Source organism: Heloderma suspectum, chromosome 3 (genome assembly GCF_057233095.1).
Source record: "Heloderma suspectum isolate Gila_16-S chromosome 3, 16-S_ref, whole genome shotgun sequence".
NCBI classification, from domain to species: Eukaryota; Metazoa; Chordata; class Lepidosauria; order Squamata; family Helodermatidae; genus Heloderma; species Heloderma suspectum.
The window spans coordinates 303,481,848-303,626,026 of record NC_139460.1 but is presented as its reverse complement, the minus strand read 5'-3'; the positions used below and the strand labels follow the sequence as shown (position 1 = coordinate 303,626,026).

Here is a 144,179-nt window from a genome sequence, read left to right as displayed (position 1 = left end):
TGTAGATTCTGAGACTTTGGCTTATTTCTTTCATCATTACACTTAATCCTTTCCTGGTAACAAACAAGACTGAGTATGGTGTGGTTTGAAAGAACAAAGCAAACCTAACACTTTATTTACAAAGTATAAGATGTTTCAATACAGTCTGAGTTTCATGTGGTATAAATTACTGTTTCAATTTGTTATTAATTCCTTGCCTATTAAACCCCTACTAATAATAAGACTTTAAAATAATAAATATACCTCCCTCTTCCTCCCAGGGAAATTTAACCACCCCCAAAGTTAGAGCCCAGTGTCCTAATCCTACTCCTCAGAAAGTCAAACCCTATCTACCTCTAAAGGCAACCAAGAGCCTGTTTTTCCCTCTTTCTCCCCACCGAAAAAAGCAACGGCCAATCAGGAGACACCATTTTAAATCTGAACATTCTAACTCCCCCCTCCCTCCTACTTGCCATAGCCTTAAAGAGAAAGGATGTGGTAGAATACATCGATTATGCAAGCAAACATTCAAATGTACAATTAAACAACAAAACAAAATACCCTTTCGTCACAACCTCCAATCACATTAACCAGACCAAAATGGTTGAGAACACCTTCAGATGACTTTCTTCAGATGCCCCTATCTTCAGAGGTGACAGAGGTGGCAACTGGGGAAGTGACTTTCCAAGCAGTGTTGCACCTTTCTGTGGAATTCTCTCTCAGAGAGGTCCACGTGGCTGTCAGTATTATGCCTTTCCACAGTGCTGGGCAAAGAGTTTTTATTTATTTGCCCAGGACTTTTCAGTGTGTGCTACTGTTTTAGTCATTATTTGATGATGGTTGTGTTTTTATTGTTTTTCCCATTTTTTTTTTCATCTGGATGCATATTTAGTAAGTAAATAATTGTCTTGAGATGATGTTGATTCTGTTGGTTTTGGAAAGGCAGGGCTTTGCCTCAGATTTCTATGTTTTGGCAGTACTGTGGAACACTGAGGACAGAAGTGGGGGATATTTCTCTTGACAGGCAAATGTGTCAGCATCTTTGTGGCCAGAATTATAAAAATGGAGAAATGTTACCTTCATCCACCACCCAAAAGCTATGCAATTTTTGCCCATACTAGGGACATTTAGTTGCAATTATATTTCATAGTAACACATGGACAGTTGAGATGCCAAAGCCCTGAACATATGAACAAAATTCTGTTTAAAGAAGGCCAGATTTTTCACAAGTGAACATTTGTGATGAAAATTAGGGTATGCTATAATTTTTCACACTTGACTAGAGATGTAAAACATCCAGAGAGTTTGAAGCCATGGGACTCCCCTCCCCATTTCCTTCTTTGTTCAGAAAAAAAGGGAATTGGTGAATGGGAGGTGGGTTTGAAATTGTTAAGTATCTCCTTTCTTATCAAACCTAAACTTATTTTACTACTCATTTCACTACTTTAGCAGTGCATCCCTGTGGAGGTCTACTCAAAATTAAGTCCCATTGAGTTCAGGAAGGCAGACTCCCAAGTATGTGCATATAGGTTTGCAGCCCACACACACACACACACACACACACAGAGTTTATTGTGTGGTATATTTATGACGTTTAAAAAGTATAAATTGCAATAATTACCAATGTGCTCAGTGGTACAGAGCTGCAATCAGCTGAATCCTCAGGTAAACAGTATCTTAGTTTTTGTCAGTGGGAAAACTGGGGGGGGTGGGGAGAGCTGAAAATAGAAAAAATCACCATTATAGGAAACAAGGAACAAGTTGCTTTCATCTGTAAGGCCAGCCACCTGCTTACTTGATCTGTGCCCATCTTGGCTCATTATGAGCTGCAGAGAGAGGCTGGGTGAGGGGATCAAGGCGGTGGTGAACACCTCCCTTGAGGAGGGAGTGATGCCATCAGCCCTCAAGGAGGCAGTGATAAGACCGCTCTTAAAGAAGCCCTCCTTGGATCCCCAAGTTCTGAACAACTTTCGCCCAGTCTCGAATCTGCCTTTTTTGGGCAAGGTGATTGAGCGGGTAGTGGCGGTGCAGTTGAAGGCACACTTGGAAGAAGCTGATGATCTAGATCCATTTCAGTCGGGCTTCAGGCCTGGGCATGGGACAGAAACGGCCTTGGTCGCCTTGGTGGATAATATGAGGAGGGCTCTGGATAGGGGCGAATGCTCCTTCCTTGTTCTCCTCAACCTCTGAGCGGCTCTTGATACCATTGACTAGGGATGTCAGAGAATTCTGCCACGGATCTCGGTGAGGCTGATTGCCAGTGCATTTGGTCCCCCGAAATCTGTGGCAGAATGGCCTGCCGCCCCCCCCCGCCCCCCCACGGATCCCTCCCGGGACGAGACTTACCTGGGGCAGATCTTCCGGGCGGTGGCGGCTCCAGCGGCGGCTCCGGCAGCGGCTCTGGCGAAGGTGGCGGTGGCAGCCAGTCTTCTGACCAGCTGCCGCTGCCGCCATTTCCAGGCTTGTGGGGAAAAAAAAAAAAGACGTGATAGGCTACGTAAAGATTTACGTAGCCTATCATGGCTAGGTTTTTAAAAAAAGAAAAAAAAAGACGTGATAGGCTATGTAAATCTTTACATAGCCTATCATGGTTGGGGGTGGGTTTTAAAAAAAAACACACGTACGCCAATGGCAGCTACGGCTGCCGCCATTTGCGTTCCTTCTTTTTGGCTGTCTTAATCTTCGTAAATATTTACGTAGACTATGACGGCAAAAATCAAGGGGAATGTAAATAGCGTAGCAGGCGCTATTTGTGTCCCTTTTTCATTCACAGTTTTAGCCTAAGTAAATCTTTACATAGGATAAAATGGGGAATCAAAAGGGGACGCAAACTGTGCCCGCTACGCTATTTGCGTACCCCTTGATTTTCGCCGTCATAGTCTACGTAAATATTTACGTAGATTAAGATGGTAAAAAGAAGGAACGCAAATGGCGGCGGCCGTAGCCGCTGCCATTCATGTACACGTTGTTGTTTTTTGTTTGTTTTTGTTTTACCCAGAGCCCTCCGTGGCCGGAAATCTGGCTGCGGATGGCTCTGGCCTGGCTGGGCCGGGCCTGGCTGGCTGGCTGCTCGGCGGAGCTGCCGCAGAGCACAGCTGGCTGTTCGAGGATTCTGGGGGGGGGAGGAACGGAGCACCTCCCCCCCGGTGAGGATTCTGGGGGGAGGGAAGGAACGCCTCCCCCCTCACCATCAACATAATCCGCGAAAGGTAAGTCACTTTCGTACATCCCTACCATTGTCCACGGTATCCTCCTGCACTGCCTGGGGAGGCTGGGCATTGGAGACACCATATTACGGTGGTTCTGGTCCTTCCTCTCTGGCAGGTACCAGAGGGTAGCACTGGGAGAGGAGGTTTCGGACCCATAGGCCACTCAACAAGATCAGCCTCAGGTGGCCTTCTCTCTGTCCCATCAGCCAGGACAGCTAGGCTGGTGAGGATGAGGGAGAGACCCTTCTCTGTGGTGGCCCCCACTCTGTGGAACTCCTTCCCTAGGAAATTCCGCCATGCCCCCTTTTTAATGAGCTTCCGCCACACATTAGAAACGTGGTTGTTCAGGCAAGCATTTGGGGTCGGCTAGGGTAATTTTAGAAATGTGATGTTTTTAATGTTGAATTTTATTGTATAAACTGTTTTTATTGTTGTACATCGCCCAGAATGGCTGGGTTACTGGCCAGACAGGCGATTAAGAAAATAAATAAATAAATAAATAAATAAATAAATAAATAAGAGGTTTTTTTAACCAGGCCTCAGGACTATCTTACAGAAACAGCAGAACCACAGTGTGTTCGTGTGTGTGTGTGTGTGTGTGTGTGAGAGAGAGAGAGAGAGAGAGAAGGCTCAGCAAATAAACATCCCTGTAATTGTTCCCCAAATTGCCAATTTTCCATTTCAGGCTGGGAGGAGCAGCAAAAAACAGAAGAATGCCATGGTCCTTTTTCTCATTTCCCCCTTTTCACTACTGATTTAGTATAGGTTACCTGAGGTGTCTTGTTAAGCAGAGGCTGGCAATCTTTCTTAGACTGCATTCTAGATTGCTCCCAGGGCCAACCTGGCTCACAGGATGGGGGGGGGCAATAATATCAGCCACCTCCACCTCACCAATTTTACTTCTCTCGGAGCTGAGAGAAGCACAGAGTTCTGTCCCTCTCCTTGCATGGAGAAAGGGACTCAGCTGGCACCTGGAGGAATCACTCCTCCAAGCACTGTCCAAGTTAGGTGCCTCCTTTGCACGCCATTTGCTGTCCTGATTGGGGTAGTGTGCGGCACCCAAACAGAAGCGTGTCAGCTGGCTGAGTCCCTGTCTCTCACAAATAAAAATAAAAATGAAGGGATGATGTCAGGCTAGGGCCATGGCCTGGGTTGGGGGACAGATTAGGAATCTCTTTGGTCCAAATTCAGCCTGCAGGCTGGTGGATTCCTGCCACTCTTGATAAGAGTCCTGGAAAAGTTGCCTTCCATTTGTCAGAGGGAATAGCTGATGGCAAAAAATAGCTGACCTTAACAATGGCTAAAGTAATGGTCAGTGAATGTCCTGGAAGGGGAGAGCCATTTTGGAGAAGGTTGTGTGTCTTCCTTTCCTCACCGACCCTCTCCTTTTTAGGGATGTAAATCTGATGTGGGAGTCGTGAACATTGGGGCATATGTCAGAGTGTTTAAGGCTGTACCTCCCTCTATGTTCACCCTATGCATTTGTAAATAAATACAAATATGTCAAAATACCATAAGCCTCCAATGACCTCATTCCAAAGGAAACCTGAACTCGAGTAAACACTGTGTCCCTGGAAAGTTTCACTCCTTGGCGAATTAAGACACACATAACAATATTTTGATTTTGACATTTTAAGTCTGTCTGCCTTTGATTTTAGGTTTGTCAAGATTAAGCCATATATGCTTTCTTTTTAGCTAACATGTGATAACTGTATTAATTATTCTATTCTATTTCTGTTGGTGTCAAAGAGCTTTCCTTTCCTCTAACATTGGGAGAGACAACATTAATTATTAACTTGACCGTGTTAATGTCTGTCAGGCTTAAGCCAATGAGTCAACACGCAGTTTCTGCTGGTAAGTTTCTTCCAGAGTCTGGAGGAGTCTGGACATCTTTACTGCAAACAGACTAAATCCTACAGTCCTCACCTCCTCCTAATTCTTGACACTATTTGGTATTGTAGCATTATGCAATATGAATTATGCAGTGACAATTTGATATACCAGCTCTGGGCATCTGTCAGTCTGGGCAGGCACTGGTGTCCATATGGGTGTACATTGCTCAAAGGCAGATATTAAGTGTAAAAATGGTTGTCCCTGCAGAATGAGGAGTATAGATAGATACATAGAAGGATAGAAAGACAAACAGATTCCTAATGTGTTTCCTCCTAGCTCTGATTTGAAGAAACAGGTGGGCTCTTATTTGAAGGAAGAGCAGAACAAATGCAGAATGGGAGTGGATGCAAAATGCAGCTTCCTAAGAAACCTGGTTTTAATTTAAGAAATCAAACAAAGCAAGTTTCTAGCCTTTAATGCTGTGAAGACGTGTGTGGACATGTGGGGGCAAAGGGTGCTCAAATCTACAGATATATTTCAGTGTGTGTTTGACTGGAATTTACCCCATTTGCATCTCTTGGGCCTGAATGTGGATCCAAACACTATCTGGTTGAATTCCATACATTTCCAAGCTTCCAGTGTGATTTGTGCCACCCAAAAACTGTGTTGGAAGAATGTGTACATTTGAAAATTGCACATGAAAAAATGTGTACATTTGAAAACTGCCCATGAAAAAATGTGTACATTAACATTTCAAAAATGCACACCAACACACTTTAATCAATGGAAGAAAATGCATATGTTTCTAAAGTGTGCACAATTGATGGGTATGTTTGGGAAAAAATGTGTATGGGAACATATATGCATCAGGTGTCATGTGAAAAGGGGTAGGGGGAAGCTTGCAATCTGATATGAACATGAGTTGGAATGAGCTTCAACATGGAAAGTAGAGATTTTCTGATTCACACATCCTTGCTGAAATGCTAGAATCCACAGGAGCAGTTGAATAAGATTCCCAGTGGTGGGGAGGAAAAGATTCAGCATCCTTGCTATTCCATGACTACTGTCACTCTTACACCCACCCAAAGAGTTACTTTTAGAGTAAGTGGCAAACAACATGTGACACTACACATGATTGGTTTTCTCCTTCTCACTTTCAACATGTGGTGCAGAGGGGCTGTGCTTCAATGTGAGACACTGAAGTAGAGGATGAGGTAGGTTTAACCCCTCCCCCACCCCTGCACCATTTTCCCATTGAACATCATTCCTCTGAAGCTGTTTATAGCAACAAATAGCATTTTCAGAAGCAAATCACAGCTTTTGGGAGAGTGATTTTCAATGGGAAAACAACACTGGGGAACAACCTAAGAACATAAGAAGAGCCATGCTGGATCAGACCAAGGGTCCATATAGTCCAGCATTCTGTTCACATAGTCGCCAACCACCTGTCGACCGAGTACCAACAAGCAGGGCATGAGTGCAACAGCACCGTCCCACCCATGTTCCCCAGCAACTGGTGTACATAGGCTCACTGCCTCTGGTACTGGAGGTAGCACATAGCCATCAGGACTAGAAGCCATCGATAGCCTTCTCCTCCATGAATTTATCCAACCTCCTTTTAAAGCCATCCAAATTGGTGGCTATCACAACATCCTGTGGTAACAAATTCCATAGTTTAACTATGCGCTGTGTGAAGAAGGACTTCCTCTTATCTGTCCTGAATCCCCCACCAATCAGCTTCATAGGATGACCCAGAGTTATAGTATTTTGAGAGAGGGAGAAAAAATGTCTCTCTATCCACATTCTCCACATCATGTATAATTGTGTAGTCCTCTCTCATTGTCTCCCCTTCCAAGCTAAACGATCCCAGCTGTTGTAACCTTCTCTCATAGGGAAAATGTTTCAGCCCCTTGATCATTTTAGTTGCCCTTTTCTGCACTTTTCCAGCTCTACAATATGTGTGTGTGTGTTTGTTTTTTAGGTGTGGTGACCTTTTTCTAGGTGTTGGCACAGTATTCCAAGTGTGGCCGCACAAATGCACATACCCCCTTTGCACTGAGTATCAATTTTGAACACCCCCCCACCCCCGCTCAACTATCGTTGTTAAAAAAACAACACACATTTGAGAGAGAGAGAGAGAGAGAGAGAGAGAGAATATCAGTCTTAACGTTACTGATGAACTTGGCCTCTCTGTCGAGTTGAGTATCTCATTAACCCTTTGTCTCCAGTTATCTCCATTTTGCCTGGGACTGTGAATAAAAGAAAGGTTTGAGAAACCAGGGCAAGCAATCCAAGTATGAAGTGGCTGCCCTAATTTTGCAATGTGCACTAGTATGGCTTTTCTTAGCCATACAAAGAAATATGAGAATTCTGGTTGCATGGAGATGCCTTACTGTATACCTAACGCCTATTGCAACCAAGCCATCATGAATACACCCCATTTTGAAAGCACAAGGCAGCTGCACTGCTGATAGGTGTTCCAGTAACTTTAAAAGTTTAACATCTACCCAAAAGATAAAAAATAGAATCCCCCAGAACACCTCAAAAATGGGGGCAGAATCTAACAGGTACTTAAGTCCCTGCTGATTCATTTCCACCCCACTGATTCCCATCCACAGGCAGTGGGTCCTGCCAATCCCATTGCACAAGTGGGACCCACTGCTTATGCAAAGGAGGTTGAGTGCTTCCTAGGGGAAGCCCTGAAACAAGCAGAAGCACCCATTTCTGAAAGGAGACAGGTCAGCGGAGCTCCCTTATGGGAGCTCCATCAACCTTCCTCCATTCAGAAATGAGTGTTTCTTCGCATTTTGGGTTGCCCCAGAAGTGCTAAATTGCTGATAGGCTAGCCTATCATGTGACAAACCACAGAGGCAAATGGCATTATAGGGAGGGGGGAGAATTTCTCCCCGAAACGTCGGGGGGCTGAGCGCCAACGCATTCGGTCCTCCGAAGGTTGTTCGGGGAGAACCTCTCCGCCCCCCCGCCCCCCGCCCCCCCCCGGGATGGGACTTACCTTTCACGAATGTCTCTCCCGGCGGCGGGTCCCGGCGGCGGGTCCCGGTGGCAGTTCGGCAGGTCTTCGTCAGGGGCGGGGGCGGCAGCCGCCATTACAAGCAAAGTAAAAAAAAACAAACCTGCCCCTGTGATAGGCTACGTAACGATTAACGTAGCCTATCACGGCTAGATTTGCAAAGTCAGCCGTGATAGGCTACGTTAATCGTCACGTAGCCTATCACGGGGGACTTTAAAAAAAAAAAAAGCACATACAGCTAATGGCGGCCCCCATAGGGAGCCACCATTCGCGTTCCTTATTTGGTCCCTGTAGTCTACGTAAAGATTTACGTAGACTACGGTGAAAATAAGGGCAACGCAAATAGCCAACGCATTCGGCCCCCCGAAATTAGTGGAGAAACGGTCCGCCCCCCCACACCCCCCGGGATGGGACTTACCTTTGCCGAATGTCCCTGGCACTGGCATCTCCCGGCGGCGGTTCGGCGGCAGTTTGGCGGCGGTTCGGCAGCGGCGGCGGCCGGTCTTCTGACTGGCTGCCGCCGCCACCATTTCCCAGTTAAAAAACAACAACAACAACAAATGTGATAGGCTACGTAAAGATTTACGTAGCCTATCACCAGTAGATTTTCAAAAAACACTATGATAGGCTACGTAAATCCTTACATAGCCTATCACGGCTGACTTTGGGGGGGGAAGCGGTTATGCAAATGGCGGCGCCCATGGGCGCCGCCATTTGTGTTCCTTATTTGGGCACGTGTAGTCTACTTAAATATTTACGTAGACTACGGTGAAAATAAGGGCAACACAAATACCGTTGCCCTTATTTTTGCCGTAGTCTACGTAAATCTTTACGTAGACTACTGGGACCAAATAAGGAACGCGAATGGCGGCTCCCTATGGGGGCTGCCATTTGCGTACGTGCTTTTTTTTTTTTTCAAAGTCACCCGTGATAGGCTACGTGACGATTAACATAGCCTATCACGGCTGACTTTGCAGATCTAGCCGTGATAGGCTACGTTAATCATTACGTAGCCTATCACAGGGGCGTTTTTTTTTTTTCTTTTGAAGTTGGCAGCCGGGGAGACGGGGCGCTTCTCCCCAGCCTGAATTTCAGCCGGGCGAGGCGGGAAGCCTCCCCCCCGGCATGAATTTCGGCTGGGCGAGGAGGGAAGCCTCCCCCACCCGGCCTGAACTTCGGGGGCAGCAGCGAAGCGCCTCCCCCCCACCGCCAAGCAAGCTGCAAGACCAGGTAAGTGATTTTCGTGCATCCCTAGATCTTAGTCACCCAAATGTGGTACATTAAATGACTAAATATTCAGTTGATCGCTGTTTGTTGCACAGCTCCTGGTTTGGTCCATGCTGCAACTGTCCCACTGAGGCAACGCTGTGATACAGTGCCAGTCAGGCCCAACCCTAAGCCTTCTGTCTTATATCCAAACCCAAACCGTCAATATGACAGAACAAAGATAACTGTGCCTTGTTTAAGCCCCAGACAGTAAAATCCTTTCCCTGAATTCTACCCAAGACATATTCACCACATGCTATCAAGTACTTGGCCAGAGCATTTAGTACATGTCCCATGGATCGAGGGGACTATTGTTATGTGCACATACAAATGATCCAGACGTAACCATGCCCCTCCTGAACAATGGCAGATTCAGGGGTTTTATACCCTTTTCCTCTGTTGGGGTCTATGGCATCAAAGAGGGGTTCAGTATGTTCTTTGTTGATAACACATCTTGTTCCCAATTTCCAGGATTGACTAGGGATGGCGGAGAATTCCTCCACGGATCTCAGTGAGGCCGAATGCCAGTGCATTCAGCCCCCCGAAATCCATGGCGGAACGAAGCCCCCGCCCCCCGAACCCATGAAAGGCACACAGAACGGAGCCCCCAACCCACAAAAGATGCGCAAAATGGAGCACTTACCTGCTGCCGTCCGTGCTGACTTGCAAATGGCGGCTGCCCTGCGGCCGCCATTCGCTTCCTGATCATAGCCGTGATAGGCTACGTAAATACTTACATGGCCTATCATGGCTAACACAGGGATGCCATTTACTTACTATTAAGTAAATACGTAGCCTATCTCAGCAAGCAAAACAAACAAACAACGAGTACGCAAATGGCAGCGGCTATGGCAGCCGCCATTTGCATTCCCAATTTTTGCATTCCCAATATTTACATAGGCTATTACGGTGAAAAAAAAGGGGAACGCAAATAGTGCCCACTATGCTATTTGCGTTCCCCCTTTTTTCCCCCGCTGTAATAGCCTACATAAATATTTAAGTAAGATAAAACGGCGAAAAATAGGGAACGCAAATGGTGGCCGCTGTAGCCGCCGCCATTTGCATATGCTGTTTTGTGTTTTTTTGCCTGTCATGATAAGCTACATAAATACTTACATAGCCTATCAAGGCAGCCTGGCTGGATGTAAATGGCGGCTGCTACGGCGGCCGCCATTTGCATCTGCAGCAGCCCGTCCACAGCTGGAACTCCAGCTGCAGATGGCCCTGCCCGGCTGCTCCATGGAGCTGCCGCGGAGAAGAGCCAGCCGGGCAGGATTCCGGGGGGAGGACCAGATCACCTCCCCCCCATCAAGGATTCCGGGGGGAGGGACAGCACGCCTTCCCCGGCACCGTGAATCACATCCTCAAAAAGGTAAGTGACTTTCATACATCCCTAGGATTGACGGCTGTTGAAGACAGACTGGCACCTCCTTCCAACTCCACAACATTTTTCAAGTTTGTTTCTGTGGTCATAACGTGCCATCCTCCATTATTAGAACATCTACAAATACTCCTCTTTTATTGGCCCATTTCCATCTTCTGTAACTGATACTTTGACAATCGTCAGAACATACCAGAGCACCCCCGTTTGGCCTTCCTGCAATAAAGCCATGCATTCTCCATTCACACCTCCCCTTCCTGACCTGGTGTGGAGGATAACTAAGACAAAGCCATGTTGTCTTGACTTCTTCATGCCATGTTGTCTCGGCTTCTTCATGCCTTATACCTACACACTTCTTGCTCAGATCTTAGTTATCCAAATGTGGCAGATTCCTCAAAGGCCTAAAACTGCTGTCTCAGTTTCTTTCATACTAAAGAGTAAACTGCCAGGACAGTAGAGATAAGTGATCTTGTTTGCACAGGAACTCACCCCAGGCCTATGAATTATTGTGCTTGCAAAACAATAGGTCATAAATCTTGGGATAGTTACAGGACCCTGGGACAGGAAGCCAAGGGGGGTGGTTCAGTGAAAATTCAATTGACAATCACCCGACATGCGTGCTGGCTTGGCTGATGTCACTTATCTATACCACATTATGATTATAAATGTAACTGGTGAATGTGGATCCGTGCTGCCTCTGCGTTTGACAGAGCTGCCTTCGCTGTATATGAATAAACTGAAGTTGAATCTTACCCGCGTGTCCAGAGCATTTTTAGAGGGCAGCTGGGCACCGACCTCCGAGTCCAGTTTTGGGCTCTTACCACACCAGGCTAGAATATTTCATATGCACATGATATGAAATGGTTAAAAGTTAACCTTTTCACATTTCATGATGTTCTCAATGGCACTTAAATGTTTTGGGTCACAGAGGGTACATTCAGGATGTTTACAATTCATGGTACATTCAGGGTCAAACTTTTCATTCTATTTGCTTCACACCATGTTCGTTACATTTCAAAAGTAGGGATGTCGGAGAATTTCTCCACGAATTTCTGGGAGGCTGAATGCCAACGCATTCGGCCCCCCGAAATTAGTGGAGAAACGGTCCGCCCCCCCACACCCCCCGGGATGGGACTTACCTTTGCCGAATGTCCCTGGCACTGGCGGCTCCCGGCGGCGGTTCGGCGGCAGTTTGGCAGCAGTTCGGCGGCGGCGGCAGCCAGTCTTCTGACTGGCTGCCGCCGCCGCCATTTCCCAGTTAAAAAACAACAACAACAACAACAAATGTGATAGGCTACGTAAAGATTTACGTAGTCTATCACCGCTAGATTTTCAAAAAACACTATGATAGGCTACGTAAATCCTTACGTAGCCTATCACAGCTGACTTTGGGGGGGGAAGCGCTTATGCAAATGGCGGCGCCCATGGGCGCCGCCATTTGTGTTCCTTATTTGGGCACGTGTAGCCTACGTAAACATTTATGTAGACTACAGTGAAAATAAGGGCAACGCAAATAGCGTTGCCTTTATTTGCCCTTATTTTTGCCCTTATTTTCACAAATAGCGTTGCCCTTATTTTCGCCGTAGTCTACGTAAATGTTTACGTAGACTACACATGCCCAAATAAGGAACGCAAATGGCGGCGCCCATGGGCGCCGCCATTTGCATAAGCGCTTTCCCCCCCCCCAAGTCTGCCGTGATAGGCTACGTAAGGATTTACGTAGCCTATCACGGCTGACTGCAGGGATGCAAACGGCAGCGACTACGGCCACTGCCATTTGCGTCCCGGCCAGCCAGGAGGATTTGCGGCCAGAGGGATGGGGCGCCTGCCCCCCGCCCAGAATTTCGGCTGGAGGGACAGGGCACCTCCCCCCCGGACAGAATTTCAGGGGGAGGGATGGAGCTCCTCCCCCCCACCGTGAAGCAAGCTGCGGGATGAGGTAAGGGACTTTCGTCCATCCCTATAAAAGAGGACAAGAGTTCATTGTGGCATCTGAAGTCTACAAGTTTATCTAATAGGAGCAGGGAGAGAAGTTATAGATGGAAGCAATCTTTATTGACAAAAATCAAGTATAGGTGGATTTAAGAAATGAGAGCAATGAATAAAAGTGATAAGATGTTAAAAGTAAGAATATAAACTTAACTACTTAAGGGTAATATATGTGGCTATAAGGAGATACAGGGAAGACAACATGAAAAAAATAGGAAAAATAAAATCACCCTGTGTCACTTGCCAACACTGAAATCAGCTGACAGTTTCCCCTGAGAATCTACTTTTTATGGGCATGAAAACTGAAGTAGAAACCCAGTTTCTCTTGTGCATTTGCACATGACTATTCTTTATGGAAACTGAGTAGGGATGGACAAAAGTCACTTACCTGTCCTCGAAGCTTTTCGCGGTGGGGGGGAGGCGCTTCGCTGCTCCCCCCGCGAAGTTCAGGCCGGGGGGGAGGCTTCCCGCCTCGCCCGGCCGAAATTCAGGCCGGGGAGGAGGCGCCTCGCCTCGCCTGGCCGCGAACTAAAAAGGTTTTTTTTAAAAAAACAAACGCCCTGTGATAGGCTACGTGACGATTAACGTAGCCTATCACAGCAACATCTGCAAAGTCAGCCGTGATAAGCTACGTTAATCGTCACGTAGCCTATCACGGGTGACTTAAAAAAAAAAAAGCGCGTACGCAAATGGCGGCCCCCATAGGGAGCCGCCGTTCGCGTTCCTTATTTGGTCGCTGTAGTCTACGTAAATCTTTACGTAGACTACAGCGACCAAATAAGGAATGGGAATGGCGGCTCCCTATGGGGGCCGCCATTATCCGTACGGGCTTCTTTTTTTTTAAGTCACCCGTGATAGGCTACGTGACAATTTACGTAGCCTATCACGGCTGACTTTGCAAATCTAGCCGTGATAGGCTACGTTAATCGTCACGTAGCCTATCACGGGGGCGTTTTCTTTTTCTTTTCTTGGAATGGCAGCAGCGGCAGCCGGTCGAAAGACCGGCTGCCGCTCCGGCCCCGGACGAACACCCGCCGAACCGCCGGCCGGACCCGCCGCCAGGAGGGACATTCGCCAAAGGTAAGTCCCATCCTGGGACGGGTATGGGGGGTGGGGGGGTGCAGAGAATTTCTCCCTGAAACTTGTTCGGGGGGCTGAACACGTTGGTGCTCGGCCCCCCGAAGTTTCGGGGAGAAATTCTCTGCCAACCCTAAAACTGAGATATTCTTCCTTTTTGCAAATTTAATATATGAGTTCTTTTTTTAACAACTGCATAATATGATCAAACTGCAGATGCACTATTAGCTAGGGAAATATGGTTATGTAGTAAACTAGTGTGTGTGTGTGTGTGTGTATATATATATATATATATATTCAGATATTTAAATATTTATGTCCTTTCTAGCTGGGCATACAAAGTCTGAAAACTTATTTCAGTGGCTTGTGCAGCTCTTGTTTCATTTGTTCTTATGATTCCCCCCCTTCCCAGTCATTTCTTTCCATTAGAAATCACAGTTGGCTATCAAAGCTTAGTACAATTTGGTTTTCTTCTAGTGAGCATGGCATGACTATGGCAGAAAAGAAAATAGTATGTTCTCCTAGGTCGAAATATTGTGAGGCCTTGAGCATATAATTCCTTCTCAGCCTTGGTTTTCCTTTTTAAAAAAGGGTGCAGGAATAAGAACATAGTATTATTGTGACAACAGACAAAATATTGTAAACTAAAGTTGTATGTTTAGAAAGTGCTAAATATGCACTTTTCTTCTACATACCCTCCTAAAACAACCTATGCTATACATTCATTTTTGTTTAAAACTGATTTACTGTTAGATGAAATTTTAAAATTTCAAACATAAACAAAGTTTCCCAGCTGGGATGTTGGGAATAAAAGTTGAAAATAAGTCCATAGCAGTAGTAATTATGAGAATTTCAGTTCAATTCACAAAACACTCAAAATTCCCCATTCACAACATAAAATGTAGGGATTTACGAATCCCTTACCTGTTCCGGTCGGGGCATCTGCTGGGGGTGGGAGGTGCTCCGTCCCTCCCCCTGGAATCCTTGATGGGAGGGAGGCAATCCGGTCCTCCCCCCCCAGAATCCTGCACTGCTGGCTCTGCTCCGCGGCAGCTCTGTGGGGCAGCCGGCCAGGGCTGTACGCAGCCGGAGATCTGGCCATGGACAGGCTGCTGCAGACGCAAATGGCAGCCGCCATAGCAGCCGCCATTTGCATCCTTCCAGGCTTCCGTGATAGGCTACGTAAGAATTTACATAGCCTATTACGGCATGCCCCCCCCCAAAAAAGGCGTACGCAAATGGCAGCGGCTACGGCGGCCACCATTTGCGTTCCCTATTTTTTGCCATTCTAGCCTACGTAAATATTTACGTAGGCAATTACGGCGAAAAAAAAGGAACTGCAAATAGCGTAGTGGGCGCTATTTGCTGTTCCCTTTTTTTCACCGTAATTGCCTACGTAAATATTTACGTAGGCTAGAACGGCAAAAAATAGGGAACGCAAATGGCGGCAGCTGTAGCCGCCGCCATTTGCGTACGCCTTTTGGGGGGGGCATGCCGTGAGAGGCTACGTAAGAATTTACGGCAGCCTGGAAGGACAGCAATGGCAGCCGCAGCAGCCCGGCTGCGGCCGGCCAGGAGACCAGCCGCCGCTGCCGCCGCCACTGCCACCGCCAAATCTGCCCCAGGTAAGTTCCATCCCAGGGGATTCCGTGGGGGGGGCGGGGGGCAGGAGGCCATTCTGCCACAGATTCTAGAGGGAATTCACTCACTGGAATCCATGGCGGAATTCTCTGCCATCCCTAATCAAATGTAAACACAAACGGGAGCACATCTTCAAAAACGTCCACAAATTCCCAGACTTGCATCCGTGTTCACAAAATGTGCACTTTTAAAAGTGCACAACTTTAGAAAAATGCGCAACTTCAAAAATGTGCAACTTTTGAAAAATGCGTACTCTTCCTGTTTGAACAAACCAAACAGATTGCAAACAAGAACGGGAGTGAGACGAACTGAGCTTTGAAATAAAGTTTGAAGAATTTCAGTGAGCTCAAGCATCCTGGTTCTCCTGACCCTAGTAACAATAGTGACTTGTTACATTTTAATCCCACCTTTACCCCAAGGAGCAAAAGGCAGTTGCTCATAAACATGCTTTATCATGGGAGGAGAGCGCATACATTTCTTTTCTTTAAAATTTTTTAATTAGTTTTCCAAACTAAATTAAACAAACCAAAAGAAAGAAAAGAAATGAAAAGAAACACATGAGATTTCAATCTACGTATTGACAGAGAGTAGTGCATTTAGGGAGCAATCTTATGTCCCCTAAGCAGCATCTGGGGGACATAGGATTTTTCAGTTTCAGGCTTTGAGCTCAGAGACAGGTCTCCAAGCTCAGAACCAGGAAATCATGCTCTCCACCCCTCCCCTTCCCTCTTGTAGACAGCACAGAGATAACCGTGTGGGCTGCTTCTCCATGCTAATAAAACAGAGCATGGAGACAGGGACGAGGGGCTTTCCCATGGGAGGGCAGGGGAGGAGACTGGGGTGGCATTCCTATTGTCTTTCCTATGGCCACCCTAGCCTCCTCCCTTCCTACTCCCCAAAGCCTCCATTAGACAGGCAAAATGGCCTAAGATGCAGAGAGGCAGGCAGGAGGCATCTCTCTCTCTGCATAGGATACTCATAAGCCTCTGAATCTGGGGGCTTACGAGTACCCAGGACACAACCATAGGATTGTGCCTGTAACATCTATGCATATTTTTCCCTTTAACTTACAAACCAAGATCTAGGTGGAAATCATAGGGTGCTTGGAATGCGTACATTTCAAAGATGTGCACGACTGATGTGTTCACTTTTTAAAAAATATACACACAGATATACATGAATTTCCATGTGAAAATAAAATAAAATAAAAAGATCAAAATCTGATACAGACAGAAGAGACAACTAGCTTCAAGGAGGAACTTCGATAACTCTGATAAACTCATCTTTTGCTTGTACACACATCTAGGGATGCTGGAGAAATTCGAGAAGGACTAAAATGAGCTTGGATTCCTAAGGATCTGACCTGTGGAATCTACTGCAAAATGCTGCTCTCAGGCCATGCAGAGTCCGCAGACTTTCTGATAATTTTTTACTTTCCTGAAATTTCTGCATATAAATCCGAAGAAAAATGCCTAAGTTTCTGCTGAGGAAATGTTGAATGGAATGGGGAACAATATGCTAAATATTACGTACTGAGGTTAGGGATGTTAGAGAATTCTGCCACGGATTTCAGTGAGGCCGAATGCCCCCCGAAACCCATGGCGGAACAGCCTCCCACCCCCCGCCACCCCGCAGAATTCCCCCGGGATGAAGTTTACCTGGGGCGGATGTTCCACTGGCAGCCGCAGCTGGTCTCTTGGCCAGCTGCTGCAGCCGCCAATGGCGGCCACCATAGCGGCCGCCATTTGCATCCTGCCAGGCTGCCGTGGTAGGATACGTAAGCATTTACGTAGCCTACCACGGCAAATAGCAGGAGTGCAAATGGCGGCCGCTACTCCGTTTGCACCACTGCTCTTTCCATGATAGGCTATGTAAGTATTTACGTAGCCTATCACGGTAAAGGCAGCCATGCAAATGTACATGTAGACAAATGTACATTTGCATAGCTGCCTTTCCATGATAGGCTGTTTGCGCCCCTGCTCTTTGCCATGATAGGCTACATAAATACGTACGTAGCCTATCACGGCAGTCTGGCAGGACGCGGAGTGGAGCCGGCCAGGGAGGCTTCCGGGGGGAGGGACGGAGCGCCTCCCCACCACCATGGATCAAAGCTGCAAAAAGGTAAGTGACTTTCGTACATCCCTAACTGAGGTAAATTATGTAAATACTTACGTAAGTATTTATGTAATGATTTCTGTATTTTTCCGCATGATAAAAAAAAAAAATTGCATCCATCTGTGGGCAGATGATGGAACAAAAGCCACCTGACAATCTGTGGGACACAGACGGAGCAGTTTTTACACAGTCTGTACATCCCTACACACATCCCTAGCAGCAAACCTGTGATGTAGGCTAGGCTGAGAGACAGTGACTGGCTTCATGCCATCCGGAAAGGTTTGTGACTGAGCAGGGATTTGAATCTGATTCTTCCCAGTCATTGGAACATAGGAAGCTACCTTCTACTGTGTCATACCATTGGCCCATCTAGCTCCAAATATTGTCAACACTGACTGGCAGTCAGGGCCAACCCGAGACATTTTGTTGCCTGAGGCAAAGGACAAGATGGTACTCCCTCCCATTCAATGTACAAAAGCTGATTGAAGTGGCAGTTGATTCTGTCTTCAACAATGGTGATGGGACAGCATCCTCCACTACACCTGAAAGCACAGACTAGCTGAGGGGGCACATGGCAGGCCACATGGCACACCATTCTGTCTTCTGACATCTCTCTGCCATCTCCCAGCAACTGCTACCTGAGGCAATCACCTCACTCTGCGTAATGGTAGGGCCAGCCCAGCTGGCAGTGGCTCTCCAGGCTTTCATGTGTTGCATTTTAAGCACTTCACACACATTCTCTCAGTAATCCTTTGGACAACCCTGTGAAATAGGTCAGCAATATCCTCACATTTCAGATAGGGATGTTAGAGAATTCCACCACAAATCCCAGGGAGGCCAAATTCCAGTGAATTCGGCCCCCCAGAATCCGTGGCGGAACGGAGCAAACCACCCCACCACCCTGTGAAAGCCCCGTGAAACAGAGCCTATCTGGCTGCGGCTCTGGCAGTGGAGGTTCTGGCGGCAGATGAAGTGGTGGTGGCAGCAGCGGCAGCGGCTCCAGCTGCTGCCGGGCTGCTGCGGCCGCAAATGGCGGCCATCATAGTGGCCACCATTTGTGTCCCTACACCGGCCTGTGATAGGCTACGTATATATTTATGTAGCCTATCACGGTTAAAGCAGGGACGCAAATGGCGTCCCCTACGCCATTTGTGTCCCTGCTTTAGCCATGATAGGTTATGTAAATATATATGTAGCCTATCACAGGCCGGCATAGGGACGCAAATGGCATCCCCTCTGCAGGATGCCATTAGCGTCCGCAGCAGCCCAGCAGCAGCCGGAGGCGCCGCTGCGGGTTGGCCTGGCTGGCAGCTCCGCGGACTGGCTGCAGAACAGAGCCGGCTGGGCAGAATTCTGGGGGGGAAGAACAGATTGCCTCCCCCCCCACCAAGGATTCTGAGGGGAGGAACGGATCACCTCCCCCCACCTGCGGACCCCAGCAGAGCCAGGTAAGTGGGGTTCCATACACCCCTAATTTCAGATGAGGAATTGAGGCCGAGAGAAAAGTCATGTGTCAAAAGTCATCTAGTGAGTATGTGTACTGGTGATTTCACATTATCACAATGCAATCCTCCCTATGTTTACTCAGAATTAAATTCCACTGAGTTCCATCGGGCTTACTGCAGAATAAGTGTGCATAGTATTGTAGGCTGCAGTTCTATATACACTTACATGGCACATTAAACTCAGTGGGACTTTCTTCTGGGTAGGCATGCACTATATTGCACTAGGAGTCAATCTTCTATTCCAGGCCACCTGCACTTAAAGAAGGTTTTCATACACAACACTGAACTTTGTTTTTTATGTCCTTACTGGGTTGATTTGTGCTTGCTGTCTGCCGTCACCATGTTCTACATATCAAATGTATCTGGATGATAGTGAACTTGAACAAATTAACCATATTTCCCCACTAACTCACCGTTCTGACAAGTCATGTTGTTCAAGCAGATGGTACTGTGATGTATGTAGGAATTTTGACATATTCCTGGAAATGTTGCACAGATGCTTATAATGAGGTCTTCGTGATCACACACCACTTCCATATTTACCGAATGACATGACCTTCTGTTCTGAAAGGAGCTTGTACTGGAAAGTTGTCTCCATTTTGCTATGCGTATTTTACTTAGGGATTGTGGAGAATTCCACCATGGATTTCAGTGAAGTCGATTGCACTGGCATTCGGCCCCTGAAAACCCATGGCGGAACGGCTTCCCACCCCTCGCCCCCATGCGGAATCCCCCCCAGGACAAAGCTTACCTGGGGCGGATGTTCTGGCAGCGGTGGCTCCGGCAGTGGCTCCAGCGGTGGCTCCAGCGGCAGCAGCTGGTCTCTCGGCCGGCTGCTGCAGTGGCCGCCATTTGCTTCCGGCCAGGCTGCCATGATAGGCTACGTAAGTATTTACGTAGCCTATCACGTCAAAGAGCAGGGGCGCAAACAGTGGCCGCTATGCCATTTGTTCCGCTGCTCTTTCTATGATAGGATGCGTAAGTATTTACGTAGCTTATCACGGCAAAGGCAGCCACGCAAATGGCGGCCACCACCATGATAGTAAATACTTATGTAGCCTATCACGGAAAGAGCAGTGGCGCAAACGGTGTAGAGGCCGCCGTTTGCGCCCCTGCTCTTTGCCATGATAGGCTACGTACGTATTTACGTACGTATTTACTCTAATTATAGGTTGTTGTATTTTTTTCTTCATTAGTAAAATTATAAGTTAGTAAAATTAGTAAAATTCATTAGTAAAATTATAAGTAAATACGTACGTATTTACGTAGCCTATCATGGCCGCCATTTGTGTCCGCAGCAGCTGGCCGTCGCCAGAACTCCGGCTGTGGACGGCCCTGACTGGCAGCTCCGCGGAGCTGCCATGGAGCAGAGCCAGCCCAGCAAGGATTCCGGGGGGAGGGACGAAGCACCTCCCCCATACCACGAATCCAAGCTGTGAAAAAGTGACTTTCATACTTCCCTAATTTACTACATTTTAGAAGTGTGCAAGCTGATCAGAAAGCTCTTGCATTTTAGAAATGCACAGCAAATTGCAAAGTAATACATATATTTATGGAGGATTACAGGAGAAATAAATATGCAAGAAAATATATTCATAAGAAGTACTTCGTACAGGAATAATTTCTCTTTTTTGCCATCTTTCTCTGATATTTTTTGTAAAATAGCAACTTATAATTTTACTAATGAAGAAAAAAATACAACAACCTATAATTAGAGTAATAAAGAGAAAAGTACAGCTGTGCATGATTGGACTAATACAAAAAGAAGTCTCAGCAGTTATATAGTTTAAGATCTTTCCATTTACAAAATGAGTACGGAAGTATAGTTATCCTTCCTAATTTCAAGGGGTTATTCTATAGAAAAGTGTTTTTGTGTTTTTTTGCCACTTCATTGTGAGAAAATTATTGGGGAATTTGCAGTTAATAAAAAAAAAAAGCTAAAGCAGATAAAAATGAATTCTGTTGATTATGGGTGAAGTCCTTCAACTCGAAAAAGTGCTGATATTCCACTGTTGTCAACAGATCAGTTGAAAAGGATGTAGTTTACAGACTGATGCTAGGCACATGAAATGCTGAAACTTCAGAACATTACAAGTACAGGGTTGGATCCAGACTTAGTTATGCTTAGGGATATCATGAGCAGCTGGTACAGGGGTGTCGTGCAGTGGACTCCCCCCCCCCGCCACTCAGCCTCCCAGACCTGGCTTGCTGAGCTGCCATGGTGACTTTCTGGACCCCGTCTGTGAACCTGGAGTTCCCTTCTCCTCCCATCCTGACTACCATGGTGAATGGGGATGTCAGAGAATTCTGCCATGGATCTCAGTGAGGCTGAATGCCAGTGAATTTGGCCCCCCGAACTCCGTGGCGGAACGGTCTGCCCCCCCCCCCGCAGATCCCCTTGGGATGAGACTTACCTGGGGTAGATGTTCCAGATGGCAGCAGCTCCAGCAGCAGCTTCGGCGGCGGCGGCAGCTGGTCTTCCTACCGGCTGCCGCCGCCGCTGCCATTTGCAGTCTGTTTCCCCCCCCCCCATTTGTGATAGGCTACGTAAAGACTTACATAGCCTTTCACGTCTGGGTTAAACAAAAAACAAAAACGCGTACGCAAATGGCGGCAGCTACAGCCGCCGCCTTTTGCATTCCTTATTTTTGGCCGTCTTAGTCTACGTAAATATTTACATAGAGTAAGATGGTGAAAATAAAGAGGAACGCAAATAGCGTCCGCTACGCTATTTGTATTCCCCTTTCTTGTCTTCATCTTAGTCTACGTAAATATTTACGTAGACTAAGACAGCCAAAAATAAGGAACGCAAATGGCAGTGGCCGTAGCCGCTGCCATTTGTATACGCGTTTTTTTTTTTTTTAATCCAGACGTGATAGGCTACGTAAGTCTTTACGTAGCCTATTATGGCTGAATTCAGGGACGCAAACAGCGGTGGCTATGGCTGCCACCATTTGCGTCCCTGCAAGCCAGCGGCCGGATGTCCGGCTGCTGGCAGAGCCGGCTGGCGGTTCCGTGGAATCTCCGTGGAGTGGAGCCAGCCGGCCAGGATTCTGGGGGGAGGGATGGAGTGCCTCCCCCCCCAGCAGAACCCGGAGGAGCCAGGTAAGCAGGGTTTTGTACATCCCTAATGGTGACACCAGCACTGGCAGGGCAAGTGTCAGAGAAGAGTGACTTCCCTCTCAGGACAGGAGTGCCCTGTCATCCTCTTCTTGGCAAGCTGCTGCCTGTAATATTGCAGGAATGGACCCTTTACATTCGCCATTTCTGCAGAGTTTGATTTATGGAAGTACCTGAGCCACCATTTTTACACAACATTTTTACACAGCTGGCAGCTGCCAGACCCACTTATCGGGTGCATTGTGGTTGCTCAGCATGAGTCCAGCCAAGCATGGTGGCTTAACAAGCAGGTCTGGGGCATGAAAGTGTGGGTGGCAACTCAACAGGGCAATTTGGATGGAAGTGAGTCCATCCATCCCTAGTTATGCTTAGAGATGATTCATTGACATCAGTGGGACATGAGTTAGTGATGACTAATGTTCCCCATTAATTTCTTTGTGTTTGCTCCAAGCATGACTAAGTCTGGATCCAACCCATATTTGGCCACATGTATTAAAAAGTATATACATTGTGTCTGTGTTCCATGGATTATCAAGCATCTTTCATTCCATTGTCTGCTCATTGACAGAAACAGATTTTGATTTAGGGATGTATGAGAATTTTGTTCTTGTTTGCAAATGAGCATTTGAATCCACTGCAGATTTTTCTGACATCCCTAAGTATATCTTCACCTCTAAGCAGAAGTGCTTTGGTTCAGGATTCCTGCCAGCCAACCATGACCTCCTCCAGTATACTATAAGCTATAAGAAGAACCCTATCAGGCTAAGGATGTTTGAATCAGCAAAACCTGAGCTTGTTGAAGTTCTCCGGATTCCATCTGGAAACTCATTCCAACTTGGGTCCATGTCAGATTGTGAGCTCGGGTTTCCCCCCCCCCCATGTAAATCTGTGAATAGTTTTGCACAAATTTTTATAAATGGATGCATCAATTGTGCAAATTTTTGAAATGTATGCATTATTCTCCCCATTGATTAAAACACTTTTGTGTGGATTTTTCAAAATTATGCATTGTTCATGTGCATTTTTCAAATGTACACATATTGTCAGATGATCTCTTTTTTTGGGTCCACAAATCTCAATACAAGCTCTGAAATGTATGGACTTTGATCACAGATAGTGTCTGAGTCCAAGTTCAGTCTGGAAGATGCAAACTGGATAAAATCCTGATCAATTTATTTATTTATTTATTTATTTATTTATTTATTAAATTTATTAATCGCCCATCTGACTGGTCACCCAGCCACTCTGGGCGATGTACAACCCACCATAAAACAATTTTAAACAATAAAATTTTACCATAATTTTTTTTTTTTTTAAATACCCTAACCCACCCCAAATGCCTGCCTGAACAACCACGTTTTTAATGCACGACGGAAGCTCATTAAAGAGGGGGCATGACGGAGTTCCCTAGGGAGGGAGTTCCACAGAGTGGGGGCCACCACAGAGAAGGCCCTCTCCCTCGTCCCCACCAGTCTAGCTGTCCTGGCTGATGGGACAGAGAGAAGGCCATCCGAGGCTGATCTTGTTAAGCGGCCTGTCTGGTGTTGCTGGAGGCGCTCCTTAAGATAGGCTGGGCCGGAACCATATAGGGTTTTAAAGGTCAAAACCAACACCTTGAATTTGGCCCGGAAAACAACTGGTAACCAGTGCAACTCCTTCAGCACTGGAGTGATGTGATCTCGCCGGCGGCTGCCTTTAATCAGGTGAGCCGCCGCATTCTGTACCAGCTGCAGTTACCGAACCATCTTCAAGGGTAACCCCACGTAGAGTGCATTACAGTAGTCTAAACGAGAGGAGACCAGGGCATGTACTACCGATGGGAGCAGATGGTCGGGAAGGAAGGGGCGCAGCCACCGTATCAGATGGAGTTGATACAGCGCTGTCCGGCTCACAGCTGACACCTGAGCCTCCATGGACAGCTGGGAGTCCAAAATGACCCCCAGGCTGCGGACCTGGTCTTTCAAGGGTAGCCGTACCCCATTCAACACCAGGTCAACATCCCCTAGCCTCCTCTTGTCTCCCACCAAAAGTACCTCGGTCTTGTCAGGGTTGAGCTTCAGCTTATTCCTCCCCATCCAGCCACTCACCGTCTCCAGACATTTGGACAGGGATTCTACGGCCAACCTTGGTGAAGATTTGAATGAGAGGTAGAGCTGCGTGTCATCCGCATATTGATGACACTGCACCCCAAACCTCCTGATGATAGCCCCCAGTGGCTTCACATAGATGTTAAATAGCATCGGGGAGAGGATGGAACCCTGTGGCACCCCACAAGTAAGTGGCCACGGGTCCAAAACCTCCTCTCCCAGTGCTACCCTCTGGTACCTGCCGGAGAGGAAGGACCGGAACCAACGCAATACAGTGTTTGCAATGCCCAACCCCTCCAGGCGGTCCAGGAGGATACCGTGGTCAACGGTATCAAAAGCCGCTGAGAGGTCGAGGAGAACAAGGAAGGAGCATTCACCCCTATCCAGAGCCCTTCTCATATCATCCACCAAGGCGACCAAGGCCGTTTCTGTCCCATGCCCAGGCCTGAAGCCCGACTGAAATGGGTCTAGATAATCAGTTTCTTCCAAGTGTGCCTTCAACTGCACCGCCACCACCCGCTCAATCACCTTGCCCAAAAATGGCAGATTTGAGACTGGGCGAAAGTTGTTCAGAACTTGAGGATCCAAGGAGGGCTTCTTTAAGAGCGGTCTTATTACTGCCTCGTTGAGGGCTGATGGCATCACTCTCTCCTCAAGGGAGGCATTCACCACCGCCTTGATCCCCTCACCCAGTCTCTCTCTGCAGCTCATAATGAGCCAAGATGGGCAAGGATCAAGTAAGCAGGTGGTCGGCCTTACAGATGAAAGCACCTTGTCTACTTCATCAGGAGGAAGAAGCTGGAACCGATCCCACAAAACCCGTTTGCCACAGGCCGCCTCTTGCTCACTAACTGTATCCACAGTGTGCAGAGTAACACACCTAATCTGATCAATTTTATTTGATTTGATCAAAACTAGGGATGGCAGAAAATTCCGCCATGGATTCCAGTGAGATTCCCGGAATCCATGGCAGAATGGCCTCCTGCCTCCCGCCCCCCCCCCCGCAGAATCCCCCTGGGACGGAACTTACCTGGGGCAGATGTGGTGGATGTGGTAGCAGCAGCAGCTCCGGCAGTTGGTCTCCTGGCTGGCCGCGGCCAGGCTGCTGTGGCTGCCATTTCTGGCCTTAAAGCTGTGATAGGCTACGTAAGTATTTACATAGCCTATCACGGCTAGCCAAAACAAAAAACAAAAAAAATCCAGCATACGCAAATGGCGGCGGCTACGGCGGCCACCATTTGCGTTCCCTATTTTTCGCCATTTTAGCCTACGTAAATATTTACGTAGGCCATTACGGCGAAAAAAAGGGGAACACAAATAGCGTAGTGGGCGCCATTCTCGTTCCTTTTTTCCCACCATTTTAGCCTACATAAATATTTACGTAAGCTATTACGGAGGGGAAAAAAAGGAATGCAAATAGCGCCCACTACGCTATTCGCGTTCCCCTTTTTTTCACCGTAATAGCCTACATAAATATTTAAAAAAGGTAAAGGTGTCCCCAACCAGTCGTGTCCGACTCTAGGGTGCGGTGCTCATCCCCGTTTCTAAGCCGAAGAGCCAGCGCTGTCCGAAGACGCTTCCGTGGTCATGTGGCCAGCATGACTGAACACCGAGGTGCACGGAACGCTGTTACCTTTCCTGCTGAGGCGGTACCTATTTATCTACTTGCAATTTCTTGCTTTCGAACTGCTAGGTTGGCAGGAACATAAATATTTACATAGGCTAAAAAGGTGAAAAATAGGGAACGCAAATGGCGGCCGCTGTAGCCGCCGCCATTTGCGTACGCTGGTGGTTTTTTTTGGCTAGCCGTGATAGGCTATGTAAATACTTACATAGCCTATCATGGCAGCCTGGCAGGATGCAAATGGCGGCTGCCATTTGCTTCCGCAGCAGCCCGTCCGCAGCCGGAACTCCGGCTGCAGACGGCTCTGGCCAGCTGATCCACAGAGCCGCCGCGTAGCGGAGCCGGCCGGGCAGGATTCCGGGGGGGAGGACCAGATCTCCTCCCCCCCATTGAGGATTCCGGGGGGAGGGACAGAGTGCCTCCCCCCACACTGCGAATGACATCCGCTGAAAGGTAAGTGACTTTCGTACATCCCTAATCAAAACCTAGCCGAGACAGATTCATCATACATCCCTAATTCAGGCATTGCAAAAGTGTAAGCATTGTAGGCTGACATGGACACATGTGCTGCCTCGTCCCAGCCAGCCCCTGCCTCCCTGTGAACATGGGGAAGGACTGCAGTGAGGATGGAACCAGGTTCACCTGAGGATGGAGTAGGGATGTCAGAGAATTTCGCCACGAATCTCGTGGAGGCCGAAGGCCAGCGCATTCGGACCTCCGAAATCGGTGGCAAAATGATCTGCCACCCCCCTGCCCCCCACCGGGATGGGACTTACCTTGGGCGAATCTTCCTGACGGTGGTGGCGGCGGTGGCGGTGCGGCGGTGGCACGGTGGCGGCGGCCGGTCTTCCGACCGGCTGCCACTGCCCCCATTTCCAGTTAAAAAACCACAAAAAACGTGATAGGCTACATAAAGATTTACGTAGCCTATCACGGCTAGATTTTTAAAAAATACCGTGATACGCTGCGTAAATGTTTACGTAGCCTATCACGGCTGAGTAAAAACAAAAAACAAAAAACGCGCATACACAAAAGGCGGCGCCTATGGGCGCCGCCATTTGCATTCCTTATTTTGGCATGTCTAGTCTACGTAAACATTTACATAGACTACGGCAAAAATAAGGGGAACGCAAATAGCATAGCGTCTACACTATTTGTGTTCCCCTTATTTTTGCTGTAGTCTACGTAAATGTTTATGTAGACTAGACGTGCCAAAATAAGGAATGCATTTGCATACGCGCATTTTTTTTTTACTCAGCCTTGATAGGCTGCATAAATATTTACGTAGCCTATCATGGCTGGCTGCAGGGATGCAAATGGCGGCGGCTATGGCCACCACCATTTGCGGACCAGGCCGGCCAGTATTCGGGTGGGAGGAGGAATGGAGCGCCCCCCCCCCGGCCAGAATTACGGGGGGAGGGAGGGAGAGCCTCTCCCCCAGCCAGAATTTCAGGGGGGAGGGACAGAGTGCCTCCCCCCTGACCAGAATTTCGGGGGGAGGGACGGAGCATCTCCTCCCCACCTCGAATCAAATTTCGTGAAAAGGTAAGTGACTTTCGTACGTCCCTAGGATGGAGCCAGTGTCACCTGAATGTGGGTCCACTCCTCCATAGAGTGGTCCACTCTATGTTGCTATATTTTAGGAACATAGTTGCATGTTCACTAAAAACCCTTCCTACCAACAGAGGGAGGTCAAGGTTGGAGTGGCAGGGCTAGTGCATACATCCCCACCATGCTTACCGTGCATACAGTTTTATAATGCATGAATTATAAGACTGCAGGACATTTTGCTCCACCACCCCATTTTGTATGTTTCTTTTCAAATTGACCCTCAACATTCCATGGCTACTGAGCTTGCTCAGTCCCCATTGGACTGCAAAGCACAGGGTTCCCCTGAGCATACCGATACCTCTCTCTTGTTTCTCTCTCAGTGGCCCTTTTTGGGGTCCATTTCTGTCCGTACTTGCCACCTAAATTTACTACTAACAAGGAAGTTCTATTTGTCTGCCCAGCTTGGTTAAATATACTTAATGTCCTTGATTTCACTGTTCCAGAGGGTGCATAGGGCTCCAGTGTGCACACAGAGCTCTGCTTGGGATGTCAGAGAATTCCACCACGGATCTCAGTGAGGCCGAATGCACTGGCATTCGGCCACCGGAATTTCATGGTGGAACGAAGCCCCCCACCTCCCCACCCCACGAAAGGTGCGCAAAACAGAGCACTTATCTGCTGCCATCCACGCTGACTTGTGAATGGCGGCTAAAATGGCAAAAAAAGGGAAAACAAATGGCAGCCGCAGTAGAAGCTGCCATTTGCATCTGCTGTTGTTTTTTGTGTTATTTCCGTGATAGGCTACATAAATATTTACGTAGCCTATCACGGCAAAATACAGGGAGGCAAATGGCGGTGGCTATGGCAGCCGCCATTTGCATCCCTGCAGGCTGCCCAGCGGCCAGATGTCTGGCTGCAGGCGGCCACGGCTGGCACCTCTGCAGAATCTCCGCGGAGCGGAGCTGGCCAGAGAGAATTTCAGGGGGAGTGACAGAGCGCCTCCCCCCCCACGAATGTCACCCTTCGAGAAGGTAAGTGACTTTTGTACATCCCTAAGCTCTGCACATGCAACAGCTTCACAACACACAGCTTTGCATCATACTACATGAGATGGGGGTACCAGACCACCTTACCTGTTTCCTGAGAAACCTGTACGAGGGTCAAGAAGCAACAGTAAGAACCAGACATGGAACAACAAATTGGTTCAAAAGTGGGAAAGGATCACGACAAGGCTGCATATTGTCACCCTGTTTATTTAACTTATATGCAGAGTACATCATGAGAAACGCCGGGTTGGATGAATCACAGGTCGGAATTAAGATTGCCGGGAGAATTATCAACGACCACAGATACGCAGATTGATACCACCCTAATGGAAGAAAGCAAAGAGGATCTAAAGAGGCTCTTGTTGAGGGTGAAAGAGGAGAGTGTAAAAGCTGGGTTGAAACCCAACATTAAAAAAATGAAGATCATGGCATCTGGCCCCATCATTTCCTGGCATATGGAAAGGGAAGAAATGGAAGCAGTGACAGATTTTATTTTCTTGGGCTCCAAGATCACCGCAGATGGCGACTGTACCCATGAAATTAAAGAACGCTTGTTCCTTGGGAGGAAAGCTATGGCAAACTTAGACAGCATAGTAAGAAGGAGAGACATCACCTTGCGACAAAGGTGCGTGTAATCAAAGCTATGCTTTTTTTTTTCTAGGGATGTACGAAAGTCACTTACCTTTTACGAAATTTGATTCGCGGTGGAGGGGAGGCGCTCCATCCCTCCCCCCGAAATTCTGGCCAGGGGGGAAGCACCCCATTCCTCCCCCCCGAAATTCTGGCTGGGGGGGAGGCGCCCCATCCCTCCCGCCACGAATCCTGGCTGGCCGGGTCTGCAAATGGCAGCGACCGTAACCACCGTTCTTTGCATCCCTGCAGTCAGCCGTGATAGGCTATGTAAATGTTTATGTAGCCTATCACGGCTGGGTAAAACAAAAAACAAAAACCGCACATATGCAAATCGTGGCGCCCATGGGCGCCACCATTTGCGTTCCTTATTTTGGCACGTCTAGTCTACATAAACATTTACGTAGACAACAGCAAAAATAAGGGGAATGCAAATAACGTAGATGCTACGCTATTTGCGTTCCTCTTATTTTCGCCGTAGTCTACATAAATATTTACGTAGACTAGACATGCCAAAATAAGGAATGCAAATGGCGGCGCCCATGGGCGCCGCCATTTGTGTACGCGCGTTTGTTTGTTTTTTGACTCAGCCGTGATAGGCTACATAAACATTTACGTAGCCTATCACGGTATTTTTTAAAAAATCTAGCCATGATAGGCTATGTAAACCTTTACGTAGCCTATCACTTTTTTTTTTTTTTTAACTTGGAAATGGCGACAGCGGCAGCCAGTCAGAAGACCGGCCACTGCTGCCGCCGCCGCCGAACCACCGCCGAACTGCCGCCGAACTCCCGCTGGAGCCGCCGCTGCCAGGGAGATTCTCCCAACATAAGTCACATCCCGGGGGTTGTGGGGGGGCAGACTGTTTCGCCACCGATTTTGGGGGGCCGAATGCGCTGGCATTCAGCCTCCCTGAGATTCATGGTGAAATTCTCTGACATCCCTACTTTTCCCAATAGTAACTAAGGATGGACGAAAGTCCCTTACCTGGTCTCACAGCTGTTTTTGGTGGGGGCGGACACGCTTCGGTTCTCCCCCTGAAATTCTTGGTGGGGGGGAGGCGCCCCACCCCATCCCGGCCGAAATTCAGGCTGGGGATGAGGCGCCCCATCCCTCGCCACTGAAATTCTGGCCAGGGGGGAGTGCCCTGTCTCCCCGGCCACGAAATAAAGAAGTTATGTGGGGGGAAACGTGATAGGCTACATAACGATTTACGTAGCCTATCATGGCTAGATTTTCAAAGTCAGCTGTGATAGGCTACATAAATCTTTACGTAGCCTATAACGGATGCGTTTGAAAAAAAAATAAAGCGCTTACGCAAATGGCGGCGCCCATGGGTGCCGCCATTTGCATTCCTTATTTAGGCATGGGTAGTCTCCATAAAGATTTACGTAGACTATGGCGAAAATAAGGGCAACGCAAATAGCGTGCCCTTATTTTCGCCATAGTCTATGTAAATCTTTACTTAGACTAGATGTGCCAAAATAAGGAATGCAAATGGCGGCGCCCATGGGCCGCCACCATTTGCATACGCGCTTTTTTTTTTTCCAAAGTCACCCGTGATAGGCTACGTGACGATTAGCGTAGCCTATCATGGCTGACTTTGGAAATCTAGCCCTGATAGGCTACATTAATCGTTACGTAGCCTATCACGGGGTTTGTTTGTTTTTTCACTTTTTCTTAGGGATGGCGGAGAATTTCTCCCGGAATCTTCGGGGGGCCGAGCGCCAACGCATTCGGCCCCCCGAAATCAGCGGTGAAATTCTCCACCCCCCCGCCCTCCCTGGGATGGGACTTACCTTTGTTGAATGTCCCCCCCCGGCGGCGGGTCCCGGCGGCGGTTCGTCAGCCTTTCGTCGGGGGCGGGGGTGGCAGCCGGTCTTCTTACCAGCTGCTACCGCAGCCATTACAAAGTGTAAAAAAAAACAACAACCCCGTGATAGGCTACGTAACGATTTACGTAGCCTATCACGGCTGACTTTGGAAATCTAGCCGTGATAGGCTACGTCAATCATTACGTAGCCTATCACGGGGTTTTTTTTTGTTTTTTTTGTTTTATACTTTGTTTCGTGGCCTGGGAGACAGGGCGCTTCTCCCCGGCCTGAATTTCGGCCGGGCGAGGCAGGAAGCCTCCCCCCCGCCTGAATTTCGGCCGGGCGAGGCTAGACGGCTCCCCCCCCTCGCCTGAACTTCAGGCGGAGAAGCGAAGCACCTCCCCCCCACCGCGAAGCACCCCTGCAAAAAGTTAAGTGACTTTCGTACATCCCTACTTTTTCTTTTGTTGCCGGGGAGACAGGGCGCTTCTCCCCAGCCTGAATTTCGGCCGGGTGAGGCGGGGCGCCTCCCCCCCCGGCCTGAATTTCGGTTGGGTGAGGTGGGGCGCCTCCCCCCCTTGCATGAACTTCGGGGGGAGAAGTGAAGAGCCTCCCCCCCACCGCGAAGCAAGCTGCGGGACAAGGTAAGTCCCTTTCATACATCCCTACATCTTCATTCAATTTGATATAAAAGAAATTGCTTTTGAAATGAAATTCAGAGAGAAGAAGAAATTCTCATGGGTTGTGTTTGTCTTCTTGTGCTTACCTTACCTATCAGGAGGCCAAGGAGTATGCACAAGTGTCCTGTCTTTCATTGTACAAGCATCTCTCTGGCAGCCTGTAGCCTTCTCAGCTCCTCGCCCTTCAACTAAAGCCCATGTAATATCATCTTGAGGTAATTCCTAGGGACGTCGACGAACTCGGTTTGGGGGTGGAGCTCGACAAGTTTTCACCAGCTCAGCTCCCCCCCCGACGCCAGCTCCAAGATCCCTGAGCTTGCCCAACTTGGCCTAGTGATCTAATTAGACCATTTACTCCTGCAATTTTATACAAATTGCACTATTTATGGCAGCAATTTTGCGTGAATTATGATTTCTGTAAATAGCTGAACCCACAATTTTGCACAAAATGGTGGCTCACAAAAAAGTGGGAAACTGTGAGCTCTCACCAGGTGACCATGGACTGTCTGGTGGCTTGTCCCACATGCCCACCATTGCTGGGCAAGTGGCAGGAATCCAGTGAGTAGTGCCCGAACAGGGTGCGGGGCAGTTTGGCCATCCCTAGTAATTCCTCCTGTAGGGCCTTTTCACATCAGGAAATGCAGGTAGTCTGGGAGGCTGCAGAGCAATGGGGAGATGTATAGTAGGAAGAAGAAAAAAACACAGTACTATGGCCACCTTGCAGTGGTTAGGTGAGCTTAAACAAAGAATGTCAAAATCAATGGTCAAATGTCCTGAGAATGAGGCAGAAAAATGGAAACCTCCTTCATGGGGAAAACTTTCAGGAAATTGGAGGACAGATTTTGGCACAGCACTAGCTGCACCTCTTCCCTAGAGCTGGACTTAACACTGCCCCCTCATGCATACCACAGGGCTTTCAGGAAACTAGTGGTATTATAAGTATCTGCATTACAGAGGAGATCTATCCCCAGTCAGATTTCAGATATTTAATGTTTGGAAGTCCCCGGGGAGGACGCTGAACCATGACAAATGGTGATTAGAGCAGAGCCAAAAGTTCTCAGAAGACTTTTTTTCTTTCTTTACCCCCTACAAATAAAAGACTACTTCACAGATGTTTTCAAAAATTTCTTCACCATTGTGTGTGTGTGTGTGTGTGTGGTGGCTTCCTTTCATCTCCCCTCCAGCCAATGGCCCACAACAACTGTAGATATGGGACATGGTGGAAGATGCAAAATAGGGGCCAGGCTGCTGACACAATTGATGCTGTTGCCACTTGCAATGGCAGCAGCAGCAGCAGCAGCACCCCCCCCCCCCATGCAAACCCTTAGGATAAAGGAAAGCAGCTATGCTTCATCCCCAGCCAATGGTGAGTCCCACCTGTGAGAAACTGTTGGAGAATTTCTATATGTTTTGGACTACAACTCCCATAATCCATGAACATTTGCCAAACTGGCTGGATACTGATGGGAGTTGTAGTCCAACACATTTGGAGAGTACCAGGTTGCCTACCCCTGCTATATATATTCACTTACCTGGGGTAAGTCCCATTGAACTCGGTGGGGCTTCCTTCTGAGTAGACATGTATAGGATTGCAGTGTGAATCACTTCCTTTAAAGCCATTTAGCATGGTTTCTTATCTCTAGTTGCTGTAAACTTACATTTCACTATTCTCAGCACTACTGGACTCAAAGGAATAAGTAATAATCACAACAATAATTGCAACTTAGTCCCAACTGAGAGTTCCAATCTCCCTTTCCAAGCATTTAAATTTACTACTTTATTCAGGTAAAATGTTATCTGCAGCATCATTTGCATTCATGGGAGCATGGAAGTGTTAAACTGCTCACTGGAGAGTTTTTAAATGCACTACAGATGCACTGAGAGCAGCAAACAAAATATAGTTAAAGACTCAACTAGAGGCAAAAAGTGTTAAGCGCAAACTTTTCAGTAGTTCATGGCATTGTCATCATTTTACACAAGCCAGAACCTTAAGAAAAATAAGGATCTCACCAGAAAGTCTTGCCAAAAGCTTTGTGTTGTTGTTGTTCAGTCATTCAGTCATGGGAAAGACTGAAGGCAAAAGGAGAAGGGGACAGCAGAGGATGAGATGGCTAGATAGCATCACCGATGCAAAAGCTTTGTGTAAACCTAATTAAATGGTTCTCACCTTTACTAATTAAGGTTCTGGTGACAGAAGCAGAACCACAGGCTGGCAAGAGAGATTGAAATAATTATCCACCCATCGTGCATTCACTCAATGATGTCACTCCAATTATGTCAGATACATCCACAGATTTTGTTAAAATTGTTACATTGACATCAACCATTGTATCTGGCAAAAGCAGCAAACATGAACAATACAAAATGTTGGAAAAATTGTAGTCAGCATGGTTATATATTCATGGTGGCCATATCCTGCTATGTTAGTTTTGGAACATGATATTCTCAGAAATGACAAATATTACAAATCAGACTATATATCTTACAGCAGCATTGGCTCTATTAACAATATGGGAAGAAGGAAATGCAAATGTGACATCTAAGGAATTAATTGTTTCCATGCTGATGGTAATAGCTCTGTTTGTAGATGAGTACTGAGTTGCAGACCTATTGCAGACCTGAGTTGCAGACCTGAGTTGCAGACCAGTTGCAGACTTACTGAGTTGCAAGCCATTACCTTCCATGCAAGGTAATAGCTTCTAACATTGAACTTACCAACTGAAATTAGCGAAAGGCAAAGCCAAAATATATGATCTTTTAATGAAATATGGAATGCTTTTATTTTATTGACAAATCAGGGACATCCAAGCAGTGTTTCTCAAATCCTTTCCTGAGATTATGCAAAAGTGAAGAATCTGATGGTCCCTAGACAGCATCGGGGGCAGGGGGGGGGATATTTCAGATTCCTGGATCCGAGGCCAGAGATGCTGCTCCAACCTCAGATTCAGGAATCTGTGCTCCCCACCCTACTCCCCTCACAGCCAGTGCAGGGAGATCCATGCCAGCTGCCTCTCTGAGGTCACAAAAGTGATCTCAGAGAGGAGGAAAAGGGGGTGTTTCTGTGGGCAGGGAGGGGATGCGACTGGAGAGGCCAGTTTATGAAGTATCCCCAGTCTTCTCCAGCCTCCCCCTCCCCCCTTCCACAGCACCCCAGCTAGATGGGTGAAAAAGCCCATCTAGAGAAAATGCAGAGTGTGGGGAGCGTGGAAGCAAGGACCACCTCCGCTGCTCCTCCCACTCTGCCTTGGATACCTGTAAGCCTCTGGGTTCAGAGGCTTGCGAGCATTGGGACAGAATTGTGGCCTAAATATAATTTGTTATTATGAGGAACCATAAAGAAGCCTCCAAGCAGACAATGGATTCCACCTATATTTTTGTCTGTAAAGTAAAGGGGGAGAAAATATTTCATGAACTACCCTCTGCCAACATCCAGATTTAAATGTGTTTGTTTGCCATTGTCAATTAAAATAACAATTAAAAAAAAGTTATATACACCTTGCCAATTCAAATGTCAACATTTTCATGTTGCTCTGAATACTATGCCCAAACTGGCCAACATCAGACACTATCCAATACTGCTGTTCCACCTTTGTGAGTTTCATTGTGCTTCCGGGACTGACCGCTTGCACACCAGGTGATTCATGGCTCTAAAAGTAACATCTGAAATGCTAGTTTCTGGAATGGGACTAATCAGTAGAGGGGGTGAAAACATTTAATGCACTACCTCTGTCAGCCCCTAGATTTAAATCTGATCTGTTTGTCATTGCAAATTTTAAAAATGAAGTTAAAAACAGATATATCCACACTGCACATTTTCAAATGTCAACATGTTCATGTTGCTCTGAATACTATGCTGAAACAGGCCAACATTGGGCAGTATCCAATACTGCTGCTTCACCTCTGCTGGGTCCACTGGTTGGTTCCCTGCTACAACAGGGAATTCATGGCTCTAAAAGTAACACTGGAAATGCTAGTTTCTGGAATGGGACTTGTCAGCAGAGCTCCCTTCTGTGAGCTCCACTGATGTGCACCCTTCCAGAAACTGGGTTTTCATTCATTTTGGTTTGCTTTGGGAAACATTATATTTTATTTTATTTTTATTTTTTATTTAAAATATTTCTTGACTGCCTTTCAGGGTAGAAGCCCTCCCAAGGCAGCTTGCAGCAATAAAGCATGTAAAACCCAGTATGATGTTAAGAACAAGAAAAACACAATAAAACAGAAAGAATACAATAAAAACAGCAATAAAAACAACAATAAAAACAGCAACGCGAGGTTCCCATTGTGCTAGTGGCAGGTCCCACTAGGACATTGGCAGCATTGGATACTGCCCAGTATAAATGTTCAAATGTTGACATTTTCATGCTTAGTTGATACAGTATTTCCAAGGCTGTTCCATTCCTTCTCTCTGGAATTTCCATACATATGGAAATTTCAGTTTACTCAATGGTATATGCTGTATGGTGAGAAATTCCAGGGGTAGTGGTAATGGATATATTTTCAGTGAGCAAGCCAAGCACACAAGAGACTTATGAACCGAATCTCCTACATTTTTATAAAAAAAAACATTACAGCAGATGTGCTATATTAAATAGTTTTTATAAATCATTGGCGGGGTGGGGTGGGGTGGGGTGGTAAAGGCTTGGTAACAATATATAAACACCTTGTCTTAAATTCTAATCATAATACAAAGCTGTTCAATTTTTCCGGAAAAACAGAACAAAAATGGCCCGGTGGGAGGACGACTGTTTTTCCCCCTGTATTTTGGTTCCCCCCTTTCTTTCTGGGTCTTCATATCTCTAGGTATAATTAGAGAGTATGCTCTTGCAGGAGGAAACTAGTTTAGAGGTAGAGGTGTCATGTATTCTTTCCACTTGATGCTGTTAGATCCAGCTTTGTCTAGGATCAACATCCTATCATTATATATTTTTAAATCACCTGCATATACTCTATGACAATGTGGGGGATTTTGAAAGGGGCTAGAATGAAAAATTTTCATAGCAAGAAAATCTGAGAATATTTCATCAAAACAGATATCTCAGTTTGTACCATATAGCATGGTAGTAGTTTTCAGCATGTACAAGGTAAAAAGGTAAAGGTGTCCCCAACCAGTCGTGTCCGACTCTAGGGTGCGGTGCTCATCCCCGTTTCTAAGCCGAAGAGCCAGCGCTGTCCGAAGACACTTCCGTGGTCATGTGGCCGGCATGACTGAACACCGAGGTGCACGGAACGCTGTTACCTTTCCCACCGAGGCGGTACCTATTTATCTACTTGCAATTTCTTGCTTTCGAACTGCTAGGTTGGCAGGAGCTGGGACTGAAGACGGGGAGCTCACTCCGTCACGCAGCACTCGGGTCTCGAACTGCTGTCCTGCCGATCTTCCAGTCTGCAGTTCAGCGTCTTAACCACTAAGCCACCGCGGCCCAGCATGTACAAGACCCAACTTTTATTTGCAACATGGGATCCACTTTGAATAGCTTGCTTGCTTGCTCTCTCCCTCTCCCTCTCCCTCTCCTCTCTCTCTCTCTGTCTCTCTCTCTTTCACACACACACACACACACACACACACAATTTTTGCTTTAGGTACTCTCTTTTTTTCTTTTCTTTTTTTTTCTTTTTAAAGAAATGCATAGAAAAAGATAAAAGAAAATGGTGGTGTCCCTATTTGTGACCCACTCAAGTCCCACCCCACCCCCTGAAGACCAGTCCTATAGTAGAATGGTTTCTTTAGCCCTCTCTGTGAATGTTACAGAACACAGGTAAAAGTATGGGGAAAGTGCAAGGTTCTTTATATTCACTTGCTTCTGTATTTGACAATTTTAATAGACTGGCTTTTCTAAATAAACTTGTACTTCTTTCATTTCCCCTTTTCTGAGAAATCACACACAAGTTGGAATGCTCAGATTAGCTGCCAACTTTGAAGCCTTTCAACAACTTTGAACAGATCAGATATCAGATATAAAGGCTGCCTGCCTTCAGATCAAATTGCTGTCGCGAAGTCTCGCGAGCTTTGTTTTAAACAGTCGATTATAATGTCAGTACAGTCCAATTTTCAAGCTTTAAAGAAGCAGCTGAACACTGCATTTTGCTGAAGTATAAAAGAGCTTGGTTCTTTAAAAAAACCAAACACGTTGGCATCTCTGTAATACGAACTGGGGTAAGAGATTCTCTATTTACGTTGATCTCTATCAGCATAAGTTATAGTTAAGCTCGATTTGTATGGGAATTGCATTCCACTAAAACGTTATGCTCTGTCCATTTGTTGCTCTGCTGGGAATACGAAGTCTATTCTGCAAATGGAACTGATGGAACAAATAAGCAGGCATGTGTATCGAACCATAGTATTATTCAACAGATTCTGGGCTAAGTAAATTAAACTGAACTAAAAAAAATCATTTATTAATTCAGCCATCTTCTGAATTTAAATAGAGATTACATAGCCTTGCATATAGATTTCTTGGCTGGCTAAGGGTTTGCAAGGAGAGGAAACAATCATTGAAATGAATTGTATTGCTTCACTGAATGACAATACTGAAGTATGTTCTGTTGAACTTTCATGGGCTAAGACTAATGAAAATAAGCTTTTTTGAAAAGTAAATGTACCTAACAATGTATCTCCATTTGGATGACAGCCTAAAGAAGTCATCTGATTTCTTTTTATTTTGTAAGTAATAAAGTGAGTTTTATTTGCTTCAATCTGTTTTATGTTAACCTGAGTCTATTTAAGGACAGAATCAAATACTGTAGTCCATATAACTGCAGTTTAACTTTAGGTTGAGAGATGGCTTTTTGGACAATATTAAATGTTACCTCAAACGAGTTTGTGAGAGCTTTGCTCCAAGATGCAAACACGTTGGACTTAATGCAACCTTAACTCCTTGCCTGATGGAAAATTAAGGTCAACACACATGCGGTTACATGGATAATTGTGACATGTGCAACATTACAAGTGGTTCCAATGTACTTATTTAATAGTTGACATTGGCTGCAAGTACATGCACCACACTGAAATCAATAGAACCAAAGTATATGTAATGGTGTGCTAATCTACCATTAGAGATGAAGACCTCCACACCCTTACTTGGATGTAAACCCAATGAATTCAATTGGGCTCATTTATGGTGTATATGAGTAAGAATGATCTTCACAAGATTTGCTGTTGATGTGGAAATGTTGAGGAACAGTGTCTCCAATCTTCTCCCCTTCTGCTTCTTGAATGAGTTATATCTTCTATTATGACTCATAAATACTTCCCCCTTAATATGGTTAGGTTGCAATCCTATACACATAACTCCCATTAATCACAGTGAGGTTTACTTCTGAGTAGACATTCAGAAGATTGTGCTGTTAATATTCAAATCTCAACTTTTCTTCTCCATTATAGTTTGATTATATGAAAAACAAATGGGGCACAATCCCACCAAATGGAAGCATTTTTCAAGTCCCTTAATTTCAAAGATAAGCACATGTTTAAGTCACACTCATTGAACCCAGTGAGATTTAAAAATGCTTAACCTTGGCAGAATAATGCCTCTCATTTTTGTCAACATTTTGTAATCCTGGACAGCACATTATGGCTAGAAACTAATATGTACTTATCTAGGAGTAAACCCTATTAAACCCAATGGATTTACTTCTGAGCAGATAAGGAATTATGCTGTAACTTTTTAAATGATATATTTTTTCAAGTAATACTTTACTCTTTTTTTCCCCTAGCTTTAGTAGCATTGATCCAAATGTCTGCCATTTCCTTAAATGTATGTTTTGAAATGTTTGCCACTGTAACTGGATGCATGCATGCATGCAGAGATTGGGAACTGAATAGTGTACTATTACCACATCTATGGGCATTGCTACATTAAAGAAAACCCCCACAGTCCTACTGTTGTAGAACCTTTCCGCATTTACCACAGGCTCCCAGATGGCAAGCACGTGATTGCTGAGAGGGGATGTTTTTAATTTTAATGTTCCATAGATCTCAATGAAACATCACCATCTAGTGGTTGTTAAGTAGCACAACAATGAATGTACACAGTAGGGAAAATCCGGGATAGTTAAATTCCTCATTATCTCCATATCTTTTTAATATGAAATAACCGGAAAATACTGCTGGATGTGCCCTGTAGGTTGATAACATAGTGAAAAGGACCCAAAAACTTGTGTGATGGTGCCCTATGCCTTCAACAAGTGTGTTATTTAAAGATATGGCAAAGGAATGGATGGTTTTACCTTGATGGATAACATTGCTATAGTCACTAGGAGATATCACATTTAAACTCATCCAAAGTATTCAGGCAATTTAATCTTCAATCTGTCCAAGTGTGGGCCTTTTGGGTATGAATGTTGCTCCTTCATACTGAAAGAGCTTTTTCTAAGGCCAATAAGGCTATGGAAGTTCCTACTTAGGAAGGCTCCCGTTGCCCCTCTCTATTGAGCTTCTGCCATCTGATCCAAATCTTCCTTGGACCTCCTGAGTAGAAAGTAAACAAATGATCATGTGGAGAACAAAATCATTGTGTGCTTGTGTTGTTTTTATCAGCTCTACTCTTGTTTTGCCATGCTGGGGTGCGTGTGTCTGTATTGTTATAGCAAGAACACAGGGAGTGGCCTTATACCAGGTCAAATAATTTGTCTACTCTAGTTGGCAGCAGCTCTTCAGGGCCTCAGGCAGACAACTTTCCCAGCACCTGCTACCTCCTCCTTTTAACTAAAGAGACCAGGAATTGAAGCTTGGACCTTCGGCATGCAAAGAAGGCACTGTCCCACTGAGCTATGGCCCCTTATTGATGATATGTTGATGATAAGCATAATACATTTTGTGAGATACCTTGAACATTTTCTTCGAAATGGAAAGTTGTGATATTGTGTGTGCATCATCACCCCTGTGTCTATATATCAAGGGTAGGCAACTTCTGGTAACTCAAGATGTTTTGGCCTACAACTCCCATCAGCCCTAGCCAGCATAGCCAATGGTGAGTCATGATAGAGGTTATAGGCCAAAACATCTGGAGGATCACAAGTTGCCAGGGTGGAGTAGTAGTTAGAGTGTTGAACTACACTTGAGAGACCCAGTTTCTTGGTCATGAAGCTCACTGGGTGATTTTCTGCCAGCCACTGACTCTCAGCCTAACCTACCTCACAGGATTGCTGTGAGGACAAAATGGAGAGGAGAAACAACATGTATGCCCCCTTGGACTCTGTGGAGGAGAGGTGGGATATACATGTACCAAATAAAAATTATACATTCGCGCACGCACGCACACACAGACAGAATACAAATCTCTCTCTCTCTCTCTCTTTCTCTCCACATATATATTCCTAGCCCAGAAAATAATGTCCCGTGTGTGTGTGTGTGTGTGTGTGTGTGTAGTAGGGCTGTGCAGAAACCCCCTGATCCAACTCGGAAGCCACTTTCCACTTTCTGAGGCAGGCCTGATTCAGCTCGGACAGAGTCAGGGGGGACCCAACCTGACTCAGACTAGAACCCAAAGTGGGATTCAGATGTCGAACCCTGCTTCAGGTCCCCCCCTCGACGCCATCACACAAACCCCCTTACCTTGCTGCCTCCTCCAACATCATTGTCCTTGCTGCCTCTTCCACTGCTTTCTCCACTGCTGTTGCCATCCTTACCGCTGCCACTGCCATCGCCGCCACCCTCACCACTGCCAATTGGTGAGGCCTGGACACGTGCTGCCCCTCTTACTGCAGGGAGTCACCATTTTTGAAATGGCAACCTCCTGTAACTTCCTGGAGGTTGCCACTTTAAAAATGGCAACTCCTGCAGTAAGAATTGCCATGGACGTCCAGGTCTCAGCAGTTTGCTGCAGCGAGGATGGCAGTGGAGAAGGCAGCGAGGATAGTGGCAGTGAGGATGGAGGCCCCAGTGGTGGCAGAGGTGTCAGCATCGGTGAGGACAGCAGTGGAGGCAGTGGCGGTGCTGAGGGCAGTGGTGGTGGTGAGGGTGGTGGTGCGGTGGCAGAGAAGGCGGCAGTGGCAAGGAGGAGAAGGCAGCGGTGGCAGCAGAGGAGAAGGCAGCTCAGGTAAGGACCTGAAGGCACCAAGGGGGCTTGGTCGGGGGGCTGGGCCAGGGGGGGTGAAGCTCTGAAGTGCACTGAGTGCTTCGTAGAGCCCCCAACCTGCTCTGGGTAGATTTGTGCCCCTTCTGCTTCACCTCGTAGACAACAGAAGTAGGCAACATCTGGTAACTCAAAAGGTTTTGGCCTACAACTCCCATCAGCCCTAGCCAGCATAGCTAATGGTGAGTCATGATGGAGGTTATAGGCCAAAAAGTCTGGAGGATCACAAGTTGCCAGGGTGGGGTAGTAGTTAGAGTGTTGAACTAGGCTTGAGAGACCCAGGTTCTTGGTCATGAAGCTCACTGGGTGATTTTCTGCCAGCCACTGACTCTCAGCCTAACTTACCTCACAGGATTGCTGTGAGGACAAAATGGAGAGGAGAAATAACATGCATGCCCCCTTGGACTCCATGGAGGAGAGGTGGGATATACATGTACCAAATAAAAATCATACACGCGCGCACGCACGCACGCACACACACAGAATACAAATATCTCTCTCTCTCTCTCTCTCTCTCTCTCTCTCTCACTCTCTCCCCCCACATATATATTCCTAGCCCAGAAAATAGTGTCCCCTGACCTCCAAGATACAGGGCTGTGTGTGTGTGCTGCCTTTATGCTGGTCATCTAAAGAGGTGAGTGCCAAAGTTTCCTAGTCAACACAAAGCTACAGAGCTCAGAAGGTAGAGGCAGGCTATTATTACAGCAGATGATGTGACTGGTGCAGCTCAGAAGATTTGGAGCACATGCCATGGTATGCCCTCAGTAACAATACATGTCCAACACCATATCTAACAGACTTCCGCACATGGTTTACCCTCATGATTGGGTGTGGCCTATTCTTACACATGTGAAGAATAGCACGTGTGTGTGTGTGTGTGTGTGTGTGTGTGTCTGTGACACCTCTGCAGCCAGCAATGCAGAAGGATCCTCATGCACCATGTGAGTATTTTCTGTTCCCAAATGGATACTTGATTCTGCCACCTTTGGTGATGCCAAGTATGTGATTTGTGGTGGGAGGCTGATTCCACCAATGCTATTTGCGTTGCCCTTATTTTCGCCGTAGTCTACGTAAATCTTTACGTAGACTACAGGGACCAAATAAGGAACGCGAATGGCGGCTCCCTTTTTCTTTTTTTTTTAAAGTCACCCATGATAGGCTACGTGACGACTAACGTAGCCTATCACGGCTGACTTTGCAGATCTAGCCATGATAGGCTACGTTAATCATTACGTAGCCTATCACAGGGGCATTTTTTTTTTTTTACTTTTCTTGTAATGGCAGCGGCGGCAGCCGGTCGAAAGACCGTCTGCCGCCCCCGCCCCTGATGAAGACCTGCCGAACCACCGCCGGGACCCGCCGCCAGGAGCGACATTCGTAAAAGGTAAGTCCCATCCCGGGGGGGTGGCGGGGGGTGGTGGTGGGGGGGAAATTTCTCCCCGAACCTTCAGAGGACCGAATGCGTTGGCACTCGGGCCCCCCCGAAGTTTTGGGGATAAATTCTCCCCCATCCCTACTCACAGGTAGGCTTCACCATTGGCAAGGGTTGTAGCACAGCTTTTTTCTTTTTTTCTAAGTCTTCCTTCCTTTCTTTCTTTCCTCTGCCAATAAAAGTGGCAACAACATCAACTGTACTGGCGGCCTGGGCCCCATTTTGCATCCTCCATAATACCCCTTTTTATCATCATTCCAGGGCATTGCCAGGGGTGGGACAGGAATGCAGCTAGCTACCACAAAAAATACTGGAGAAGAAAATTGGGAGAAAATTCTGAAAAGTGGCCTTTTATTTCTAGGGGCAAGAAAATAAAATGTTCAGGACTTTTCTGAGGAAAAAGTATCTTCTGAGAAAGTTTGGCTCAGCTCTAGCTGTCTGTCCTCAGCACCTTCCCCAGGGTCTTCCAAATGTTAAATTTCTGAGGGGTGTTTGTGGATACATCTTGCCTCTAATGCATATTGTATATGTTTTAATCTTTGTAAGCTCCTTGTGTCCCAGTACTGGGAAAAAGGCAGAGTATAAACACAACAACAACAACAACAACAACAACAATAATGATGCTGATAATACCACTCCTTCCCTGAAAGGCCTGTTGTGTGTGTGTGTGTGTGTGTGTGCATGCGTGGGGGTGTGTGTGGGGGCAGTGTTGCATCCAGCACCAGGGAAGAAGTGGAGCTAGTGGTGGGCCAAAATCTGACCTCCAATTTCCTGAAAGTTTTCTTCCCCCATGAAAGAGGCCTCCATTTTTCTTTGTCATCATCAGGACATTTTATAATTTATTTTGCATTTCTTCTGGTGGTATTTTTGACCTTACCTAAGGTGACCAAGGGTACTGTTTGCATGTGTTTCTTTCTTTTACGCATCTCTCCATTGGCCTGAAGTCTCCCAGGCTGCCTACACTTCCTGAGGTGCAAAAGACCTATGGGAGGAATTACCTCATGAGTCATGACGTCTCCCCCTGGGTGGGAAGTTCAGGAAATCAAGGAGGTTACAGCCTGCAAGAGATGTTCGTGTAATGAAAAACAGGATACGCACACAGACTCCTCATAAATAAGGTAAGCACAAGAAACCTGAACAAAAGCCATGAGAATTTCTCTGAAATTTTTCTTCACCATTGAATTTCTTGGCAAAAGCTATTCCTTTTCCATCAAATTGAATGAGAATGGTAAAAAAAAGAAATGTGGGAGAACTTTTCAGTGCAGCACTAATTTTTACATGCACCCAGAGCAGTTTGGTGATCACAATACACCTGGCAAGCATAAAGTTCACAGATGCGCAGGTTCATGTAAGATCTTAGGTGAGTAAAGTTTAAGGCTAGATTAATGCTAGATAATGCTCTACAGTTCTTTATGAATTGCCCCAAGAGGCTTTACATAAAGACTACTATTACTTTGAATCCTTTCCTGCAATACTCCACTCGTATGCTATGGCTTTTTATTTGCTCTTGTATTCAACTGAATCTGTGAAATATTGTCTTGGATAATCCCCCTCTGTCCTTCAGTTCCTTTGATGCTCTCACATACTTAGGAAGCACTTGAAGCAAAAATGTTCCTATTTTCCACTCTTAGCTTTCAACTCTAAGCAGGCAACAAGCAAAACGGCCCTCAATGAGTTTGCACAGCTGTATTTTCCACAGAAATTAACGCTGCTCCTTTTCAGGATAGAAGCACTACTCAATAATCGAGAACAGACTGTTTGAAATGACAGTAATGAGGACACAGAATCCTTTTCCTTTCTCATATCTTTCTTCCTTCTTCAAGGAGAAATTAGTTAGAATATCCAAGTTGCTGTGATACCATTTTGAAGATTTTCTCTGTGTCTTTGCTAAGGTCAACTTCAACATCTGAATCCCAAACAGTGATTAAAAAGATGATTCCCAACAAACTATGAAAAACTAAATACTATAGAAAACTATGATCAGTAGAGATTACACAGACTCACACACTGATAACAGTTTCTAGCAATGCATTTAGTGTAAAAATTAGTGCTGCACCAAAAAAAATTCCCACACATTTTTTGACCATTCACATTCAATTTGATAGAAGAGAAATTTGCTTTCAAAAAGAAATTGAATGGTGAAGAAAGCACTCATAGAAGTATAGCTTCCAAATCATATGAAGTACTAGTTCCCCTCTACTAAGCACTGGTTAGGTCTCATCTTTACCGTGTCCAGTTCTGGACGCCACACTTTAAGAAGGATGCAGACAAACTGGAGAGGGTTCAGAGGAGGGCAACCAAAATGATCAGGGGACTGGAAACTAGGGATGGCAGAGAATTCCGCCATGGATTTCAGTGAGGCTGAATGCACTGGCATTTGCCCCCCCCCCCGAAACCCATGGCAGAATAGCCTCCCACCCCCCGCCACCCCACAGAATTCCCCCCGGAATGAAATGTACCTGTGGCGGCGGTGGCTGCTCCAGCAGCACCATGGCTGGTTTTTCAGCCAGCTGCTGCAGACGCAAATGGCAGCCGCTGTAGCAGCCGCCATTTGTGTCCTGCCAGGCTGCCGTGATAGGCTATGTAAGTATTTACGTAGCCTATCACGGCAAAGAGCAGGGACACAAATGGCAGCCACTAGCCTATCACTAGCCTATCCGTAGCCTATCACAAAAAGAGCAGCAGCGCAAATGGCGTAGCGGCCGCCGTTTGCATTCCTGCTCTTTGCCGTGATAGGCTACGTAAATACTTATGTAGCCTATGACGTCAGCCTGGCAGGACACAAATGGCGGCCGCTATGGCGGCTGCCATTTGCATCTGCAGCGCGGAACTCTGGCTGCAGACAGCCCTGGCTGGCGGTTCTATGGAGCCACCGCGGAGTAGAGCCAGCCAGAGAGGATTCCAGGGGGAGGGACGGAGCGCCTCCCCCCCCACGAATCACACCTGTGAAAAGGTAAGTGACTTTCGTACATCCCTACTGGAAACAAAGCCCTATGAGGAGAGACTGAAAGAACTGGGCATGTTTAGCCTTGAGGAGAGAAGGCTGAGGGGAGATATGATAGCGCTCTTCAAGTACTTGAAAGGTTGTCCTAGAGAGGAAGGCTAGGATCTCTTCTCAATCATCCCAGAGTGCAGGACATGGAATAATGGGCTCAAGTTACAGGAAACCAGATTCCAGCAGAACATCAGGAAAAACTCCTGCCTGTTAGAGCAATACGAGAATGGAACCAATGACCTAGGGAGGTAGTGGGCTCTCCCACACTGGAGGCATTCAAGATGAGGCTGGACAGCCATCTGTCAGGGATGCTCTGACTTGGATTCCTGCATTGAGCAGAGCATTGATTTTGATGGTTTTGTAGGCCCCTTCCAACCCTACTATTCTATGATTTTATGATCCTGTGACTTACCTTCCTTTGGAGGTGGCTGAGGAGTCAGTGCAAACATCCTGTTTTTCATTGTACAATCATTGTACAAAGCAGCCTGAGCGGGCACACCTGACACCTAGCCAAAGTCTCCCCTACTACTATGGGAAGATATACTGCATTTCTATTTAAACAATAGCAATTATTTCTAAATTTATACCAATGCATATTATTAGAATATGCAAATGTTATGAAAATCTGTATCCTCTTCTGTTCTCTCTTTTGGTGATAAGAAAGTGGCCACCCTAAATGAATATGTGATGACCCCTTATTTGCTGATCAACAAAATTATTATTATTATTTTCATTATGTGGAAAAATATGTGGTATGCTTTATGTGGTATGCTTATGTGGTGGGATCCATTCCAGAAAATTATTGTGATCACAGAGGGTGCAGTGGTTAGGACAGTGGTTCCCCCATGTTTGAATCTTCATGCTTGAATCTCCCTCTCTGATGGCTCTGTGTCTAAGCTTTCTCTCTCGAAGGACTCACCTTTATTATTGGAAATACTTATTGAAGCTGATGAGATATATCGACTTACAATTCATGTTTATAAACATTTACTATCAATTATTAAATATGACACAAGTGATTTACAGCAGGAGTGGAGCAGGAAGTTGGAACATCCTATTTTGCTTAATCAATGGACTGCTGTTTTGGCGTCTGTATTGTATGTTTCAATGGATCTTCAGTTACGCCTAATTCAGCAAAAGCTCTTGTTCAGGTCTATTGGACACCACAATGTCTTTTTGGTAAAGGCTTGTCAAGTTCAGCTAATTGTTGATGGTGTAATGCAGTCAATGATTCTTTTATGCATATGTTTTGGAAATGCCCAATGACCACCTCCTTTTGAGAGGAAGTTATTGTATGGATAAATTTTGTATTGGAAAGCTGTTTAATATTTACTGATGTAAATGTTCTCTTAAATTACTTACCTGCTTCTTGGAACGTATCACATGGTCAGCATAATTGGATTTTTCATGCCCTTGTGGTTGCTAAAAGACTGACACTACGATATTGGAAGGATAAAAGCTCACCGCCTATAATGCAATCGCCTGAAGACTTAACAACACTAGCAACATTCGAAGGAGTGGTATATAGACATAACTTGCAAATGGACTTATATGCGGATATTTGGTCTGCTTTCACTGAAGTTTATGTGCAACCTTTTTTTCCCTTTCCCCCCCCTCGAATATTGCAATGTTAGAAACTGAGGATTTTGAACATGCTGTTGTGTTTTTATTTCTTTCTTTTTTTTAGGTTTTGTAATGTTTTCAGTTTGTTTTGTTTTGTAAAAATCCACAATAAGAGATTAATTAAAAAAAAGCTTTCTCCCAGCCACTCATGGGAGAATTTAGGAAAGATATTCTGGGCAGGGTAATCAGGTGGGCAAATAAACTAATCAGAGATACTGGTTGCAATTAATGTATGCAACTCTGAAGATATGTATCTACTAGATAATTAGCCAAATCACAGGTAGGGATGGGCAAATTCATCTGTGCCATATGCTGCTCACCAGAACCCCACCATCTGCCTGACCCTGCTTGCCACATGCAGTGGTCCATGGCCGCCTGGTGAGCAACACATGGCATCCTGCTCCTCTGTTGAGCTGCCATTCTGCACAAAATTGCCGCATGGCCTTTTCCATGATTTTACATAAAGGAAAAAGGGGGAGGGAGCTATAACTCCCTGATAATTTGCTGGAATACTGCAAAATTGCATGGGGAGGTGCACCCTCATGGTGAGCCTTTGGTTACTCTAGTGCATAATTGTTCAGTTTTTGCTTCTCCGTGGAAAAGGGTGCATAACAGGAAAAAGGGGGTGGGAGCTAGAACTCCCAGACAGTTTGCTGGAACTGCACAGGTGGGTGCTCTCACGGGGTGCCTTCAGATACTGTACCAGATAATTGTGGATTTTAGCTTCTTCAATGAAAAGTGCGCATAACAGGAAAAAAGGGGTGAGAACTGTAGATCCCTGACTGTTTGCTGGAATGGGGTGAAAATGTGCTGGTGGGGTACTCTCATAGGGAGCCTTCATATCCTGTACTGGATAATTATGGATTTTAGCATCTTCATTGAAAAGGGAGCAGCTCTTCCCCTCTTCTGCCATTTCCCCCATTGTCTGCCATTTTGCTCAGAATCGCAATTCGGCTTGCTATGGGGACGGGTGGTCCTGTAGCATTCGTTGGCCATTCGCCAAGCCCTCCAGCAGCTCGCCTGGTGCAGCGAGTGGGGGTAGGAGCAGCTTGGCAAGTGACCGATGAATGCGGATGGATATGAGTCCGTCTATCCACACTTCCTCTTCATCACTGTTGCTGCTGCTCCTCTACACATTGCCCAAAGGGAGAGGACAGGGGGTCTCTCTGAAATGCTTGGACAGTGCAGGTAAATGGGCAGCAACAGCAAGTAGGGATGTCAGAGAAATCCACTGCAGATTCAAATGAGGCTGGATTCTTTGGAATCTGGCCTCAGGAATCTGCAGTGGATTGGGACCACTTACCTCTGCTCCAGGAGGACTGGAGCCGGAACAGCACTTGGCTGCTTCTTTCAGCCAGAGCCATTCGCCACCTCCCTGTCCCTGCCGATTGCCTTTAAAAAAATGTCTTCCAAAAAAAAAATGCCATCAGGAGGCTGTGCCCATAGACTTATACGCAAATAGAGTCATGAATCTTGTGTATAAATCCATGTGTCCATAGGCTTATATGCAAGATTCATGGCTTTATTTTGCATATAAGTCTATGGGCACATGCAATCAGCAGGATGTGCCCGTGGACTTATATGCAAAATAGAGCAGTGAATCTTGGGTATAAGCCTATGGACACATAGACTTATATGCAAGATTCATGATTCTATTTGTGTATAAGTCTATGGGTACATCCTCCAGATCACTTTTTTTTGTTTTAAGACTTTTTTTTAAAGGCAATCGGCAGGGACAGGGAGGAGGTGAATGGCTCTGGCTGGCAGGAGGGAAGGTAAGCGCCCCCAAGCCAGTCCCCCCCCCAAGAATCTGAGCAGAGCAGAACCACTCTGGAGGATTCCGGGGAGGGGAAGGAATGGATCACCTCACCCCACCCAGTGACCCAGATTCCCCACCAAAACAGACGGTGGGGAATCCGTACACCCCTAACAGCAAGGTGGATTAGCAGAAGGTTCAAAGACCTGTGTCATTTCAGATTGCTCCCCCTACATTTCACAGTTTCCCCCCTCAGCAGAGGCCCAATGATGCCAACCCTTGTCACCAACCCTACAGCTGCGACTTTCTTGCTGTATCAGTTCTCCGATGAGAGATGCCTACAACCTGGGAAGGTGTAAAACACTCCTGGGGAATTTCACTAGAGTGCTTCCCCCCCGAAGTTGCTATTATCTTTAAGATTGTTTTCTCTTGTTCTTCCCTAGGTGCACTTACTGTGTTGTTAATGTCTTCAGGCTCAATGACACAACTTTTCCAAATGTTGCAGCTCCTTTGCATTGCTGCATTTAAAGGTCCTGCTTAAAAACTTCCTTTTTATTTCATTTCAGGAGTCATCATGCACATTAATGGGGCATGCAACCACATGAGAATTCTCATGTGGCTTCTTCTGCTCTATGTGTTGGTTGAGAAGGTGTTTCCTGGAGATGATACCATAATTGCCACGAAGAATGGAAGAGTCAAAGGACTTAATTTAGCTGTGCTCGGGGGAACAGTAACGGCCTTCCTTGGGATTCCTTATGGAGCACCACCTATTGGGCAACTCCGGTTCAAAAAGCCACAACCTCGGGAAGAATGGAAAGGGGACTGGGATGCCACCAAGCATGCAAATTCTTGTTTTCAGAACTTAGATAATACTTTCCCTGGATTTGCAGGATCAGAGATGTGGAACCCAAACACAAACCTCAGTGAAGACTGCCTCTACCTTAATGTGTGGGTTCCTTCGCCCAAACCTAAAAATGCAACCGTCATGGTATGGATCTATGGGGGTGGCTTCCAGTCTGGGACCTCCTCGTTGAATGTCTATGATGGTAAATTTCTAGCCCGAGTCGAAAGAGTCATTGTTGTTTCCATGAATTACAGGCTAGGGGCCTTGGGATTCTTGGCTTTGCCAGGAAATGAAGATGCACCGGGAAATGTAGGGTTGTTCGATCAACGGCTGGCACTTCAATGGATCCAGGACAACATAGTCAGCTTTGGTGGCAATTCTAAAAGTGTGACGTTATTTGGAGAGAGTGCTGGTGCAGGGTCTGTCAGCTACCACATCTTTTCTCCTCAAAGCCATGCTCTCTTCACTAGGGCAATCATGCAAAGTGGTTCTGGGAATGCCCCTTGGGGTGCACTTCTACCTTCTGAAGCAAGGCAAAGAACACTGGCCTTAGCTAAACTTCTCCACTGTACAAGCAGCAATGAAACAGAAATAATTTCTTGTCTTCAAAAAAAAGATCCTCGGGAGATCCTTGACACAGACATTTCTGTTTTAAGAGAGAGTGCTCTCATAGATCTGAACTTTCCTCCTGTCGTTGATGGCGACTTCCTTGCCGATATGCCAGCAACATTGCTGAAGAATGGACATTTTAAACAAACTGAAATCTTGATGGGAGTGAACAAAGAGGAAGGTACATTTTTTCTTGTGTATGGAGCACCTGGCTTTAGCAAAGATAACAACAGCCTCATAAATGAAACTGAATTCCGGGCAGGTTTGAAGTTGTCCTTTCCAGAAACAAGTGAAACTGGGCTGGAATCTATTGCTTTCCAATATTCAGACTGGGAAGATGAGCAGAACCCTTTCAATTATCGTAATGCCATGAATGATGTTGTTGGGGATTACTATTTCATATGCCCTGCAGTGGAGTTCATAAAATATTTTGTCCAGGCAGGGAATAGTGCTTTCTTATACTTCTTTGAGCACAGATCTTCTAAATTGCCTTGGCCAGAGTGGATGGGAGTTCCACACGGATATGAAATAGAGTTTGTATTTGGACTACCTCTAGAGAGAAGAGTGAATTATACCAAAGCAGAGGAAACACTGAGTAGGTCTATTCTGAAATACTGGGCCAGTTTTGCAAAAACCGGGTAAGTATTTTTTTTTCAAAAAAATATTTTATATTTTAGTTTCTTTTCTGGTTATTTCCCTTCATAAAGTCAGAATAGTTATTCTCTGCTATGCATATTTTTCAGTGCTTGCTTACAAAAATTGGGAGCTTTTATGTACTACTATTACTCCATTACTATAATAGTACATACCTGGTGGTTATGGTGGAAGTGCTGATTGCAGTAGTAATGGGAACAGTAGTTGCAATGGTGTAGTGGAATCAAGGCTCACAGGGATGCAGCAAGGGCACTTTCTGATTAGCACAGTCACTGACATCATATGCCACCTCCTCAGAATTCTCTGTTCACTCTGAGCTTAGCTGCAATCCGCACACTAGCTGAGCTTAGGGAAATGCATTTTCTCAGCAGCAATATATAGTAAGGCTTTGCATGGACCCCCCGATCCAACTCAGAAGCCCCTTTGGGGCTCCTGAGGTAGGCCCAATTCAGCTTGGGCTGATTTGGGGGTCCCCCAACCCACCTATGAAGCTGAAGCAGGATTTGGACATCTGAATCCCACTTTGCCCCCCCCAACACACCACCCAACCACAGTTCCTCACCTGGACCCTTGTTCCGGGGGTGGGAGCACCACCACCAGGGGATCTGTTGCTGCTGCCACTGCTGCTGGTGCTGCTGGGAAAGCCACTGCCAGTGCAGCCAGGGAAGGCACTGCCAGGGAAAACACTACTTGCCACAGCCTGCCAACCACTGACAGGCACGAGGGCAGGAACTAGGGGTGCACGAAAGTCACTTACCTGGTATCGCAGCTTTTCGCGGTGGGGGGGAGGTGCTTCGCTGCTCTCCCTGTGAAGTTCAGGCCGGGGGGGAGGCTTCCCGCCTCGCCCTGCCGAAATTCAGGCCGGGGAGGAGGCGCCTCGCCTCGCCCGGCCGCGAAATTAAAAGTAAAAAAAAAAATGCCCCCATGATAGGCTACGTGACGATTAACGTAGCCTTTCACGGCTAGATCTGCAAAGTCAGCCATGATAGGCTACGTAAATCGTCACGTAGCCTATCACGGGTGACTTAAAAAAAAAAAAGCGCGTACGCAAATGGTGGCCCCCATAGGGAGCCGCCATTCGCGTTCCTTATTTGGTCGCTGTAGTCTACGTAAATCTTTACGTAGACTACGGCAAAAATAAGGGCAATGCAAATAGCGTTGCCCTTATTTTCGCCGTAGTCTACGTAATCTTTACGTAGACTACAGCGACCAAATAAGGAACGTGAATGGCGGCTCCCTATGGGGGCCGCCATTATCCATACGCGCTTTTTTTTATATATATATAATAAGGAAATGCCAAAATAAGGAACGCAAATGGCGGCGGCTGTAGCCGCTGCCATTTGCGTACGTGCAGTTTTTTTAAAAAAAAAATGTCAGACATGATAGGCTACGTAAAGATTTACGTAGCGTATCACTTTTTTTTTTTTTAAGCTAGCCGTGATAGGCTATGTAAATCTTTACATAGCCTATCATGTTTTTTTTAAAAAAACTGGAAATGGCAGCGGCGGCAGCCGGTCAGAAGACCGGCCGCCGCAGCTGCCGCTGCCGAACCGTCGCTGGAGCTGCTGCCGCCACCTGGAAAATCCGCCCCAGGTAAGTCTCATCCCGGGGGGGTTGGGGGGGCAGGCCATTCCGCCACCGATTTTGGGTGGCCGAATGCACTGACGTTTGGCCTCCCTGAGATCTGTGGTGGAATTCTCTGACATCCCTACTTACATAGCCTATCACGGCTAATGCAGGGACGCCATTTGCGTCCCTGCGGAGGCCGTGATAGGCTACATAAATATTTCCGTAGCCTATCACAGTGAAAAAAAGGGACACAAATGGCGGTGGCTATGGCGGCCACCATTTGCATCCCTGCGCAGCCCAGCAGCAGCCAGATGTCTCTGGAGTCGCTGCAAACTGCAGCTGCCGGTGAGGATTTCGGAGGGAGGGATGGAGCACCTCCCCCCCACTGCAGATGTCATGAAACAAAACAAGTAAGTCATTTTGTACATCCCTACATGCTTGGCAGAGACTAGGGCAGTTGCTCCCACTGGCTAGGACTGGAGCAGAGAGAGAAATGCCATGGAGCTCCCTCTCAGCTCCCTTCCCATTCTGCTGCTGCCACCACTGCCACCACCACCATTGCACACAATGGCAGCTTGTCAGGGCAGCAGGTGACTGATCAATTATCAGTCGGCTCACGCACCCCAATCAATTGTCTTGTGCACCCCCTGGGGTGTATGCACCCCACTTTGGAGACCACTGGTCTAGCCAAATATCATTCAGACAGTCTTCTCCTCTCCAGTAACACCACCTCTCTCACAAAGAGCAAACGGAGGCTGACTGACAGCAAAGCTCCCTCCCTCCTCCTCCGCCTCCTCTCCTCTTCCATTCCCCTGCCTCTCCCGGTAGCCGGATCTCTCTCAAATTGATACATTTGGCACATCTGCATCCTCTCGCCTTCCCCCTCCCTCCTCCTCCTGCCCCTCCACATGATCTTTCAGAAGTTGAGACATTTTGGAGACAGCCTGTTTTGGCTGCTCAGAAGGCATAAGAAGAGCTCTGAATATATGAGGCAGATGAGGTGTTTCATGGAGGAGCCACTTTGCTTCAGGGTGCCCCAGTGCTGGTCTGACCCTCTTCGTATCATGACAAGGCAACTCCAAATCAGCCCGCTTTGCCTTGTTACTTGGGCTTCATACTGAGGCAGTGCACAGCCCTAATATATAGTTATGAGCTATCCCTCTTGTAATGCAAAGTATTTTGGAGTGCCCTGATCTTGAATGGACAATTAAGATGTAATGGCTTTATAAAAGACCTGCTCCTGGTAGAGATAAGAACTGCTAGAACTTGTTTGTTGATATGAATCAACACAGATGCTTGAATTTTTGGCTTTTCCTTGGCATGGCAATGGCAAACATAAGAACATAAAAAACATAAGAAGAGCCATTCTGAATCAGACCAAGTCCAGAATTCTGTTTGCACAATGGCCAACCAGCTGTCAATGGGAAACCCACAAGCAGGACATGAGTGTAACAGCACCCTCCAGGCCATGTTCCCCAGCAACTGGTGTATATAGGCACACTGCATCTGATACTGGAGGCAGCATATAGCCATCAGGACTAGCAGCCATGGATACCCTTCACCTCCTTGAATTTGTCTAACTCCCTTATTTACCACAACACAGTAGTAGAAGTAGAAAATGCAGTTGGTGGCACTAGTGGTAGAGAATACTGGTGCAGTAGCTATGAATAATTGTGTGATTGGTAATGTACCTTTATGAGGGCTGCAAGGAAGTACTGGTTGTACTGGCTACAATTTCAAGTTGCAAAAGTATTATATTAACAACCCCCTCAACCCAGCTACCACAATACTCTTTGTTTCTTACACAAGTGTTGAACAAATGTGCATATACCATGATGAGAACAAGAATATAGCAGATAAGAAACTTCGTATATATTTTTCTCAAACTTAGTTGTCTGTATTGTTGATCTCACCTATTGGCACTTTTAAAAAATGAGTGTGTGATAGGCAGGAAGGTGTAGAAGTAAACCTGTATCCTTAAAATGTAATATGAGGAGAAACCCAATAGATCAGGTATGGATTCTTGAATTTGTTATTGCAAAGCTCTTCTGGCAGTTATTTCTCTCAACAAGTCCAGTATTAATATTCCTATCAGTTATGGAGGTTAGCACTTTTGACCCTGAGAAAAAGGTGGAAATTCAATGAAAACAGAAATTCTAATCAGAACCTCTGAGTGAACCTACTTAGCTGATGAATCTGAAGTTTCTTACAATAACAGATAGGGAAGAGCGGTACCCACCTGGAATTGATTTATTTAAATCTCCTTTCTTCTTTTTCCTCAAGAAGAAACAAACATGTTCAGCTCAAATTTTCACTTGAGGCAAAACTTTGTGGCAACTTAACAGCATGCAGAACCTCTCTAGAAATCTAATGAGTTGTATCAAACCATTGGGGTGGGGAGTGTTCCCTTAAACATTCCTTGGATATTTCCTCTGAGTAGGAACCTCCACATTTTCCCCAAAATGTCACTTTAGGCCAAATTCAATGGCAACTTAAATGACAGTGTTTCTCTGTCTTCCTAGGATGCAAAAGGAGTGAGCTTCTGGCACTGACAATGCCCTGCTAGTTAATGCTAGACTTTCAGCACAGATTACTGCAGCCTACACAGTGAGACAGTGTTTCAAACAGGGTGAAGAAGACCTTACTTCTTTAAGGGCGCAATCCTATGAATGCTTAGACAAAGAAAAGGCCTATAATTCCCAGCATTCCCCAGCCAGCAAAGCTGGCTGAGAACTATAGGCCCTTTCTCTGTCTAAACATGCATAGGATTGTGCCCTGAGGTTATCAGAAGAAAAACAATCCTCACCCCCTACTCATTTACCTTTAAAAAATGCCTGTGCTGGAGCAAACTGGTACTATTCACCCCTACAGTCAATAGCCATTAATTCGCAAACAAGGCTTGACTCCATATCAAGAGAAAGTAAAGGATACAATTGATATGGCTCCTTATGCAACAAGAGATTTCTCTTTTGTCTCATGTGACTGCTTTTGAAGTGAAAGAAGTGGGGTATTATTTTTTAAAGCAGATCTTCTGGTAACCCTGTTTTTTCTGGATGATCTCATTCTTTGAGGGAGTTCTTTATTTCCAGGGTAAACACAGCTTCTTCTTACAGATTCAGGTATCTGAGTAGGCAGCCAGCTGTTAAAGCTTGGATTGTTCGCTTTGGACATATGGCTCCCTTAGGACCATGCACATAATGAAGTAATCACACAATAGCTTCTCATTTGTGGATCCACACATATTTCAGCCCATTTTTAGAGTCACTGGGTAGTCAACAACATTTGGGGCTGATGTTCCACCCAGAGCCCATTTTTAGAGTCACTGGACATTTGACAACATTTGGGGCTGATGTTCCACCCAGTGCCAGCTCCAGGTTTTTGAGGGCCTTTGGGCAAGACACCCTCATTGTTCCACCTCCCCTGCTACTTTATTGATATTGTTACCAGCTGCTATTGCTCCTCATCCTCTCTCTCATTATTGCTACCATTTGCTTGCTTGGCAGGCAGAGAGCCAGTGAGCAAGTAGAGAGAGGCATCTGCTGCTCCTAGTTTTCATTACCACTATTGTCTAAGCCAGAGTGAGAGGCAGGTGAAAAGCAGGTTGCAATGGTGAGGAGGAAGAGCAACACCAGAGGGCTCTTGTCAGTGGGCCCCTGCTGGGGTGTGGGCTCTCAGTAGTTGTCCAATTATGCCTACACTTGGTACCTGCCCTGGTTTCATCCATGATATCACAATTATTAACATGTGTCCAGCGGATAACACAATGGCATGTACTATCTCTAAGAGAGTGGATGGCAGATGGGCTAAGCAAGGCCTGCCTATTAGGGATGAATCAGTTTTCTCTATTATCATTAATTAAAAAGAGCGATGTGCAGAACTCCTCTGCCTCTTTCTGAAAACCATTTGGGCTTTGTTGAGTGTTCTTTTGAATAATCAAGAAAACTAAAAAGGGTTTTGTAGTAATGTGTTAAAAAAAAGTCACTTATAAAAATTGAAATTGGAAACTGGTATCATGGAGTGTTTAGGGTTGGTGGAGAATTTCTCCCCAAAACTTCGGGGGGCCGAGCGCCAACATGTTCGGCCCCCCGAACAAGTTTCGGGGAGAAATCCTCCGAACCCCCCCCCGCACCCCGCACCCCCCCGGGACGGGACTTACCTTTGCCGAATGTCCCTCCCGGCGGCGGGTCCGGCTGGCGGTTCGGCGGGTGTTCGAGCGGGGCGGGAGCAGCAGCCGGTCTTTCGACCGGCTGCTGCCGCCCGCCGCCATTGCAATAAAAGAAAAAAAAAACGCCGCCTGATAGGCTACGTAACGATTAACGTAGCCTATCACGGCTAGATCTGCAAAGTCAGCCGTGATAGGCTACGTCAATCGTCACGTAGCCTATCACAGGTGACTTAAAAAAAAAAAAAAGTGTGTACGGATAATGGCGGCCCCCATAGGGAGCCGCCATTCCCATTCCTTTTTTGGTCCCTGTAGTCTACGTAAAGATTTACGTAGACTACGGCAAAAATAAGGGCAACACTATTTGCGTTGCCCTTATTTTCGCCGTAGTCTACGTAAAGATTTACGTAGACTACAGCGACCAAATAAGGAACGCGAATGGCGGCTCCCTATGGGGGCCGCCATTAGTGTACGCGCTTTTTTTTTTTTTTTTTAAGTCACCCGTGATAGGCTACGTGACGATTGACGTAGCCTATCACGGCTGACTTTGGAGATCTAGCCGTGATAGGCTACGTGAATCGTCATGTAGCCTATTAGGGGGCTTTTTTTTTTTTTTTTAAACTTCCGCGTTCGCGGCCGGGCGAGGCGGGAAGCCTCCCCCCCGGCCGGAATTTCATGGGGGGAGCAGCGAAGTGCCTCCCCCCCACCGTGAACGTCCTTCGAGGACAGGTAAGGGACTTTCGTCCACCCCTAGGAGTGTTATATTTATACTGAATCTGGTAGTATTGGGTTTACTAATCATTTTTACTGATTTGTGTTTAATTTTGTTTGCCTTCTATTTTATTTGTAACATATTGCAGTTTTTCTTGTTTGTATTGTGATGGCCTAGAGTCATAAACAATACAACTGAACTGAACTGAACCAAATAGATGAAACATAACTCCCATGTTCTTTGCCATCTTTCTTCCCATCTTATTATTCCCCAAGCAACAACAACAACAACAAACTTTTCCCTTGTGGAAGAGAAGGAGAGAACAGATGGTGGGAAAGGTCCAGTACCACACAGGAAAGTCACCACTCCTCTCCTTCAGTAGAAATAGGGTTTGGAGTAAGGATACTGGATAAATTCAAGATGAACGAAAATGAATTTTGATTTCTAAGAATCCAGCCTTGCTGAATCTGCTGCAGACTGGCCTCCTCAGGTGACGCAGAGTCCGGGGAATTTTGGATCTTTTTTTTCTTTTTCTTTTTTACTTTGCCGAAATGTATGCAAACTTATTCATAGGAAAATACACAAGTTTCTGCTGAGACTGGTAATTATACACAGGGAAAAGCTGAATGGAATGGGGGACAATACGCTAAATGTTACGTACTAATATAAATTACGTAAATTGTTGCGAACCGTCTTGTGGAATTGTTTGCGTATTTTTCCGCATAAGATTTTTTTTTTAATCTGTCTGTGAATGCACACTGGAAAGAATGACAATGCACAATCTACAAAACACACAAATTTCACAAAATCTGTGAATTTTGTGTGAAATTTCACAAAATTTCACAAAAAGTTATGCTCTAATCCCTAGGTTAGAGCATAACTTCCTACTGGGGATCATAGGGCTTCTAGTTTGAAAACTACAAGCCCTATGAAACCTATCAGGAAATCACACTCAGTCTGAGCTTAATTTGTGAGCATCATTTCCATGTAAGGAGAGGCCTAGTAGGGTAGTGAGCTCTCTCCTGACACCTATTATTACTTCTCTCTTGCCTGGGATAAGGCTTCTCCTCTTCTTCTTCTTCTTCTTCTTCTTCTTCTTCTTCTTCTTCTTCTTCTTCTTCTTTGCTGGAGGAAGCTAGAGAGACTAGCATGGATGGCTTGGCAGTGGCAAGGATGGGGTACAGACAGCATTTTGAATCAGACTGGCTTGAAGGGGATTGGATCTAACTCAAACTGTGGCCAGATATCTCCGTCTCTAATTTTAAGGTGTGATAGATCATAGGGTGAATATTTCCCTACTGATGGGCCCTCTTTTTGTGTAAGGATGCCTCCAAAAAGGTATTATGAAAAATGGCGCCAATCAGGCTGGATGTAACCTGACAAATCCTAGGCTGTCGGGCTGTTCAGACGGATTCTAACCTTTACTGATAAGGGCCACTTATCAACTCAGAAGAAGAAGAAGAAGAAGAAGAAGAAGAAGAAGAAGAAGAAGAAGAAGAAGAAGAAGAAGAAGAAGATTTATGTTTGTATTCTCTAGAAATCTGGGAAAGTAAATGGCCTTGAGTGCCATTTTTTTTGGTAGAAAAGTTGGGTATAAATCAAACAAACAAATAAATAAACAAATAAATAAATGTATTTATGTATATGTTTAGCTTCCAAAATTACCAGAGAACACAGACTTAAACCAAACGTTGGGAAATACCCATAGAACTCAGGAAGCAGTTCTGCTTACAAACATGGTATGCATTTCCTGCACACCTTGTTTTCAAGAAAAAACGGTGGCTTCCTTCACTGCTGCTGCCATCACAGCAGCAAATTCAGCAGCAGTGGGGGCTGCCAAAAAGGTCAGGGTGCCCCATGGGCCATATGTTCTCCATTCCTGCTCTAGATGCTTCTGCTAGTTTCAATCCGAATATAGGGCTCATCACAATAACAATGCTAGGAAAGATCTCTCCTCCTCAAGGATCTGGAAAGCCCCTGCAACAAGCCAAGTATATTGTACTGGGCTAGAAGGACTAAGGATATGATTCAGTGCAAAACAGTGTTCAATTCTGGGCATTTTCGCCTAACAACATACCAGTTTATCCTTCTATGAATTCATGTACTTTGAAGCTTTAATTTTTGTAGACATGACAGTCATGTCTAACACTGGAACATGAAGATTAAATTACTGAGATAAGTTTGCAGTCCATGCTGAAATGGAACATTATAACACATATAAGACTGCATGTTCAAAGTCCATAAAAACTTATCTCCAATTGTCTGCCCATGTAGTCAACCAGATTATTTTTTGGACTATAATTAGATTACCTAGCAGATGATATTTCTTTCAAGCACATACTCAGAATCCTCATCTCCTGCAAGTACTGAAAACATGACTATTTATGGGCAGATAGTTCCTTCATGCAATTCCATTTATGAACAGAATGATCAGACCACTCTGTTCTCTTCTGAGCTAACCCTTTATTTACCACTTACTTAATACACAGTGACAGAGCTTTATGCTGCAATCCTATGCCCATTTACCTGAGAGTAAGTCCTATTGAATTCATTGGGGCTTCCTTCTGAGTAGACATGCATAGGTTTGCACTGTTAATTACTGATACACTACAATGTTGATGAAAGGGTAAAACTGGGGTTTTTTTAAGTTAAAGTGTGGATTCTCTTGATCTCTTTGATGGCAGGGTGTCAGTACGCAGGGTTAATCATAAAAATAAAACAAAATCAACATTTCAAGATGTAAGTCAGAATACATTCTTTGGCTTTGTGCACATTACTAAAATGTGGTTGGTTAAAACAGCTGGCTATTGTTTGCTCCAGTGGCTTTTTCTTTAAACTTAAATGAAGTATCAATCAGAATTAGGGGTATGGGGTAAAGAGGAAGTATATGTAATAGGAATGTTAGCTTACTGAAGGAATCCAGTTTCTGGATCCATTTTTTTAAAATTACATAATATGTGTTCTGGTAGTTAGAAACAGGGAATACATTAAGGATTCTTCTTGCCATGTTAATCAGTTGCAGCAAAACCATCCAAAAGCCCTGCAGCACCGTAAAGATTAACATATTTATTATAGCATAAGCTCTCATGGACTCAAGTTCACTTCATCAGATGCATAAAGTGTTATCCTCAGTTGGCAGGGTGTGTGTGTGTGTGTGTATGTGTGTGTGTATATATATGTATATGTGTGTGTGTATATATGCGTGCACACACACACACACACACACACAAACACACGTATATGGATGTAAAACAAAAAAGAAGTAAACAATGAGGTCAAATGTCATGAAATGCAAATGGTAAAATCTGTAACAATCAAACTGAAGTTTAAATGTATGCAAAACAAGGCCATTGTCAAAGGTAGATATGGTTGGGCACCTGCTGAGGGTCTATAGCCTAGCATGAGCCCGCTGACAAAAGCCCCCTGGAGATGCTCCTTTTCTTCACCATTGCATCCTGCTTGCTCACCTGTCTCTCACTCTGGCCCAGACAATAGTGGCCGTGAGAAGGAGGAGCAGTAGATGCCACTGCCTGCTCGCTCCCTGGTTTTCTGCCTATCAAGCAAACAAGTAGTAGCAATGATGAGAAAGAAGATGAGGAACAATAGCAGCTGATGACAATGGTGGCAAGAAGGTTGAGTCACTGAGGGATGGGTTTATTGAGGGTGTCCTGCCCAAGGGCCCTCAAAAACAAAGCCAGGACTGATTCAAAATTAGGACTATTTTGCACAGGGACTATTAACAACAGCAGTATATTGTGATAACATGGGCAGCAAAACCAACAGAGAGTTCTGCACCACCTTGAAAGCTAGCAAATGTGTTCAGGCATAAGCTTTCATGCTGTTGATGCACTGGTCAAATGGCAGAGCAATGGACTTAACAGGTGAGGTGAACTCTTCTTGGATGTGATTTTGTAAACATGGTCAACTTCAATATGTGCAACAGTAGTTTGGAGTTAGATCATGATTCTATGCCCTCTCTGAGTATTTTGAGTCTTCTTTTGCTCAAAAATTCTCTGACAAATGAGGGAGACTTGGTATTTGATTAGATACTCTTTAGTGGCTTGGAAATAAATGTTCTGTTTATTAGTTAGACTAGGAAGATACCATTAACATGACTGGATTATTATCTTTTGAGAGCCCACATCTGTTTTATAATTTCTAACTAGGGACCAGTTCCTTTCTTAAAATGAGTTGGTTGGTTCTTTGTTTCAGACAACTATAGCATCTGTGGATGCTAGTTTGCAAAACCAACCAACCAACCAATGAACAAACAAACAAAAAGTTCTCTTGACCATGAATGTATGTCTCCCATCATGAACTTGCCATCTACTTTCCAAACAAATAAAAAATATATATTAAAATCATTTCGATTTGAAGTCTGCTAGCTGATGGCAGATCCTGAATGTGGCTATGGAAAGTCATGGATTCTGCAGTTTGAATAGATTAGCTGTGATCAATAGCTCTCAACAGTGCAAAGGTGGTGCTTTGATGGGTGTGGGAGAACAGATGGATTCAAGTTCATCCAGACTGGTGAAGGGCAGCCTGGACAAAATGGCATATGGGGTGATTTGCCTTGTCAGCGTCTCATTTTGTGAGGGCAGATGGACAGCTTCATAGCTGTCCTAATTCAAGTGGTAGGAAACCACCTTTGAACAATGATTTTCTGGCCAGATGCTGCGTTGGCTGGCTCCAATGTTCCCATTTGGGAGCATCGTTGAAAAGTTTGTAATCAAATAAATGCCTGTAATGTTGCGGATGCTGCCTGCCCCTTTAAAGCCCCTATTTGTGTAGATTGGATGCTTATGGAAAAGAATGAGCAGCCATTTGAGAGGCAAGTGGCACTCGATGAAAGAGCAGATGCCTGTGTACCACTGCCAAGCACCCAGAAGCTTGCCCCTTCACCGCTCACAGTCACCTAGGTCAGATATGTGCTTGGCAAGCACTGCACGGGGTGGGCACAGGGTTGTCCATCCATCCATAACTAATGTTGAGGGCAGGGCCAGACCCTCCTCCCTCCTCCACATGTCTAGGAAATGGATGGAGAAGGTACAAATGGGGCTACATTTCCTCTTCTTACAATTTAGTGAGGCCCAAGACATTTAATACAAGGTTTCCATCTTACATCAAGGAACTGAATCTTCCCTTTCAATTTTGCCTCAGGTATTCCAGTTATGACTATTTACACCCAGAGGAGGAAATACAGAAGTTGACACAAGAGGCTGGGTGAACTAGAGTCTCTTTATTTAATCAGGATAACTCCCCCCTGACACACACACAGCGTCAGCATATGTAACTGTGGGACTATAACTCTACAGGTCCTGCAGGCACCTTTTCAAGCAAACCAACTGTGCTTCAGCAGAGAGGTGGGACTGACCCCCACCCCTTCCCCTAGGCCACACCTTAGATGCATAAGAGGGCCAACCCTGAGTCACCCCCCTCCCGGTGCCACACAACTCCAGGCAGGGGGGACAGGTTAGTCCCAAAGGCAAACCATATCCTCCTCACAGGTCCCACAGCCCTGAGCGGCAGGCCTCAGGACTTGTCCATCACCATAAAGGTGCCTTAGGGTGTTCACCAAATCATGCTTACCTGCTAAATTCCTTCACCTCCCTGACAAGTGACCAATTAACTTACTTAACATGTTCCCACCACCTCAATCCAAATAAAGGACATAGTGCAGAGTAGGCAATAAATAAATAAATAAATAAAATTGTACACCAGGCCAATTAGCAAATAGGCCAAAAAATCCTACCCAGCACTGCCCCCCGCCCCAAGGGGGTGACCAGATTATCCTGCATTGAGTTCAGAAAGTGCTGGTAGGAGTGAAAAAGGAAGGGTCAAGCAACAGGAGGAGCTGGCTTTTATAGTGCCAGGCTCCATCTCTCAATGCTGCTTAGCATGTGACTGTACGCATGTAGCATGGTCCCACCTGTTTCTCCCTGGGCCACAAAAGTGTCCCTCACCCTAGCTGTTCTATCCAAGTCAAGGAATCAGAATGTCATTCATAGGGACAGAAAAATCTGTTCATCTCCACTGATTTGTACAATCCTCAGTTCTTTCTGTCTAGGGATGGGTGAGAAATTATCTTCATCAAGAGTTCTTTTGTTTGTTTTGTATGCATTTGCCTGAACTACACCTCTTGGAACCAAATGTAGAAACAGACATAATTTACGGTTAGAAATTCATACATGTCCAGGTTTGCAATGTGTTCATGAAGAAAGCCAACCTGCTTTTTGTAGTATCTTGCCTGGTTATACTTTTTTTTTTAGCTGAGAACTGAGAAATACTTAAGATTTTAAATAAAAAGAGGATTAAAAAAAATAAAAATAAAACCAATTTTAGAGACTGCTTTTCTATTATTTATATTTATTTCTTTTTTATTTATTTGAACTACTTACACACCACTTGATATCATAAGTTCTCTAAGGGCGCAATCCTGTCCAGGTAGGCAGCCACCTCTGAACTTGGAGGCGACCGCCTATCCAAAGCAGGGCAGGGAAGCATGGAGGGGATTGTTCCCTCTGTACTTCTCCTGCTCTACATTTTTGGCTAGACAGCCGATTGCAGCTATCTAGCTGCAGGAGGACAGACCAGGGAAGAAGGCTGCTGTCTGACACATAGGATGTGTAGTAAAAGCATTTCCACCCTCCCTGCCCCAGAACGTCTCCAGCCCCATCCCTTTTTGGCCTCTCTGCACTCCTCTTGCGAGCACGGAGGATGGGACTGTTCCCCACTGCTTCCAAGGCAGTGTGGAACTGGGGGGAGGTTGGGTCCCCGGGGAACTGATGTTCCAAGGTTGGTTCCTGGACAACATGATATCCTGTGGCCATCTAGCTGCTGTCTAGCGGCCATAAGATTACTCTCTCCATGGTTTACATAATAAATACATAAAATACAATATAAATGCCAAAATAAAAACAATATAAAGTAATAAAAACATTAAAAGCATTACAGAAACAGTAAAACAGAGCAGTGCAATTACACATCAGGGAAAGCTAGAGTAAACAGGTGCATCTAAAGTTCACCTCAGTTTCCACCTCTCAGACCACATGTTCCAGAGGGTGGGTGCCACTTACTTATCCAAAGGAGTTAACCCAAAGCAGCTAACCCTCTGGCAAAAAAGTCCATCAAAACCCCAGTCATCCAAAACAAACAAACAAACAAACAAGCAAAGAAACAAGTAACCAAATCTCACAATTAAGTTTTTGGGATGTGACTGAAATCTATGTATAGTTGTTGTTGTTTATTCGGTCAGTTGCTTCCGACTCTTCGTGACTTCATGGACCAGCCCATGCGAGAGCTTCCTGTCGGCTGTCGCCACCCCCAGCTCCCCCAAGGTCAAGTCCGTCACCTCCAGAATATCATCCACCCATCTTGCCCTTTGTCAGCCCGTCTTCCTTTTGCCTTCCACTTTCCCTAGCATCAGCATCTTCTCCAGGGTATCCTGTCTTCTCATGATGTGGCCAAAGTACTTCAGTTTTGCCTTTAATATCATTCCCTCAAGTGAGCAGTCTGGCTTTATTTCCTGGAGTATGGACTGGTTTGATCTTCTTGCAGTCCAAGGCACTCTCAGAATTTTCCTCCAGCACCACAGTTCAAAAGCATCTATCTTCCTTCGCTCAGCCTTCCTTATTTATTTTATTTATTTATTATTAAATTTATTAATTGCCCATCTGGCTGGTCACCCAGCCACTCTGGGCGATGTACAACATACAATAAAAACAGTTTAAAACAATAAAATTCTACAATAAAAACATTTTCGAAAATACCCTAACCCACCCCAAATGCCTGCCTGAACAGCCACGTTTTTAATGCATGACGGAAGCTCATTAAAGAGGGGGCATGATGGAGTTCCCTAGGGAGGGAGTTCCACAGAGTGGGGGACACCACAGAAAAGGCCCTTTCCCTCGTCCCCACCAGTCTAGCTGTTCTGGATGATGGGACAGAGAGAAGGCCATCCGAGGCTGATCTAGTTAAGCGGCCTGTCTGGTGCTGCTGGAGGCGCTCCTTAAGATAGGCTGGGCTGGAACCATATAGGGTTTTAAAGGTCAAAACCAACACCTTGAATTTGGCCGGGAAAACAACTGGTAACCAGTGCAACTCCTTCAGCACTGGAGTGATGTGATCTCACCAGCGGCTGCCTTTAATCAGGCGAGCCGCCGCGTTCTGTACCAGCTGCAGTTTCCGAACCATCTTCAAGGGTAACCCCACGTAGAGCGCATTACAGTAGTCTAAACAAGAGGAGACCAGGGCATGTACTACCGATGGGAGCAGATGGTCGGGAAGGAAAGGGCGCAGCCGCCGTATCAGATGGAGTTGATACAGCACTGTCCGGCTCACAGCTGACACCTGAGCCTCCATGGACAGCTGGGAGTCCAAAATGACCCCCAGGCTGCAGACCTGGTCTTTCAAGGGTAGCCGTACCCCATTCAACACCAGCTCAACATCCCCCAGCCTCCTCTTGTCTCCCACCAAAAGTACCTCGGTCTTGTCAGGGTTCAGCTTCAGCCTACTCCTCCCCATCCAGCCACTCACCGTCTCCAGACATTTGGACAGGGATTCTACGGCCAACCTTGGTGAAGATTTGAACGAGAGGTAGAGCTGCGTGTCATCTGCATATTGATGACACTGCACCCCAAACCTCCTGATGATAGCCCCCAGCGGCTTCACATAGATGTTAAATAGCATCGGGGAGAGGATGGAACCCTGTGGCACCCCACAAGTAAGTGGCCACGGGTCCGAAACCTCCTTTCCCAGTGCTACCCTATGGTACCTGCCGGAGAGGAAGGAACGGAACTACCGCAATACGGTGTCCCCAATGCCCAACCCCTCCAGGCGGTCCAGGAGGATACCGTGGTCAGTGGTATCGAAAGCCGCTGAGAGGTCGAGGAGAACAAGGAAGGAGCATTCACCCCTATCCAGAGCCCTCCTCATATCATCTACCAAGGCGACCAAGGCCGTTTCTGTCCCATGCCCAGGCCTGAAGCCCAACTGAAATGGGTCTAGATAATCAGTTTCTTCCAAGTGTGCCTTCAACTGCACCGCCACCACCCGCTCAATCACCTTGCCCCAAAATGGCAGATTTGAGACTGGGTGAAAGTTGTTCAAAACTTGAGGATCCAAGGAGGGCTTCTTTAAGAGCGGTCTTATCACTGCCTCCTTGAGGGCTGATGGCATCACTCCCTCCTCAAGGGAGGCGTTCACCACCACCTTGATCCCCTCACCCAGTCTTTCTCTACAGCTCATAATGAGCAAAGATGGGCAAGGATCAAGTAAGCAGGTGGTCGGCCGTACCAATGAAAGCACATTGTCCACTTCATCAGGAGGAAGAAGCTGGAACCGATCCCACAAAACCGGTTTGCCACAGGCCACCTCTTGCTCACTAACTGTATCCACAGCATGCAGAGTAACACACCTAATCTGATCAATTTTATCTGCAAAGTGCCTTGCCAAGGCCTCACAGGAGGCCTTAGAATGCTCCAGTGGTTCCGGAGCCACAGGACCAACCAGGCTCCGGACCACTTGGAACAGCCTCCTGGGACAGCACTCTGCAGACGCGATGGAGGCAGCATAATATTCCTTTTTTGCTGCCTTCACCGCCAGGTGATAGGCTGAAGATACAGCTCTAGCCCATGTCTGATTGTCTTTGGCAGCTCTAGCCGTCTCACCTCCTGTTTCAGAGCTCATAACCGCAGATTGAACCATGGTGCAGTCTGAGCCCTGTTCAGGGGAAGAGGGCATTTCGGAGCCACCTGATCTAATGCCCCAGTGACTGCGGCATTCCAGCCACCCACCAGGGTCTCGACTGAGTGGCCATTGGCGTGCCCCAGAGAATCCCCAAGCGCGTTCAGGAATCCATTTGGATCCATAAGATGCGTTGGGCGGACCATTTTAATGGGTCCTCTACCCCTGCGGAGGGGTTGTGGAACCGAGAAGTCCAACGTCACCAGATAGTGATCTGACCATGACAAGAGGGTGGTGGATATACCCCCGACTTCCAGATCACTCCCCACTTCTCCAAAAACAAACACAAGGTCTAGTGCATGACCGGCTACATGGGTGGGCCCAGTTAGAATATGGTGCAGCTCCCAGGAGGCCATGGTCTCCATGAAGTCCCGAGGTGCTCCTGTGAGGATGGCCTCTGAATGTACGTTGAAGTCCCCCAACACCAGTAAGTTAGGGGACTGTACACGCACATCAGAGACCACCTCAAGCACGTCGGCCAGGGAGTCAGTCATGCAGCCGGGTGGATCGTACACGAGCAGAATCCCCAGACTGCCCTTGGGGCCCAACCTCCAGTACATGCACTCAGCAACCTTGGTCTCCCAGAGAGGGGGTCTGGTGAAGACCTAGGACTCTTGGTAGATAACAGCCACTCCCCCTCCCCGATCCCCAGCCCTCGGCTGCTGTGCATACGAAAATCCAGCTGGACACATGGCTGCAAGGGTTGGAGCAGCAGCCTCGGCCAGCCAGGTCTCCGTAATACATGCCAGGTCTGCACCCTCATCCAGGATCATGTCATGGATGAGGGAGGTTTTCTGGGTAACAGACCTGGCATTGCAGAGCAGCAAACAAAGGCCAGAAGATGGGGTCACGCCTCCCCCAGCCATCCTTTGGCTCTGGACAGGCCCGGAGCAGGGGGCAGATACTACACATCTCTCCCTTGTTCCCCTTACCTGGCATGGCCTGCCCCTAGCGCTCCGCCAGCGCCTGCCGCCCAGCCTCAGTATCTTCTGGTCCCCAACACTCCCCCCACTGCCTCCGTCAGGTGGACACATGCCCCCTCACTCCCGCCTATCAGGCAGGCTACCCACCCCTAAAACCACAACAAAATCCCCCAGGAAAAAGAAAACACACACACACACACACACAAAACAATTAAAAATCCCCTTAAAAATAATGCCAGGCCGGAGTCCACAGGGAAGGCCAGGAGGTGGTGGTGGTGGTGGTGGTGGTGGTGGCAGCAGCAGCAGCACCTTATGGTCCTTATGGTTCAGCTCTCGCAGCCATAGCTTACTACGGGGAATACTATTGCTTTAAGTAGGCAGACCTTTGTTGTCAGTGTAAGGTAAAGGTGTCCCCAACCAGTCGTGTGGTGCTCATCTCCATTTCTAAGCCGAAGAGCCAGCGCTGTCCGAAGACACTTCCGTGGTCATGTGGCCGTCATGACTGAACACCGAGGTGCACGGAACGCTGTTACCTTTCCTGCAGAAGCAGTACCTATTTATCTACTTGCAATTTCTTGCTTTCAAACTGCTAGGTTGGCAGGAGCTGGGACTGAAGCCAGGAGCTCACTCCGTCATGCGGCACTCGGGTCTTGAACTGCTGTCCTGCCGACCTTCCGGTCTGCAGTTCAGCGTCTTAACCACTAAGCCACCGCGACCTGGGAGTAAACTCCACTGAACTTAGTGGTGCTCAGTTCTGAATGTGTAAAACACATTGAGCTTTAATATAAGTTCTTCAGCTGGCTGAAGCGCAACCTTTAGCTTTTAACTAGAAATGCAAACGAACTTGTGGATATGTGTCACCATCTAAAATGCTAACATGAAGCAGGAGCCCAAATGAAGAAAAGGAGAGAAGCAGTGACCCTCTGCATGACTCTTGTCCTCATTATTGTTGCTAATCTGTCACAAACTGTAGTAATAGTTGAAAGTGAAACCTGAAACCTCATGAGAAAGCAAGGAGGGTCTTTCGATTACCCTCCAGCAGATGACATCATACGTCATTTAGGGATGTACGAAAGGTACTTACCTTTCCACGGATTATGCTGATGCTGGGGGGGAGGCGTTCCGTCCCTCCCCCCAGAATCCTAGCTGGGGGGGGAGGCACTCCATTCCTCCCCCCCAGAATCCTGGCTGGCTGGCTCCGTTCTGCAGGGATTCTGCGGAGCCGCCGGCCGGCTCCGCCAGCAGCCGGACATCCGGCCGCTGGCTAGCAGGGATGCAAATGGCGGCGGCTGTAGCCGCCGCCATTTGTGTCCCTGCAGTCAGCTGTGATAGGCTACATAAATGTTTACGTAGCCTCTCACTGCTGATTTTAAAAAAAACAACAACACGTACATACGCAAATGGCGGCGCCCATGGGCACCGCCATTTGCGTACGCGCGGTTTTTTTTTTTTTTAAATCAGCCGTGATAGGCTACATTTATGTAGCCTATCACGGTGTTTTTTTAAAATCTAGCTGTGATAGGCTACGTAAATCTTTACATAACCTATCACGTTTTGGGGGTTTTTTTTTTTTTTTTTTTTACCTGGAACTGGCAGCGGCGGCAGCAGCCGGTCGGAAGACCAGCCGCCGCCGCTGCTGAACCACCGCTGGAGCCGCCGCCAGAGCCACCGCCAACAGGAAGATCCGCCTAAGATAAGTCCCATCCCAGGGGGGGTGGGGGGTGGGGGGCCGTTCTGCCACCAATTTCGGGGGGCCGAATGCGCTGGCATTCGGCCTCCCCGAGATCCGTGGCGGAACTTTCGTATATCCCTAACGTCATTGCTCCTGTACTGAAAGAGTCCCATAGCTGCACTCCCCTGCATCCTTCCTCCCACTACACCATTGCTAGTTGTGCTATATCAAGGGCTGACTCAAGGAAGGACCAAGTAAGGCTTCTAGGAGAACACCTATTTTTGTTCTGTATGCTTTGAAATGTTATTGTATTGCTTTAAAATGTGGTTTCTTGCTCAAAGCCTAATGATGTCAGTACTTCATTTTGGTATGTAAACTGGAATTTAGGATGCTCCAACTTCAAAAAAAGAACATAAAATCATTCTTTAGGATGTCTAAGAAATAATAATGTTATTAATATATGGACCAAAATAGGGATGTACAAAAGTCCCTTACCTGATCCCGAAGCTTGATTCGCGGTGGGGGGGTGGCGCTCCGTCCCTCCCCCTGAAATTCTGGCTGGGGGGAGGAGCCCCGTCCCTCCCCCCGGAAATTCTGGCCGGGGGGAGGCACCCCTTCCCTCCAGCCACGAATCCTTCTGTCCTGCCAGGACGCAAACGGCGGCGGCCATAGCCGCCGCCGTTTGCGTCCCTGCAGTCAGCCGTGATAGGCTACGTAAATGTTTACATAGCCTATCACGGCTGAGTGAAAAAAAAAAACCCGTGCATACGCAAATGGCGGCGCCCATGGGCGCCACCATTTGTGTTCCTTATTTTGGCAAGTGTAGTCTACGTAGTCTACGCCAATAGGCGCCGCCATTTGCGTACATGCAGGGTTTTTTTTTCACTCAGCTGTGATAGGCTACGTAAACATTTATGTAGCCTATCACAGTGTTTTTTCAAAATCTAGCCGTGATAGGCTACGTAAATCTTTACGTAGCCTATCACGTTTGTTGTTGTTGTTGTTGTTTTTTAACTTGGAAATGGCGGTGGCGGCAGCCAGTTGGAAAACTGGCCGCCGCAGCCGCCGCCACCGAACCGCCACTGGAGCCTCCGCCGCCAGGGACATTCGCACAAGGTAAGTCCCGTCCCTGCGGGGGGCAGGGGGGCAGACCGTTTCACCACCAATTTCAGGGGGCCGAATGCGCTGGCATTCGGCCTCCCCAAGATTCGTGGAGAAATTCTCTGACATCCCTACCAAAGAAGCCTCCATCGAAAGTGGACAAATGGTTCCATCCAGACTTTACCGTCCAGTGCTGTATATGGAATCAATTCCTCTCTTGTATCTGGCAATAGAATGAAGTTGCCACTTGACCCAGAAGGTTCTAAAGGGCCACCAATCCATGACAGGAACAAATCTATGACAGGAACAGCTTCCTTGCTTTGCAAAATTTTCAAGGATTACAACTTCCTGGAGAGCTTTTTAATCTGTTTTCTAAACCTGAAGCATAGAAATGTCATTAAAAAAAAAATCTACCACAACTTCCTTAAAAAAAAAAAAAATCAAGATGCATCGCAATCTGCAAATACTACACAATATAAAACAGCTGCAAAATAAAGATGAATTCCAATGTGTGTGTGTGTGTTTGTGTGTCTCTGTATACGTACATACGTACATACATACATACACAACATTTTTGTACTGCTTCGGGGTCTAAGTAGACATGATGTCAGCATGACCAGTGCTAGCATGCAGGAATTTTAATACGATGTACACTGACCTCCAGATTTGACTTGGAGCAACTTAGAGGAAGTTCTCTCTCTCTCTCTCCCTTTGTGTGTGTGTGTGTGTGTGTGTACTATTTACTATTTGACATTTCTAACCTACCTTTCTATATAAAAAGTGTGAACAAGGCAGATGAACACAGAAGACTCATGCCTTAATCACTTCCCCTTCCCCTTCCCCTTCCAAGGAGTGTTTAACAGTGAAATCCTATACATGTTTTCTTGAAAGTCCCACTTTATTCAATGGGACTTACTTCCAAGTAAGTGAACATAACATTTCAGCCTCAAATGGTAAATCTACTTTATCCAGATGTGCAGTGGGGGGAGGGGACCTCTCTGGATTTCATGGCTGAATGAAAAGTTATCATGAAGAAAGAGGGGACCTGAAGGGACACCATTTGAAAAAACATCCTTTATTTGCAGAAGTCTCCATGTTTCTTCTGCTTTGGGGGATGTTGCTTTCATTGCCCTTTGGGATATGTTTCAAGAGTCCTTATTTTTCAGTGATTATATAATTTCCTGTAGCTCAGAAGTTACATGCCCTAAAGGGCAGAAAAAAGTAAACACCTCTAAGCTGTCAATAAGATTCCTATGAGTGGGAGTCAAAGCCTTGCCAATTTCATCTTTACCTTTACTACCAACAGCAAGATTCTATTGCTCCATTAGTCACCGTAACCTTTAATCAATTGAGATAGAGTTCATTAGATGGAAATTTATTTGGACAGCAGTTTATGAGTACCATGAATTCCGACTTTGTCCCAGGATCTCTTGTAAATCTCCATGGCTGAAAAGTCGCCTCTATCATATAGATTTGCTTGAGCTGAAGCCTGAAGCCTCATCGTTGGTTTCTTGTTTCTTTTCTTTTTTCAACAAGTGGAAGAGATGTTTCTGGTGTGATTATGCTGAGGGGAACCAAATGTATCAGCTAGTGCTGTGACGAAAATTTCTACCACATCTTTTTTTTCCCTACCAGTCTCATTCAATTTGGTAGAAGAGAAATTGCTTTTGAAAAGAAATTCAATACTGAAGAAATTTCAAAGCAATTCTTGAGAGTTGGTTTTGGGTTTCTTGGGCTTACCTCACTTAGGAGGTGGTTGAGGAGTCAGCACAGGTGTCCTGTCTTTCATTGTACAATCATATCTTTGGCAGCCTGTACCCTCCTCAGCTTCCTACACTCCAATTAAAGCCCAGTGGAAGTCACCATGAGGTAATTCCTCTGATAGGGCTTTTTCAGATCAGGAAGTACAGGCAGCCTCAGAGGCTAGCTGTGATTAGGTATGCTCAAAAACACCACCAAAAGAAATTCAACATAAATTATAGACTTTCCTGGGAAAGGGGCAGAACAATGGAAGCCCATTTCATGGGGGAAGAAAACTTTCAGGAAATTGGAGGACAAATTTTGGCAAAGCACTAACTCCACCTCATCCCTGGAGCTAAACACAACACTGTCCCCCCAATACACCTGCATTGTGGTGGATGCAAAATGGGGGCCAGCCCGTCAACCCAGCTGATGTTGTTGCAGCACAAAAAAACCAAAAATCCTTACCAAAATGAAAGAAGCTGTACTACAAGCCCTACCAATGGGGAACCCTACCTCAGAGAACCAACTGAGAATTTCACTTTCCCCTGGAAAAATTCAGTGAAATTATCTCCCAAATTTCTCTCCCCACAAATAAGGTGGAGAATTTTGAGAGGCCATCTGCGCACAACTCTAGTACCATCAGATTGTAATGTAAAGGTGTTACTGCCAGCAACTGAGCTTTAGAATCATAGAATAGTAGGGTTGGAAGGCGCCTACAAGACAATAGAGTCCAATCCCCTGATCAATGCAGGAATCCAAGTCAAAACATCCTCAACAGATGGCTGTCCAGCCTCGACTTGAATGCCTCCAGTGTGGGAGAGCCCACCACCTCCCTAGGTAATTGGTTCCATTCTCGTATTGCTCTGACAGTCAGGAAGTTTTTCCTGATGTTCTGCTAGAATCTGGCTTCCTGTAATTTGAGCCCATTATTCCATGTCCTGCACTCTGGGATGATCAAGAAGAGATTCTGGCCTTCCTCTCTGTGACAACCTTTCAAGTACTTGAAGAGCACCATCATATCTCCCCTCAGTCTTCTCTTCTCAAATATGCCCCATTCTTTCAGTCTCTCCTCATAGTGCTTTGTTTCCAGCTGAATTGTGTAGGAGACATGTTTCAACATTTAAAATGTATTGATCTGCAGTTCTGATTCTGTCAGAATCAGAGATTAATACATAGAATTGGGGGTGGGGGGAGGAACTGCACAGAAGCCAGAAAACCACCGAATGATCAGTGGTACAGGGAAAGATGGTGGAGCTGGGGGACGTGGGTAGGGCCACCTAGGAAACACCTAGGGAATCCCTGAGGGTTGGATTGGAACCCTGGGTGGGCCACATTTGGCCCCCGAGTCTGAAGTTCCACACCTCTGCCTTAGTGTTCATGTGGATGCACAGGCATTGGGGTGAGTAATCGGCAGAGCTAGGGCCACATGTGGCCTTCAGCATAATTTCATGTGACCCTCACCCTAATCACAAAAGCCTTCTTCAAGCAAACAGTTCAGACCACTGGCAAGAGCAATCTGTCAATCTCCTGACACCTCACAGGGTGGGGAGGGAGAGGGAGGGAGGGAGGGAGGGATGCCGGTCGCTTGGAATTCCATCTCACTTTTGGTTTGACAGAGTTCCGTGGGGTGCCCAGCTTGGCTTGCATTTGCTGGCTGAGCTGTGGCTTTCCCCCAAAACTCTGTTGAGCCAGCTGTAATTCATGCAAATAGAGATTTGTGACCGCAATTTGTGCAAATGTGTATAATTTGCACAAATGAAGGCTCCAATTTGCATGATTTGCACAAATTTGGGGCACAATTTGTGCAAATGATGCGATTTGTGCAAATTGTGGCTGTAATTTAAGCAAATTAAAAATAAATATGGAAAAAAGTGAACTTGCCCAACTTGCTGCAGAGTGAGTTGTGTTCTGCTGGATAAAAACAGGCTGAAGTCCGGGGAGCTGAATCAATGGAAGCTTGTTGAGGTCCATCCCCAAGCTAGATTTCTCGGACTTCCCTAGAGAGAAGGCAGTGTCGCACACAGAGAGAAAAGGGGTGGCAGAGAGATAGAAAAGTAGGTGATCCAACCCATGTTTGGCTCTGGCTTTGCCCACTGATAGCTTCAGTCCTGCCCACTAGGATGTGGTCCCTGACAGATTATCATTGAGGGACAGAAAAACGTCTCCCACCCTTGATGTACATGAATGTATGCTAGAGACAAAATACATCCATTCTCAATGCAGATTTAACTTCTAGAGACTCTGGTAAGGATGTTAAATCCTGAAGAATATCAACATTTTAAGAAAGAAAGCTCCAAAGGCACAAATGGGGACAAAATACTGAGTTACCAGGAACAGGAAATAGGGGTTATATTATCCCTGATAACTGGGCAGAAATGGCACAGAGGTGGTCCATTTGGGGGCTGATACAGCCATTTTGGCCGTATGAAAGTTCCTTAGTATTTCTATGCACCTTTGATACTACGCCAATTTGTTTCCCTGTAGTTACTAATATGAATATTAATCAAAGTGCATTTGTTGGAACAAGGCTATTTTTGTCTATGTTTTCCTCATGTGATTTATTTTAAGTTTAGATCCATGATGACAACTTAGTTACTTTTTAAAAAATACATTTTATCCTCATTTTTCTTCTTGACTTTTGGTGTTCTTCAGAAAGCCTTTGGAAGTAAATGAGTGACACTAACTGGTACTATCAATCACAGTCAGCGGTCTGCTCAGCTAAACCCTTGTAAGGAGAAGCTTTATTTATCATGGAAGAAAATGCTTGTCAACGAACATCAGAAGTTGCTAGGTTATGCCTTTTCCATTACTTTATTCATTATCTTTATTCAGTACCATTTTCCAGACATGAGTGAAGTAAAAAAAAAAAAAAAAACCTGACGAAAAGATGGACAAATCAGATGAGATGAAAGCTACAAGAAAAAAAAAAGTGAAGGAACTCACCAAAAGTATGATTTCTAGACCTTTGGAGAAATGCCTTATTTAGAAGATCTGACAGAATCTTCTCTTCTTCCCATTCTATGAAACAAATCCTGTTTTTAATTGTAGTATTTGTAATATTTCTCCATTTATATTTTAAGAAATCTTTACATTTCCTGTTGTCGCCGACATATTAAAGGCCATAATCTAGAGGCCTGCTTTAGGCCTATCTAAGGTTCATTTATACAGAGTCAGTGGGGCTTTCAACATTTCACTGAATAACAGCCCCTGCCCCACAAAGCAAATGTCAGGGTTAGGCATCAGTGGGCACCCCATCTCTTTAGCTCACTTTTGACTAGCCAGGCCCCCACAGCAGCCACATCCTCCATGGAAGCCATTTTGTGGTGGTGCACACAGCAGTGTCTCAAATTCCCAAAGGTGCCCATGGATTGAAAATAGTTGAGGACCCCTGCTATAACTTTTCCTGTTTTACTTGGAAACCACAGACCTTTTTTCATAACAGAAAGCTGTCCCCACCTGTTTAATACTGAAGAATGGTAATAAAAACCACTTAGCTGTTTCATAAATTTGGATTTAGGACTTCAGGCACAATAAAACCAGTAACTGGAGATGAATGTTTGGCAATTGTGTAAAGTTTTGGCTTGTGTTCTGACAAGCTGTCAGAGAATCTCAAAATTAAGCATATTTGATCTTGCTGTTGTTTTACAAAATGGCTTTGGGATCCAAATTGTTGATACTGGGACAAAAACAGTGGGAGCGGCGGAAACCTCCTGCAGATTGTTAAGCTCCTTCACTGTTCACTTACACAGTATTTATTTATTTATTTATTCATTCATTCATTTCATTTCTATACCGCCCAATAGCTGAAGCTCTCTTCGGCTATTGTTGAAGGTCACACAGTGACCTTCAACACTTTGCTTATGAAAGTTATAGGCAGTTTTGGTAACTTGCACATGGTTTTCTGACTCCCTGCTTATTAAAGGAGAAACCATCTGCATGTGGAGTCAGAGCAATGGGAGGACAAACACAAAGCACATTTTTTTAGGTAAACACACCCAAAAGAAAAGGAAAGAAAGGGTGAGGATAAAGAGATCCTGTGTGGCGTATAGTAGGGCTGTGCAGGGACCCTCCAATCCAACTCAGAAGCCACTTTGCGGCTTCCAAGGCAGGCCCGATCCAGCTCGGGCAGATTTGGGGAGGTCTGACCCGCCTTGGCCCCAAAGCTGGGTTCGAATGGTGAACCTCACTTCAGCTGCCCCCCTGATGCCCCCACACAACCCCCCAGCTCCTTACCTGCTGCCGCACTGCCGGCTTCTCCATTGTGCCACTGCTGTTTTCGTAGTCTTCTTCACCACCTGCTGCTGCTGCGGCCATCGTTGTCTTCTTCTTCGCCACTGCTGCTGCCCCTCCACCACCGTCATCTCCTGAGGCCTGGACGCCCGGCAACTGATCTTCCAGGAGTCACCATTTTTAAAATGGCAGCCTCCTGGAAGTTCCAGGAAGTTGCCATTTTAAAAATGGTGACTCCCTGTAAGAAGTCGCAGTGCATCCAGGCCTCAGGAGCTGGTGGCAGCAGGCGGTGGCGAAGAAGAAGAAGACGACAATGATGGCAGCAGCAGCAGTGGGCAGTGGTGGCGAAGGAGGAGAAGAAGACAAAGGCAGCAGCAGTGGTGCAAAGGAGAAGGAGACGGCTTGGCGATGGAGGCAGCAGCAGAGGAGGAGGTGGCCCAGGTAAGGAGCTGGGGGATTGTGTGGGGGCGTTGGGGGGGCTGGCCCGGGGGCTGAAGCTCTGAAGCACACTGAGCACTTCAGTGAGCACCCAACCCGCTCCAGGCTGCTTCATGCCCCCTCTGCTTCACCTCAGAAGGGGCACAAAGTGGCCTGAAGCAGCCTGCTTCGACTTGGGGTTCAGGCCTCAGGCTGAAGTGGTGCACAGCCCTAGTATATAGCAATGTCAAGGTCAAGCTAGTTGTGATGTCAGAGACCTGTGAATCTTTTTTTGCAAAGAGCTGTAGTAGTAGAGCTGATATTGACTGGGCATCACAGCAATAGGGGAGGGAGTTTACTTAGTGAAAATGATTTCCCCTGCCCTGCCCCAAAGCTCTTTGCAGTAGGGGTGGACGAAAGTCACTTACCTGTCGTCGAAGCTTGTTCGCAGTGGGGGGGAGGCGCTTCGCTGCTCCCCCCGTAAAGTTCAGGCCAGGGGGGGAGGCTTCCCGCCTCTCCCGGCCGAAATTGAGGCTGGGGAGGAGGCTTCCCGCCTCGCCCGGCCACGAACTCCAAAGTTTTTTTTTTTTAAAAGAACGCCCCCGTGATAGCCTACCTGATGATTAATGTAGCCTATCACGGCTAGATCTGCAAAGTCAGACGTGATAGGCTACATTAATCGTCACGTAGCCTATCACAGGTGACTATAAAAAAAAAAGCGCGTACGCTAATGGCGGCCCCCATAGGGAGCTGCAATTCGCGTTCCTTATTTGGTCGCTGTAGTCTACGTAAATCTTTACGTAGACTACAGCAACCAAATAAGGAACGGGAATGGCGGCTCCCTATGGGGGCTGCCATTTTCCGTATGGGCTTTTTTTTTTTTTTTTAAGTCACCCGTGATAGGCTACGTGACGATTAACGTAGCCTATCATGGCTGGCTTTGCAAATCTAGCCGTGATAGGCTACGTTAATCGTCACGTAGCCTATCACGGGGGCGATTTTTTTTTCTTTTATTGGAGACCGGCTGCCGCTCCCGCCCCGCACGAACACCCGCCAAACCGCCGGCCGGACCCGCCGCCGCGAGGGACATTCGGCAAAGGTAAGTCCCATCCCGGGGGAGGGCGGGGGGCAGGGGGGCGGAGAATTTCTCCCCGAACAACCTTCGGAGGACCAAATGCGTTGGCACTCAGCCCCCCGAAGTTTCGGGGAGAAATTCTCCCCCATCCCTAATTTCTGACCATAATTTTCTGACCATAGTTTGCACCTCCCAGAAACAAACAGAGATGCAAACTCAATAAGCAGGGCGGGGGCATCATTTATTATATTTTGAGCTCCTTTGAGGAAGGATGAGGTAAAGAGGTAATACTTTATGAAGACATGGATGTCCAAGTCTAGTTCAGTCTGTTTTGGGGGTAGAATCCATCAATACCCTTGGGGCGGGGGCTGGAGGATTTTCTTTCTTTCTTTCTTTCTTTCTTTCTTTCTTTTAAAACATTTATATCCCATATTAAACCATTAATCAACCTAATACTAAGTTAAAATCTAAAACAATAGAACAGTTAAAACAGTGTGTTACTTTAGGGAATGCATTTAGCCCTTAAAGGCTTCGATAAAAAGCCATGGTTTAAATTGGCGCTGGAATTAAACCAATGTCTGTGCCAATCGGGCCTCCAAGGGGAGGGCATTCCACAACCAGAGTGCCACAGAAGAAAAAGCCCTCTTCCATGTCCGACCGTAATGTATGTCTCACACTGGTGGGATGCAGAGGAGGGCTTCTCCAGCAGATCTCAGTCCTTGGGAAGGCAGAGAGAAAGAGAGAGAGAGAGAGAGAGAGAGAGAGAGAGAGAGTAAAGAGATAAATCCAAGACCTGTTCATTTTCATCTTAAGCAGTGTAGCTGCTCATAAACTACCCTCTTCTTTATCTTAGCTAACTATGACTAATGAATTGGCCCAGAATGAATGCAACTGGAGAGTGACTCATACTGCAGTTCAAGTTATTGCAGATTGTTTGTTTTTAACAAGGCCAAGCATTACAGAGGACATAAGAACAATGCTTTATTTAATTTGTGAGTATAAAAGAGCGCTGTTTAAAAGGAGGTCATGGGTCACTGCAACACAGTGAAACATCTGTAGTCAATATATTATACATGATGAAGGGAAAAACATGCTTTGTGTGATCAGCCTCTTAGCTTTGATCTTCACATGGTGGAAAAGCAGGTGCGCTGTGACCCTGTATCATGTAGGTGACCTCCAGTCAGAAGGTGCTTCAGTGCAGGGGAATCCTAGTGACACAATTCTTCTCTCAAAAAAAAAAAATCATAGGGATGGTCATACAATCAGGGGCCCACATGATTGGGTGTCAGGACTGAGTACCCTTTTCATCTGTGAGGCCATCTGCGTGGTGGAGGAGAGAGGATGTTTTGATTCTTCTCATCCCAAGAGAAGCATCGCCCTAGGTAGCATGTGAATTGGCTCTGCACCCTCTCACTATTGCTTCCCCCCCTTTTTTTTTTGCATTGGCCTAAGGCTAAGCTGCATCAGCATAAGTAATGATCTAGAAGATGAAATTGAAGTCTGATCCTATGGCTCAGGAGTATGTCAGAAATGTATATATTCTAAGGATGTATGGATTCTGTAAAAGCCATTCAGTCTGCGTTTTGCAGATTGTCAGGTGCCTTTCGTTCCATCATCCACTCATTGATGGAATTGGATCTTTTATGGTTTCCTGAATTTGCACAAATCTGCACATGCAAAAATTTGCACTTGTAAAAATGCACACACACATACACAAATGTTGTTGTTGTTGTTGTTGTTGTTATTTTAACTTTCTGGAATGTTATGCTTTTAATCAACAACAACAACAACAAACAGCTGAAAATATGCATTTCCACAATAGGCTAAAGCATGAAACTTCACATTTCCCCCCCACACACACACACACAAATGTGTGTGTGGGGGGAAATGTGAAGTTTCATGCTTTAGCCTATTGCGGAAATGCATATTTTCAGCCAGTTGTTGTCGTTGTTGTTGTTGTTGTTGTTGTTTAAAAGCGTAAAATTCCAGAAAGTTAAAATAACAACAACAACAACGATCCATGGAAAAGCCAATCCACTGCGGAATCCATGGGTCATATTCATAGTAATCCAAACCCATTTCATTGCATTGCAGATTTCCCCAATATCCCTAACATATTCTGGGGCCCAGGAAACTACTACCTGCTCTATGCCTTATTATGCAAAATTGCTTAGAGATTGTAGCCCTGTTTAGAGGTATCCCTCACTTACTTGACTACTGACTAGCTTCACCCATGATATCACATGCACCAACTAGCCCCACCCTTGGGTGCCCATATATACAGTGCAGACATCTTTACAGTCAAGCCATCGTGAGCACAGTTGTATGCATGAAGTCTTCTGGAACAAGGTTGCATAGAAGACTTCATGCACAGAGCTATATGCTGTGTGTGTCATGCTGTATACATCTACATCTAAGGGCGGGACTAGTCAGTGCAGCCCTGTTCATATGTCAGTCCAACATATGAGGGATAGTTCTGAATAGGGCCTGTATGCGCTAGATCCTGTGGATGAAGAATAGGGATGGGCGAACTCACCCCATCCCACACCACATGCTGCTTGCTGGGCTCCCACTGGCCCTCCTGTCATGTGAAGTATGCTGCTGGGTGGTCTGCGGGCCCTCACTGAGCTGCCATTTTGTGCAAAAATGGCAGCTTGGCTTTTTTCATAAATAACATTTATGCAAATGGTGCTTGTAAAGGGGCAATTTACACAACATTTCTGGCATCCAAAGGGTCAAGCTGGTGAGAAATCACCAAACTTCAAGCCCTAACCAGATGCTCGCACCATCCCTAACCGATAATATACAAAAATGCAGAGAGAAAACATTGGCAAAGGAAACTGGGGCTGAGTACTAGCATGGGGCAATGGGTTACTTCTGCCAATTTCCATATTACAGAGCACTGGCTCGTAAGATTAAACCAGAAGTGTGCTTCAGATGTCCACTGAATGTGCCCTCTTTGACCAGGCTTCATCTGACTGCCATCACAATTCACTGTACAACAAGGGTCAGTAGAACAGAGTCCCACTGATCCAGGTAAATTTCAGACCTGATTATGGAATAGGAGTGGCATATTGGACACACTGGGAATGTTACTACTAACTAAACACACTTCTAGAGACATTCTGCTTTGGATCCAGACTTAGACATGCTTAGGGTAGATCCACTGAAAGTAACCTGGATTCAGCCTATTATGTGTTGGTTTAGCCTATTATGAAGCCCTTGGTGAGCCACTGAAATCAATAGGGGTGTCAGAGAAATCCACTGCGGATTCAAATGAGGCCGGATTCTTTGGAACCTGGCCTCAGGAATCTGCAGCGGATCGGGACCACTTACCTCTGCTCCAGGAGGACTGGAGGCAGAACGGCACTCAGCTGCTTCTTCCAGCCAGAGCCGTTCGCCTCCTCCCTGTCCCTACCAATTGCCTTAAAAAAAAGTCTTAAAAAAAAAGGCGATCGGGAGGATGTGCCCATAGACTTGTATGCAAATAGAATGATGAATCTTGCGTATAAGCCTATGGGCACATAGACTTATATGCAAGATTCATGACTCTGGTTGAGTATAAGTCTATGGGCACATCCTACCAATCGCCTCTTTTTTTAAAAAAAAACATTTTTTTAAGGCAATCGGCAGGGACAGGGAGGAGGTGAACGACTCTGACTGGCAGGAGGGAAGGTAAGCACCCCCAAGCCAGCCCCCCCCCCCAGAATCTGAGAGGAGTGGAGCCACTGTGGAGGATTCCAGGGGGGAGGAACGGATCGCCTCCCCCCCATGGATTCCCCACCAGAACAGACGGTGGGGAATCCGTACATCCCTAGAAATCAATGAAATGAATTACTCTTCTCTAAGCATGCATCCCCTTCATGGATCACTGCCTTGTTGTGGCAAAGGGGCTTGCGTAACTCAGTGAAGCCATAAGCTATGCTGTGCAGGGCCACCCAAGACGGACAGGTCATGGCAGAGAGTTCTGACAAAATGTGGTCCACTGGAGAAGGAAATGGCAACCCACTCCAGTATTCTTGCCAAGAAAACCCCATGGAACGTATCACAAGGCTAAAAGATATGACACCGGAAGATGAGCCCCTCAGGTCGGAAGGTGTCCAATATGCTACTGGGGAAGAGCAGAGGGTATTTCCAAGTAGCGCCAGAAAGAGTGAAGCAGCTGGGCCAAAGCCGAAAGGACACTCAGCTGTGGATGTGTCTGGTGGTGAAAGAAAATCCGATGCTGTAAAGAACAATATTGTTTAGGAACCTGGAATGTCAGATCAATGAAACAAGGTAAGCTGGAGGTGGTCAAACATGAGATGGCAAGATTGAACATCGACATCTTGGGAATCAGCGAACTAAAATGGACAGGCATGGGCGAATTTAATTCAGGTGACCATCATATCTACTATTGTGGGCAAGAATCCCTTAGAAGAAATGGAGTAGCACTCATAGTCAACAAAAGGGTGGGAAAAGCAGTACTGGGGTACAATCTTAAAAATGATAGAATGATCTCAGTACGAATCCAAGGCAAACCATTCAACATCACAGTAATTCAAGTCTATGCCCCAACCACTGAGGCCAAAGAAGCTGGACATGGAACAACCGATTGGTTCAAAATTGGGAAAGGAGTACGACAAGGCTGCATATTGTCACCCTGCTTATTTAACTTATATGCAGAGTACATCATGAGAAATGCCGGGTTGGATGAATCAGAGGTCGGAATTAAGATTGCTGGGAGAATTATCAACAACCTCCGATATGCAGACGATACCACCCTAATGGCAGAAAGCGAAGAGGATCTCAAGAGCCTCTTGTTGAGGGTGAAAGAGGAGAGTGCAAAAGCTGGTTTGAAACTCAACATTAAAAAAATGAAGATCATGGCATCTGGCCCCATCACTTCCTGGCATATAGAAGGGGAAGAAATGGAAGCAGTGACAGATTTTACTTTCTTGGGCTCCAAGATCACCGCAGACGGTGACTGTAGCCATGAAATTAAAAGACGCTTGCTCCTTGGGAGGAAAGCTATGGCCAACCTAGACAGCATAGTAAGAAGCAGAGACATCACCTTGCCGACAAAGGTCCGTCTAATCAAAGCTATGGTTTTCCCAGTAGTAATGTATGGCTGTGAGAGCTGGACTATAAGGAAGGCTGAGCGCCGAAGAATTGATGCTTTCGAACTGTGGTGCTGGAGAAGACTCTTACGAGTCCCCTGGACTGCAAGGAGGTCAAATCAGTCCATCCTAAAGGGAATCAACCCTGAGTGCTCATTGGAAGGACAGATAATGAAGCTAAAGCTCCAATATTTTGGCCACCTAATGCGAAGAGAAAACTCCCTGGAAAAGACCCTGATGCTGGGAAAGACTGAAGGCAAAAGGAGAAGGGGACGGCAGAGGATGAGATGGCTAGATAGCATCACGGATGCAATGAATATGAACTTGAGCATGCTCCGGGAGAGAGCGCAGGACAGGAAGGCCTGGCATGCTATGGTCCATGGGGTCACGAAGAGTCGGACACGACTGAACGACTGAACAACAACAACAACAAGCATGCTTAAGTCTGGATCCACCCCTCTGTGTTATATTTGTATAAGACTGTGTGACAATGAAAGCATCATGGGTTTCATAAATTAATAATTAGATATCATTCCTAATAAAGTAATAACAACTAACATAACTAATATCAATGCATTTGTTATTTGTTAGTATAATTAAGAATTCATTTGCTGTGTTGGGGAGATTTGGATCAAAACTGGAGCATGAAGAAAAAGTTGAGCACCCTCTCCCATCCAATCCTTCTTTGCTTATAATTTTCCTCTCCCAAGATGACTTTTCAATTTAAGAAATGGCATTGGGTTGAGTTACACATATTGGGTTGCATCCAGACTAACAGCACAATCCTATGTATGTTGATTCAAAAGTAGGTCCCTCTGAGTTCAACTGGGTTTTCTTCCAGGGAAATATGCATAGGATTGCAGCCAAATCTAGTTGAACATAGGTCCCATTGAAATCAATGGGACAAGTTAGTTATGATTTAATTCCCACTGATTTCAGAGTGAACTCATTGCAACTAACCTAGTCTGGATCCAACCTATTGTGTGTTGGTTTAGACTATTATTGAGTAGGGATGGTGTGGGCGGCTGATTGGGTCCAGAGAGTCCAGCAGACTCCCCCCGGCCTGCATCCCCGAGCTGTGCCCACCTAGCCCCTGCCTCTCCTCAACCCCCTGGCCCCGCTCACTGAGCTGCGTGTGCTCACCAGAAACCTACCCACAGGCGCAGCAAGTGCCATTTTGAGAAAAATTGGTGATCACGAAATATGCACACATCTAGACTTCCGCAAAATGGCACTGTGAATGCCCCATATATGCAAGGTTACAAGTATAAATGGCCCATTTACAGGCTATTTATGCTCAGTGGTGCCCGGAGAACCTGGACGGGGGGTGGGGGGATCCATCCATTCCTATTATCAAGCCCTTGCTAAACCACCATATACATCTTGTGGGTTTTGTTCAGTTTGGTGGATCACAAGTTTTGTAGACCTGTATTATTCGTAGCTGAACAATTAAATTTGATGTACACATTTGTTTGTGTGGTACTTTTTTTAAAGCTATGTATCTATGCTGAATCCAGACAACCTGATGCCACTTCATTTCCTACTCTGAATGCCATTTGGAATTGTACATGCCACAAGAATTTAAAGCTTAGATAGCTTTCACCCAATAGGAATCTAGATGAGGTAGCCGGAACCTTATTTAGCACGTCTAGGCATTAGAAAAGCGAACTGTTTAAGTGTGTATCAAGTTCCTGGATGTCAAGAGCCAACTGGATTATGAATGTTTCTCAAGGGATCAGAGGGAGCATAATGTTTGCTTTTAATATCCTTGTTCAGAGTTGCAATTATTATTATTAATTATAAATTAGTATCATCATCAATAATAATAATAATAATAATAATAATAAGTTTCACAAAATATAGAATGCACTGATATTTTCTAGGAGATGATGGGACACATTTTAAGAGCAAGTTAAGAAGAGAAACAGAGCTTCTGACTTTTGCCAGTCACTCGACCCAGTGTTTTTGGGTACCAGTGGCTTCTGGATTCCTGGTGTTTTGCTCCCTTCTTGTTGGTATATTTGTACAGCAGCTTTTGTGTGTTTAGGTTGTATGTTGAGTTTTTGCATGTGGTGACATTTCTCAGGCTACAAATTCATTCTGATAGAAACTTGTGTTTTCAGTGGCATAAGTAATTAATTATTTGAGCAGAAGTCTTATGAGTGAATTTGAACATTCTTGATGCTCTGTCAGAACTGCTCATGTAATGACAGGCGGGCAAATGGAACATGCTTTAGGGCAGTCCACATAGATTGGACCAAGATTATTCCAATTCTGTGTCAAGGAAAAGTAGATGCTGTGGCTGTATAAATTATTCAAATTAAGAACATTTACATTGGGGATGGATACATCAGTCCATTTTGGTTTCTCTTCATTTATTCTTTTCCAATCTTAAAACCAGTTCATCCCATTCCACATCAGTTTGAGATTATTATTAAAAAAAAAAGTTTGCATGAACATTTGTATGCATGTTTGTATGCAATTTTGTCCACCGTATGTATTTTCGGAAGCAGTTTCTCCTAATATAATATGCTTTTTAATATCCTTTTCAGTAACATACTTTTTTTGTGCATATGTCCTTAACATACACATTGTTGTATGTATTTTTGATTGGACCACTCCATCGTAACATTTGGAAAAGTGCAAATTTACAAGAACAATGGTGGTTTGGTCCACATATAGGTTTGAGTAGGGATGTGTAAACTCACTCCTATCTGGCTTCTTTGGACTCCTGCCCAGCCCCTGCCTCCACTTGCCAGTCCCCAGACTATGCCCAAGCCCCTCCCACTCTTGGCAAGCAGCCCGCACTGACACTGGTCACCTCGTCAATTTTTTGAGAAAAATTGGTGATCACGAAATATGCGCACATCTAGACTTCCGCAAAATGGCACTGTGAATGTCCCATATATGCAAGGTTACAAGTATAAATGGCCCATTTGCAGGCTATTTATGCTCAGTGGTGCCCGGAGAACCTGGACGGGGGGTGGGGGGATCCATCCATTCCTATTATCAAGCCCTTGGTAAACCACCATATACATCCTGTGGGTTTTGTTCAGTTTGGTGGATCACAAGTTTTGTAGACCTGTATTATTCGTAGCTGAACAATTAAATTTGATGTACACATTTGTTTGTGTGGTACTTTTTTTAAAATGGCTCCACAGTCACCATTTGTAAAAAAAATGAAATGGAGATCACAAAAATATGCATGTTTTCGTATGTGGAAAAATGCACATTTTTGTGAATGTGCATATTCTCATGTCTGAAATGTGCGGTTTTGTGAATGTACACATTAGTGTGTGTATGAACATGTGCATTTTTTGTAAAATGCGCATTTCCCATGTGCGCAAATTTACGCATTTTCATGATCTCCATTTTCTTTCTCAGAAAATGGTGACTGTGAAGCTTGACAAGGCTGGCAGGGTGAGTGCAGGCCATTCACCGAGCACCGACAGGGGGTAAGCAGGGGCAGGGGCTCGGTGAGTGGGTCTCGGGGGTGTGGGCAGGAGCAGGTCCACCAGATTCCCAGACTGAATCAGGCGCCCATGCCATCCCTAGGTTTGAGAGTGCAAAATCAGGTAAGTCTGCATGAAAATGTGAACCAAACACATTTATGCCCCATCTCTAATTGACATGAATGTTCTTATCTGTCCCTATTATTTATTTGTTTGTTTGTTTACCACTCCATATCTAGAACAGATTTCGGAACGGTGAGCACAAAAAATAAAACAGTAAAAGAATAAGAAGATTAAAACACAACATCAAAATTACGCTTGCTTAAAAACACAATGCCAATTAAAAAAGTAACTGGTCAATTAAGTAAAGCATCCTGGAAGAGTGCTATTTTCAGGAGGTGCCGGAAACAACACAGTGTTGGTGTCTTCCTGTCCTCCAGGGACAGGGAGTTCCAAAGAAAGGGGGTTGCCACACTGAAGGCTCTTCTCCTGGTGGTCTTCAATCAGGCCATAGGTCTGTGGAACCACCAGGAACATGCCCTTCAATGACCTCAGTGACTGGGCAGGTTGGTAAAGGAGAAGGCACTCTCTCAGGTATCCTGGTCCTGAGTTGTTTAGGGCTTTGTACATGAGTACTAAAACCCTAAACCTGAACTGGTAGCGAATAGGCAGCCAGCCTATTCTGCTGCTCCTAGCCAAGGGAAAGAGAGAGCAGCTAAGGCTGTAACTTGGAAGACTCCCTGGCAAATTGACTTACGCTTCAATGAGAGTCAGCAAGTACCTTCTTGAGAATACCTCTCTAGCCTTAACAAAATTCTTTTTTTCCCCAAAAATGCCATGGAAGATTCTCCATTTTTTTCCTAAAAATGTAGCTTTAGATCAGGGGTACAGAACTTCAGGTCTGGGGCCTGAATCTGGCTCTCCAGCAGTCTCAAGGATGTATGAAAGTCACTTACCTTTTCGACGGGGTGATTCGTAGTGGGGGGGAGGTGCTCTGCACCTCCCCCTGAAATCCTAACCCGGCCGGCTCTGCTTCGCAGAGATTCCGCAGAGCCGCCGGCCGGGGCCACCCGCAGCCGGACATCTGGCTGCTGGGCAGCCTGCAGGCAAAAAAAAAAAGGATATGCAAATGGAGGCGGCTACGGCGGCCGCCATTTGCATTTCCTTTTTTTCACTGTTTTAGCCTACGTAAATATTTACGTAAGCTATTATGGCGAAAAAAAGGGGAACACAAATAGCGTAGTGGGCGCCATTTGCGTTCCTTTTTTCCCGCTATTTTAGCCTACGTAAATATTTACGAAAGCTATTACAGTGGGAAAAAAAGCAACGCAAATAACGCCCACTACGCTATTTGCGTTCCCCTTTTTTTCGCTGTAATAGCTTACATAAATATTTGCTTCGTTCTGCCACGGAGTTCGGGGGGCCGAATGCACTGGCATTCGGCCTCACTGAGATCCGTGGCAGAATTCTCTGACATCCCTAGTCTCAATCTGACCCTCTGGAGTTCCCCAGAAGGTTTCACGTCTTCTCCCGGCCCTATGCCCTTTCCTGCACCACCAGTGGTTTCCTGGCTTTTGTGCAGTCCCCCGCCTCATTCTCATAGATTGAAATGCCTCTCCTAAGGCTTTGTTAAGAGCTTTGTGATAAAACACACTGGTATTTTTTGGTGTTTTGGCCCCGCCCCTTTTGCTTCTGGCTCCAGTCACCAGGGTCAGCCCTAGGATAAATAGCACCCTGGGCGAGGAGTGCCTTGGCGGGGGGGGTCAGCTTTGCCGCCGCCGCACCGCCGCCGAACTGCCACCGAACCGCCGCCAAACTGCCGCCGGAGCTGCCGCCGCCGCCAGGGAGATTCGCCCAAGGTAAGTCCTGTCCCGAGGGGGTGGCAGGGGGCAGACTGTTTTGTCACCGATTTCGGGGGGCCAAATGCACTGGCATTCAGCCTCCCTGAGATTCATGGCAAAATTCTCTGACATCCCTAATCCAAATCTTGCAATGTAACCTTGAAATGTGCATCAGACAAAACTCAGCGGCAACTCTATTTTAATGGATATGAGGCACAGATCCTTAGGGTCCAAGTTTTATCAGACCGCATGATTTCCCCCTTAGCTCAGACTGTTTGTATACCTCCATGAATTCTTTGAGAGCATTGGACTTTTCCTAAAGAACTGCTGAAAGCTAACATTTCTTCAGTGCTAAGCAGTGCAGGCATTGCAATGATACAGTCCTTATTCAAAGGACTTAACATTAAATGGACAAGACAAGATGAATGGAAATGTGCTAGGGGAGAATGAGATGGAAGCATGGAGGCTAGTGAGCTGGAGCTTCTCCTTTTTCAAATCATAAATCTTAGAGACTTATTGATGGCAAATAGCACCATGAATAATATCTAAAATTGCAAAATGAAATATTTCTGTTGTCTGCCTTTTATTTTAGGCTTACAGGTATGGAAAACCCTGAATAGATATTTTTGGATGAATTAAGTATAAGGGATGATGGAATTGCACAGGGAATCCTTCACATCATTTGATGAGATGATAAATGACTAGCCAAAGTGGAGGAATGTTCTGAATTTAAAAAGAAATCTGGAGAGAGAACTCGTTATATCAAATCACACATCAATGGAACCCAATGATAGCAGGCGTGACTTCAAATGTAATCTAACCATTCATAAAGCATGAGTGTGTCAGATTCCCATTTTATTCATTTTGCAGTGATGCTTCCTATAATCCTGTTATTTCAAATTGCATCATTTGCTAACTTCAGGAAATCGAATGGTGCCATTCACAAAGCACCTTTATCATGTAACATCCCCCCCCCGCCCCTCCTGGAATCAGTGGGTTGGATCCAGAGAGAGTTAGTTGCACTTAGGACCCATTGAAATCAATCGCTATTGGTCTCAGTGGGACCTAAGTGCAAATAACTCTCTCTGGATCCAACCCTATGTATAGAAGAGAAGGCATACAACATTTCTTCAGAATGATCCTTGCAAATTGGATATATTGATGATGAGTAAAGAGTTAACAATATGAAACTGCCTTACTCTGAATGACATTGTTGGTCTTTCTAGCCCAGTACTGTTTACTCAGACATCAGACACAGATCTTTCCCAGGTTTAATATCCTTTTGTTTTCCTTTGCTTTCACTTTGGACCTTCTGTGTCCAAAGCATGTGCTCTCCTTCTGAGCTCTCTGGTCCCTCCTGCCTAAGACACTGACTTAGGATTGGTTTCTGAATCATTTACTCTGAGCTTAGAAAAACTGGAAGTACAATTTTGCTTTATTGCTTATTATATAGCTGGTTCTAGTTGGTGGCAGTACTGCAGTTGAATGTGAGCAAATTCAGAGGGTCCAGCGGCCACTTTCCACCCCCTCCTCCTGGCTCCTGCATGAGCCCCATTCCTATCACTGCCATGGCTTCAGGAAACAGGGTGTAACCAAGGCCTGCCTCTTTCTTCTGGGTGGTTGTGCAGATTGCCCCATGCGTTTGCTCTGCCCTGTGTTGCATTCAGTGGGGGCTGGGGGCTCTGACTTCAGTGGGGCTGAATTGTGAATCCATTCTGGGTTTCAGTCAGAAGAACCAGCCAGAACTCTAAAGGCTCTACCCATGGTGCTGAACCCGATCCCCCAAATAGGTTCTTGTTTGCCAAGTGTGAAGTTTATCATGCTGTCCTGTTTGGTAAGACTAATTATTTTGGGACCGAGCAGGAATATTTGGCCCACAGACCCAATTGACCATGATCGGAGGTGGGGGGGAGTTCTGCCTACTCTATACTGTATACTCTTGAAGCAAACATTGGCTTGGGTGGCACCAGCTAATAGATTGGCCACATGCAGGACAGTGCAAGGGTCGATGGGGAGCATTCTGTGGCACCTTTAAGATTTCCAGAGAATTCTTACCCTGGCCCCTTAGGGCTGTGGAGCTCACCTGACATGGTTAATGAGCCAAAAAGGTCTCCCTCGACACATAAAGGTGCAGCCATGAAAGCTGGGGTCAGGAATACATAGGCAAGAGGCTTGCTCAGGTAACATCTAGTAGGGATGTCAGAGAATTCCGCCACAGATCTCAGGGAGGCCAAATGCCAGTGCATTCGGCCCCCTGAACTCCGTGGCGGAATGGCCTGCCACCTCCCGCCACCCCGCGGATCCCCCCCAGGACGAGACTTACCTGTGGCGGATCTTCTGGGCGGCGGCGGCTTCAGCGGCAGCAGCTGTGGCGGCTGGTCTTCGGCTGCCTCTCCACCACTATTTCCAGTGTAAAAAAAAGAAGAAGAAAAAAGAAGAAGAAAAAGACATGATAGGCAACGTAAATCTTTACGTAGCCTATCATGGTTGGGTGGGTTTAAAAAAAAAATAAAACCGCGTACACAAATGGCGGCAGCTACGGCCGCTGCCATTTGCATTCCTTCTTTTTGCCGTCTTAATCTATGTAAATATTTATGGAAAGATTTACGTAGGCTAAAACGGTGAATGAAAAAGGGATGCAAATAGCGCCCGCTACGCTATTTGCGTTCCCCTTTATTTTCGCCGTCATAGTCTACGTAAATATTTACATAGATAAAGATGGCCAAAAAGAAGGAACGCAAATGGCGGTGGCCTTAGCCGCTGCCATTTGCATACGCGTTTTTTGTTTGTTTATTTGTTTTACCCAGAGCCCTCCGTGGCCGGAAATCCAGCTGCGGACGGCTCTGGCCTGGCTGGGCCTGGCCAGCTGCTCTGCGGAGCTGCCGCGGAGCACAGCCAGCCATTCGAGGATTCCGGGGGGAGGAAGGGAGTGCCTCCCCCCCTGGCGAGGATTCCAGGGGGAGGGACGGAACGCCTCCCCCCGCACCATAAACATAATCCGTGAACAGGTCACTTTTGTACATCCCTAACATCTAATCCAACTGCAGGGTGCATCTACAGCATCCCAGACAGCTGTCCATCCAGCCTGTGCTTCAATAGCTCCAACAAAGGATAACCCGCCACCTCCCAAGGTAATCTGTTCTACTGCTGAACAGTTCTTGCTGTTAGGAAATGTATCTGAATGTTAAGCTGAAATCAGCTCCCCTACAATTTCCACCTATAGGTTCTGGTCCTGCCTACTGAAGAAACAGAGAGCAAGTCTGCTCCATCATCTGCATGACAGCTTTTCAGATTTTTGAAGACCACTATCATGTCTCCCCTTATGTAAAAAATCCTTCACTGGGTATGGATGCAGTGGTTCTATTCCTTGGTTTAAATCAGATTTTTAAATAATAATAATAATAATAATAATAATAATAATAATCTGACAAAACTTTCTTAACGGTGGAAGGGTTTGCACAATAATTAATGTTCATTGCAGTCCTGCTAGTGAACATTTGCCAATCAGAGATAGAGCTTTTCAGCAGGGGTGTAGGCTAATTTTGCGTTTGCGTGCAAAAGATGTGAGCATGGCCCATTTGAAGCTCTGAACACAAGCGCATGCATGTTCCACGGAAAACATTTGCAAATTGTTGAACACATGCTCGTGTCCATCTTGTTCCTGATTTCTACTTTGCTTTGTGCAAATCTCATCAGTAAACTGAATTAGCCCTCTTAGTCTATGGAGACAATTGGAAGATTTGCGCAAATCACCTGTTTGATTACTGCTTGATTTATGCACATTTCCCATTTTCACAGAGCAAGCAGTGACTGCAAACATGAACAGGAATCAGGCACGTGAAGAGCGGTGAGACAATGTTCAGAGAATCCAGGCAAATTTGACATCACTCATTCACCCATCCCTACTTTTCAGCATGTCACTAACCAGCCAGGCAGCAGAGTTTCTAAAACCCTGTGGTTACCTTGTAGGGCTTTTATTTCCTTGACAAGTGCTCTTTTAAAAGAGTGTCCAGGATGTCAGCCTGCTCACCACACCATTACTTGACTTGAATAGGGGATTGAAAGGAGAAATGGTTTATATAGCCATGTATCCACTTCTCAGTATTAAATCTTCAGTATCTCTAATCCCTGTCCATGCCATACAGCGTAGGAAAATACAGGAAGTGTTACGCATTCTGTCACTAGAATTCTACTTTGCAGCTCATCTAGGAATCAAGCTGAGGCTTGGGATTCTTACTTGCTTAGCAGTAGTTACACTGCAAGCGTAGAATGGAAGAAGGGATACAGATCGTGTGTCCTGGCCTTTAGAAATTATGCGAGACATCTGGATGTGTATGCCTCAGTAATGCAGCAAAATACTTCTTGCCATTCTCTGAATGATTGGCTTCTTTGCACATGCAGCTAGCTGCTTGAAATTTGAAAGACTAGATCAGAATAATCATGCATTGTGCTCTATTCCAGTCCTCAGACTAATTTGGAGTGCCCTTCTATCCTTGAAGAAAATCGGAGGATACTTATCCCCAACCCCAATAGCAGGGTTTATCTATCCTGTCCAATACATGGAGGATACTTATCCCCAACCCCAATAGCAGGGTTTATCTATCCTGTCCAATACACAGAGGATACTTATCCCCAACCCCAATAGCAGGGTTTATCTATCCTGTCGAATGCACTAACAAAGGTCTTAAAGAACCTTTGTTTTCCCTGGTCCACAGGGTAACAAAGATGTGCTGTGAAATCTAATAGTTAACATTCATCTAAAGTAAGTTCAGTATCCAAGAGAAATGGGCTACAAATGCATACACTAAATCTGACTGGCATTGATAATGACTGGTATTTTGTTATGATTAGCAACAGAAAGGTGATCTTTCCAAGTGCCTTTCTGTGAGAGAGTGGCATAAGCACCATTTATTTATTTATTTATTTATTTCTATACCACCCAATAGCCGCAGCTCTCTGGGCGGTTCACAAAAATTAAAACCAAACAACACACAATAAAACAATTTAAAATATATAGAACATTAAAACCACAATATAACAATACAACCACAATAAAACCTAGCAACAGTGCAGGAGTTTAAAATCCAGATTTAAAACAGCAAAGATAAAAATTTAGAAAGCTAAAATGCTAAAATGCCTGGGAAAATAAAAAGGTCTTCACCTGGCGCCGAAAGGAATACAATGTAGGTGCCAGGAGAACCTCACTAGGGAGCTCATTCCAGAGCCAGGGTGCCACAGCAGAAAAAGCCCTCCTCCTAGTAGCCACCCACCTCACTTCTCCACCTCACGGAGAAGGGCCGCTGATGATGATCTTAAGGTCCGGGCAGACACATATGGGATGAGGTGTTCCTTCAGGTAACCTGGCCCCAAGCTGTTAAGGGTTGGCCCATTTACCTCCACCATTCACCAAAATGAGGGCTGAGCCTGAATTTATCAGAAGATTTTTTTTTCAGAGAAACTTTACGAGATTTTTCTTTTTTCACCACCATCCTCCTAGGAAATGAAGACCACTTTTGCAGAATGTGGTGTGGATATTCTCCACAATTTTTTATGGTGGCTGCCATTCCCACCTCCTGTCCAACATGCATACACAATGCTCCAGAACGACACTAGGCCTGGGGCATTGTGGAAGATACAAAATGGTGTCCATGCTGCAAACAAACTAACAAAAACAGAGAATCATAGAATCATAGAATAGTAGGGTTGGAAAGGGCCTGTAAGACCATTGAGTCCAACCTCACCACGGATACTGGTAAGCCCTACCTCTCAGAAACTGGAGAAATAGGACATTTTTTCCCTTCCCCTGGCAAAATTCAGTGAAATGATCCCCCACAATTTTTCTCCTTATAAATAGGGTGGAAATTTCAAGACAAGAGTACATTTGTGCACAACTCTAAAAGTAATGCTTGGTATGTGTGTTCCAAGTTCATCCTCCATATTCATGGCTGCCCCATTTGAACAATCTGGGTTCAGAATTTCACTCACAAGGGGAAAAATATTTCAAAGCAATAAGATACAGAAGTCCACATTTTAATAGCTTTTTTCTTTTCTTTCTTTTCTTTTTTTTCATGTGGTACCTTGCCCATGCCTCATTGCATGTGGTTTGTAACTATGAAGCTAGATGGTTACTAACAAGCTAGATGCCACCAGTATTATAGAGCCAGACAATGGAAGGTTTTGACATTAATACCAAACCATGGCTTGGCATTCTGTGAATGAACAGTGATGAACCTGTGCTCAAACACTAACACCTCCCTGAAAAATATGTATTTAAATGGATATCATTCTGCAGGTGCCTTTTGTTCTGTGGTTCACTCACAGATGGATATGATTTTTTTTCATCATGTGGAAAAAATACATAAATAATTACGTAGGTATTTACGTAAGTATTTACATAATTTACCTTAGTACGTAACATTTAGCATATTGCCCCACATTGCATTCAACATTTTCTCAGCAGAAACTTACATATTTTCCTACGAATTTACATCTGGCCCATAGTCTCAATTAGGGATGTACGAAAGTCACTTACCTTTTCGCGGATTGATTCATGGTGGGGGTGAGGCACTCCATCCCTCCCCCTGGAATCCTCGACAGGGGGTGAGGCGATCCAGTCCTCCTCCCCAGAATCCTGCCCGGCTGGCTCCGCTCTGCGGCAGCCATAGTTCCGGCCGCGGACTGGCTGTTGTGGACGCAAATGGCGGCCGCCGTAGCACCTGCCACTTGCATCCAGACAGGCTGCCATGATAGGCTACATAAGTATTTATGTAGCCTATCATAGCAGGCAAAACAAAACAAAACAAAACAGCATACGCAAATGGCGGCGGCTACAGCGGCTGCCATTTGCGTTCCCTATTTTTCGTGGTTTTAGCCTACGTAAATATTTACGTAGGCTAAAACGGCAAAAAAAGGAACGCAAATAGCACCCACTACGCTATTTGTGTTCCCCTTGTTTTCGCCGTAATAGCCTACGTAAATATTTACGCCATTTGCGTACGCCGGTTTTCTGTTTTTTACTTTGCTTGCCGTGATAGGCTACGTAAATACTTACGTAGCCTATCACGGCAAAGACCAGGATGCAAATGGCGGCTGCAGCAGCCGGAGCCGCCACCGTCCAGAACATCCGCCCCAGGTAAGCTTCGTCCCGGGGGGAATCCGCGGTGGGGCAGTGGGTGGTAGACCGTTCCGCCACAGATTTCGGGGGGCCGAATGCCAGTGCATTCGGCCTCACTGAAATCCGTGGCGGAATTCTCCGCCATCCCTAGTCTCAATGATCTCAGCCCTATCCCAGCTCATGTTCCAATTGTGTGCGGGGGGGCACTCTGGGCTAGATCTACACTAGTGCTTTTTATCAGTACTGAAGTGCACTGATAACTGTTGGGGCACATTACGCATTCCATATATGGCTTTTCTAGTATTGTTTCCCACTTTTTATTCTGTGTTATCTAAAATACCAAACAGATGTCATTGTGTGTGCTACAAGGTATACCCAAGACGAATATAGCATCACCATGATGGGATCATATCGAAATGACATGAGGTGTAGATTTGGTCCTTTTCCACTATATCACTTGCTCTTTACTGAATGGTTTACATCAATTTTCTTGGTATAATGTGCCATCCCAAGTGTAGCAAACAAGGGATGACAAACAAATATCTGTCAGGATTAAAAATGAATCTGGATGCCTTTTTGCTTATGATTGATAAGCTGTCTATACAAAAGTTGCTTTTAATAAAAAGTCAATGTGTGCATACATTGTGCTTTCAAGCTATATCAGTCATATTAGTAATAAAACAATAATGGGCAATACATTCATTTTAATTATGGAACTTTTCCATACAAAGTAAAGATTTCCACTAAAGTTACTTACCAAAAGGTATTTCTCTGTTAGCAGTGAATCCACAAAGGTTAGCAGCTCATAAGCAGTTTCTTATGGAATCAATGACTAATAAGCATTGCTTATGAATGCAAGGTTTATTTAAGAACAAACACCCCAGAACAATCTTTAAAGGCTGTTTTATGGCTTCTTCACCACATTCAATCTCCAAAAAGTCTTATATTGATCCGACACTAACATAATTCCAGCCTAATGTCATCAATTGAGATTTTTCATACTCATGAAGTCAATGTAGATATTTCTCTGTTGTTTTTTTTAATATAGCACCCCATAAATATGGAGATATGTCTAAGTATGAAGCATTTTTAATGGATCCATACCTAAAATATTTAAGGGCTCAATCCTATGCATGTTAAGGCAGAAAAAAAGTCCTACAACTGCCAGCATGGTGGGCAATTCTGTCATTTCCATGTCTGTCAGTTCCTCATTTTTTCCAGTCGTACATTCCATTCATCCTGTTCACTCCCCAGTTTGTAAAAGTTCTCACAAAAATCTGTATATTATGCACAATTGCATTTGAAATGTGTATATTAAAAAAAATGCACAAAAAGCAGTTTTCATGGTGTGTGTGTGTGTGTGTGTGTGTGTATGGGGGGACCCCCAAACACACATATTCTTCTTTTCCAATCCATGCAATGTCCATACTATTAATTATTATCCAACTAGAAGACACACAGTAAGTCAAATTAAGCAATGGGGTCCAATTTATATACCAATGCCTGAGAAGAAAAGGCTTAAGATTTTAGAGAATTGATAGGTGAGGCAATAATCTGAAGCAGACCCACAGCAAACTTCAGACTGTAAACCAGTTTAGGATGTGCCTTTAAGCCTGCAATCCTAGATGCACTTTCCTGTGGGTAAGTCCCATTGAACTCAATGGAACCCACTTCTGAATAAACATGCATTGGAATGTGGTGAATCTGATAAGAGGGAGTTTCTGTGTATCTCTTGTTACAGCAGTAAATGCTCTCTAGCACTGCAGACCATTTTTTTTTTTTAAGAAAATATATAAGCATCAAGGTTTCACATGGCACTGCACTCTATTAAACTGATAATGTTTTCAATCATTTTCTGCAAAGTGATATCTGCATCCATAAGCACAATCCCTTTCCTACCTGTAAATTACAATTTGGGATGTCATGATTTATTTCATAGCAGCGAGGCATCTAAATGAGTTCTGACAGTGCTATTAGTGTCCTGCTCTTGAACTGAAGTAGTAGTCAGCTCTGCTTAAGTCACTATTCTCTGGAGCCACAAATAAACACGCAATTAAATGGTGCCATAAGCTAATCAGAGCAGAATTAGCAAAGAAGGCAATGGAGGAATTTAGGAATTGCCATGCCAGAGCAGATTAAGGGCTACTTTAGAGTAATAGCTTGACTTCACAAGTGTCTGTCCAGTGGGCTTTCAGGTGGAGCTAAATGTTTGGAATGCAGTATCTAACAGTAGATATTATGAAATGGGTCATGATGTACCTTCAAAGCCTATATTTCATCTTGTACTGGTTCACTATGTTTACCACTGCTGCCTTTTTATTTCAGTGGTATGGGGGGTCTTGTAATTATTTGAACTAGAAAAAAAGAAAGGAGGAGGAAACTTTCTTTTTCATATACATGATAAATGTATATAAAGTGCATATGGGGGTTGGACTCGAAGGTCTTATAGGCCCCTTCCAACCCTACTAGTATTCTGTATGAAAGGACTCATGGTCACTCATTTCCAAGACACAATATTAGATGCCCTAATTATTCAGGGTCTCTTTTATTCATTCTTCACTTGCCTTTTTAGCCTGAATGAACACTTGATTGTGGTAACCATACACTAAAGTGGCTGTGTTTCTGGATAATCTTTTTTCTGAAAAGATGTGTTGCAGTATCATAGTGTGAAGGGACCTACTTGGATGTTTTGAACTTTTTTTTTGACTCAGTGCTGCTTTTCATAATCTGCTTTATTCAAACAGAGGAACAAAAAAGCAGATAAGCATTTCTTCCTGATAGATGCTAGAATGCTAGGGAGGTATGAGAAATTCATCTCAGTAAATTTTTGAATAGGATTTATCCAGTTCACATCATCCAGTCTAAACACAGATTCAGATGCAATTTGTGGTCAAAGTCCATACATTTCTGAGCTTGCAATGTGGTATGCAGACCCCCCCAAATAAATATTTGACAGCATGAATACATTTGAAAAATGGGCACAAATATGGTTGAATCAATGGGAGAAGAACTGTGTACATTTCAAAGATGCACACAAATGGTGCATACATTTGGAAAAAAAATACATACAAAAATACACATGGATTATCATGTGAAAAGAAAAAAAAATGATCGCTGTCTCACACACTGACTTGAGTCAGAATAAGCTTTGAGATGGAATTTGGAGAACTTTGGCAAGTTCAAGTTTTGCTGATTTGCACATCTATATTAGGGATGGCAGAGAATTCCGCCACGGATCTCAGTGAGGCCGAATGCCAGTGCATTCAGCCCCCTGAAATCCGTGGCAGAATGAAGCCCCCCCTGCCCCACTACCCCGCGAAAGGCGCGTGAAATGGAGCACCTACCTGGTGCTGTTCGCGCTGCTTTGTGAATGGCAGCCACGTCTGCAGCTGCCATTTGTTTCACGATTTTTCCTGTGATAGGCTATGTAAATACTTACGTAGCCTATCACGGCTAATGCAGGGATGTCATTTGCATCCCTGCAGAGGCCGTGATAGGCTACGTAAATATTTACGTAGCCTATCACGCAAAAAAAGGGAACTTAAATGGCGGCCGCCATAGCCGCTGCCATTTGCGTTCCCTTTTTTATTATTTACATAGCCTATCACAGCAAAAAAAAGGGATGCAAATTTGCATCCCTGCGCAGCCCAGCAGCAGCCGGATGTCACTGTGGGTGGCCCCGGCCGGCGGCTCCGTGGAGTTGCCTTGGAGCGGAGCTGGCCAGCGAGGATTTTGGGGGGAGGGACGGAGCTCCTCCCCCCCACCACGGATGTCATGAAATAGAACAGGTAAGTCATTTCGTACATCCCTAATCTATATAGAATCCTGAACATTCCAGGTTCCCATTTAAGCCAGAACTGCAGGCCCTAGATTTAGTTTTTTGTCATCTCCCGGTAAGAAGGAGCCCTCCTGAGCCATATTGGATTGTCTTGAAGCCTACAAGAAAATAATTTTGCTTGGCATTGCCCTTATGCCTTTGGAAAAGTTTCACACACACACACGAAGAAGAATGCAATATACAAGTGAAACTTCATCACAAAATGCAAACAGGGATAGACAGCTCATTTTTAAGGACAGCCCTGTCACTTTCCTGATGACATCATCAAAAGTGCCCTGGAGGCCAAATGGCCTCCCAGCTCTTCTGTGAATCTCCAACGCATCCCTTTTTCTTTACCCCAAACTTTAATGATGATTGCTGGGGGTGGGGTGGGGGAGCTCACAAATGGAGATCCCTCCAAAATACAGCATCCATTCTGTCTTAGAATGTTGGTGCAGCAATTTCCACAGCATTGTGAACCACAGGAAATGTCATTCCTAGAGCTCTTGAGTCCTTATTTCAGTTGTCAGAAGCCCTGGGAACTACATTCACAGGGTTTGGGTATCAGGAACTCTGGGAATTGTAGTTCTCAGGGTCCTTACTCTGGATGTCAAGCCCTGAAAACTATGTGGTGGTGGTGTCCTAACTAAGGTATAATGGAAGCTGTATCACAATTGCTGCCACCACAAGGTAAGTTTTTCTGTGGGAAAATGAAGGGTGGTGGGGAGGATCAGCAACAGAGCAAGCTTGTGCTGAATTGGACACCGAAATTTGGAAGATATATGTGCCATTGTGAATGGGCTTTGAAGTGTGCAAAATATATCAACCCATATTTTGACTGCCCCCCTTCCCCAGTCTGAAATTCAAAAGCAACATCAAATACAGCAGCAGGAAAGTGACTTTCAACTGCTACATCTGGGTAGTCACTTCACAGAGTTGAAATATTCCAGGCATCCAGCCAGTGGCCTGTACCAAGAACAGCTGGTGTTCTTTTTGTTTTAGCATTGGCTGGTTGTTTATCCATTTAACACATTCAGCCACAGCATCTTTGCTGTTTTAAACTAGTGATACCATCTAGCCCATGTACAAACAAATCAAATAATTTGTTTCCAACAGTCTCCTACAAAAGCAAATCTTCCTCAGCTGAACATAAACCCCAAACCCAATTTGCTTTTATTGAAGCCATCCAGCTGCGAAATGTAGCATACATTAACAACCATGCCACTGAAGAGAGGGGTCAGGAGGGGGGAACCTCTGAAATGAACATTTACAGTCCCCCACTCTTTTTGCAAATGGCTGAACTTGACCTCTACTTCTATAATGGCAAACAATCTTAAACTCCTGCTGTCTTCAAAAAGAGTTAGCTTTTCCTTGCCAGTTTTCCTGGCTGGATACCATGGAGAAGACCACCAAATTACTCATATCAACTCTGCACTTTCAAGTGTTTTTATTGCATTTGACTTTCAAGTCTTTCTGAGTGTCATTAAATAGCAATCACAAGATTTTGTAAACCTCCTTAAGGGAGCAATCCTATCAAGATAGGCAGCCGCCTCCGAACTTGGAGGTGACCACCTATCCAAAGCAGGGCAGGAGATGCACGGAGGGGATTGATCTCTCCATGCTTCTCCTGCCCTGCTTTTTCTGCTAGACAGCCGATTGCGGCTGTCTAGCTGCGGGAGTACAGAGCGGGGAAGGAGGTTGTCATACAGGCATCTACGATCTCACTTCCCCGGAAGGCCCCAGCCACACCCCTTTCTGGCTGCTCTGCTCTCATCTTGTGAGCATGGAGGATGGGGCTGTTCTGCACTGCCTTGGAGGCAGTGCGGAAGTGCGAGGAGGTTGGTTCTCTGGGAACTGATCTCAGAGCGTGGGCTCCGAGGTCGGTTCCTGGAAAATAGCATATCCTATGGCCATCTAGCCGCTGTCTAGCGCCCATAGGATTGCACCCTCCAAGGAGCTTTTTCACCTTAGCCTTGCTTTCGAGAACTGGCTCTGTGATTTTACTGCCATCAACTTGGACAGAGTCCTCTCTGGAAAGATTTGGAATGGGGGAGAAATTCGTTTGGTTTGCACTTTAATGCAAACTTACTTAATTTGCACTTCCAAACCAATAGGCAAGCCAAAGCTCAGTTACCCTTCCAAGTTTGCATTTCTCTGAATTTTGCAATGGAATTCTTCAGACCCAAAAAGCATATATTGGGAAAAAGTGCACACAAGAATGCATATATCTGTGAAAGGGATGTCCCAAAATTCATTAAGTTAGGAAAATTGCTTGCAAAATAAAAAGCAAAATTGCATACAAAAAATGTGTGTTAGGTGAAATGGCCACAAAAAAAATGCATGCAAAATTTTCATGAGAACTTTAGAAAAGAAAGAAATCAAAGTTCAGGATGAACTGAATTTAAGATTGGAAAAATGAGAAACTGAGGGAAGTCAAACCTGATGGATTCATCCATCCCTTTGTTCAGTCATTCAGTCGTGTCCGACTCTTCATGACCCATGGACCATAGCACGCCAGGCCTTCCTGTCCTCCGCTCTCTCCCGGAGCATGCTCAAGTCCATATTCATTGCATCAGTGATGCTATCTAGCCATCTCATCCTCTGCCGTCCCCTTCTCCTTTTGCCTTCAGTCTTTCCCAGCATCAGGGTCTTTTCCAGAGAGTTTTCTCTTCGCATTAGGTGGCCAAAATATTTGAGCTTCAGCTTCAGTATCTGTCCTTCCAATGAGCACTCAGGGTTGATTTCCTTTAGGATGGACTGATTTGACCTCCTTGCAGTTCAGGGGACTCGTAAGAGTCTTCTCCAGCACCACAGTTCGAAAGCATCATCCATCCCTAGAAGATAGCAAATATATTTGAAAATAAATCAGTAAAATAGAAATACAGTCCTTCCCCTCATTGATTTATACTGCTACCAGGATGATAAACGGCGCTACAGCCAGTCAAACTATTTGACCATCTTGCCCAGTATTGGCTATTTAGACTAGTGGCAGGTCTCCAAGGCAGAGGTCTTTCCCATTATCTTCTACCTGGTCCTTTTTTCACTGGAGATGACAGGCATGAAACTCGGACCTCACCTTCTACATATAAAAAATGCATGCTACTATTGATCTATGTAGACTGATCATGCGTAAGGGAGAATGGAACCACATTAGCAGCCCCTGCTCCCACCTATGTGTCTTCATCCAACCATCTGCACAGCCCTTATACACATACAGAACCCTTTGCACACACATTGGGACTTATGGTCAGGCAAGAGAGCATGCATAGGTCAACATGCTATGCATAGCATGCATAGGTGAGGCACAGAACCTTCTCCTGTGATCCCATATTCCCTCTGCTTTCCCCTTATGTCTGCCTAGGGCTCAAGTGTTGAGTAAATACTTAATGTGCACACCAGTGTGAAGAATCAGGCTTTCTTAGGCCAGCTACTTTCCTTCACAGCAGTGTTAGCTGACCTGACCTCCATCATCAGCCCCATCCAGCATAGCCAATGGTAAGGGATTATGGGAGTTGTAGTTTGAAACATCTGGAGGGGTTGCATACCCCTGCTTTACAGGAATACTACTGAGGTTGGGCCAGCATCACTCAGTTTCTGCAAACAACACAGTAATGTTTTTAGCAGTTGAACCATTTTCTCCCCCCCCCCAAACCCCTTAGGATATTCATTCTTCTGCTTTAATGAAAATACATTTTTTAATTCATTTCACCTACAGAGGTGCACATTTTTTCAGGGACTTCTACTTCAAAAAAACACACCCCAATACAATATTCTTGCATCTGTGAGGAAGACATTATCATTCTTATTCAGCATTTTGGACAATCCAAGCTGGTAGATTTATTGCCCTTAATGTTATCCATGAGATTGCATTTTCTGCCTGACCTGTTGGGCTCATCCACTGAAGTGATGAGTGAGCGTCGATTTTATTATGATGTGTGTGTGTCCTTTGTACCTCCAAATAAAAAAAAATATCTAAGTGCGTATCACTATTTGCATATCGCTAAGTACATACAACTAAGCGCATATTTTTAATTAAACTTTTGCTGTGATCCCATTTAAAGTTGTAGAGTGTTGATATTTATTCCCATCTACTTTCAACAGTATGGAGGTAATTCCATGCAAACCTACCAATCTTTGAAATAAAATAACCTTCCAACGGAATAATTTTTACACTACTGATGTGCAGGTAATTTCCCATGAGGGATCTAATGTTTCTCTTTAATTCTTTAGAACACCCAGTGGGACTCAGATTAATGGGACAAGATGGCCGGTCTTCACCACTGCTGAACAAAAATACTTAACATTAAGCACAGACAGCACAAAGATCCGTACAAAATTACGTGCCCAGCAGTGCCGATTCTGGAATATATTTTTTCCTAAAGTCCTGGAGATGACAGGTAATTTTGGTAGTAAATGTATGTATGTACAGTTAAATTGGTTAATACAAGGTCACTTTGCTGCTACTAAATTTCAATTTCAATTTTAAGCTTTTTTGGGTAAGAACAATTTGTGTAAAATTAAATCCAGAAGGCCTTTCAATGAGCCAACCAGCTTCACTTAAATAATACATTTTTTCAATCAATGTGTATAAATCTAGTTTTGTACATGTTTCATAGCCTCTCTTCAACTTCAAGCATGTAAGATTAGTTGTGCAGTATACGAGTGCAGCAGATCCTTTCTTTGTTTTGTTTTATCTTACAAGTAGGTATGTTTGTGCTTAGATATGGACAGACCCATCTCTGTCTGGGGTGGAGGTGGGGCTCAATGAGCTTGCACAGCCCGGACTTGCTTGGTGAGCCTCCCTGCTCACCCCGCCGGCTGAGCCGTGTGAGCCGACCCTCCTCTCCTCACCAAGGACTCCAGCAGTCAAGCCCTTGTGCTTCATGTGCATAAGGCTTTGACTGCTAAGTCCTCAGCATGGCCAGCTCCCAACACTCTCACCCTGGCTTCCGCTCGAGGAGGCTGGGGTGAGAGCACTAGGATGCGGCCAAGGCCCTTCCTCCCTGCACCAGCTGTTAAGGAAGCTCTTGACAGCCGGTGGAAGCAGGACGGCTCCTGGCATGGCCAGCCCCCAGCACACTCACCCTTGCCTCCTCCCGAGGAGGCCAGGGCAAGAGCACTGGGGTGAGCGCTGGGGTGCCGTGGCACTCCCAGCTGCTTGCTGAGCTCCGGAGCACTCAGTGGCTGGGTCCCTCAGTGCCCCAGGGCTCGTTGAGTGAGGTTCAGGAGGCCAGATGGGGGGAGTCTGTCAGAGTCCACCCCCTTTTTCGACTCTTGCTCCATCCCTATTTGTGTGTGTGCGGGGGTTGATCTAGACTGAATCTTTTTTCTTCTTTTTTTAGTCTCCATGTGGAGCAGGATAGAATAATTTCAGATATAGAAGCATGGGGGCAGGGGTGTTAAACCTCCTCTACACACACAAGGTGGTCCTGATCTGAATTGGGGGCCCATGCACTTACTTAGCTAGTAAAAAACTAAGTAAAGCCACCAGAAGAGTTACCAACTTAGTAAAAAAACTAAGAGTAGGCCAGCTGCACACTACATATTTCATGTAGTTCAAGGCTGGTTCATATCAAAATCAAAAAATGGGAGAGGGAAGGGTAATATTTATTTGGAAGTAAGCTCTACTCAGTCCTTTGGGCCATTCCTTCAAGTAAGGATGCGTAAAATCACAGCTAGGGAAGGGTAAAACCTGGCATTTCCTCTCCAGCAATTAAATCATAATTTGAGTGAATCGCAGGTTCCACATTGTATTGAATTTAGACTCCAGTGCAGCTTTAGAGCACCGGTAGTATGTCCTGTAGAAGCACATGGAGAATAAGAAAGTATTTGCATGGGGTTTTTAAAGGGCGGGACAAGGAGAACTGAAGCATTACAGGGGTCCACTAGGGAAAGCAGAATAAACCATATCTTGACACACACACCCCGCAAATCCTGCTCAGGTCAGGTGTTCAAAAGTTGTAAGTGTGGAGGGGGTTTAGGATGCACACTCCAGTCCCATTGCCTCTGCATGCGACCTCCCCATGGGAAAGGTCTGAAGAAGAAATGTGATGTGTTCCAATGAACACAGTGTTCACTGGAATGCAGTGGTTTCGATTGCATTGAGCTTTGCAGTCGAGCTCACCTGAATGCATACATTTTCTCTGCAGACCTGGCCCATCAATACAGGGCATTCACAAGCAGAGAGGGTGGATCATGAGCTTTCGCCCCCACTCCCTTCTAGGGATGTACAGACTGTGTAAAAATCCACTCTATCCGTGTTTCACAGATTATCAGGTGCCTTTTGTTCCATCGTCTGCCCACAGATGGATGTGAATTTTCTTTTTCATCATGCAGAAAAACACGCAAATAATTACATAAGTATTTACATAAATATTTACATAATGTACCTTAGTACGTAACATTTAGCATATTGTCTGCCATTTCCATTCAATGTTTTCTCAGCAGAAACTTACATATTTTCCTACAAATGTATATGCATACATTTCAGGAAAGTAAAAAAAAATTAAAAAAAATCTGAAAGTCCACGGACTCTGCACAGCCTGAGGGGGTCACTCTTGAGTGGATTCCACAGGCTGGATTCTTAGAAATCTGACCTCATTTTAGTCTGTCTTAAATTTCTCCAGCATCCCCGCTCCCTTCTGCACATACAACTTTTGAATGCCATAATAGAGCTTTAGGGTGCAATTCTATGCATGTTTAGACAGAAAGAAGTCCTACAACTCCCAGCATTCCCTAGCCAGCATAGGATTGCACTCTTTATGTCTGGATCTCCATATAGCAGATGGTGTCCTGAGCACAGAAGGCCACCAGGAGAGTTGCCATCAAACATACCCAGGGCAATGCTTAGAAGTGGGTGGGATGAGATGCTACTTCTTTCCTGGCCAACGTAAAACCATCCTGTTTCAGTAGATGTAACTGTGTCTGGCCAAATTAGGGACAAAACCAGCCCAGCCCCTTTTATTCTCCCATTCTGTGAACTGATCCAGGGCTGATAGTATTAAATACCAGCAAAATGGTGATCTACAGATGGAGGATAAGGAAGATTGCTCCAGTACAATTGAGGCCTATTGTTTGTCCACTGGAACATCAGTGTGCAATTTAACTGTAGCACTTAATGTCTCCATCTAGATTGAGGAGTTTTAACATCTGTGTGCACATTTCAAAGATTAGAAGAAGAAGAAGAAAGGGCTGGAATTCAAGCTACTTATACATCACATGGAGCTTGCTTGAATTTCCTGTCACATGTAACTCCAGTATCCACTTCCTAGATCAGCGATAGGCAGCCTGGTGCACTCAGGTTGCCTACCTCTGTTCTAGATCTTAATCGCAAGGAGTTATTCCACACCAATGCTGGAATGATAGCAATGGGCTTACACTATTTAAAATCTGGAAAGCTTATGGGAGTTGGGGATCTAGGTCCATTTTGAAATATTTAAATAAATATTTTAATTCATATGTATTTAATTAACATGTATTTCATAAATATGTATTTTAATGTATTTTAATTATATGTATTTATTATTTTAATTAATAAGTATTTAAGGGAGCAATCCTATCACCACTTGACACTGTCTAGAGGGCCACAGGATGTGCTTCTTTCTGGGAACCGACCTCTGAGTCCGCGCTCCGAGGTCGGTTCCCAAAAATCTGACCCCCCCCATCCGCACAGCCTCTGAGGCATCCTATGTGTCATGCATGCAGCTTCCTCTCCTGGTTGGGCCCCTTGCAGCTAGACAGCCAAAAATGAAGAAGAAGAAGGAGAAGGAGAAGGAGAAGGAGAAGGAGAAGGAGAGGAAGAAGAGGAGGAAGAAGAAGAAATACAGTTCAATCCTATGCATGTTTACTCAGAAGTAATCCCATTGAATTCAGTGGGATTTGCTTCTAGGTAAGCATCTTAGGATAGTATCCAGTGTTAGTCTGATGTGGAGTAGACCCATTGAAATGAATGGGATATAAGTCGGTTGTGACTACCTTAAGTCTCATTCACTTCAATGGGCCTACTCTACACAGGACTAACATTGGATACTACCTTCAGAGCAATTCATGGAAGACAGATCTATCGATGGCTATTAACCATGACAAACCAGTTAGAGCTTTCATAAGTAGAGGCAGTCTTAAGTTTTGTCGCTGCATTCTTGCAGGCAATTATATCTAGAACCAGGCCAATATTTTTCTTACAAAATGGGAGATAGCTATAAAATCCTCATCTTATTTATATTTTGTGTGCCTGAATTGTCTTGTGTCCATTTATTCAATGAAGTGGCATGTGTCATATATTTATTTATTTATTTATTTATTTCTATACCACCCAATAGCCGAAGCTCTCTGGGCGGTTCACAAAAATTAAAACCAAACAGCACACAGTAAAACAATTTAAAATATATAGAACATTAAAACCACAATATAACAATACAACCACAATAAAACCTAGCAGCAGTGCAGGAGTTTAAAATACAGATTTAAAACAGCAAAGCTAAAAGTTTAGAAAGCTAAAATGCTAAAACGCCCGCGAAAATAAAAAGGTCTTAACCTGGCGCTGAAAGGAATACAATGTAGGTGCCAGGCGAACCTCACTAGGGAGCTCATTCCAGACCCGGGATGCCACAGCAGAAAAAGCCCTCCTCTTAGTAGCCACCCGCTTCCTTTGGCAGGGTCTCATGGAGAAGGGCCACTGATGATGATCTTAAGGTCCGGGCAGGCACATATGAGAGGAGTCTCTTTATGTCATGAGCTGGATTGTCTGCATGTCTGACAGTAAAAGCTAAAAACAAAGAGAGCTGGATTTGGTTGGTTGCTTCTTGAAATAGCTGTATGTGTAAGTCTTCCTGGGGGGGAAAGAGCATAGCATTCATCTGACACATTGTTTTTCATTTGACATTTGAGAGATTTTATCATTTCTCACATCACGACATTCCATCTTATGTAAGATGTGGGGGAGATTAAAAACAACAACAACCAAACATCCTGAGAGTCTGTTTTGTATGAACCTGGATCAGTTTCAGACAAGAAGCAGATACATCATGAAGCTGATGAGATGTTCTTTTCAATCGTCAGGCATCATTCATAGAAATTGTAACTGAAGACACCATCTGTCATGATGATCTTAATGAACAAATGTGCTATGTATAAGCCAGTGTTCAATGACATAACCAGTACCAATAGATAAGCTTACGTAGTAAGGCTATGAGTTGGTTTTCCATAATGGTGAGGGGGGATGAAATCAGGTCTCAATCTATCCCACACACTTGCAATGCTACCAAGTCACTTCATCTATGGAGATACGATCAAGAGCAGGCCTTATAACCACAGTATGAGTGGATCATGTCCATCATGCATTATTTTATTTATTTGTACAATATAATTTGAGTCCCATCAGCTTTCCAGGTGCAGAATTTGGATGGAGTTGGGGTGGGGAGACCATAGCATGAAGAGATTGAAAGAGATTCCTTAGAACGATAGTTAATTTGGGATTGACAATTATTTTTTTTCAAGCCACTAGAATTACAGTTTGATAATCAAGAGACACATGGGAAATGTAGATCTCAGTCTTGTACTGGAAAGATCCCAGATCAACCTCTAGGCTCATATTGTTCTCCCTGAATCATCAGTGCATATTTCTCATAACTATCAGTCAGGTATTTGCAGGTACAGTGCTAATGAGGAGCTGGGTAAGAGGGAAGCATTTGTTTTCCTGACCAACATAGGCTAATAAATTGTACTATAGCCTAACAAAACTGTGGCATATGTCCAACTCCTGGTATCTATTCCTCTTACTCCACAAGGTCACACTGACATGTCCTCTTTTTGTATATGGGTAGGCAAAACCAAATGATGTCAGAGGCTGCTGCTTGTAAAGCATTTTTAAAAATTGGAATGTAAAAACCTTCATATTTCACACTGATTTGAAGCAAAATGTACATGCTGAGACATCATTTATAGAGCCATTTTAATACAGAGAGCACTTTTAATACAGACTTTTTCTTTACATCTTCACAAGATCTCTGTGGGGTTAATTCAATGGATATTCTACCACATTTCCAGGGCTGGCAATTGAACATAAAAAGAGAGGTTGTTACTTTCACAGTAAGCCCATGACATAGCTGGGATCTATGACAGAATTAGGAGCTGAAGCATATTCTCCAAGATCTAAATCTGCTGTGCAGTTCACTTGATCACACAGATCACAGCTGTAATGGATAATGTTAGATAACCAACAGTATCAGTGCATTCAGATGACAGAGAGATGCTTGTAGTTGTGGTGACATCATCTGAATTCAGGGCAGAATTTAGGATTCTGAAACTTCTCTTAAGACCTCAAATGTCAGGGAATGCTGTGAGAAGCCCCCATTGCTTTCAGTGAATGTGTACTGCATTCAGCTAGGACATGCTATTCTTTATGCAGTGTTAAGCCTACAAAACTCTTGATACAGTGTGTGAAAAAGAAAAACACATGTGCAAAAACATTGAAGTCCCATGTATAATGTTCACATCGAAATAATGGCAGCACTAATGGGACAGACATGTGGTGAGATTGACACATATACAATAGTCTTACATGATGGTGTATTATGGGGTTTCCTGCACAGAAATGAATTGCATATAAACAGTTCATCTGCTGTGAACCATTGTATTCAAAGAACCTTGACAGAATTCAACACCTTTCATAGATGTGACCAGTGCATGCCTGTCTATTTCACTATGGTAGAGTTCTACAAAATTATGCATGGTGTGGAGAATATGGATAAGGAGACATTTTTCTCCCTCTCTCATAATACTAGAACCTGGGGTCATCCTATGAAGCTGATTGGTGGGAGATTCAGGACAGACAAAAAGAAGGACTTCTTCACACAGTGCATAGTTAAGCTATGGAATTCGCTACCACAGGATGTAGGGATGGCCACCAATTTGGATGTCTTTTAAATGGGGTTAGAGAAATTGCTGGAGGAAAAGGCTATCATTGGCTACTAGTCTTGGTGGCTATGTGCTACCAGTTGCTGGGGAACGTGGGTGGGAGGGTGCTGTTCCGCTCATTCCCTGCTTGTGGGTTCCTGGTTGACAGCTGGTTGGTCACTATGTGAACAGAATGCTGGAGTAGATGGACCCTTGGTCTGATCCAGCATGGCTCTTCTTATGTTCTTACTACATGTGCATGATGCAGGGATGTTTTGCAAGTTAGGGCTCATCAACATATGGCCGAACAGAACTATCTGTATACATTGCAGGTGACGCATGCAGGACTGACATAATATCCATAGCAGAAATTCACTTTGGGGCAACATGGTGCTCACTGTTTCTATGAATTGACTTTGGTATATTCAGGACAACACCCCTGGATCAAGTACAGCTGGGGACCTGATGCCTCTTATGAGTTTGCACCTGCCTGTTTAACCTGGCAGGATAAATATTGTGCCACAACTGAGAAAAGATCCAAATATTTCTTACTTTTTTATTGTTCTGATCATCGACATGTGACAAAGACAGAACTGAGAATAATACTCTGCTTATAGGGAATTAGCTACAGATATTTTCTAATCATTTTTTTCCAGATACAGCAGAACTTTAACTGGTTGAAAAGGTAGTTAATAGTTGCCCGAACTGACTGTTGAATGGACCGATCGCTGAAACAGAATACTCAGAATATAGCAATAAAAGCCACAGGCTTTATCCATGCCCACCAAAGGTGCAGCCACATGTGTGAATGTACCAGCATAGGTCTCAATCAGGGATGGACAAATCAGTCTATTTCCAGTCCAGGTCAGTTTCACGTATATCCATTCATAAGTCCATTCTATCCAATTTAGGCATCAGTCTGTGGGTTGTTTTTTTTAAAAAAAAATCTGCTCCAAAATAAAATTACATTTATTTCTGTACATAATTTCTCCTGACATATGCATTTTGTACACAGCTTTCACCAATATATTTTTGAGCCATGAACTGCATCACAAAATTGAGAGAAGTGCACAATCCAAAGGGTAACTGTTGCAATCCACGTATTAGTCCAAGAGGCACACATTAGGCCAGTTCACATAGTTTTGTGGATGAAACAAAACTCTCCCCCATCCCTCGCAGAATCCACCCTCCTTCCAATTGTTTCTCCGAATATTTTTGGCTCACTGAAAAGCCACATCATGTTCCAGGATGTTTATTCCCCAAATGGAATAAACATCCTGGCTTGGTCGTTGTTGTTCCCCATTAGAATTGCAGGCTGGCTCCTTCACACTGAGATTTCATCCTGCGATTGAGATTGCTCCTTCATGGAAGTTTGCGGGCTCTTTTCATGATGCCGTAGCTCTCCAGGGCATCTCCTGCACTAAATGCCCTTTCCTTTGTTCCGATTTTAAATAGATCGCAGATAATGAGCTATCAAATGATGTTCCGCTTCAGTTTCTCCGTGAAAAGAGTTAAAGTGGCAAGAAGAGGAGCGAGATCAATGAAAGATAATGGAAGACTCGGATACAGGGAGAAGGAGGGGGAAAGGGAAGGGGAAAAAGGAAGCAGGTGAAAAAGGGAGTCATCGTGATCCTGCATTTAAAACAGAAGCAGAAAGCCACATTTTAAATGCAGGATTTTAGGCTGGTGTAGAGATACCCATAGTATCCAAGCTATTTCACATGCTTCCTAATTCTGCACAGCTGGATTAGAGAGCAATCCTATGGGTGTCTAGCCCAAATGATGGAAGGCTGTGAATTATGAGCTGTCTGTTTATGAGGGATCCTGATGGTAGGATGGAAGGAGCTATGGAGGCTCTGTATGAGCATATTTTGTTAGATGAGCCTCAGAGCCCATCAAGCTTGCTCACTCTGGACGTCAGGAGTGGGGACGGGGATGAGAGGCCATTGGATCCAATTAATCCATTGCCTCTGCCCACTGGCCTGCCCCCAGCATATGCATTGCCTCCCTTCTTGAGTTTGGAGTCCTGACTTTGGGAGATGGCGCCATTGTAGAGTTTTCTGTGGTGGCTGGAGGGACTTGGGGGAGTGGCGCAAGATCCACAGATGGATCTCCTCGTTGAAGCTCTCCCTCTAGCCTCAGCAAGGGAGATTTGATGGTGTCTCAGATGCTGTTTGGAAGGCCATAGAATTGTGCCATATTGAAAAAAAAATTGTGCTCATACTGAAAAACATATTGAGTATGTAAATCATCACTTTTCTGCAGCTACCTTATAACTTTTCGGGGATACCTCAGTTTCTTCAACTGAGAATGTGTGCTTTTATTGATTTATTTTTTTGCTCCCAGAAATGACAGTGACAGAAATGCATTGCATCCCTGTGTTGGAAGTCTGTATCTGCATCCCAGTCCACTAATTAATTGCCTTTCCCCTCTAATTAATTGCCTATCCCTCATGAACTGTACACTCCTTGGTAAATGTCAAATGGGTATAAAAGTTGAAAATCCAATTCCATATGATACTGAATATTGGGCCAGAAGAATAATTCTTAATTTTAACTGATTATCTCATGATCCAGCAATAAAATGTTACCCTTTGAATTTTCAATAAATCAGGTGGCAGGTGGGGAGGAAGAAGGGTAAAATGGTGTGTGGTGTATTTAGAGGAAAATGGCATTGGTAATCAGAATTATTTTTCAATTAATGTACAAAGAGATTTAAATTTAGATTAATGCCACCCATTTCATGTTTTACAGGAAATATTGACGAAGCAGAACGAGACTGGAAAGCAGGATTCCTTCGCTGGAACAATTACATGATGGACTGGAAAAATCAATTTAATGATTACACTAGTAAGAAGGAAAGCTGTGTGGGTCTCTAATTAAAAGTTTCAGCCTTTCTGGAATGCCTGCATTGTCAAAGATCAAGGCAAACACAGAGGTAGCTAATGTAGCATATCCAGCAATATGAAGTGTGATGCAGACTCAGTGACACATCACAAATATACTGGTCTCCCAGGTCTATTTCTATATCATCTATCTATCTATCTATCTATCTATCTATCTATCTATCTATCTATCTATCTGTCATCAGTATTATAAAGCATTTCCACCCTTCAACGCTTCAGGAAATGCAAAATAGACTTACAGAGCAATCCTACTTTGCCATTGGAGGAACCAAAGATCTTGTGCTGGCAGGGTGGAATGGAAGGAAGAGAGATATGTTTGCTAGTTTTTGTTCCCCCATCTTTAAAAAAAGAATTCCTTCCCATTGGTTTGAGTTGCTGGGGTAGATCTGCTGCTGGTTTGGGGCATCTCTGGGGACTGCCCCGCACAGGATGCCACTGGCACATCCCCAGAAAGCCTCCTTTAATCCCTCTTGGATGTTGGAGTTCCAACATCAGAGAAGCATCAACTGTGGAGGTTTCTGCAGTGGCTGAGAGGGAGTTCTGAGCTTGGATCTTCTCCATGGGAAGACTTCTCTTTCCACCCTTGGAGGCAGAAGACCAACATACCCTACGGCCCCTCTGATACTCTCTTAGGGACCATAGGATTTCAGCCTCAGAACAATTAAATCCTAAGGGTTCTTGATGTACATACAGTGGCCCTGATCCAACTCTAGTTGCAAGTAAAATGAGGTGCTAAAATTAGACTACTTGCACAGGCATGGGGATAGGGATTTCAGTGCACATCAGAATGTGCATCCCACTTGGAGTGAAGCAGTATGAATAGACCCACATTTGGGTGTGCATTCAAATGCATGTCAGAATGCACATCCCATTTATGCCTGCAGTTCTCAATCCAGCACATGATGCAAGTACACATAAACCTGTTTATGTTAGGTGTGTCTCCTTAGCTGGACTGCAGCAAGTGAGTTTCAATTTAAAGAAATATCGGTAATGTGGTAACATGCACAACAAAACTTTTTGTTTTCCTTTAAGCACACAGCAGAAATATCAGTATTCTAGAACACCACCATAGGAAGGTCAATTGGCTCAGATCTCCAACTACAATGTCATAGCATTTTAATCCTGCTTCAGCTCAGCTGTAATTTAGTGGTTAGGAACATATAAAGAGTTGCTAACTTAACAGGATGAAAAAGATGATGTTTTCTTGTTAAATCAAAGGGGGTTTGAGGGCTGCTGCTAATCTGAATTTCTTGTTCCTTGAAAATGAAACATTCTGGGGATCAAAACACTCAGATTATACCATTTTGCCCTATTTACAAAAGAAGAACTGAATGCTTTCCTCAAACTGGATCAAAGAGAGACCTATTTAGATGAACCTTTCTTCTCCCTGTAGCCACTTTCACCTGGATCATATCATCCACCAGGAAAGAGCACTATTTCTTTTACCAACTGTAGCACTTCTCATTTGCAAAGTGATTTGCACCCATCCATTATTCATTCTAATAAAATCCCTGTGTGGTAGGTCAGTGTTATTCCTACTGTACCGCTTAAGAACTTAACAGCACAATCCATTAGAGGTTTACTCAGAAATAAGTCCCACTGAGTTCAATGAAACTTACTTCCAATTAAGTGTGTATGGGATGGTAGCCTGATGGGATGAAAGGCAAGGTACAATCTAGCTGTCAGGTGTAAGGCATTGTTGACAGGTGAATTTTGGAGTTTGGGGTGGGGGGAAGCTGCAGGACTCTTTAACCATTGCCTCCCCCTCTCCCCTGCTTAGCTGTCTGTGTATTATGTAAACAAACCTGAGGGCTAGCAAGAACATATACATGAATTTGTGCAGCATGGTGGCGGCTAACAGTTTGAACTGTGAGACAAGGAGTGCAAAATGTTTGGTTGGGGGAAGATGGTGAAAGGGGAGCTCACATTAAAAACAAAACCAAACGGAACCTTTTTTCGTCACAGTAAGGTGTTTTGTTTTGTTTTTAAATGTATTCCAAATATGACAGAGACCATAAAAAAGGGAGTCTCTCTCTCTCTCTCTCTCTCTCTCTCTCACACACACACACACACACACACACACACACACACACACATGATTCAATAGGTGGTGCAACCTGGCAGCTAAGAGTGTTAGCTGGGTGACTTCAGCTATGAACTCTGGATGGTCTTCACCAATCTGTAATACTTCAGCCTTATCCCTCCATCTGCAACATGGAGATAATTTACTGAATTATCTTCGGTGATTTAAAAATCATCATCATCATCTAATTAATTTCTATGCTGTCATCTTTTCCAAAACTGTCATCTTTTCAGCCCCAGGTTAAGACCGCCCTCTACTCCCAGGCATTTACCCAATAGCTGAATCTCTCAGGACAGTTCACAACAACTCACAAAAGTTACAAACCACAGCATTATACAACATTACATGGCACAACATTACATTATACTAAAACGTAATCTAAAAATTTAACTTACAAAATTTAAAATAATTTAAACAGCTAAAAACAATTCCAGTAAACAACTTCAATACTAGACCTGTTCGAGACAGCTGACATAAATGCTCCATCATATGCCGTTAAATGCCTGGGAGTAGAGGGCAGTCTCAACCTGGGGCTGAAAAGATGACAGTTTTGGCACTAGGCAAGCCTCAGCGGGGAACTTGTTCCAGAGTCAGAGGGCCACCACTGAGAAGGCTTTTTTCCACTGTTGCCAATTTCTGAGCCTCTCTTGCAGGAGGCACTCAGAGGAAGGCCCAGATGTTGATCATAGTGTCTGGTAGGGATGTATAGATTGTGTAAAATCTGCTCCATGTTTCTCAAATTACATTGTCTAGTGCCTTTTGTTCTGTCATCCATTCATAGGCATATTCAATTGTTTTTCATTATGCGGAAATACACAGATAATTCTGTAAGAGTATTCACAACAATTTACATAATTTACCTTAGCACATAACACTTAGCATATTCTCTGCCATTCCATTCAGCGTTTTCCCATGCATATTTCCCAGTATCAGCAGAAATGTGCATATTTTCCTACGAATAAATATGTAAAAATTTCAGGAAAGTAAAAACAAAAACAACAGCAACAATGATCCGACAGTCCACAGACTCCACATGGCCTGAGGAGGTCAATCCGCAATGGAATTAGAAATCTGAACTCATTTTAGTCCATCTCAAATTTCTCCAGCATCCGTAGTGTCTGGGTAGGTTTATGTTGGGAGAGACATTCTGTCAGATATTGCAGTCCCAAGCCAGGTAAAGCTTTATAGGATAAAAGCAGCACCTTGAAACAGGCTCAGAAATATATAGGCAGCCAACACAAATGGGCCAGAATTGGTCTTATATGCTCAGACCTTCTGGTCCCAGTTATTAATCTGGCTGCCGCATTTTGCACAAGCTGCAGCTTCTGAACAGTCTTCAATGGCAGCCCCATATGGAATGTATTGCAGTAATCTAACCATAGCATAGATTACTGAAGCCAGAGTATTCTTGTACATATAGGGGTGTAACTGGGCCACCAGACAAAGCTGGTAGATGGCACTCCATGCCAATGAGGCCACTTGATCCTCAAGTGACAGAGAAGGCTCCAGGAGAACACCCATGCTATGGACCTGCTCCTCCAAAGGGGGTGCAACCCCATCCTGAACAGGTTGAACACCCTCTGTACAGTCAGAAGAACCACCTGCTAGAAGGGGTGCCAGAGAAATCTGCAATGGAACCAGATAAGTTCAGATGTTTATGAATTCAACCCATGGATTCCACAGTGGACCGGCTTTTCCTCTGTCGGGCAGATTCTGTGTACGTGCAGGCCATTTTTTCTAATTTGTGCAGGAATTCTGCACAAATTTCCTCATAGAAAAAATGTGCGCGTGCATGCACATACACACACACACACATTGGCCAAAAATGTGCATTTGCCCCATAGGTTGAAGCATGAAAATGCACACTTCAGGGGGATTTGTGCATTTTGTGGAATCTGCACATTTCTGCACATGTGAATTTGTGCAAATTCAGAAACTAAAAAAAAATCCAGTTCCTTTGATGGGTGGACAATGGAACAAAAGGCACCTGACAACCAGCAAATCAGAGACGGAATGGATTCTACCCAATCCGTATGTCCCAACCTGCTAGCAGCACCTCAGTCTTGTCTTGACTGAGCTTCAGTTTATTAGCCCTCATCCAGTCCATTGTTGCAGCCAGGCACTCATCTAACACATTCACAACCTCACTGGATGAGGATGAATAGAGCTGTATGTCATCAGCATACTGATGGCAACACACTCCAAAACTCCGGATGACCCCACTCAATAAATAGCATGGGGGACAAAACTGACCTCTGAGTAGGGGTGTCAGAGAATTTCTCGCCGAAACTTCAGGGGGCCGAGTGCCAACGTATTCGGACCCCCAAAGTAGTTTCGGGGAGAAATTCCCCCCCGTCCCCCCCGGGATGGGACTTACCTTTCCTGAATGTCGCTCCCGGTGGCGGGTTGCAGTGGCGGTTCAGCAGGGGTTCGACAGGGGCAGGGGCGGCAGGCGGTCTTTTGACCGGCTGCCGCTGCCGCCACCATTCCAAGAAAAGTAAAAAAAAAAAAAAACGCCCCCGTGATAGGCTACGTGACGATTAACGTAGCCTATCACGGCTAGATTTGCAAAGTCAGCCATGATAGGCTACGTAAATCGTCACGTAGCCTATCACGGGTGACTTAAAAAAAAAAAAAGTGCATATGGCTAATGGCGGCGCCCATAGGGAGCCACCAGTCGCGTTCCTTATTTGGTCGCTGTAGTCTACGTAAAGATTACATAGACTACGGCGAAAATAAGGGCAACGAGTCAGATAAGCACAGGGGTCCATGGACTGGAGTCTGGAGTGCCAAACAGGGGAATGTCCACCAGGCTCCACCCCTTTCCCAGACTCCTGTGACATCCCTAAGGATCTAGTATGGAAGTGGTTTCACAAACCTGTCCAAGCAAGGACACTGTCAATGTCTTCAAGCTGCAGTGACTGAAACTCATTCAAAAAAACTAGACAAGGCTGTGCTCTGGTTAGGGATTGTGTGGGTGCCCATTTCTGTCTGCTGTGCCTGCTGAACCCTACCCCGCACTCGCTGGTCCCCAGACCACCCTCACACACCTGGTTAGCAGCCTGCAACTTACCCAGGCCTGTCCATCTCTGTCCTGATAGCCATGTTTTTAAAACACATGGTGATCGGCAGTCCGTGCCCATAGACTTATATGCAAACAGCATGGTGAATCATCCATATACTCTAGTTTCACAGTGCTATGTTGTGTATAAATCTATGGGCACGGGTTGCCGATTGCCATGTTTTTTTAAAAAAACCATGGTAATCGGGACAGAGACAGACGGGCCTGGGTAAGTTGCGGGCTGCTTACCGAGAGTGGAGCAGGGCTCAAATGCAGCCTGGAGGACCAGCAAGAAGGGGCAGGGGCTGGGCCGGTGCCTGGAGAACCCAGACAGGAGGGTGCCCTAGCTCTAGATACCTCACCTGATTTGCCTGCTGTATCATTGGAATCCTGGAAAATTATTAATATTGTTATTATTATTATTATTAAATTTATTAATCGCCCATCTGGCTGGTCACCCAGAATGCAAAATGCAAGAGATTTTATCCCAGAAGTGCCTAGCAAGTGTATTACAGCAAGCGTCGGATTGGTCCACAGCATCTTTAGTGCCAGCATGGAATAGGCCCTGGACGACTCTGAAAAACTCTGCTGGGCAGCGCATGGAGGATTCAACAGAGACAGCATGATGTGATCAATTGATCTGTCTCTTTGGGAGTTGTCCTCCCCAACTTTATTAAAAAGTTTATTTTTCCGCCTTGGGCTCTTTCGAGGAAAGTGTGAATAATGGAACAAATAAATAAATAAGAGTATAAATTGGTCCTAAATGTGCCTCTACCAAAACATATAACATTGATATGCTTTTTTAAAAAAAATTAAAGTGTTATATCTGTGATAGTTTACCATGCAATAACTACACTTTTTTGTGGGTGAACTAAAAATGGCTGTGTGGATTTGCTCATGTACTGACAGTGGTTATTCATTTGGGGACTTCTTTTGTACACATGCAGCACTCCCCACCATGCAGAGAGATGCACGTGCAAAGCAGGATATCATGTCTATTTTTACCAACCCGCTTCCATTTGCAGCACCAGTAAAAAGCAGCCGAAAGGCCAATTAATCTGTCTGCCTTTGGCTGGCTTACAGTTACAAAACCAAGCACCTGTGGTACAGACATTTGCAGCTGGATATGTTTTGCAAGACATCCATCTGTAGTAAAGGCCACGTGCCAATGGATTTGTGCTGGGTGGATTGGGAACTTTAATCCATTAGAGAAAGCCCCAGGCATAATGAAAAGACATCTCTCTCTCTCTCTCTCTCTCTCTCTCTCTCTCTCTTTTCTCTCTCTCTCTCTTCTCTCTCACTCTCTCTGTTGTGCATTCTCTGTCATTTACATATGTAGGTGCCTTTGGTGGGGAGAATAATACTGTGTAATTGTCCCTAAGCTGATGAAGAAACCATTTAACCTGTGGCAGACGCTGCTTCTTTTTGTTATTCACTTGTTTTTTTTTTTGTGGTCTGTTGGTACCATGCCAACTCCAAGGTTGCATCTTCTGCACCACCTCCAATTACTTTAACAGTCATTTCTTCTCCCCAGGGAAGTCTGCAACCCACAATTCTGTAAGGTGGCATTACCAACCAACCAGAAAAACAACAACCAAAAACTGGCCAAGTGTTTTATTTTTATTTTCAGGCTACATGCCAGAAAAGCAACTGTTAGCGTTAAGAGACAGAGTGAGTGTGAAATTTGTATTTATGTTGCAGCATTGTGTTTTGCTTTTGCCTTGGTTTTGAGTGTGAGACAGCAAGAGCTAGGCATGCTCTGTAAGGGGTGATGGAGATGGACAGTCATAACTAATTTGCCTAAAACAGGTGAACTGTAGGAGAAGGAACAGGACACAGGAAGTTCAACTCCTTGAGAAACTGGAGGTAAAAATGAGTGAAATTACCCCCCATTCCCACGACACAGTCCCCCCCCCCAATTGCCAGCCTATTCACAGGCAGTGAATTGGGAAGGGGATTTCAGGATTTTTTTCCCCTCAGGAAGGATGAAATTATTAACAAGAAAAATGCCACTACCACTGTTACCCACTGAACCTCCCTGAAAATAGCCAATAATTTCCCCTGAAATCACCCCACCTGTTTTTGCTCCCCCAAATTTCAGCTGCCGAACAATTTTTTTTTCAAAAAAGATTTTATTAGTTTTCCAAAATAAAATCAACCAAAGTAACAAGAAGAAGAAGAAGAAGAAGAAGAAGAAGAAGAAAGGAGAAGAAGGAAGGAGAAAAAAGAAAGACAAAAGGAAGTAGATAGATAAAAACAAATGCATTCAGTTAAAATCAAATTATTTAACATCTGCTCTTATTTTTCTCCTTTACTTTACAAACTAAGATATAAGTGGAATCTATAGTATGCAAAAAAGTTTTAATTATAATTCTTCCATATATCAAGTTTATAAAGTCTCTTTTCCATAATCTGAGGAAAGGCTTCGACAAATACTGCTGTATATGTCCCTGATCAGTATATAGAATAAAATCCTGCCTGCCATATTTTATAAAAGTGAGATCTTTTGATTTTGCCTTTAGCTAATTTCAGTTGGTAGGGTAATTTTTCTGCCATGGCTATTTGCCATAATTCCATATACCATGATTCCAATAGCTGTGCAACAATTTCAAGCCAAATTAAGAACATTAGGAACAGCCTTAATTGGGAACTGCAGAAGGAGGTAAAAAGTGAAATAAAATCAGGGTTTGTGGAAAAGATTACTCCTTTTCTCTTATGCACTTGTTTCTGCAGTTTAATGCTGAGCTTTTGTAACTCAGGCTGCAATCCTATCCATGTTAAGGCCTACAACTCCCAGTATTCCACAGCCAGCCATGCCAGGGAACACTGGTAGTTGTAGGACCGTTTTCTGTCTAAACATAGACAGGTTTGTGCCCTAAGTAAGCTTTGTTGGCTTGATCTCTGATCTTGAAGACTGGCAGTATATCCCCAGTTCTCAGCTGCATGCGTCATTTGCAAAGATATGGACCTCTTTATGACCTTGTTCTCTATTTCTATTTTTAATTTAGATTCAGCCTTTAGCTTTCCAGTGATGGATTCTATCACATACTTTTATGTTCACTTCCATGTCTAAAGCTTCCCATGCTCATCTGTTCTTTGCCCAAGAAAAATGTTCAGATTCTTTCAATTCAGTAAAGTTTTCTCTCTCCATATTTCAGCATCATTCAGTTCTTGTTGAGTCGCCTTTAAATTCAGCTTTGTTTACACAAGAAAGCTTTCCATCATATGTTTTCCCCACCCCCTCCAGTTTTGCTCATTTTATCTCTCAGTTCCTTTTCATCTTTGGTGAAGTGCATTTCCTTTTTCTATTAATCCAGAGTTTTCTTTTTTCAAGGAGGATGCCATTTTTTTAAAAAAATGGATTGTTCAATTCACTTTATTTCCTTTTCTTTATGTCAGCCTTCAACTGTGCAATCTCCATTCATGAAGCACAGCTGTGAATTATTCCCATGATGAAAATGGTTTCACTGGAAAGACTGACTGTGTCTTCTCATGGTACATTTTCTATTTATCCTTCCCTGCATGATGTAGTCCCAACGAAAATCCACACACACACACATGTGCACACACCTGCTTTAAAAAACAAACAAAACCCAGATGCTTCTAGCCAAAGCCACACTGTTAGCATGATTTCTTGTGGTCCTCAGACATCTGAGAACAAATACACACCTATCTAGCTGTGAAGAGGACACACTTGCCTAAACAGCCCCTTCTTGCTTCTGGGTCCCTGACTGCTCGTGGACCCAGGAGGAAGACAACAGACAAGCAGTGAGAGATGGGGAGGAATGAGAAGCAAAGCCATTCCATCAGCTCTGCTGAGAAATGACCTCCATCAGGCTTCTCTCTCTCTTAGCCAGCATCTGGCAACAGCTATTCCATCAGGGTGAAGCAGAGAGAAAGAGAAGGGAAGTAGGCCAGCTCGGTTGACTCTGCTGAGACTGCCTTTGGCTCCTCCTCTCCCTGCCCTGTATCCATCATAGCTGGTTGTTATAGGAACCTTGCAATTTTTTGAAGAAAAGATGGTGTCTGAGTTTGCTTGTTTTCTCTCTTCATCCCTTGATGTCATGTGTTTATACGATTCTTATGTTGTTGTTTTTTATTGAATTTATGTCAGCTGTTCTGGGAGCCTTTTCAGCTGAAAAGTGGAGTTTAAAAAGTCTTTAAATAAATCATAAATTAATAAACAGCAAGCAACACAACTGTATTAGTTGGTGGAAAGGATCTGCAATGCAATCATTTTGTTCTATGCAATTCCTCCCTCCCAGATTCATAAACACTTGGGCTTTCAGCAGTGGTTGTTCATGGCAACCGCATCCTGGCTCTGAGCACAGGAGCAGTGGAAGTGCTGATCCCAACTTCTTACAGACACACATCCCAAGATGTGTTGCATGAGGCCTGGCCATATCACAACCCACCCTGAGACTATTGGCTTCGGTTGGCTGAATCAGAAAGTCTCAGAGGGGTTCTAGTCCCTGTACATCCAAGCCTCATAGCATGGAAAGACTGGTCTCCCCTTCACCCACCAAATGATGCCTCAGGGTTAGGGATGTCAGAGAATTCTGCCACGGATCTCGGTGAGGCCGAATGCCATTGCATTTGCCCCCCCCCGAAATCCATGGCAGAACGAAGGCCCCCCCCCCCACAAAATGGGCCTGGAATGGAGCACCGTCCACGCTGACTTGCGAATGGCGGCCGCAGATGCGGCCGCAATTCGCTTCTTCCATATAGTCATGATAGGCTAATGCAGCGACGCCATTTGTGTCCCTGCAGAAGCCGTGATAGGCTACGTAAGTATTTACGTAGCCTATCATGACAAAACTAAGGGAAGGCAAATGGCGGCAGCTACGGCAGCTGCCATTTGCGTTCCCCCCTTTTTTTTTCTTTGCAATTTTAGCCTATGTAAATATTTACATAAGCTATTACGGGAAAAAAAAGGGGGGGGAACGCAATGTCACCCTTTGAAGAAGTAAATGACTTTCATACATCCCTACTCAGGGTGTTCACCAATAGGAATCCCCTGCTTCCTATTCACCCCTGTATCTGCACTGCCCCTGCCAGTGGGACCAAATTACATCTTTGCCTATTGTATTTATTTATTTGCTTTGCTTCTTAGGCTAATCCTGCATCAGCACCATTGGAACAGTCATCAGGTGGGTAGGTGCTAGGGATGGACGAAAGTCACTTACCTGTCCTCGAAGCTTGTTCGCAGTGGGGGGGAGGCGCTTCGCTGCTCCCCCTGCGAAGTTCAGGCCGGGGGGGGAGGCTTCCCGCCTCGCCTGGCCGAAATTCAGGCCGGGGAGGAAGCGCCTCGCCTCGCCCAGCCGCGAACTCAAAAGTTTTTTTTTTTAAAAAAAAAACGCCCCCGTGATAGGCTACGTGACGATTAACGTAGCCTATCACGGCTAGATTTGCAAAGTCAGCCGTGATAGGCTACGTAAATCGTCACGTAGCCTATCACGGGTGACTTAAAAAAAAAAAAAGCTCGTACGCTAATGGCAGCCCCCATAGGGAGCCGCCATTCGCGTTCCTTATTTGGTCGCTGTAGTCCACATAAATCTTTACATAGACTAAGGCGAAAATAAGGGCAATGCAAATAGCGTTGCCCTTATTTTCGCCGTAGTCTACGTAAATCTTTACATAGACTACAGCGACCAAATAAGGAACGGGAATGGCGGCTCCCTATGGGGGCCGCCATTATCCGTACGCGCTTTTTTTTTTTTAAGTCACCCGTGATTGGCTACGTGACGATTTACGTAGCCTATCATGGCTGACTTTGCAAATCTAGCCGTGATAGGCTACGTTAATCGTCACGTAGCCTATCACGGGGGCGTTTTTTTTTTTCTTTGATTGGAATGGCGGCGGCAGCAGCCGGTCAAAAGACCGGCTGCCGCTCCCGCCCCGGACGAACACCCGCCGAACCATCGGCCGGACCCACCGCCGGGAGGGACATTCGCCAAAGGTAAGTCCCATCCCAGGGGGGGTGCGGGGGGCGGGGGTGTGTGGAGAATTTCTCCACGAAACTTGTTCGGGGGGCTGAACACGTTGGCGCTCGGCCCCCCGAAGTTTCGGGGAGAAATTCTCCGCCAACCCTAGTAGGTGCAGAGCTGTGCTACAAAGGCAGGTGCCAGGCATCAAGAGAGGAAAGCCAGAGCCAACCTCCTGATGGCCAGCCTGCACCCCTTTCCTCACATTAACCTTATGCCAGGCTGCCCATCTGTAATGAATGTGGTAAGAGAGAAGGAGATATCTGTATTCCCATATCAGACATGTTTGCTTAGAGGACATCCACAGTTCTCTAATTCACAAGAACTCTTAAGAATAAGCCCTTTAACATTATTCAGTCTTGGGAGTGATTAATGGGTGAATTAGCAAATGAAAATTGGAATGCTAAAGAGGCCCTTAGGGCATCCTCGCACAAGGATTTTGGAGGAATCTCAAGGCACAAAGACCATCCCCCCCACACACACACACAAATGAAGACATGAGTTCTTTATAGAATGTTCATAAGCAGTATATATCATATTTTCTATTTTAAAGACTTTCTCAATAAAACTGTAAATTACAAAAAAGGAAAACTTTTAGAGGAATGGATACAGTGCTGTACAAATAATGATGCTGCTTTAAAATCTATTATAAGTATTAAGGGGGACATCTTTATTTTGCGCTCTATCATGGATAGATGGATGTATTCAATATTTGATAATTTTCTCTTGTACTTTTGGTATTTCATTTGCAAAACTGTAATAAAAATAATTAGAAATAAAACTAAATAACGTGCCCATATTTGCTGGTGTTCCAATTCCCTCATCCATCCTGTCTTTAAAAAGAAGGGGAAAATGAAGACATGAGGTGTATCTTTGGGTGAAAGGGTCACAACTTCATTGGACAGTGTGAAAACGCCCCTTGGTTTTATGTGTTTAAACACAGTGTTTAGCATTTCTAGCTTCTCCATACATTGGAGGTTGCCAGGTGGGTGGGTGAGAAGGAATGGAATGGTGTGAGTGGCTGAGTACCTGTGGCTGTGTGATTGGTCAGTGAGAATGCTGACGGGAGGGGGTGCTGACTGGTATATAATATATATAATAAATTATATATATATATATATTATATATATATATATACACACACACACACACACACACATATATATATATATATATATAACATTTTATTTATGATGTGTGTGTGTATATATATATAATTTTATTTATTTCATTTCTATACTGCTCAATAGCTGAAGCTCTCTAGGTGGTTCACAAAAATTAAAATCACAGACTGCAGCCTAAAACACCATAAAATACAAAAGCTTAAAACCATGGTACAACCAGAATAAAACCTAGCAGCAATGCAGAGATTTAAAATACAGATGTAAAACACCAGGCACTCACCACGAGTGCCTCTCACTATGACACTCTCTCAAGGCTGTTAGTGGGTCCTTAAGACAGCATCTGCGTAAGTCCTTTCTTTATCAACCTTCCACCAGAAGGGGTGTTGCTGAATAAAACTAGTCACTCGATCCAACCTGATTGTCCTGTACGTATTGGTGAGATCTACGAAAAAAACAGTGCATCCTTTCTCTGGTTTTTTTCCCAGTTAGCGCACACAAATATGTATGACTAGAAGTGTTCATCTCCTCATGTTCATCTCTAAATTATTCCAGAGTTACAACAGCTAATGCGTATTCTATTAATACAATAAATGTACAAGTGGTGTTGGTGCTTTTTTCAGTTCAGGAGTTTTGTGGTTAAGTTCTTCAATTTATAGACTATTTAAAGTCTCAGTTATTCAGAGCAACGGTAGAAGCGTGTAGGCAGAAAACAGTTATCTCCACAACTCTCAATCTCCCAAATTAAATCTATTCTTGCTACATGCCTAATCACTTTCAGGGTACCTCATTACCCATCTCTTTATTACTAACCGTATCTCTTTTTTTGGTTCAAAAATAGGTATGTATATTTCAATGTGATCCTAGATTGATCTGATGTTATTATCAGAGCTCGGAAGAGCATTAGGGGTTAATGCTAGTATAACACCAAGGGATGTGAACTATCATCTATCAGGGATTGTTTAGAAAGTAATTCACATGGATTGGTTTTGTTTTGTTTTTTTCAATCTTGGGCTGCAGGGAATTAAACATCCAAAGTGATATTTCTGAAATATTAAACCTTCTCCCATTCACTAATTACAGAGATGTGAATTTTATACACACTTGTTGTTGGAGGTCTAGGAATAATTAAATAACGTGGATATGTCCCCAACCATTAAAATATTTGTTTAAATGAGGCATAATTGAACAAATAGATACAATATTTAGTGATTGGGGAACATGGGATCATAGAATCATAGAATAGTAGGTTTGGAAGGGGCCTATAAGGCCATCGAGTCCAACCCACTGCTCAATGCAGGAATCCAAGTCAAAGCATCCATGACAGATGGCTGTCCAGCTTCATCTTGAATGCTTCCAGTGTGGGAGAGCCCCCCACCTCCCTAGGTAATTGTCTCCATTGTCATATTGCTCCAACAGCCAGGAAGTTTTTCCAGATGTTCACTGGAATCTGGCTTCCTGTAACTTGAGCCCATGATTCCGTGTTCTGTACTGTGGGATGATTGAGAAGAGAGCCTGGCCTTCTTCTCCGTGGCAACCTTTTGAGTAATTGAAGAGCACTATCATCTCCCCTCAGTCTTCTCTAGGGATTGCGGAGAATTCTGCCACAGACTCCAATGAGGCCGGATTCTAAAAAATCCAGGCCACCAGAGTCTGTGGCGGAATGGAACACTTACATCCACCTCCCTGTAGAATCCTCTTCGACTGGATCCTCCGGCTCTGGCTTGCCAGCGATATGGCCGCCATGCCATATTGTTGGCTGAAGGGTAATGACCGTGGATGCAAATGGTGTCTCGGACACCATTTGTGGCTGTAAAGTCTTAGTTTAAGGTAAATGCAGCTGCAAATGGCTGCATTTAGCTTTACCTTTGCCTTTACCTTTATGGCTGCAAATGGCATCCAGGATGCCATTTGCTTCCGTGCTTTTCATTCCTGTGATAGGCTACCCAAATATTTGCTTAGCCTATCACATGAATGAGAAGCACGGATGCAAATGGCATCCCGGACACCATTTATGGCCATAAAGGTCTTAGTTTAAGCTAAATGCAGCCATTTACGGCTGCATTTACCTTAAACTTAGACCTTTACAGCTGCAAATGGCATCCTGGATGCCATTTGCATCTGCAGTCAGTCAAGTCCCCTTCAGCCAGCGATACGGCATGGCGGCTGTATCGCTGCTGCTTCGGACCTGGCCGGCGGCTCTGCGGACTCACCACAGAGTGGAACCAGATGAAGAGGATTCCAGGGGGAGGAATGGATCTCCTCTCCCCCACTGGCAGATTCCCCATGGCCTCGCAGGTAGGGAATCCACCCATCCCTATTCTTCTCTTCTCAAGGCTAAACATGCCCAGTTCTTTCAGTCTCTCCTCATGGGGCTTTGTCTCCAGTCCTCTGATCACCTTTGTTGCCCTCCTCTGATGGGATAATGGCCTTGCCCTTTTGGATTGCTATTAAAATTTCTTGCCATTCTGTTTTCTGACAAGGGCAGTGTAGGTTTAGGGTGGGGTGCACAAATCTAAATTAGCTATTTGGTCAGTGCCCTGTGATATCTAATCACATGAAGGGGAACTTCCTCAGACCTGCCACCTTGAAGACCATGGGGCTAGAGGGGGCAGGAACTACACTAGGGGTTTGCCTGATCAAAGCAAACAAGGCAAAGAAGGCCTGGGGGTGAGGGATGAAGTGAGCATGCCCCCCTCAGTATTTTAAGGTGTGGGCCATGACAACAGACCATGGGTAGTTAAAGACTAACCATTCATCGTGAGCCAGAGGAGCTTCCCAGAAAATATTCAGGAAGAAGGAGAACGTGCCTTCTAACCACAGCTTGTTGAAGCACCTGCACTCGAGGGAGAGAGTCATTTGCGAGCAGAGCTGGGTTAAAGAAGACGCAGACAACAAGCTTGGGTTGAAAACTGGGCCACATTTATTGAAATAGCTGCAAAGGGGTAACTAGGACGGGCATCTAACTGTGTCAGCGACTAGCTGGCACTTCTGGGGCGAAAACACACCCAGCCTGAGGGGTGGCGGTGATCTCGCCATCCCTCCAGACTGCCCCTTCTGGGGGAGGTAGACCTTCCTGTGTCACCCCCAACCTGGTGCTGCGAAACACCTGGGTGAGTGAGTAGGGTTGGTCTCCCAGGCAACCCTTATCCCCCCGCCGAGCTGCACAACCCGTTCGGGGGGCCTCAGGCGTCACCTGTCCCCATAAGGTGCCTCTGCATGCACACCATCCCTACTTTCCTGTTTTTTCCCGTCCTAGCCGCAAACTGGAATGTGACTGATGATAAAGACCATATTCCCTTACAGGACACACTCGACCCGCAAAACAGTGTGACGTAGGCAAAAAGGACACACAGTAATAGGCCAATCGAACTGTGAGCCAAAAAATTCCTACATGGTTCCCAAAGGGCAACCGGTAATAAACCCACACTGCTTAGGGGAGGGTGGGAGGGAGCTGAGTCGAGCCAGAGAGCTGAGATTGGGAGGGGGAGCTGAGTTTAAGGCAGCTCAGCCTGCCCCTCCCTGCATGGTGGTGCCACTGGGGTTAGGGGTTCACGAAACCCACTTACCTGGTCTTGCAGCTTTTTGCAGTGGGGGGGAGGTGCTTCGCTGCTCTCCCCCCGAAATTCAGGCCGGGGGGAGGCTTCCCGCCTCGCCTGGCTGAAATTCAGGCCGGGGAGGAGGCATCTCGCCTCGCCCGGCCGCAAAATAAAAAGTTTTTTAAAAAATGCCCCCGTTAGGCTACGTGACGATTAACGTAGCCTATCATGGCTAGATCTGCAAAGTCAGCTGTAATAGGCTACATAAATCGTCACGTAGCCTATCACGGGTGACTTAAAAAAAAAAGCACGTACGCAAATGGCGGCCCCCATAGGGAGCCGCCATTCCCGTTCCTTATTTGGTCGCTGTAGTCTACGTAAATCTTTACGTAGACTCCGGCGAAAATAAGGGCAACGCAAATAGCGTTGCCCTTATTTTCGCCGTAGTCTACGTAATCTTTATGTAGACTACAGCGACCAAATAAGGAACGCGAATGGCGGCTCCCTATGGGGGCCGCCATTATCCGTACGCGCTTTGTATTTTTTTTTAAGTCACCCGTGATAGGCTATGTGACGATTTACGTAGCCTATCACGGCTGACTTTGCAAATCTAGCCGTGATAGGCTACGTTAATCGTCACGTAGCCTATCACGGGGTTGTTGTTGGTTTTTTTTAGTTTTATTGGAATGGCAGCGGCAGCAGCTGGTAGAAAGATCAGATGCCGCCCCCGCCCCTGACGAAGACCCGACGAACCGCTGCTGGGACCCGCCGCCGGGAGGGACATTTGGGAAAGGTAAGTCCCGTCCCGGGGGGGGGTGCGGGGGGCGGGGTGTGTGTGGAGAATTTCTCCCTGAAACTTGTTCGGAGGGCCGAACACGTTGGAGCTCGGCCCCCCGAAGTTTCAGGGAGAAATTCTCCGCCAACCCTAACTGGGGTGCACCAATCAGAGGCCCCTACATCTTGTCACCCCACCCACCCGCAATGCCCCCCCCTTTTAGCCAGACAAGCTGGCGCCGGGGTGAGGGCATTTGCAAGCGGAGATGGGTTAAAGAAGATGCAGACAACAAGCTTGGGTTGAAAATTGGGCCACATTTATTGAAATAGCCGTGAAGGGGTAACTAGGACGGGCATCTAACTGTGTCAGCGGCTAGCTGGCACTTGTTGGGCGAAAACACACCCAGCCTGAGGGGTGGCAGTGATCTCGCCATCCCTCCGGACTGCCCCTTCTGCGGGAGGTAGACCTTCCGGTGTCACCCCCAACCCGGTGCCACGAAACACCTGGGTGAGTGAGTAGGGTTGGTCTCCCAGGCAACCTTTATCCCCCTGCCGAGCCACACAACCCATTCGGGGGGCCTCAGGCGTCACCTGTCACCATAAGGTGCCTCTGCATGCACACCATCCCTACTTTCCTGTTTTTGCCCGTCCTAGCCACCACAGGAGTCACAAGCCTAGAGCTTGTGAAACTCCCCCCACCTGCACAGAAGAACTTCCCGCAGGCCCCTTTGCAGATCGACAGAAATATGTTATACACTACATAAGACAGGCGGACACTGTCCGTCCTGTAACGCTCCCTCCATGTCCACAGAATTCCCTGGCGGGTGGTGCATCCATCACCTCATTCGCATAGGCCATAAGCCATTTCTCTGTGCACTTTCAGACATGCCCTGCCACTGGCAACGTCATTCCATTCCTTCCCATTGATCCATGGGAGCAGTGAGGGCTGCAATAGGCTACTTCTGGCCAGGTATGCCGGAACACCTGCATCTCAACCAAGGCCTTTTTGATCAGGTCCTCGCCTGGCTTACAGCCGAAGTCATTCCTCTCAATGTGCAGCACCTGGACCTGCGGAGGAATATTGACAAACTTTGGTGGAACAGAGTGAGGAGGGGACTCCCACCGTATGCCACCTCTGTGAAGCCACTGGATCTTAATGTGACGGGGTGACAAAAGCTGAAGTCTGAAGATGACATACAAGCCCTTCATGAAGCTCCATACACCATAACGTGCCCATGTAAGAGCACCCGTACCAGCGTACAACGAGTCTGCTGGTCTAAGGAATAAGCACATTAGGGCAAGCAAAGCGAAAATTGTGTCAGGAAGAAGTGGACAACTTGTGAACGCAGGCCGGAATGCTGTGAAGCCCCATTTTCAAACTGCCATAACATGTCTGAGAGAAACCTCCAGCGGCTACCATGGAGACTGTTTCAATGTAACAGTGGGTTCTGACTGTAAATTACCTAGGCCTAGTGGGGTAGAGCTAATGTAGAATCTGCTCAAATTGCCTTTATGTCAACAGTAAGCTGTTGAAGTGATAAAAATGGAGGCCCCTCCTCAGACCCGCGACATTCCCTAAAACCCGTAAGGTGCAGACGGGGCATAACTCATTGCCTTGCATTTGGCCATGGGCCACTGCCATGCCCTTGCCATACCGATCAGTTTGATCACCAAATACGTAAATGGGTTACACTGGTCCAGACCTGTATCTTGAAGCATATTGAAGGCCCTCTGGGACAAGTCGGCCTTGGGAGCCCAAACCAACCCTGAATTCCGAAGGAAACGTTTTACTGTAAAGCTCAAATGGAGGGCTGTTACCCCCGGAGCCCAAAAGGGGTATCTGGGGAGAAAGGGTGGCTAATTTACTAAAGCAGGCAACATCTGTGCCCTGTCAATGAATCCCACCATTGTGGGCCGGAAGGCTAAATGGCCAGCTTGCGACTTATGGTCCCAGATAGTCTGTTGTTCCTTAAGGAGGCGCAAAATTGCAGCCAATGATCTATAGATAAGAGCCATGAGTAGGAGTGTACGAAAGTCACTTACCTGGTCTTGCAGCTTGCTTCGCGGTGGGGGGGAGGCGCTTCGCTGCTCCCCCCAAAGTTCAGGCCGGGGGGGGAGGCTTCCTGCCTTGCCCAGCTGAAATTCAGGCCGGGGGGGGAGGCTTCCCGCCTCGCCTGGCCAAAATTCAGGCTGGGGAGGAGGCGCCTCGCCTCGCCCGGCTGCGAAATAAAAAGTTAAAAAAAAAACTCCCCCGTGATAGGCTACGTGGCGATTTACATAGTCTATCATGGCTAGATCTGCAAAATCAGCCGTGATAGGCTACGTTAATCGTCACGTAGCCTATCACGGGTGACTAAAAAAAAAAGCATGTGCGCAAATGGTGGCCCCCATAGGGACCCGCCATTCGCGTTCCTTATTTGGTCGGTGTAGTCTACGTAAATCTTTACGTAGACTACGGCGAAAATAAGGGAAACGCAAATAGCGTTGCCCTTATTTTCGCTGTAGTCTACGTAATCTTTACGTAGACTACAGCGACCAAATAAGGAACGCGAATGGCGTCTCCCTATGGGGGCCGCCATTGGCCGTACGCACTTTTTTTTTTTTAAGTCACCCGTGATAGGCTACATGACGATTTACGTAGCCTATCATGGCTGACTTTGCAAATCTAGCCATGATAGGCTATGTTAATCATCATGTAGCCTATCACGGGGGCATTTTTTTTTTTACTTTTCTTGGAATGGTGGCGGCAGCAGCCGGTTGAAAGACTGGCTGCCGCCCCTGTTGAAGACCTGCTGAACCGCCGCTGCGACCCGCCACCGGGAGCGACATTCGGAAAAGGTAAGTCCCATCCCAGGGGGGGTGCGGGGGCGGGGGGGTGCAGAGAATTTCTCCCCGAAACTACTTTGGGGGGCCGAATACGTTGTCACTCGCCCCCCCGAAGTTTCGGCGAGAAATTCTCCCCCATCCCTAGCCATGAGTCCTATCACTGAAGCTTTGCATAGTGCGCAGCACCCCCTACCTGCTGTGTCTCAGGCGGCTCCTGTACGGAGAGCCATGGAATGCAGTATGGCATGCCTGGCTTCAGTATCCCGGACTCCTATGGTACTGCAAGGATGGGATTTGGGAAAGGAGCACTCACGGCACTAAGGCCCGGAAGACGTTGACCTAATTTTCTGACAATTGGGTTTGCCTAACACGGTACCTGGTGGACCCAGAACCAGCCAAGACAACCATTGGCGCCCCTGCCGGGCGGCAAGCACCAGCCGAGGGGGCAGCGTCCGCGCACACACGCCCCCGCCGCGACCGCCAGTATCCCCGGGGCCGCGGCTGGGTAGGCGCGCGGCCACCACCTGAGGAGGAGGAAAAAAGGGGGGCGGGCACTCGGCCGCCGCGAGTGCCGACACCCCATCAGAAGATCAGGAGGCGCCGTGCCTGAGCGCGCGCTGGCACAGCTGCAGGTGCTCCATCGAGCGGCAAGCGCTGGCCGAGGGGGCAGCGCCCGTGCACACAAGCCTCCGCCGCGAGCGCCGTCAACTCCGGGGCCACGGCGGCAGAGGCGTGCAGCGACTGCCTGAAGAAGAAGCGAGGAGCAGGAGAGGTAGGTTTTGGCGCGTCGATTGCACGCCAAGTCCAGGTGTCTGGCAAACGATGAAGGCGGTCTTCAGGAGGCAGGTGTTTTCCATGGTTTCCTCTCTAGCTGCATCAAGCCAGAGAGCTGAGATTGGGAGGGGGAGGTGAGTTTAAGGCAGCTCAGCCTGCCCCTCCCTGCATGGTGGTGCCACTGGGGTGCACCAATCAGAGGCCCCTACATCTTGTCACCCCACCCGCCAGCAATGCCCCCCCCCTTTTAGCCAGACAAGCTGGCGCGGGGTGAGGGCATTTGTATTAAACTATTCACCCATTGTACATCACTTATATTTTAGAAAAGATGGTTGTTCTTTAGACCCCCAAAACTTGGTGTCTTGTCTCTTTATCCTGGAGGTACAGAAACAAAAGCATCTTGAATATTATAGACAAAAGAAACTGATAGTTCCAACTGTTCTCCCCCGCCCATCTCTAATTTTCATGATAATGATCGACAGCTATTTGTTATCTCTGCAGTTCACTTCATGCCATGTCCTCTGGTTTTGGGTTTGTGTTTTTTAAAGGATATTTGTAGCCTTTGGAGAAATGAAGAGCTGGCCATTTGACTTCAATCGAAAGAGCAAGCTCTTGATGTTTGTAAAAGCCTATCATTAAGCCTCCTTACTAAGCTATCAAGTTGAACCGAGAAACCATTTATCATCACATGTTTAAAAAATAATAATTGTACCCTCCTGTCAAGAGACAAGAAACTTATATAGATCTAAGATGCACTGGGAGAGTGAGCGTGTGGGAAGAAACTAATTTTGCAGGAAGAAAATACCAGAGATTTTTGTTATTGTTTTACTTTAATTTATTTAGGGCACAATCCTATGCATGTTTAGGCAGAAAAAAATCCTGCAATTCCCAGCATTCCCCAGCCAGCATGGGATTTTTCTGTCTAAACATGCATAGGATTGTGCCGTTAGATATTTATGAACCACCTTTCTGGAGCAAGTCTAGTGGAACTTGTTAACCCATCCTTTACTACAGGGGTTAGCAACACACAGTCTGTGGGCTGCATGAGGCCCCTGCTTGCCCCCCTGCCACCACTCTGCTGAAATTTGCAGCAGCCAAAAAATCAAAGCTTTGCCACTGAATTTGGCAGTAAACCACTATGGAAGGGTAAAATTACAAATGTAGCTTGAAAACAAGCTACATTTGTAAACAAGCTACATTTGTCTATTTTATCCCTCCATAGTAACAGGCAAATCACTGATTTTTTGCTGCTGCTGAATTCTGTGAGGTGGTACCAGTAGGAGTGAAGCCCATGGTGGATCTAGAGGGTCAGAATGGGCCCCAGTCCACCACCACCACCACCACTACCCAAAATGTCCCACCCTTGCTTTAATAGAAAGTTACACCAGCTAAAACTGAAACACATACACACACCTAATCTGTCCATGAACAACCAGGTTTTCTCAGCATTGTAATCATTATCAATTTTATTGCATGATGGCTGTACACGGAACCTTAATGCATTACATAGGTGATGTCTGCTCCCAAGGAGCCTTTTTAAAAAAAGGAAAAGAAAAAGACAGTAGGGAAACCATAGATGGAGGTACAGCCAGGCAAGAAAAGATGGTGTTTGACACTATGGTTTTCCCAGTCTATCATTTAGTCATTAAAATCCAGCATGCAGCATGTGTTGTTACTCTTAATTGGAGTGCACTTCCAATCTGGAATGTCAGAGAAATCTGCAACAGAATCAAATGAGTTTGGATTTCTATGAATTTGACCCATGGATTCTGCACCAGACTGGCTTTTCCCAAGTTGCATGGATTCTGTGGACTTGCAGACTACTTAAAAAAAAGAGAGAAAAAAAAAGCCTTTCTGGAATTTCGTGTCAATTTAGTGTGTATGTATGTGTGTGTGTGTGTGTGTGTATATATATATATATGCATGCCAAAAAAAGGCATTTCCACCATAAGCTAAAGCATGAAAATGCGGGGGGGGGGGTGTTGCACATGGGGGGGATTTGTGGATTTTCACAAGTGCAAATTTTCACAAATGCAAATTTGCACAAATTTGGGACATTAGAAAAAAAATACCCGATTCCTCAATGAGCAGATGATGAAATGAAAGGCACCTGACAATCTGCAAAACACAGACAGAACGGATTTTTAGAAATCTATACATCTTTATTTCCAATTCCCCCTTTTTTCCTGGCAGCTATGGAGGATCTGTAGGAACACCTAGAGATCAGCTTACATTTAGCCTCTATTCTACAAAAATATTTCATTTGTCCCCCCCTTCCCTAAAAACTAAACAGTGTTAACTTTTGCCCATAGCTACAAAGGCTCCATCCCTCCAGAAAACAGCAGTTGTTGATTAATTTAGTGCCTTGTTCATTTTCACAGAAGAACTAGAACAACTCACTTATTCTGATAACATATTATTTTTTTTGAAAGTCTATTAACTCCATTCAGGAATCATTATTATATATGTCCCCAAAACTGGAATAGAAGTGAGTTTATTTTCTTTCTTTTTTCTTTCCCTCTCTTTCTAACTTTGGTGGGTTTGTTTTCTTGCCCGTCATCTCTACACTGTTAATGAGTGGTTACATTACCTTAAGATATTGGCAGTGCTTCTCAAAATATCTGATATATATATATATATATATATATATATATATATATATATATTGGCCAAGGCATATTTTTGTAGCATTTGCCAATACATGGGTTTCATAGAACAGGATTTCAGCTGCACGCAATCTCATCTCAAAGAGGTTTTTTTTTTTCTTTCCCCTCTCCAAGCATTCCCCATTGTTTAAACCTTTAGGCTAAGCAGAACTGCTCAATCACTCTTTGATTTCCAAGACCTTATCCGTGACCTCATCGTTGCCGTCAGCAATTCCTGTAACAGGATTCATGGCTGTATTGGAAATGTACATGACTCTCCTCTCATGTCTCACTAACTTCCCCTTAGTGTTATCCTTCCCCTGTACTCCCTTCTTCCCTAAACAGCTTAAATTCCAATTGCATGTCCTAAGAACCTAATCCAGTGAAGTTGAAAAGAGTCTCTAGCAATTGACTCTGCTCCAAACTTCACTTGTCAGCAAACTCATCTTTTGACCTTCAATTCAGCTTCAAGTATCGTGCAGATGGGGCCCCATTCTGGCTGACAGCGAGCAATTATGAAATTTATTTATGACAAAGAGAAACAAGCAGGACATGGCATCAAACGGGGCATACCACACATCCTTAAGAACAGTTTTGCCCGCTGATCAACTCTTTATCCACGTGCTAAGGAGACTTCATACTTCAGAGACATTTCTGGTTTTATTTCTGAGTCACTAAACGCCCACCAGTTCCAAGTCTTGCGTGGTAAATATTTCTTTATGCAGTTTGCAACATGTCTTGTACCAAACATTGACCCTCCTTGATTTTAGAAATAGGCGATTTCGCATATAAGGAAAGATAAAGTGAAAAGGGAGTTTGTTTGATTTTTGTTGTTATTGTTTTGATCTGTCTTTTGCCCAAGGAGAAGCAAATCAAAGGAACTGGGGGAGGAGGGGCCATGCTTATGAAAGTGCTAATTAAAATGGAATGACCCAGAGAGAAGTGATCCTGGCAAATCAAAAAGCCTGTGAAAAACAGGCAACTGACACTTTGCCCATTAGCAACCGGCTGCCGCCGCCGCCATTTCCAAGTTAAAAAAAAAACAAACGTGATAGGCTACGTAAAGATTTACGTAGCCTATCACGGCTAATTTAAAAAAAAACACTGTGATAGGCTACGTAAATGTTTATGTAGCCTATCACGGCTGATTAAAAACAAAACAAAACACGTGCATATGCAAATGGCGGCACCCATTTGCATTCCTTATTTTGGCACGTCTTAGTCCACGTAAACATTTACGTAGAGTACTGCGAAAATAAGGGGAACGCAAATAGCGTAGCATCTACGCTATTTGCGTTCCCCTTATTTTTGCCGTAGTCTACGTAAATGTTTACGTAGACTAAGACGTGTCAAAATAAGGAACGCAAATGGCGGTGCCCATGGGTGCCGCCATTTGCGTACGCGCGTTGTTGTTTTTTTTAAAATCAGCCATGATAGGCTACGTAAACATTTATGTAGCCTATCACAGCTCACTGCAGGGACGCAAACGGCAGCGGCTACAGCCACCGCCATTTGCGTCCCTGCTAGCCAGTGGCCGGATGTCCGGCCGCTGGCGGAGCTGGACGGCGGGTCCACAGAATCCCTGTGGAGTGGAGCCGGCCAGCCAGGATTTGGGGGGGGATGGAGTGCCTCCCCCCCCGGTCAGAATTTCAGGGGGAGGGATGGAGTGCCTCCCCCCTAGCATCAGCATAATCCGTGAACAGGTAAGTGACCTTCGTACATCCCTAGTTTTTTTTTCTTTTTTTAATGCAAGTCTAAACTCCCCCAAATCTACAACAATAACATGTGAACATGTCACATTGGGGGTAGCTGTATTTATGAATTATAAACGGTTATAACCAAACACGTCTACCATTATAAGCAGACTTAATTTTTTTTAATTTAAAAAAAAACCTTACAAAAAGAAATTGGATTTCCTTGAAAGATAGTCATATCAGCTAGTGCTCTTCATATATGTGTGTGTGTGTGTGTGTGTATGTGTGTGTAATATATATATATATATATATATGAATCTGATTTCAAATACTAAATACAAAGTTATCTAATCTATACAGTTGAAAGTAATTGTTCCAAAAAGCAACAAAACACTGCCATTTTAAGAAGAAATCAGACTGTGAGATACAAACATTTCTATTACACACCCCATCTGTTAATTTATCCATTCAAGCCATTTGCAATTAATTTATCCATTCGATAGCCATTCTCCAACTGCAGGGGTTCTAGAGTTTTTCCAGCATCTAGCCAGTACAATTCTAACATCTGTTAACAGAATTATAATTGAACCCTTTTGCACTTTTCTTTAGAGCTTCTGGCAGACAATTCAATAATACGGGCAGCAATCAAATTCTGTATTAATTCCCGTTATTATATATATGTCCCATTGTTATATACAACTAACTTCCAATACTCTTGCACCATCAAACTGCTCCATGATACATACAGATGGGTGGATTTCCTACCTTCTGGTCCGTGGGGAATCTGCCCACAGGGGGGAGGTGATCTGTTCCTCCCACCGGAATCCTCTTAGGCCGGCTCCGCTCTGCGATTCTGCAGAGCCTCCAGCCAGCCCTGAAGCGCCTGTGATATGGCTGCCATGCCGTATCGCTGGCTAAAGGTGACTTGACTGCAGATGCAAGTGGCATCCAGGATGCCATTTGCAGCCATAAAGGCTTTGTTTAAGGTAAATGCAGCCATAAATGAAGACCTTTACTGCTGTAAATGGCGTCCTGGATGCCATTTGCGTCTGTGCTTTTCATTCATGCAATAGGTTATGCAAATATTTGAGTAGCCTATCACGTGAAAAAACAGGGCCACAAATGGCATCCTGGATGCCATTTGCATCCACAGTTGGTCCCTTCAGCCAGAGATACTGCATGGCTGCCGTATAGCTGGAAATCTGGATCCGGAGGATCCGGACAAAGAGGATTCCATGGAGAGGTGGAGGTAAGTGTTCCATTCCACCATGGACTCTGGGGGGATGGATTCTAAAGAATCTCATTGGAGTCCATGGTGGAATTCTCTGCCATCCCTAGTGATATGTGGATCTGTGCTCTTCTTGGAATTTTTTCTCCATAAAACTTCGTGGAAACATTTGCCTTACCTAACTTGGGGAGAATTACATGTTTGCCATTAGTTGCCTTAAGGACACAGTTCAAATGTATAATAGAGTGTCCTTGTTTGACATTACTTGAGAGTGCTCTTTTTACTGCTAATTGGTTCCGTTTATTTTCAGGCAGATTCTTCTAATCAGACATGATGGATCCCCCCTATTAGGACAATATCATTAATGTACTCTCTAAGAAAAGATTAATGACTGCACGCAGGTGTCATAAACAGAACACTGACAAGACAGTTCTCAGCAGCATCAACTTTGTATAGTGGGCATATGATAAAGTCACTGAGCTGTGAAGCAATAGGCTCTAGAGATCAATCCTTCTGATTATGTTAGGACTGCTTATAAAATAGAAGTCTTTTTTTAAAAAAAAATCTATGTTTAGCACAGAGTTCTAACTAGAGGTGGCAAATTGAGAATGCACAGAAAACATGTGGTTGACAACCAGTGGGCTATGTTCTATCTTTTGGCCTTACCCAGTATTGATTAAAGCAGAGCCAAAATGCCCCCCCATGTTGTTGCCCCCTTCATAGCTGGTAAAATGCAGGGGGGGATATTGGAGGTAGGGATGTACAAATCATTTACCTGTTCCGGTCGTGGCATCCTCTGGGGGGGAGGTGCTCCATCCCTCCCCCCAGGAATCCTCGACGGCTGGCTCTGCTCTGCGGGGATTCCGCTTAGCCGCCGGCCGGCTCTGCCAGCGGCTGGGCATCTGGCCGCTAGCTAGCAGGGATGCAAATGGTGGCTGCCGTAGCCGCTGCCGTTTGCGTCCCTGTATTCAGCCGTGATAGGCTATGTAAAGACTTACGTAGCCTATCACGTCTGGGCTTTAAAAAAAAAAAACGCATACACAAATGGCGACGGCTACAGCTGCCGCCATTTGCATTCCTTATTTTTGGTCATCTTAGTCTACGTAAATATTTATGTAGACTAAGACAGGAAAATAAGGGGGAATGCAAATAGCGTAGTGGGCGCTATTTGCGTTCCCCTTTATTTTCACCGTCGTAGTCTACGTAAATATTTATGTAGACTACAACGGCCAAAACTAAGGAACACAAATGGCGGCAGCCGTAGCCGCCATTTGCATACGTGTTTTTTTTTTTAAAAAAAAAAACCAGTCATGATAGGCTACATAAGTCTTTACATAGCCTATCGCATCTATGTAAAAAAAAAAAAAAAAAAAAAACCTAGAAGCAACCAGACTGCAAATGGCGGCGGTGGCAGCCAGTTGGAAGACCAGCTGCCACCGCCACCGCTGAAGCTGCCGCTGGAGGTGCCACCGTCCAGAACATCTGCCCTAGGTAAGTCTCGTCCCGGGGGGGATCCGCAGGGGGCGGGGGGGTGGCAGGCCGTTCCACCATGGATTTCGGGGGGCTGAATTCACTGGCATTCGGCCTCACCAAGATCCATGGCGGAATTCTCTGACATCCCTAATTGGAGGCAGGTAAAACAAGTAGTGGTGGCATTTCCCCCCAAATGCCCCCTTTCAATCAACAATGTATGATTATGTAGCATATGAGTGGGAAAGCTGGTGCCCTCCAGATGTTTTGCACTTCAAATCCCACAATGCCTGACCATTGGCCATCTTGGCCATGTTGGCTGAGGCTTATGGGAGTTGTACTCCAAGGCATCTGGCAGGGATCAGGCTGCCTACCTATGATAGAACATAATTCCAGGGGGTAATGGCTTCTGCTGGCTAACAGGAGCATTGCCATTGCAAAACTGCAAGCAAAGAGCATTGCTTGGGGGGGCAGTTTCAACCCACTTTCATCCCATTCCCCATCCAAATAATTTGAACTGAAATGTTTCATACTAGTATTGGCTACCTCTGTAGCTTTCTAGTTTTCTGTACCACTATTGATTAACATGGCTGATGGTGATTCTCTCCAGGCTCTCAACCTTGCTACCCAAGCTCCCCTGGCTACATTTTAACTGGAGGTGTTGGGGACTGGATCAGAGTTATTCTGCATACAAATAATGTATTCTGACACCCAGTAATGGTCTGTCCTGGTTATATGGAAAAATAAATAAATAAAACGCTATTTGCGTTCCCCCTTATTTTCACTGTCTTAGTCTACGTAAATATTTACGTAGACTAAGATGGGCCAAAATAAGGAACGCAATTGGCGGCGGCCGTAGCCGCCGCCATTTGCATACGCGCGTGTTTTTTTTTTTAAGTCAGACGTGATAGGCTGCGTAAAGATTTACATATCCTATCACGTTTTTTTTTAACCTAGCCATGATAGGCTACATAAATCTTTATGTAGCCTATGACGTCTTTTTTTTAACATTGGAAATGGCGGTGGCAGCAGCCGGTTGGAAGACTGGCCACCACCGCTGAAGCCACCGCTGAAGCCGCTGCCAGAGCCGCCACCGGAGCCGCCACCGTCCGGAAGATCCGCCCCAGGTAAGTCTCGTGCCAGGGGGAATCCGGGGGGGGCAGGGGGGCAGGCTGTTCCGACACGGAGTTCGGGGGGCAGAATGCACTGGCATTCGGCCTCACCGAGATCCGTGGCGGAATTCTCTGCCATCCCTAATTTTTTTGCATGACAAAAAACAATATTCACATCCATTTGTGGGCGGATGACAGAAGGAAAGGTGCCTGACAATCTGTGAAACACAGACAGAGCAGTTTTTCCAGAGTCCGTACATCCCTAGTTGACTCTCATTTGTGTTAATCTACTCCAAACTATGAATGTGCAAATCAGCCAAAGATGAGCTTGCTGGAGTTCTCCAAATTCCTTCTTGACAGTTGTTCCAACTTGAGTCCATATTGGGCTACAAGCTTTGTCTTTTTTTTTCACATGAAAATCCATCCATATTTTCAGCTGTATTTTTCAAAATGTATGTGCCATTTGTGTTTATCTTTGAAATGTATGCATTCTTCTCTCATTGATTAAAGTATATTTGTGCATATTTTTTTCCAAAAGTACCCTTTGGCTTTTCATCCACATTTTTCAATTGTACACATGCTATCAAACACCTTGTGTTTTGGTCCTCAGATCACATTGAAAGCTCGGAAATGTACAGACTTCAAGCAAAGATTGTGTCTGAGTCTGTGTTCAGTTAGAAAGGTGCAAAGTGGGTAAATCTGGATCAAAAACAAACTGAAACAATTTTCTCATACATCCCTACTCCAAACCTTGTGATGAAGCCTACTGGTCTGCTGACAGATTATGGTGTTTGCTCATGTTTCACACATGCCATTCTCCCTTGCCTTTCCCCTGTATCTGATTTTGGATTCTAAGCACATTGAGGCAGGGAGGTGCCTTTTCTTGCTTGCTAGGGATGTCGCAGGGGTCTGGGAAGGGGGTGCAATCCAACTAACTCTTTCCACTTGGCCTGTTGGAGCCCGTTCACGATGAGCCACTGCTACTTACTGGTCTGTGAGTGCCCAGTAACCACCCATCCTCTTTTTTTTGTGTAAAAACGGTGGCTCAAGGTTCTCTGGATATATAATGTTACATAAATGACAGCCATAAAGGGGCCATTTACACAACTTTACAAGCATGAATTGTCCATTTATGCCTGTAATACTGTATAAATGGCCCCTTTACAGCCACCATTTATGAAATATTGCATATCCAGAAACCCCCAAGGTGCCAATTTCATGCAAAATGGTGGCTCGCTAAGAGGATGGGTGGCCCTGCAGAGCTTGCGGGACCCTCATTGGGCTCTCCAGCACCTCGTGCAGTGCAGTGAGCAGGGGTGGGCAGCAGTTCAGTGAGCGCCGGTGAAACCAGAAAGAGGAGAGTCCATCCATCCTTCTTGCTTGTACTACCCTGTAAAGCATCATGTACACCGATGGTGCTGCCTAAATTAGGGACGTACAAGAATTTAATTTATGACTGGGAATCATGTGAGCATGACCCGTTTGCTACCCTGAATGCAAATGCAAGCCAGAGAGTATGTTCTCCGAAAAAGTTTGCAAATCCCTAAATTTGTACTCACATTTGAAAAAGAAACTTAAAAAAAAAAAATGTGCAATTTAAAAAGTGTACATTTTTGCCAAAAATATGCTTTTTCACGGTTTGCTCTATGGGTGGGGGGGAGTGCACATTTTCCCTATTCAAAATGTACACTTTTCCCATTTGAATGAAATGAAGAAAGAGCACAATCGAACACGGGCAATGAGGCAAGCCAAGCCGAGCTTCAACGTGGTATTTGGAGAATCTCGGCAATTGTGAAAATCACTTACTGGATCATCCCTAGTCTAAATAAACT

At 45.3% G+C, this 144,179-nt stretch overlaps 1 protein-coding gene across 4 annotated transcripts; it reads left to right on the top strand.

The window, feature by feature from the left end:
• Positions 1-37,555: 37,555 nt before the first annotated feature.
• Positions 37,556-115,556, top strand: BCHE (butyrylcholinesterase). 4 transcript variants are annotated; one of them, XM_084842060.1, is made up of 3 exons: positions 37,556-37,735; positions 50,027-51,551; positions 59,334-59,651. In XM_084842060.1, exons 2-3 carry the CDS (start codon positions 50,035-50,037, stop codon positions 59,383-59,385), a joined length of 1,569 nt encoding a protein of 522 aa, XP_084698186.1. In that variant the 5' UTR covers positions 37,556-37,735; positions 50,027-50,034; the 3' UTR covers positions 59,386-59,651. The 4 variants fall into 4 exon arrangements, with proteins under 4 accessions (XP_084698186.1, XP_084698184.1, XP_084698185.1 ...); XM_084842058.1 differs by having other exon boundaries at positions 37,566-37,735; positions 58,286-59,610; XM_084842059.1 differs by lacking the exon at positions 37,556-37,735 and adding an exon at positions 44,123-44,204 and having other exon boundaries at positions 58,286-59,610.
• Positions 115,557-144,179: the final 28,623 nt, after the last annotated feature.

Excerpts from the sequence above, each read along its gene's own strand:
- BCHE (XM_084842061.1), top strand. The coding sequence starts at position 50,035 with ATGCACATTAATGGGGCATGCAACCACATGAGAATTCTCATGTGGCTT. Across the intron at positions 51,552-104,468 it reads GCCAGTTTTGCAAAAACCGG|AACACCCAGTGGGACTCAGA; the intron begins GTAAGTATTTTT and ends TTAATTCTTTAG. Across the intron at positions 104,636-113,884 it reads TAAAGTCCTGGAGATGACAG|GAAATATTGACGAAGCAGAA; the intron begins GTAATTTTGGTA and ends CATGTTTTACAG.